Genomic DNA, 121,896 nt, shown 5'->3' on the forward strand with positions numbered 1-121,896 from the left:
TTAGCTAGAAAGCTACCCAGTGGTGGGAACCCAGTGTGGCGATGACAAGGATCCACGGGTCCCTGAGATGTTAACAAAGCTGCAGAAGATTATCCCAAGGAAAGAAATACCCCTCAAAGACCAACTAACAGCTCCTGTAACTCTGCATCTCCCAGCCCCTGGCCAGAGCAGCCCGTGAAAACCTAACCTGTAATCAGAATGGGGGAAAAAATAACAAAGCAGAGAACAGGAAACTGTGGATATCTTCTCTACCAGATGTCCCTCTGCTCACTGAAGTTTCAAAAACATGGGAGCTTTAAATCTGACTTCTTTTCTTACAAAACTCAGCCCACCCTCCCTGCTGAGCTCACTCGGGGGCAGACAGCCCCTCCCTGAAGGTTACTAGCACAATGTTATCCTTGTTTTTCTGCCATTGTTAATTATGCACATGGCACACTCAAGCTCTATCATATGTTGCCAGAATAACTGTTGGATAAAGGAAAAGTAGAGTCAGCCCACTAGTTCATTGATCTTCATGATACCCAAACACTGATTTTTTTCAAAAAACCACAGTGATTTAAATAAGGACATTTTGACATCCTAGATAGATAGAATCTGAATTCTTCAATGTTCTTCAATATAAACATATTGCTTATCATATGAGTTCTTCATGACATGTAAAGGCTCCTTTGATACTGTATAACCATCATAATCATGGGGAAACAGATATTGAAAGAGGAGGCAATAGGCCAAAGGTCACTACCAAGGTCAAGGATGAAATCAGATTTAAGAGTGAAAGTTTCCACTTTGTTAGTCATTATTCCCTGGGGAGACTCCAGAACATCCTGTTAGATCTTGTTATGTCTACATTCAGAGTGAATTTTTACCCTTAGCGAGTAAGGAAATCATCTGAGTAACATCACAGAATTCAATTATCCAATTTGATTATTTGGAGTATAGAAATGTGGATAACTTTCTCAATGTCAAGTAACACCCTCAGTGTTTCTCTTTAGTTAAATCTGGCTAACTCCTTAAACCTAAAATGAGTTTCTAGTTCACTATTGATTTCATTCCCTCAGGAAAGCCTGAGGTAAGAAACTCCCAGACCATCTGTCCTGCACACCTAGGCCTTTGATTTTCTGAGGTTATCAGCATTTATATTAATTTGTGTACCACTTTAGCTGATGTCTGGAAAACCCCGTACAAGAGAGCCTTAGGTGGGCAATAAAGATTTTATTTAAACAGAGAACCAAACTGGCACCACTTAACGTAATGATATAGCAATAAGGTTAAAGCAGTCACTTGGCTACTCAAACCTGTTAGAAAAAAAAAACCACGAGAAGCTGAGCCTGTGGCTTCCATGGAGTGGACCGATCCACAGCCCACAGACAGTGCTCAAGGAGGTGGGAGGAGCTCCCTGGTGACGAATCTGTCTTCAGGACAGGGCTGGTCCAAGAGCTCACAAGAGCGAAAGATCAGGCCATCCATCATCAACCCTGGCTGACAAAACAAATAAACCATTTTTTGTTTCCTCAAGATGCTTGCAAAAGAGCTCCTGGGCCTCAGTGTGCACAGAGCAAGCTGCTCGGAGTCAGTCATGTCCAGGCCTCTCAGATCAAAGATCGGTTTGGGGCAAAAGGAAGTTTTGAATTTGACAGGATTTTCCTGGACACGTTCGAAACAGGAATAACGTGACAGGCCAGGAGTAACAAACTCAACTGCATGAGACTCTTAAGGGCAACAAGGTTGGGTGCATGGGGGTAAATTCTTCAGGGTCTGAGGTGGTCCTGGCTTAGAGAAAAGCCGCCAGGCTGAAAACTGGTGCTCAGCGCCATAATCCACAAAGCTGGTGGCTAGACTTAGAAGTAAAAGGAGGGAGGAGGGAAGACAGATGAAAGTAAGCAAACAAATTCTTTGACATATGCCTTATGAGTTTTGACACTTGATAGGAAGAATCTGTTACAGTGCTTAAAAGTTCCAAGCTCACCCCGCAGGGTATAGGGGAAAGGAGCAAAAAGTTCAAAGCGAATAATTACCTGTTATTGATGTATTATATTTAAAGACCCTGGCTAAGGATTAAAGACGTTCTCAAGGCCGTTAACAGCCTGCAGTAAACAAGTCATGTTTCAGAGAGGAGGAGGAGAAAAGAATTTCAGAAGGATTTCCTCCATCAGTCAGTCTGGAACCCTCCGTAGGTAAGGCAGAGTGTGCTTATGTGCCTTACACAGAAGGACATATTTAAGACCAGAAAAAAAAAAAGTCATCAAATACTACTGGAGCTTTGTCTTGGTCCCTGGGCTTTCCTCTTTTTCAAGGACTCTTACTAACCATTATATTCCTGGCACCTCAGAGGGATGCTCAACTAGTAAGTACTCGATGGATTTTGGTTGGGTAGGTGGGTAGGTGGGTGGTTTCCTTGTTGAACCCAATTTCTTTTTTGCTTTATACTTTAAATTTTTAAAAAACAAAGATTTTATCACTGAAGTAACTGGGGGCTCACCAGACCCAGCGCCTCTTCCCTGGGGGCAGGCCTAGAGAAGGGATGGTCTCTCCCAAGTAGTCCCTCAAAAGTAATCGCCGAGTACTCCCTCAAGGAGGCACGTGATGATCCCCTGTTCCTGTTTCCCCTTCTGCGGTATCTGATCTCTCAGCTGAGGACTATTATTCTAATGAAAAACACTTCCAGGAAATCAGTCCAAGACAGATTTAATTTGATGTGGAAAAGAATTTCAAATGCACATTATGTCCATCGGAAATTATGACCAGCTTTAGCTTTCAAGTACCCAGATCTGAAGATGCCACAGTGCTTTGAAGGACATGGGAAAGAGTACTTCCTTGCTTTTGTTTTTGTTTTTTTCAGAAAAAAAAAAAAATGAAGGAGAAAAAAGAAGAGACATCTCCCCCCCCACCATCCCCCAGGGAAAAGACAGTTCTGATCAACATAATCCCAACCTTTGGAAGGGCAGCGCCTAGCCACGCACTGAAACCACAAGGCCATGTGGGCCTGCTGGAGGCTGCCTGGAAGAGTGTGTCTGGTCCCTAGAGGCCACCTCTCTCAACCCACGCTCTCCTATAGCACTCCCCTGCCTCTCTACCTCAAAGCTCTGAGCTGAGAATCCAGGCACCCCCAACCCCCCTTCCCTTGGCTTTCCAAGTCCAGCCCCCACGGGTGCCTTCAATAAACCACGCCCTGTATCCTCCAGGTTGGCCCAAAGCTTGTCACCAGAGGACACTTCACCCAGCCATGGCCAACTCTTCTCTCTGCCCCTTCTCCCTCAGAAAGGAAAAATTTTTAGAGCAACAAGGGACCTAATCAACACTGTATGTAAGTTCCAGAATAATAAAAGAGAAAGATTAGATGTACTTAGATGCCACTGCCTCTCCTCTCTTTTCAAAACCCAGCCTCAAGCTCCTCCTCATTTGTCCTTCCTGTGTGCTGGACTTGGAGGGTACCCAGTTCAATAGGGCAAGGCTCCCACCCTAGAAATTCACATAGGCCTACAAATACTCTAAGAACCATCATGGCAAATGCTATTTCTCCATTTACATATTTTCTTATCTTAGCAAAATACATATAGCAAAATTTGCCATTTTAATCATTTTTGAGTGGTCTATTCAGTGGCATTAATTATATTCACAGTGTTGTGCAATCATCAACACTGTTTTCAAAAATTTTCATCATCCCAAACCGAAACTCTGTACCGATTATGCAATAGCCCCCTCCCCACTGCCCCCCCCCACTCTCCCTGCTCCAGCCCCTGCAACCTCTATGTGCTTTCTGTCTCTCTGAATTTGACAATTCTATATATTCCATGTAAGTGAAATCGTACGAGATTTTTCCTTTCATATCTGGCTTATTTCACTCAGCATAATGTTTTCAAGGTTCATCCGTGTTGGTATGTATCAGATTTTCATTCTTTTTTAAAGCTGAATAATTTCCCATTGTGTGTATATCCCCCATTTTGTTTATCCATTCATCCATCGGTGGGCACTTGGGTCGTTTCCATCTTTTGGCCGTTGTGAAGAACGCTGCTATGAACACAGGTGTGTAAGTATCTGTTTGAGTCCCTCTTTCAGTTCTTTCAGCTGAGTCATCTTTCCATTTATATTTGATGGATGAACAAATGAATGAGCATTTTCAGCAGAGACACCAATTGGTGCAAAGGCACCAAGGAATTGCACAAACCCAGGTAACTGTTGTCAGAAGTCATTCGAAATGGCTTCATTGGGGGACCCACAGATGAGGCCATAGGGGCAGGAACTCTCCTGAAAACCCGCCATTTCCATCTTCTGCTTGTGCTTAATCTGAGTAAACTCCTGGGAACAGCCAAAATGGGACTGGTTCCCAAACTTTCCTCTTCCTTGACATCCAGGGCAGAGATCACTCAAAGAAGCAAAACACCCCATGCACTGATGACAAAGTGACCTTAGCTCCACCCCTTTTCCTGTCAATCCAGAAAGATCTCAAGCTAAGGAGACAAGTTTTTTAGGAGTAACCATTCTTACATATAAGACCAAGGTTGAGCATTTTAGTCTGAATACCTCTGTTATTCACCCCCCCACCCCCCCAGTCAATAGAGTTACCAGAAGTGGGAGAGTCTTCTGTAGCATCTGTCTCATGGATATACCCTATGGTGGATCAGCTGACTTTGGTGGTGAGCTCCATTAGCCAGGGCAAAAATATGGGAAGAGAGAAGGTTTGGGGAAGACAATGGCTTCATTTTTCAGCTAAAGACTGAGAGGTGACCCCCCCCCCACCGGCAAGCTGGGGTAGAGTGGGGGCAAAAGACAGATCTCCAGGGAAAGGCCAGCCTTGAGAGACAGATGTGGGAGTCATGGACACACGGGATGAGACAACCCAGCTAGGGTTATAGCTTCAGAAAGAAAGAGTACCAAGGCCAGAAGTCCAAAGAATTCCATTTAAGAAGTAAGTCATTAGAGAGTTAGAAAAGCAAAATTTCACAGTGGTCAAGGGAAGCAGTTCAGGGAGTGGTGATCAACCCAATAGCACCTAGGCATGGTGCAAGGTAAGGCTCCCATGGGGTCTGACAGCTGGGAGCAATCTCAGGGGAGCATCGGGCACGATATCCACATTGAACAGTGAAGGGAAGGAATGAAGTGGATTCAGAGTGGCTGCCACATTTGCTAACAGATGCAACATGTGGCCGATGCTCAAATGTTCATCATATACCTAAATGAAGGAATGAATACACACTTGGAAAGAAGCAATTAAAACTAATGTCACTGCTGGGACACCTGGGTGGCTCAGGCAGTTGAGTGTCTGACTTCAGCTCAGGTCATGATCCCAGGGTCCTGGGATCGAGCCCCGCATCGGGCTCCCTGCTCAGCGGGGAGACTGCTTCTCCCTCTCCCTCTGTCTGCTACTCCCCCTGCTTGTGCTCTCTCATGCTCTCGCTCTCTCTCTCTCTCTGTCAAATAAATAAATTTAAAAATTAAAAAAAGAGTGGGAGATGGGCATATGGACAATTGCTAATCAGTTACAGAAAAGTCTTGAGGTTTTTTTTAACTGGATGAACACTATTTAATCATATGACTATAAAGTTGCCCATGTTTGTAATGAATGCAGTAAATCAGATCATGAAGTACACTAGAAGGTGATTATCAGATACTCAGGCTTTGAAAATCTGATGATCTGGAAGAGTAGACCTTGCTCTGACTTGGGCAGAGGTTTATTTTTCTCACCTAGCTAAAGGCTGATCTTAAGTGTTTAAGAATATGGATAAACACAGAAAAGACAATGGCAATAAAGAAACCAACCACCTGAATTATGGGCTGGTTTAGTACAGAATAATAAACTAAGAAAGAACCCTCCTTCAATCCTCCCAGTTGCCATGAGCTGAGCAGTGTAATGAACTGAACTCCATGCACATGAGATAAAGAGAAATGAAACAAAATTAAAATAAATCTTCTACATTACAAAATAAAAAAAAAAAACCTCACATCCTTATATCCTACTTTAGTTCAAGAGTAGGTCTTACTGATAATAACCTGAGACTATCACCGGAAACACGAATGTCACTACGGGGTCCTGGACACCTTTCTCACTTCAAAAGGAATCGGTGCGGGAGGGCAGGGTAATAGACCCTCCAAACTGGCCCTTCTCTCTCCAACTTCTGTTTCTCAGTTCCACAAGTCTGTCAATTTACTCTTCCTAAAATATCAAGTTCATCCTGTTACTCTATACCTCAAAAGTTTTCAATTAGTTTTTATTTCCTTTTTAAAAACAATTCAAACTCCTCAGGCTAATTCCTTGCTAGTTCAAGATTTCCTAGATTCTGGTCTTATCTGTCTTACATGAATTCTCCAACCAAACTAACCTGCCATTGTCCCCCCAGAAAACCAACCCGTGGTCCTGCCTCAGTGCCTTGTCTCATGTGAGCCCCTCCTAAAAGGGTCCTCCTCCACTAGTGGCTTCATCCATGACCTTCCTGCTCACAGGAAGATCATATTGAATTTAAGTTTCTTGGGGATCTAGACTGAACGTTAAATCCTTGTGTTTCCCACTATGTGGTGTGGCACTATTCACACAAAGGCTCAGGAAACATAATTGAATGAACAAGTAGAAGAGTGACTGGATAGAATCAAATCCGAAGTTGGAATGATTTTTGGAAAATAGATGTATTCATTGGGATGTTTTTAACCTGCACTCAAACTTCCTTACACAATAAAGAAATGTGCTATTTCTTATTATCACACATAACAGGAAGTCCAGTGGGAGGAAGAGTATCAGGGCTGGCTGCTAAGTGACTCAGCACTGCCATCAGAAATGCAAGCCTCTCTTATCTCCCTGTCCCACTTCCACCCTACTGGCTTTATCCTAAGCAGGTGACCCGTGGCTATGAGATGAAGGCAGCAGCGACAGGGGCCACATGTGTTTTTGTTCGCACCTGGCGGGAGATAGCACGCCTCCCTACACATGGCCCAAGGGTGCACTCTGGGCCAACCAGCTTGGACTACACTTGGGGGTGAAGTCAGTGCCACTGAAGACATGTGGACTGCCCTGGCTAGTTTTCTAAGACTAGATAAGACACGCTTGCTAACAAGTTGTGTTAGCAAGAGGAAGGGTGGTGGTAATTGATGTTCAGTCGATAATATATAAGTCCCTAGCAGGGCTAGAAAGGAAATCACAATGCTCTGACATGCATTACCTCATCAAATCACAATGGCTATGAGCTAGGCATGATTGCTCCCACTTCACTGAAGAGGAAACTGAGGCACAGGTTTTAAGCAATAGAGCCAAGATTTAAAATTTGGGTTCCTAATAACTTCACGGCTGACAAAATAACCTAACTAGGAGACTGCAGAAAAATGTTACCCTAATACAATTCTCCTATTTACCAGTGGCAGGAGCCAAGAATTCCTGCTATCAACCATTCCTTAAAGGAGAAATCAGCACCACCACCCCACGCACCCCACCCCCCAATAAGCAAAAATATAAAAGTTTTGCTTAGGAACACTTACTTATTATTACTTGACATGCCTGAAATTAGGTAATCAGATTAAAAATTACTTACAAAAAAATGAATAAATGGGGACTCCAATAAAACTAACTAGGTCCCAGGTACTATCCTAAGCACATCTCATGTATTTTAGCATTAAATATTCATAAAAACCCAGTGAGGTCATACTATCCCCAATGTACAGACTGAGAAAGTAAAGCCCAGGGAGGTTAAGTAACTTGCCTAAGGTTAGCCAGCCAACAATAAGTAGAAGTAAAATTGAACCCTTCCTCTTAAAACCTATTCCGTATCCCCTCCATGCATTAATAATTCTTGTATCTGTTATCTCTATCAGAAACCGAGAAATTCATTACTAATTTGCTTGGAATCCACGGCAACAATGGGCCACATCCCCTGTTCTTCCTACCCCTCCAACCTCCCTACTCCCACCTGTCCCAGCAAAAGAAAACGAAGATGCCAGGTATAACCCCTCTAAACCAGGTAAATATGTTGGAACATTTGCTTGGACCGCCAAAGCATGCATTCTCAAGGTAGGAGACATTACCTCTAATGGGGCACAAATTAATTCTTTGAAGCCAAAGAACACAGATACTATAACAGTTTGTGGCCCTCTGAATCTCAGTGCTACCATCAAAAGCTTACTTCTCAGTATTTCATTTCCCTCAATAGGGAGAATTTTAATTTAATCTAATTTTTCTCCTAAGGGAGATGATAATGAAAAAAGTGGTTGATAATCCACTGGGAAATGAACCAAGATTGAGAATGGCCCTGGGTGCCCCACCTGCAACCCACATTCCTTCCCTGAATCTGGGCAGTGTTGGCTGCTAACCGGGTAGAGGGTCTTTTCTAACCTTCCCGATTACTTGCAAGAGTACAAATGCGTTCTTCACACACGCGTAAGTTTATATGTATGTTTCCAAAAAGGAAGAGTTTTGGAGAGTCCATTTGGAGAATTCTTAGTTAAATGCAGTCCAGCTGCTCTCTCTGCCGCAGGACCCACCAACGGGCATGGTGACTTGCTGAGAAGTGACCTAGGCACAGCCCAGAGCTTGGCCGTCTTGCGGCGCATTCTGGGATGGGGCACACTTTGGGAAATGCTGCTTCAGACAACAGTCACCAGCACCAGGGCCCGCCCAGCACTCAGGATGAGGTGGGAGCAAAAGAAATCTGTGCTGATTGCATTTACTTCCTTGCCTTCTGAGTTCAGAATGTCCTGATGCTCAGCTCGGCTCCAACCAGACCAAACCTCAGAAAAAGCTATGCAATAGAAAAGTAGAAAGAGAGTAACATCTGTCTACATGTTTTTTGTCCCCGTCGCAATCTATCCGCAGCAGTGTAATCCATGCATCCCTCCTCAAACACACACTCTGCCTGCTGCTAGTACGTTTCAAAGGGTTTCAGAGAGTGTCAGTGAGGATACACAGGTTGATTTATTCAGCAGGAACGTGGTTACAGACAAGAAAGACGGAAGAGGGGAAAGATGCAGAACCCTCCTGCGAAGGGAATCTGCTGAAGAAGATGAAGAGAAACGGGAGACCGCGAAGATGGGGTGTGTCCCCAAAGTTGCAGGGAGTCAGCAGCAAGTCTGAGCACACAGCCCCAAGAGCCAAGCGAGGGCACTCTCTGCCCACCCGCACTACCTCTCACAGCCGGGGGCTCTTTTAATGGCATGCACTAAAAGAAAATACTCCACAAGAGTGAAATTGCCTGAGTGCCAGCAGCCTTTATAAGGATTTCTGTGCAGCACATTTTCGTTTCCTCCACGTGGCGGGACCACCTTCTTGGTTCCAATTTCACCCGCACGACCCTAAACCACGGATACTTGCTGTAACAAAGTGTTTCCAAGCTGGGATTTTGGAGGAGGCCTACAGGCTATCTTTGACCACCTCCTCCCTCTCCCCTTCTGAGCCCAGTGGGTATTTTCCGAGTGCAGGCATTTAGTTTGGCCCTAGCCTGGTGTCCACACGCACCGTTGAATGATGAAGCAGACATGTGTCCAGCATGATTTTTTTTTTCTTTTGCTGTTACCTAAGGATACCTGTACTGGATTCTTCCTGGCCAAAGATCTTAACCTCCCTTGTTTCAGAAATTGCACCCAAGGCTGCAAGAACTCCTAACTACACAGCATCTTGCTTTAAGTGGTGTTTTCCACTGACCTCTGTAAAACTCAAACTGAAATTTTAGTTTCCATCTTTGGGACCATTAAGTATTTTCATCAGAGATCTTTATTTTACTTAGTGCTTCTTTTTTTCTTAGTGCTTTCTTTTAAAATTTAAAAATTATTTTGGATGTGTGCTTATGGGCCAGGGCAGTGGTTTTGAATGATGTTTCTTTGATTATCCCACTTAATCAACAACCCCAAATGTCACCCCAGAGCATCTTATGCATTGCTAAGCCATGTGTTTGCAATCGGCAGTTGCTCTGTGAGCTGGGCCAGCATGTGTTTTTGGCTTTTGAATTCAATTTCAACAACCTTGAGAAGGCACAGCATAGCTGGGCAGGAATTTGAATGGTATTAGCTGCATTTGGGGTCTATAGAAGCCAGATAACCGTCCACCCATCTGTCTGCTCCAGGACGCCTATTTGCACTTGCACACCAATCGCTCACTTCGTTCTGGGCCTCTCAGGCGTGTACATATAAAGTGCAGGGAGCAAAAAAGTCCACCGTCTGTTTGATGGAAGGCCGGTCCTGCAGGTCCTGCGCATTTATGCACGATGAGGATAAGGAATCCAGCGAGGATTCTGCCAAGCTCTGGCTTTTAATTAGTCAGTAAAGCTTGATAAATGGTTCACCTCTTGGGCTGTAGTTTCACATCCTCAGACATCTGGAGGGAAACTGGAAGGGAAATGTTCTCCTCATTCCAAAGAGCCAGATGTGTGCCATCACGCGGAAGGAATGTCCAGATGCCGGACGTCTCCACCGCATTCCTCCAAGTGAGCCTTGCCCTCAGTCTTTTTGAAAGTCAGACGAAGAAATTTTCATTGAGGCTTACTCGGTGTGGTATAGAGCACTTTCTGCTGCTTCAAATCCTTTAAAAGAGATAGGGGTATAAATAAATAAACTCAATTTATTATGAGACTAAGGAATTTTTTCTTTTTCAAATTGCAATTCTACGTTTAAATTGACATCATTACCTAGATGGAGTGTGTGAGAGTGTTAACCTGAGTGTGTGTGTGTGTGTTGGCTAGAGCAGGGATTTTAAAACAAGGCTACCAGTCATTGTTACTGAAAATATTTCTAGAAATACGGATCCCTGTTCCCAAACTGGACCTATGGAACTAAAGTCTCCAGTTTTGAAATTCAGAAATCAGTAGTTTTTAAATGCACCCAGTTGGTTCTGTCATCAGAGCACAGAGAGGCATTTGGGACCCAGAGAGTCAGGAACATAAAAACTACTATTAACACTAATGGTCAACTTTCACTGACCATCTGCCGTGTCCCAGGGCACTGTTCTATGTATTTGACAGGCCCCTGATTTAGCCTTGCCCAGCACCGTATCATGGAGGTAGTATGGTACCTCCGTTTTAAAATTGAGGACATGGAAGCTGAATCACAAAGTGGGTAAGTGGTGAGGCTGAACATCAAGATCCTGGTCTAAAGGGTTGGTTCTTGTTAAATTACAAGCTCCTTGTTAAATTAGGGCCAAAGCAGACGTCATCCCCAGAACACTTCCCCTCAGCCCTGAAGTCTCCAGTTGATTAGAGCTGAATCGGGAGATTAATCTATCCTCTGATCTAGCCCAACCTGTTTGTCTTACAGATGAATAAACTTTGACCTAAAGAGAATAAGTGACTCTTCTGGGAACACCCAGATGAGAACTTAGATTTCCTGATTTTGTCAGAGTTCTTACAAAAGCGCCACACTCTGGTTTAGTAACTAAGCTCTCTCTGATTTAAACATTAAAAAGCCCCCTTGCCCTGGAAACATAGCCACATTCAGTGGTGTTCAATTAATTTCCTAGTAGTTCCAGCTTTAAGGATCTCTGCAACTAAGACCTTCCAGAATCCCAGAGTGCACCCTTACAGGGTCCTGGGTTTTGTTTGCTTGTTTGGGGGTCTAGATAAGAAATCTTTCCAAATTTATCTTAGAAGTCTGCTTTTCTGATCCCAGTTCCATGGGCATATATTTAGGGGCTTAGGGGGTAAAAAGCTTTAAAATGGTTACCTAATGGCATTTGAAGACTCCAGACGCATGTTTCAACAGTTTTCCCTGAGGCTCCCAACTCACATGTTGCTTATTGCTAAACTTCGAGTTAATATGACTGCTTGAGATTTAGACCTCAACAATCCGCCCACTGACATACTCTGGAAGCTTCCTTTCTCCATCCCACACACAAGATTTTACTGTTGGCATTATTACATAACTTTCCTCAAACTCAGATTGCCAAGATTGGTGTGTGGGGCTTTTACTGTCTGCTAAGGTGGAGCTGTGAATCTGTATCTGTGAATCTGTTTTCACAATTTTCTCTCAGCCTAAAAGTATACATTCAGGTTCAGATCACTGAGCTGGAAACTTCACACATAAGTCTTCTACTGAGATGTGTGCCAGCGTGTGCCCTCAGGGTAGCAAAGGCGGAAAAGGCAGACAGACAGTTCAGTGACCTGGTTCCTGCCGTGTTCCCATGACAATGGCCAGATTTGCCATCATTTCTTCAAAGATTTGGTGACTTTTTCCCTCTCTCCCAAGCTCAGGATACCAAATTCTTATGTATTAGAGAAATAAAACCTCACACAATGTGGGAAAGCTAGAGAAATAAGGCTCCAAAAGAGGGAGTCTTAACCAGAACTGCGGAGGCACGGCACCGATGTACAAGTCAGCATTTGCCAGAGTTGCTGGACCAGGCACATCCATCTATGGATGTGGGATGATGGAGAAAAGCCAGTGGAGAAGCCTGTGGAAGGCAGGCCTGGCTCGCTGGTGACCAGCAGGACCAGCCATCAGGAAGATGAGCTAGACATGGAGTGAGGCAAAGGAAGGGCAAGGTAGGCCCCACCGGCAACTGTCTGACAGGCTCTCATTGAGGAGCAGAAAGAATAGTCTGGAACCCACTCATGTCTCTACATTTGTCTCTCACCACATCTAACACAACCATCTTCAGAGAGTAATGGCTGCTTTCTTTCCACCTTTCAAACATCATGCAATCTTTCCTTGAGTGGCTCTAACTCACACCCACACACTGATTCTTGGGAACATATTTCCAGCTTAGCCAAGTTGACACAGTACAAAACCACCACAGTCCACCCCCTTTCAATGACACGTCCATATATACCTTTTTAAATCATTTTTATTCCCAAGTAAGGATGATAGTAAAAGTATGTTTTCACCCAACATGGTGCAACTTCCATCACACAACAAAGACCTACTAAGTCTCTCCCTAAAGTAGCATACAAAAGCCCATGTGTTACTTCATCCATCTTTGGATGGCCATGTCATGCAAAACCATTTCTAAACTAAGACTGAAGTTTTTTCTTCTCAGTAAACTGGTCGTAAGGACTCCCAGTGATGCCATAAGTGGACACTGAGAGAAAGGATGCAATATAGCAGAACTAGGAGCCATGAGAATCTGAGCCACTGCTTTGTAAAGCTTACATGTGTCTTTAGGACCTGCCTGAGCCTGATAGTGTACATCTTACTTCCACGTGATGATAGAAGGCTGTCAGAAAACCCTCAGTTCACAATGGGCAGTACGGATTCCAAGGTCAAGTGTTCAGTCTCTTCTCTATACAGACATAGGGACTCAGTCTCTATGGCCTTGTAACGAGCCAAAAGCTATTTTTCAAATGAATAGTTATCTACAGAATGGCATGGTTATGCTCCAAAATCCTAAAGACTTTCCCTCTGATTCATTTACAAGGGGCTGCCCAAGTCTCAGTGTAGCATCTATGTGTCAGAGACACATCAAGTGTCAGAAAATATCCTTTGTCCCAAGGCCAAATTGTCAGTACAGTTTGCAAAGCCATCTACAGCAGAGCCTTCCTTTGTTATGGGACCCACTCACAACTGGCAGGTTTTTGGGTCATTCAACAAATGATTCAGTTGACATGACCAAATGAAGTGCATGCTGCCTTCAAGATCCATAAAGGCCCGCTAGATTTTGTGTCTTCTTCTTAGCGGAGGAAGTGCTAGATGCAGAAACTTCTCTTTTGGCATGTTTTAGAGCATTGAACCCCTAGAAATTTTTACTGAGATAAAGGTTCCTAAATTTTTGTGTGATCTATTTCCACCCTCTGTTATACATATGTCTTATCAAAGTGTCTAGGTCAGTTTTCTCCAACTTACTTCTTGCTCAGTAGGTCCAATCAGCATGATGTCATCAATGGTCATCAGTGTAGTAGATCAGTATGATGTCTCATGGAATAGAGGGACAAGCAAGAGCCCTGTAGATTAGATTATGACAGAGAACTAGAGATGAGTTAGTTCAGTGAAGGTACATTGCCAGCCCTGCCAGCTAAAGGCACACTGCTTCTGCTAACCTTTACTAACACGTACAGAGGGGAAGAGGCATCTGCCAGCTTAATAACTGCATGCCGGATGCTAGAGGATGTGAAAAATGTACATATCTGGATAAGCAACTGCAATCGAAGTCACCAACTGATTGAGTGTACGATGATCCACTGTTGGTTCCTAAAATCCATCTGTCTTCTGCACAGGCCAAACAGGCAAGTGAAATGGAAATACAGTAGGATTCTCTAACCCTGACTTTCAAGTCCTTGTAGGACTGCAGCCCCTCCAGGAATGCCATAATGCTTCTGAGGCCATTCTAGAATCTTCGACTTGGGCTTTCCCACCAAAGTAGCCTTTAGGTCATTCCATGGGTCAAGAAAACAATGTGGGGGCTCTGCCAGTTGCTGAGTATGTATGTTCCAGTTATGCACCCCAGAACTGGGGACATAGCATAGGATAGGTTCAGGGACACACTTGGCCCACTGTGAAATGGACCTGAAGCAAAACCCTGGTTAACCACTTGACCACAACAATCTGCTACTCTGGCTGATGGGCCATCGTAGCATTTTGAGTCCCTAGGAGGTAGTGTCATCTCACAGCCAGTATTCAACAGTTCCCCCAAAGTCTCACTAGTTCCCCTTTCTTAATGACAGTCACCTGCAAAGTGGCGGCACAACCTCTGGAGAAGGCCAAGGAGATTTACAGTATATACCTATGGTTGTGCTTTAGGGTCAGCCTCACTGAGGATGAACAATCACAGCTGTGCCTGCCCCTGCTCTGACAGACCAGATGGTAAGCACACTCCCCATGCTGATTGACTCTTGCACAAACACGTCCTCTTACCCACGGAGGGCATGTTCCACTAGGTGCTGTACAGCCTCCCCCCCCCCCAGAGGGCCCCTTCTTTGAGGAATCTAAGTCTCTGCAGCTACCCAGAGGGAAAAAGGCTCTGCTCTGCTCCCCCCTTATAAGAACACAAGCCCCTAATGAGATTCTTTGCATATAAATCTGTTTGCACCTTAGTAAAAAAGGCCCTATAAGTCAGGAATTATAAATCCCCCCTGTATTCATTTCCTAGGCCTGTTGGAATTACCAGCAAACTAGGTGGCTTAAAATGACAGAAATTTATTTTCTCATAGTCCTAGAGGCCAGAAGCTAGAAATCAAAGGATCAAGGATCCTTCCTTGCCTCTCCAGCCTCTCGTGACCCCAGGCATTCTCTGGCTCATGGTGGCATCATGCCAGTGCTCTCTCCATCTTCACATGACCCTCTCCTCTATGTGCACCTCTACATATCCTCCCCTCTTCTTCTAAGGACCCCAGTCATTGGACTCAGGGCCCACGCTACACTAGCAGGAACTCAGCTAATTACCTCTGCAAGGACCAAATAAGGTCACATACTCTGGTTCAAGGTAAACATGAATTTGGGAAGGGGACGGAACATGCTTCAATCCCCCAATCCCTCTAATAGTATTTCTCAACCCTAACTGCCTTGCAAGCACTTGGTGGCTCCCTTTAGAGCCAAGCAGCCCAGGTTCCCGTCCCACTTCCTGAGATTCTGCTTTAGTCTTGCTGGGATGGAATCCAGGTATCAGTACTTGTGGAAGCTCCCCAGGTGAGGTAGCCCATTGGTCCACATGGTGCATGACACTTTCCAGCCATCCCACATCCAAGGAGAACCAAGATTTCTGCCCAGCTCCCAGTCACTGCTGACAACCACCTGTGTAGCCCAAAGGGACCCTGCAAGATCTGCAATCACCATCCAAACTTTTGCTTTAAAAAGACCACAGCACATTGTATCCACACGGTCAGACTTAGGCCCACTCAGGTGTACTGCATTTTGGCACCATTTTTACTTTGAGCATCTCTTCTATGTTGTCCCCTACAACACTCCAGGCAGCGTATTTCCAGGAGGAGGTGGCACTTCTCAGTTAGCTGACATCTTCCCATGCCATACACCCAAGGTGCACAGTAACCCCAGAAAATGCAGCCCCTCTTACTCCTGATGCCCGCCCAGCAGGGCATCTGTTGTAGGTTAGGATATCCCTGGAGGGTGGGACAGGACCATCTGGATTCTTTCCTATCCCCAGTCCCAGCCCTCAGGCCCACCATCCTCTCTCCCAATATGCACACATGTACCTAAGTTCCCTCTGGCCTACGCCTATGTGGCGACCCCACATTCCTGCCTCCGCTGGTGTTTACACATCACCCTTAGCCCAATGCTGTAGGCTTACACGAAGACACACAAAAATATGTTTGCAGGCTATGGCTATGGTCTGACAGGTTTCATTTAGGAGGAAATCAAAGACTGGCTTCCCAAAACTCAAACCCTGGTAGTTTTCCTTGCTAGCTTTGAAAAAAAGAAATTCTCCTTTGTTCTATGTGAGCTAAATTTTCCAATTGCAGAAGAAAGGTTATGTTTTTCTCTTGGTAACTAAGCTCCCTAGATGAAATAAATCTACATTTATTTCAACCCTGAATGCTCATAGAACCAGGGATTTTCCATTTTAGAGTTGCCCCCAAATTGTCTTCCTAAAACCGTGCCTTGTTCACCAAAGGACTGCTCTGACTCTGGAATGCCTTCTTGTTAGGGCTGGTTATTGTGACTTCTCTCAATGCCACTACGGTGACCGAGCGGCAGGGAGGTACGGCCAACTTGTCCAGTGATTAGCAGATGATGCCTAATTATTCCTGACACTCTTCTTAGAATGATCAGCTAATCCTAACATGTTTAGTATCAGATAATAAAATGTATCATCATAATGTTATATACTATATGTAACATAATAATAATAATAAGCTATGTTTCGCATCACCTACTAGGCGATAGAAAATTCCCATGAGGATATGATCCTAATAAAATGGATCATTTGACTGCACAGTCAAGCGCCCCTGGCTTATCTCTGTACTTTCCTCCACAGCAGTGAAATTCTCTCTCTCTGGCTCTCTCCACCCTGCTCCTATGCCACTTGATGTTTCCATACCTGGTTGTTTTCCTTCAAATGCCCTGCTTGGGGTATTAATATCTTTGTGGTGAGAAGCACATCTGCCTATTCCTGGAAAACTATATATAAAGCAAAGGAAGCTAATCAAATGCCCAGAAAAGGACACAAAGAAACACTTGCCCAAGTGTTTTTCCCCAAGGCTATTGAAAGCTTTCCTGCCGCTTCCTCTGGTACCACCTGGAAGGATCTGGCAGGATGAGAAGACAGCTCTCTGACCCCTAATGGAAACGGAGCATGCAAACCCCTTCACTTCTTCTAGCTTTGCCTCCAGGCACTGGCTAAAGATCAGCCAAAAGCACAATCCCTCAGGCTCACCGATGCCCTGGGGCGTCATTGACGTTGGCAGGAAATCTTGCACCTGAAGAACCCAAGTTCTAGGGGAAGCCTGGAGTGGGGATGGGAGGAGTCAGGTGACCTGGTCAGCCGGCCAGCTCTTGCTGGCTAGCTGTATTTTGAGGATGGTGCTCCCCTCCCCGTGCCTCAGTTACCCCATATTTAACAGTAAAGGATTTAGATTTAGTAACCTCTCACATCCTTTCAAGACCTAATGATCTGAAAGGCTGAGGTGATGCAAACTGCCAACAAAGATGAGAAATGCCTGGCCATGGGACTAAATTGGTGACACATAGTTAGTAATAAAGGTCTCAATGACTTGCATACACATCTAGAAGATTTGCACAAATAGGAAGTTTGTGCCTATCCATAAATGTTTCCCTGGGCACCCTCAGCCCAGGGGCTTACCCATATAAGCAACTGTCCAGTGCCCTCTCTGTACTCCCTAACCGGGCTCTGCTTGTCTTTATCTCTCGAGTCAGTTCCTGGTTGCTACTTGCCTTAGAAATAAGGCCACCCTGTAAGAGCTAATCTATGACATAAACATGTAATGGACCCACAGCAGAGACGTGTTACCTTACGTACAAGAGTACATTCCCACACCAGCTCCTTTGTCCAGGAACGCGGGAAGACACCATTCTCAGCCTCCCTTAAAGTTGTTTGAACCGCATGTCCGAGTCTTCTTCCCAAGCACGTGAGCAGGAGTAGTGCACACCTGGACCAAGGCAGTGAGGAGCAGTTGCCTTCTCCATGCCCACTGGCATTCACGCAGCTGGAGGCAGAGAACTTCCAGGTGGCAGAGTTGCAGTTGGAATCATTGTGGGTCCCTGAGTCCCAATGGGAGAAGGGTCTCGAAGAGAGACATCTGATTACTTCAGAATGCGGTATGAGCAAGAAATCAACGTGTTTGTGTTAAGCCACTGACATGTCAAAGTTTGCGACTCCAGCAAAGCCTACCCTTTCCCGGTACTTCACCGGGCCCATCCCAAAAGCAGAGGAGGAGTTCCAAAGACTGTCAGCCATTGCCCTATGCAGCGCTGTCCTAGAAGCTGTGGGGGGCCTTGGTCCTGGGAAAGACTGGCAAAGTCTTCCATGAGGTAGAAACTGATAAGCTTCTTCAGTCACATGTTTCATTATCTGAAACTATTAAGTTACCAGTTCAACCTGAGCCCCTTGTTCTGATTCACTGCTCACTGAAGAACCTTCTAATTATGATTTGGCATCCAATGTGGCTTGGTTGGCAAGGAGAGGATATCACATCAGAAGAATTTTGAGTTGAAACATCCTGTGGCAGAGGCTAATTAGACATAGTTACAGCTGCTGGCACACGTATAGCCCCTTGCAGGGGGAATGTCCCTGCCCTGAGTCCAACCTAGGGAGCCATGTTTGAACCTGGGGTTCCCAAACCACAGTCCAGTTTATGATTCATTCATTCACTTACTCATTCACTCAACAAATACTTATTAAGCACCTACTATATACCTGTTATAGGCACTGGGGATAGAGCAGTGAGCAAGCAAACTCCCGGTTCTCATGAATATTATATTCTAGAGGGTAGAAGGCAGCTGCTAAATGTGAAAATAAATAGATAACATATCAGATGGATGTAAATACTCTGCAGAAAAATAAAGTAGGGTAAGGAGGACAGGAGTGTGATATGGGGCAAAGGGGGGATTGCCATTTCTATGTCTCAAGGGAGAGGGTTCCTCAAGTGAGCTGATATTTGAGCAAGACACTGAAGGAATTCAGGAGATGGCTGTGTAGGCATTCCCCAGAACAAGGGAAAAGTGTGGATGTGAAAGGAACTATGGTTGCAAAAATCTTCAGATGGAGCAAGCTTGTTTGGTCAAGAAACCACAGGAAGCTGGAGGGGCCAGGGGATGACAAAGGAATGGTAATAGGAGTGAAGATCAGTGGGGAACCGGGGGCCAGAACACATAGGTTAGTGTAGGTATGACAAGAACTCTGACTCTGAGTAGAATGGGAAGTCATTTCAAGGTTTGGATCAGAGGAGTGGTGCTATCTGACTTAGGTTTTAAAAAGGAGAGATTTGGTTGTTCTGTTGAGATTAGATGGTAGGAGAATGTATAGAAGCAAGGAAAGATCCATTGGGAAGTTATTACAGTAACTGAGGTGAGGGATAATGGTGGCTCCTGTGGTCTTTGGCATAGTTCATCAAATTTTCTTAAGGATCTGATCAGATCATACCAGGAGAATGAAGCAGAGAGCTCCAGGGATAGCCACTGAGAATGCATGAGGCAAAGAGCTTCCGGGCTCCAGTGCACAAACAGCCTCCCCTGTCCCCTAACCAGACTGCTGACCTGACTTCCTGGTACCAACAGCCTCACCTCTGGGGTGCTAAACCTTGTCTATGTAGATATACAAAACCGGGCTCAATCAGCTGTATCAGTCAGCTATTGCTACATAACAAACCATTCCAGAACTTAGTGGCAAACAATACTATCCATTCATTCTCAGGGTCAAAGATCTACAGTTCAGGGAGGGAAATTCTGCTCTGGGCTGCAGTCTGCAGGTCAGCTGGGGAAGCTCTGCTCCATGTGGTCATTCTGCAGCCTAGCCTGAAGACACAGCCGCTACCTGATGACATTTTTTTTTCCATGCAGAAGTTGGAAGCTCCCAGAGGAGCAAGCAGAAACATGTGATTCCTTCTAAGGCCTAGGCTCAAAACTAGCACACTGTCACTCCCTTTCACATTCTAGTGCCAAAGATTGTCACTGGCCAACCCAGCACCATCAGGGCAGAAGAATACACTTCTACTCCAGTGGCAAGAACTGCAGAGTCACACGGCAAAGTGTGTGGATACCGAGAGGGTGAAAAATCGGGACTAAAAATGCAGTGTGTCACATCAGTCCTTCAGGAACTGAGTCAGTGGCCTTGGGTAGGGCTTCTCAGACACTGGCACTCATAAGAATGGCCTCCATAGCTCATCAAATACAAACTCCTGGCCCCACCGCCAGAGATTCCGATTCAGTGGGTCTGGGGTGGAGCCTGAGAATTTACATTTCTAACAAGCTCCCAGGTGATGCTGCCACCACAGATCCCCAAGCCGCACGGCCAGTCACAGTGACCTACAGCACACTCCCAGGGATTGAGTATCACTAGGTAGAACATTTTAATTCTCCAGATAATATCTAATATCTCACAATGCAATGCTAGGACATCTCCTTAGCTGTGGAGGGAGAAACCTATTTAGACCCATCTGAAGACAGAGCTTGGGGGGACCCACACTTTGTTGCTCCCTGACCTGGGGTAACAGAGAGCACACAGCTTGTGCTAAAACCCTCAGCTTCTTTCTCTGTCAAATAAGGATTATAACTTCTAAAAACCATGCTATCACCCTACCCCCAACACATGCATGCTGAGTTAGCCCTTCCCTCCACTGAGCTCATACATAATCTCTATTAAAATAGTTATGGCAAGATGTTCCAATTATCTCTTTCCAACTCTGCTTTCCCCAGAGCTGGTAAGCTCTGTGACAGCTACCTCTGTGTCTTCTCCATGGGTCTCCCTAATGCCTGCCACTTATTAGGGTCCCAACTCATGTTTGCTGAGTGAAACAAAAAACGATAGGAAGAGCAAGATGGTCCTCTCCTAGGGAGACAGGACTCCTGTGAAACCATTCAAGAACACTGCAAAGGATCTGATCGCCCACCCCATGCCGGACCCCTGCAAAACTGTGGCCTCCAGCTTCTCCTGAATTCACATAAAGCAGTGGTTTTCTTCATGGCTGCATATGAGAAGCACCAGGAGGTATTTTAAAAATCTCAATGCCCAGGCCACAGTCCAAACCACTTAAATCAGAAGCCTTGGGGTGGGACCAGGCATTAGTAATTGTTTAAGCTTCTGGTGATTTCCGCATGCATCCAGGACTGAGGACAGCTGAGTGTCAGAGGACAACCAGCTCCCCAGCTCCACAGCAGTGACACCTGTGAGGCAGACACAGGGGGACCGATGAGTCATGGATGGAGTTTAACCGTCCCTGCCACTGGCACTGCGGCTATTTAGAATCAACAAACAATCTGGAGAAACAAGAAACAGATTCTCCCAACCTTGTTATGAAAACAAGGGATTAGCTGTTATTGCATAAAAGCCGGGGCCTCACTAATCCTTACAGAACCTGTTTTGTTTTGAGTTCCAAAGAAGCAATGGGTCCTTGGAAGGCCCTCTCAGCTAGTGAATGGCCTATCCAAAGGCTAGGAGAGGGCAACTGGCAGTGGGGCTGGTCTAGGGGCCCCTTGAGAACAGGAGCCGGGTGGGACAGGCCCTGAGGTCACAGAGGGGGGCTGAGCACAGGGACAGGAGCACGCGGAAATCACGTGCCAAGATAGGTGGAGAAAGCCCAGAAAAGAGGAGGAGAAGGGAGACCCAGATGAGCAGGGGAGAGAGGGGGTAGGGAAGGCAGGGTGGAGAAGGGCTGAGTGGTGGGGCTGGCCCCGCAGACCTGCCCCACATCTCCCAGCCCCCAAGCCCCCTCTCCAGCAGCCATGGGGCAGAGAACACAGTGCCCTCTCCTTTCCCATGGTCCCACTGAATGTTCTATGCACCTCCTCCTCGGAGGGCCTCATCCCCAGGGATGGGAGATTCTGTTCTCCAAGCAGGGGACACGTGGAACCCAACTGTGATCCAAAGTTCCATGTCACCGGTGATTCAGGTAGAACAGAACAGGGCTGGTGGCTCTGGGCCACTCCTACCTAGATAATCTTGTTGCTTTCTTATCGCCCAGAGGGATAAGCACTGACTTGTAAAGCGATAAAAACCCTCCACAGATGAGCATCAGCTAGGCAGCAAAGCAGCTTGGCTTTATCAGAGGCCCCCGTGGCTGAACACCAGAGAGATTCTTCACATCCAGTCATCAGGAGCAGGCGGCCCATGTACCAGTGGGAGTTCAGCCCCAGAACCAGGGCCTTTAAAGACCCGAGGTCTGGCTCCTTGGTGTCTCGGAGCCGGATGGATGGCGGACTGGTGGACGAAGGCAGTCTTCTGGCCTGTGTCGTACCGTCGAGAAAACAACACAAGACCGTTCCCAGCCACTTCTTTTACAGCAGGTACCCCAGCCCATCACATCAGAGGGAGACTAGGCAAAGCACCCACCTTCTCCCCCTGCATGTGAGAAAGGACTGAGGATGTTGCAGAGTTGGGGCTTTCTGCTTTGGCCAGAGCAGAGGGGACATGCCAGTTGATCTTCTGATAATATTTTGCCCTCTCAGGAATCTGATGGCAAATCCAGTTCAAAGGGAGCCACCAACTGAGCAAAGACCACTCCCTCCTGCATTAGGATGGTGGTAGGATTCTTCTTGACAGCCTGCAGCCATGTTGCACTGGTTCTCCTGCTCAGGACACCACCTTGCTGGTTCACCCTTGTATGTCAAGCACTACAAGCCTCAGACAGCCCCAAAACCTGCCTTCCGGATCAGCGGCTCTGCAGTCATGGTGTCCTTTTAGCAACCAGGAGGGTCCAAATCAGACAAACACCAGGCTCAGTTGCATTTGCACTCAACATGGGGCAGCTGCTGCCACCAAAGGGTCCCAGGGGTGAGGACGGGGGGGGGGGGGGGGAGGCGGTCCAAAGAGATAAAACACATGGAGCACTTGCGACCCCACCAGGCACGTGGCAAGGGCTCGATGACCAAGTGAATCCACATCTGCTCGTGGGATTCCTCAAGAGCTAGTCTATATTCTGGTCACCCATCCCTCACAACCACGAGTTCCAGAACCCAATTCTATTTAAGAAGCAGCCTGAGAAGAAAGCTGGTTCTTGGCAGAGTATCCAGCTGTGATGCACGGAGGCTGGATCAGAACTTTTCTCCCCTCTCCCACCACGCTGTGGGCTCTGGGAGAGCCTTAAGTTCCAAGGCAAGGGGCTAGCAGCCTCCACAGCCCTACATCCCTCTGCTACCCCATCTTCCCCAGCCACAGACAACTCCACTCTATATTTGGAGTGGCCATAGGGAGTGTGGCTAAGGGGGAGTCATGCTCTGGTGTGCTTGTTTGTTGATTTGATTGCTTTTGGAGAAAGTAAGAAGAATTTCATGGTGTGCCAAATCTCTTTACAGAACTGAAAACATTCAAGAACCCTATCTGTAGCTTCTGCCACACTCGCCCATATTTGCCCCCTTCCCACCTGTTCTCCCCCACCCCTCTGGGTTGTTATCTATTTCTTCTTCCCTTCTTCCTTGTTGCCTCTTTCCTTTCTTCTTCCCTGTTATCTTCCTCCCCCTCATCCCTCCCTACACCCACACCCCGTGGGACCACTCTGGGCAGGGGGCAGAGGGTTGATGGTTAGCCGGGGGGGGGGGGGTTGGGTGGGGAAAGGGGAGACATTCCAGCTCCTTTTCACCATCTCAGACTGTGTTCACATACATCCGCATTAGGTTGAGCAATTTTGTTTCATTGCATTGTGTATTTTAGGATGAAAGTCCCCCTAAACTGAACTTGAGAACTTAGTTTTAAAATTGTAAAGTGAAATATGCCTTGAGTGACTGAAAATAACCAGCGACCTTGGTGACCATGTGCATTTCTGTTACAAGAAGTACACTAAAATCCACGAGAATGGCATGGGGGTGAAACAGACTGCCCTCATAGCAGAGTAAACAAATCCGAGGGTAAATACTTACTACAACCCTACTACCAGCAAAATAAAGGAGGTCTTCAGAGTTTCTGACTCAGGCTTGCCTAGGTTTAGATGTCCTTGAGGAGCTTCTCAGCAGGGCAGCTCTGGATAGAAAGGGAGAATGGTGTGTCTTCTAGGGCCCCATCCCCCACCGCACCCCACCCCTGGGCAATCAAGGGCATCCGCCTGCCTGACCCTCCACTGTCCCAGCCCCCATCTGTCAGCACTCCTCGCCCACCATGGCTGGAGTGGCCACAACTACATCAGAGCCCCTGTGTGGGCCCATGGACTCTGATTCTGAGAGGGTGGGTGCCAGCTCATCCCCATGGGATGGGTCCAAGCCAGCAACCCCCCTCACCTCCTGACCCACCTCCAGGAGGATCTCACCAGGGCCCCATCCTCTCCTCCACCCCCATGAAGCCTTTGGAGCCATTGCCCTTTCCCTGTGTGCACACGCACGTGCTCTTTCCCCAATCTCAGCATTTTGTAAACCAACTCATCCCATGACTGTCATGCCACCTGGGGCATCATTGTGCCTGCCCAGACAGACAGGCCTTTAAGAAGATGAGTGATTTTTAGACCTTGTCTGCAAAAGTCACCAAAACAATTCCATGCTCCAAGGTGCTGACCCAAAGACTTCCGATCACAGCTAGCCCCCATTAAATGTCAAACTTTTCCCAGAACACCTCCAAAATGAGATGAGCTCAAGACGGCACAGTAGATGCTGATGAATTCAGCTATTTTGAAATGGTAATGCAATGAGAATGAGTCTTTGAGAAATAGATGCTGGTAGAAATTTCCATGCAGGAACCCAGCTGTGTTTGGTCTTTAAATTTTTTAAGAGATTTAAAAATACCCAATCCCATTCTTTCTGCCATGGAAGTGGGGACAGACAATGAGGGAATAGTGTCTGGGACTTTAAGGTGGTGGAGAGCTCTCCTGCTTACACAAGGATCTATTTACCTTCATCCGGCGTGCTGGTTTCTGCAGATTCCTGTTGGTACATGGTCTAGCGGCCGCCTGGCCTGGCCTGGCTGGGAGGCGGACAGGGGCATGCCTACCAGAACTGTCACAGTGTCACCGGCTGACAAAGGCATTGCTTTCATGAGTTGTTTTGAGGACAGTTTGACTTTCAATTCATTGATTTCTTTCCTTCCACAGCATTGTTAGTGATAGAGAAATACAAATCCAATTTACTATTTTAATGGACACACCAATAAAAATAACACTTGCATAACACTGTGGAAGGCAGGGCATTTAAACAAAAAATTGGGTTGCTTAATCATTCAAACAGCCAACAACATCGGAACTGCCATTTCCCCAATATTTTGATCCCTCCCTGGTTGGTAGAGAGATTAAACAAGCTGCCAGAGGTCAAACCACCTGCAGTGGTAGATGGGGCTGGGGCTGGAACTGGGGCTTCTGCCCTGTTGGTCCCTGCTCTTCAACCACAACTATCTCCTCTCAGGAGCCGCAGAAAGAGCAGAGCCTGCCTAGTTCCAAAGGTCTCCAAAGCAGATGCCCCCAAAGTCTCCCGGGGACTGCAGCCAAGGTTTAACGTCATTACTTCATGGTGTCCGGAGCGACACTCCCCTTCGGTCATCTTTGGTATGGAAGAGAGCGGCCGCCTTCTTCCTCCAAGTCCTTCTCTTCTCAGAAACAGGGATCTAACATGTGTTTCAGCCTGAGGGCAACCGGAGCAGCAGACCACTTTGACTGGTGTGGAATACAGGCTTTATTACAGGGGCTAGCCCTTCCACCATCGTAGGAGCCCCGCCACCATCATGAGGCATCCGTGCGTGCTGGCTACCTCTGGGCCTGGTGTGCAATGGGCCGGAAGTCAGCAGGCCAACCCGCAGGAGGGGAAGAAGGACAGAAGTGGGGGAGACCAGCAACAGATGAGAATGGCATCTGTCTCTCACTGCCTGCTCCAGCCATGATGACATGGGCGACCTGTAGAGTAAATTGGAGACAGACAAGGAGATGCAGGGGAAGCCAGAGCTGTTCAGATCTGACTGCTGCCCCACCCAGCAAGGTCAGCCAGCAGGTCAGGGACTTGGGGCTCCATCCACACTATGGTGCCTGCCCAGCTGTGACCCGCTGAGCATAAAAATGGCCACTACTTCACTCCTCCCAAGTCCCATACAAATTTCTCCTGTGGTGAACTGTGTATTTTTTCCCATCTACCCCTATAGGTGGTTTGACTTGACTTCAGACACTTGCTAGTCTCTCTGCAGTTCACATCACATAGAGCCCAAAAGGAAAACCTGATTCCAGGAAGGCTGACCCCAGACTTAGGTTAAAGTCCAATCTGTATGTCAAAGCCTATTTTGAAAAGACTTCTTTAATATTTTCTCCTGTGTCCTATTTCACATAAACTTGCCTGAAACTTTTTAGAGACATGTAACCATGAATAAAATACCCATATTTCTTGTTCAGGCAGCAAATCTTACCCCAAAATACACTGATACTATTGACACACTGAGATTCACATCTTGTCACTCATCTACAAACTGTGGACAGGCTTTCAAAGAAAATCACCTTCTACTATTCCAAAGTGTGGCTTTAAATTATTAAACCTGGGCACATGGGTGGCTCAATCAGTTAAGTGTCTGTCTCTTGATTTGGGCTCAGGTCAAAGCCTCAGGGTTGTGAGATCGAGACCTGTGTTGGACTCCACACTGGGCATGGAGCCTACTTAGGATTCTTGCTCTTCCTCTGCCCCTTCCCCTTTCTCTCTCTCTCTTTAAAAATAAAAAATAAATAAATAAATAAATAAATAAATAAATAAATATATATATATATATATATATATATATTAAACCATAGTAACCACTGACCCCTCCATAGTTAATCCATGCAATTTGAATGGTGATCCATCCCACTCTGCACTAATGCAGGACTATCTCAGTCTCAGATCAAAGGCAGCACACGCCAGGGCCTCCCCTAAAAAGAAGACAGGACATCTCATGTGGTCCTTGAAGGGTCTGGTTGATGAAACCTGGCAAGTCTTTCTTCTGTGCATACACATGACACACACACAATGATGAATAAAATCTGTCCAGATGGGTAAAAATTTTCTGATCTCTGTTATGAATAACAAAAGGACCCAGAAATCCATAGAATGCCTGAGAGTGTGGTGGTTTTTATTTCCATTAGTTGATTGAAGTGTCCAAGGTGCCATGATGAATGGAGCTGGAGCTTCACTGTACTGAGGGAATATGTCCCATTATCCCAGGAAACCCTTGCAAAATCCCCTGTTTGGTTAACTGAGCTTTCTTGTTAGTTCAACATTCACCAGATTAATTTTACTGTCATCATTGAAAATTTCAATAAAATATATTTATATTTCAATAAAATATTTTCCTGCTTTATAACACAGGCCTAGCACATGCTCAACAATAAATAGTGATGAATAAAATAATTAATCACATTTTCCATTATTGATTTAAGATTTTGAAGGGCTTCAAATTTATGTTCTGTATGCATAATTCTTTTCCAATACCATAAAAACAAAAGCTAGGTATCAGTTACTGGCTAGATCTCTAATAAATTTAGAATGTGCTTTACAAGATTATTTTAAATAAACCCCTACTATGAATTTGTCTTCTTACCACTTACTTTTTGGACAAAGGATTTCCTGCCCAGGGATATTCTGGTAAATTGAGGAAATCCATTGATTTATCAATTCAGTAAATTTTTCATACTTCCTTTGTTGTAGATTCTATGCTGGCCTTGAAAAACAGTAAATATAGAATTCAGCCTCTATCCTGAAAAAATATGGTCTAGATTTCAAGATATACTACAAAGCTATAGTAATCAAAACAGTGTGATACTGGCACAAAAATGGGCACATAGATCAATGGAGCAGAACAGAGAGCCCAGAAATAAACCCACATTTATATGGTCAGTTAATCTCCAAGAAAGAAAGCAAGAATATACAGTGGGGAAAAAGACAGTTTCTTCAATAAATGGTGTTGGGAAAACTGGACAGCGGCAAGCAGAAGAATGAAACTAGATCACTTTCTTACATCATACACAAAAATAAACTCAAAATGGATTAAAGACCTAAATACAAGACCTGAAACCATAAGATTCCTGGAAGAAAACATAAGCAGTAATCTCTTTGACGTCAGCCACAGTAAACATTTTCTAGATATGTGTCCCTTGGCAAGGGAAACAAAAGCAAAATTAAACTATTGGGACTACACCAAAATAAAAAGCTTTTACACAGTGAAGGAAACCATCAACAAAACAAAAAGACAACCCACCAAGTGGGAGAAGATATTTGTAAATCATATATTTGATAATGGGTTAATATCTAAAATATATAAGGAACTTATACAACTCAACATCAAAAACAAACAAACAATCCATTTTAAAATGGGCAGAAAACATGAACATTTTTCCAAAGAAGACATACAGATGGTCAACAGACACATGAAGAAATGCTCAACATCACTAATCATCAGGGAAATGCAAATCAAGACCACAAGGAGATATCACCTCATGGCTGTCAGAATAACAAAATAAAATATACAAGAGTCAACAAGTGTTGGCAAGGATATAAAGAAAAAACCCTCATGCACGTTTGGTGGGAATGCAAACAGGTCTAGCCACTGTGGAAAACAGTATGGAGGTTCCTGAAAAACTTAAAAATAGAAATACCATATGATCCAGTAATTTCACTACTGGGTATTTAACCAAAGAAAATGAAAACACTAATTTGAGAAGATATATGCACTCCTATGTTTATTGCAATATTATTTATAGTAGCCAAGAGCACTGTCCATCCTTAGATACATAGATAAAGAAGATAGGGCATATATTCACTATGGAATATTACTCAACCATAAAAAGGAAGGAAATCTTGCCTTTTGCAACAACATGGATGGATCTAACGCTAAGTGAAATAAGTTAATCAGAGATAAACAAATATCATACAATTTCACTCATATGTGGAATTTAAGAAACAAAACAAAGAAAAAAAGAGACAAATAAAAAACAGACTCTTAAATATAGAGAACAACTTGTGGTTGCCGGAGGGGAAGTGGGTAGGGGGATGGGTGAAACAGGTGAAGGGGATCAAGAGTACATTTATCTTGATGAGCAACGTGTTCTAACGTATAGAGTTGTTGAATCATTATACTGCACACCTGAAGCTAATATAACACTCTATGTTAATTATATTTGAATTTAAAAAAATTTTAAGCAACAACAAAAAAAGAACGCTGACCAAAAAATATATATATACACATATATATGTATATATATATAAAATCTATTTGATGATGTAGAGAAGTGAAGCAAACCAGGAATTACAAGACAGTGGGATAAGTTGAAATGACAAATGCTTTAAATAGGGGAGGGGCTACGGTGGGAGAGGGCCACCTAGGTGAGAAGGAATAGTCTATTTCTGCCACTAGTTTAGAGTTGTTAGTATGAGATGATAAGTTGACTTCTGGTCAATTTTATCATTCTTCTAAAATTCTCTGCAGACCATGCACCTCTTATTGCCTGCACTGCTTCCAGGCTACCCCCCTTCCTTGATGGCCCCTGATTGTCAGGCGGCCAGGAGAGTTACCTCATAGAGCTGTAGAGGAGAAGAACATGGGCAAACATGAGTCTCAGCTCATCAGAGACCATGCCTCAGAAAGCTAACAAGGACTTCAGGGGCAATTGAGTTTCTGGATCAGATCCATTGTCATCTGGCCATAATTGGGACATTAATCTTCATATGAGGTCATTTTTGGCCAAGTTGGTAAGTCATGGTAATAATCAGGTAGCAGGACAGAAATCCCCAGTGGTTCGAAGGGGCCCAAAGGAAGAATGCTCTATTCCCTGGTGGGGCACACATTAGCAAAGCCACCTGAGAAGAGCCGCATCTGTCCTACCAGGTAGAGAGGTGGGTTTGGGGGTCTCTGGGCAGAGGAAACGCGTTGGGCAAAGCATGGAGCAGCCTGGCACCTGTTGGCATAGAGGGACCTAGGAGCAGGTGCAGGAGGGTCTGGCAGATATGGAGGGAGAGGTAGACTAAGGGGTTTTATACTGCCCTGAGGAATTAGGACAAAAATTTGGAGTGTACCTTGTGCCTCTCTATTCTCCTATGTCCCTCTTCAGATTTTGTGCTAGGTGCTAACACATCGGAAAGCATTTTGGGTGAAGGTAGCCAAAAGGTACAAATGTCCATTTTTAAAATAAGTAAGCCTTGGAGATGTAAAGCTGTGGGATTCAGTATCTGATAGACATGACCCTGAGAAAAAGGGAGGGCTCTGGCCTGGCCCTGGTTTCTGGCACAAATGGTAAGGGCACAATTCACAGCAGGGACATCCAGGAAGAAGGTCACGATTCAGAGGCAAGAAGGTGGGATGAACTGGGGCACGTAGAGTTTGAGATATTGAAAGACATCCTGCTGGAGTCATCCCGCAGAGAGGCTCCTGCAAATGTTATAGGTTGTACACATTCAAGCAGAGGGTGAGGTGGGGCGGGGGGTCACTGAGCAAGAATGGACTGTGTAACAAGAGAAAAGGCTAAGGGACAGACTGCTGGGAAGCGCCGACATTGAGAAGTGATTGTGGAGACCATCCCTCAGTAAAGAGGTCAGAGGGAAGAGGGGCTCAGAAGCCAAAGGAGGAGAGGGTTTCCAGGAGCAAATGACCCACAGCAGGGCTGTCCCACTGAGATAAAGTGCAAGACAAAATGTTCCTGCAGCCCCACTGTAAAGAAAATCAAAGCAAGTGAAACCAACTTCAGTAACAGATTTTGTTTAACCACCTCTGGCCAAAATAGTATGATTTCAAAATGTAATTAATATAAAAAGTACTGGGAGATTTTACGTTCTTTGTTTCAAGCCAGATTTCAGAAGCTTACAGCACATCTCAATTCAGATGCTAAATTTTCATCAGCAATGCTTGAACTGTATTTAGATCGCATAAAATTTACAGTGGAGAAAACTACGTTCACAGACCCAAGTTGTTCCAATCATACTTAAAAGGTTTTCAAGGGGCGCCTGGGTGGCTCAATCAGTTGGGCGTCTGACTCTTGGTTTTGGCTTAGGTCAGAGATTAAGGCCTGGGTCAGGCTCCCCACTCAATAGGGAGTCTGCTTGGGACTCTCCCTCTCCCTCTACCTCTCCCCCAGCTCGCACACGCTCTCTCTCACTCTCTCTCTCTCAAATAAATAAAAAAGTCTTTTAAAAATTTCTCAATAACTGAATCAAGTATCTGTTTTAAATTTAAATTTTAAGTAATTAAATTTAAATGAACAGTTCAGTTGCTTAATGTACTGCCACAGTTCCTGTATTCTTGAAATAACCCTCTGGTCAGTTGGCCACTCTTCCGGATACCACCATGGACAGGGCAGAGCCACGGAATCCAATGACACAGAGCAGCCAATGGGCACAATGGGCCAGAGACCACTGCATAAGGCAGTGGGAAGAAGCAATGGTTTCGGTGGCTCTTGGTGCCAATAGCCTGGGAGTAAAGGGTCAAAGGATGAAGGAAAACTGAGGAAAAGTCAAGAGTCAAAGTAAATTTCTTGGATAGGGTCTTCACTCTGTAAGGAAGGAGAGAGAAAGTATAGTAGCCACAGTGAATATGCAGAGCCACGGGACCTTGGATTTTTGTTTCGTGAGACAGAAGAGTGTTAAGAAGCAGTACTGAGAGAGAAGTTGTGGTATTGGCAGATAACAGAGGCGATCTTTGAGACTATTTCTCTGAAATCCCTGGGTAAAGCAACATGCGATAACAATAGTCATACAATCAAGTTTATTGAGCGCTTCCCATGCGTTGGTCATGCTCACTTCGTGTATTATCACATTTAATCAACATGTAATTATAGAATCATAGATTTTGCTTTGCAAAGAGAAGCAGAGACTGGAGCAATCATTGTTAAATCAGTTGGAACTGACACATATAATTGTAATCAGAACATAATCCCCGAGGAATATGCCAGCATTTGGATCTCGGAACTACCAAGAAACGGGGCCCAGTTATATTGACATACTCTTTCACACGGTGGGCTCTGCTTGCTCATATGTATAACTGCCACGAAGCAGCTTCTGACTTGGAAGCGGGGTGGGAAAGGCAGGAAGGACAGACAGATCCCGAGTGTGCTGTCCCGGTGCGGTGCCCACTTCCCTCCCGCCCTGGCCCCCCGCCCCGGGGTTACAAATCTTGGCAAAAATGTTGCCTGCAAGGAGCATGTGAAGATCGCTGCTCTCAGTGGAGCCAAGGATCCACCTATGAAATCCCCTTATCTGTTCACCGTAACCAAGTCGTGTGCAAAGTCCCGGGCAAGATCCCTCTGTCAATGACTGGAAATCGTAAGGAAAAATAGTGCATCTGAACCAGCCCTGCAGAGAGGCAAACAGCTGCTCACACATGCAGAAAACATGTCTAGCCCACTTCAAAGACATCGTGCATGTCTCAACCACCAAAGGAAGGAATTCTGAAAAGAAAGCCATAAATAAGCCTTGTGGGGGGAAGACACGTTCAGCATTTTTGATTGTTCTGTTGAAAGGCAGAACTTTTTCCCCCCTTTTTTCTCTTGCTGATCTTGAGCCAATTAAAGCTATTGACACAATTTTTTTAACTGAGTACCAGAAATGTATTTTTTTTTTAAGTTTGCCCATCTGGAATAGCAATCCCAGGACATGAGAAAGAAGTAAGTAGCCTCACCTGCTTTGCAGAATTCTGCTGCTAGCCAGTTCCAAAAGTTCTGCATGAGAGAGACTCTTTGGGCCACAGTGGGTGGCACCAGAAGGAAAACCTCAGGTGAGAAGGTTAATCTCAGGGTTCGTCCCCTCCATAGGGTCGTGCCGGTTTGTTTGCATGAAGAGGAGTGGCTCAGGGGATCAGCAATGTCTGGTCAGTGCAAAGCCCATGTCAGTACTCTACGGGAACAGCTAATACTTTCATGGGCCATGCAGAGTTCTAAATGCTTTATTATATACATATTTAAATTCCTTTTCCCTTCATAACAGCCCCTTATAGGCACAGAAAGGTTAAGTAACTTTCCCAAAGTCACACAGCTGTCGGTGCCAGCATTTGACCCGAGTGCTTGGCTCTGAGTCTGCAAAGTGCCTGCTAATTCCATGTATCTCACTTCAACTCAACTCTTCTCTGGACTGTTCTTGCACTTTAAACCCCACGGGGCCCAGTGAGAAGGGACTGATCCAATTAAGGAAAAGTCCCTCAGCTATTCCAAAGCCAAAATTCCAACCTATGTACCTAACGGGTATATAGATGCCATTTTAAAGGTCAAGACTTTATTGAGGAAGGGCTAGATATTCCCCAACTCACATGTAACTAAGGGGCTTCCTGCTACCATTTCCAAAGGTGGGCCTGTCCAGATGGACAACTGGTGGCATTTGTTCATCATTAGGCTCATCGATCCCAGAGTGTAGGAGATAATGTGGGTTTCTTCATTTAGTTGGGTTCTGGTTCTGGCTGCTTCCAGAAGGAGCCAGGGAAGCGGGACATCACAAACATTAGTGAGCTTTGCAGAGAGGGCCAGGAGCGGTGGAAACAGGAGATCTGTGAGGACCTATTGTGTTTTTCATCCCTGTACTCGGGCTCCTGTCACCCTGAAGAAACGACTGACCTATTACCAGAGGGGATGTCAACAAGACAGGTCAAATACGGTAAACTCCACTTGCAGAAAATCAGAGTCCCCTGAAAAATGTCTCTCCCTGGAGCAATAAGCTCTCTGAATTCAAGATGGCAAATCCCAGGAAATACACATACCAGAGAGCCTGGGAAGTTCTAGAACTATCCCAAATGTCAGAAATAATGTCTCCAACCTCCTGACCAAAGCCAACAGTGGCCACGGGACTGGGTCAGCTGAACTTCTAGTACCTGGAAAGGAAAGAGATGGGCTCCTGGCCCAGGCTGAAGGGCACTGCCCCATTGTGTGGGCTGCCCTCACTGGCGGGCAAGCTGGCCCAAGCTCCTGGCCAGCTGCCGGACCGAAAAGGGAAGAGTAAATGTGGCCGCTTCCGGCAGCTCTGCGGGCTGGTCAGGCTCCTCAGAACCAGGTGTTGTCCACATGTTTTCCCACTTAATCCTCAAATCCATGTGCTATTCCTATTTACAGAAAAGGAACCCAACACAGAAGGGGGGTAAGTGCAGTTTGCAGCTGGAAAGCTCCTCTCTGAACCCCATCAGGTGGAATCCACACCTTACTTCACGAAATACTGGTATTTTTATCAACCCAATCAATTTTCGATTGTGGGTCCTAGAACTCAGGAGCTGAGAGAGGTGTCAGAGACCTAGCCCAACCCCTTCCACTCAGTGGAGGAAAATGGGGTCCCAAGAGCTGTAGGCAGTGTCCCCTTACTCACGTGCTGCTGTAGTAACGAATTAACACAAACCCGATGCCCTAAATCGACACCCACTTATTATTCCATTTCCCTATTCAGAAGCTGAGGCAAGGGGTGGCTCGGCTGGTTCTTTGCTGAGGGTCTCATGGGCCCAAATCAAGGTGTCAGCGGGGCCGCAGACCTTTCTAGAGGCTCTGGGAAGACTCTTTCAAGCTCACTGAGTTTGTTGGCAGAATTCAGGTCCTAGTGGTTTAGGGCCAGAGTCCCCATTTCCTCGAAGGTTGTCATCCAGGGCCTGCCTGCATTCCTGTCTCACTGCCCTTCCCTCCTGAAACCCGCAAGGACATATGGAATCCTTCTCTTGGTGTGAACTCTTCAACTCCTCCTTCTGCCACATCTCTCTGACTCCAGCCAGAGTTCTCTGCTTCCGAGGGCTTGTACAATTCAGTTGGGCCCAGCCAGACAATTCAGGAGAATCTCCCTATGGTAAGGTCTGTAACCTTAATGAAATCTGCGAAGTCCTTTTGCTAGGACCTGGTCACATGGTCTAGGAATTAGGGTGTGAACATCTCTGACCGTGCTGTCAGTTGAAACCCAGAATAGGTGTTTAACCCCCAAGTCAAACATGGTGTGTGGCGGGAGCCTCAAGGCTCTAGGCTGGACAGGTTTCATGCTGGAGGCTTGTAGCAGCCGAGGGGATGGCCTCATTCCCTTCCACCAGGTGAAGAACAGGGGGACCAGGGCCTCCTCTGGTTTCCCTGGTCTCTGGGGCCTATTTAAGTAGTGTGCCTCATCATTTTGCGAGGGCTGCTACAGATCCTCAGAACACTAAAACAGACAGATGTGCAAATACGAATACCAAAATCTTTTGCAAAATATTCATTTGTATGTTAATGTATGCAGTCATTCAATAAACATTTGTGGAGAGCTTACTGCAAGCAGGCAACGTGAAAAAGATTTGTGGATTTGTAGCAACTTTGAATTATTTATAAGGCAGCTATTAAACAGAATCGACCACATTCAGGCCTTTGCATGGGTCAGTGTTTGTGCAGATTATGTATCCTGAAGAGCCTCGAAGGGCCGTGGCTGGGTCTGCTGGTGAAGTAGCCAGCCCACCGCACAGGTGGGTGGAGGTCCAGACTGAAGCGGAGTCCCCTTCCACCGGTGACTGGTGTCATTCGTCCTTCAGGCCCCAGGGCCACATGTCTCTGCCGGGGCGCCCAGTGTGGAGGGACAGGCAGGAAGAAAGGTGTCCAATAGGATGTGTACATGGCTCCTTGATGAGGAAGACAAATGCTTTGTAGTTGGCTTGTGTAGTTCAAAGCTATGCAGCATTAGAATAACAGCTCCTCTCCGAAAGGACTGACATGTGAAAATCTGAAATTACCATCACAACAACTTATGGAGTAGCTACTCACTTTTCCAAAAGATCCAGTATTCATTATAAAACATCTTTAACCAACAAGCTTTTTTGAAATGTGGTTCAATTTAGCAACAAATTCAGATTGGTGTAGCTGGAAGGGGACTTGAAATAAGAACTTTTTATTCTAAAGCAAGAAAAATGGGACCCTGAGAGGCAGAATGACCTGCCTAGGAACCAGCTAGTGGGTGGAGGTGGGACCAGAACTCAGAACCTGTGAGTGTTTGCCCTCCCTCCATTGTGCCACCAGGCCTCTGACAGCAATGCTTGCAAACTGATGTTTATAAACCGATAAACATGTACATGTGGATATATTATATGCCAAGTGATACTCCACATGCATATCACTTCATGTGGAAACACAGAGAAGTGGGGGAGAGCTGGCCCAGAAGCAGGAGAGCTAGGTTCTGGTCCCCGATCAGCAAGTAACAAGCTGTGTGACCACAGGCACATTGTTTGACATCTCTGGACTTCATTTCCTTCATACGTAAACTGATTGAAGTTTAAAGCCTTTCCTAGGGGCGCCTGGGTGGCTCAGTTGGTTAAGCGACTGCCTTTGGCTCAGGTCATGATCCTGGAGTCTCTGGATCAAGCCCCACATTGGGCTCCCTGCTCGGCGGGGAGTCTGCTTCTCCCTCTGACCCTCCCCCCTCTCATGCTCTCTGTCTTTCTCTCTCTCTCTCTGATTCTCTCTCTCTAATAAATAAATAAAACCTATAAAGCCTTTCCTATCCCCAATATCCATGACTAAAGGCAAAAAGCCTAATGGAGTTACACGTTAACGTGTCATGTGTAAAATAGAAATATGGAAGGATTTGAGCTGAAGACTCTCATTTAATTTGTTCTGCACAAGGAGGGCACTGAGCAGAGGTCTGCAGAGCTGGATTGAAGAAACCCCAGGTCCATGATAAGATCTCCCCTTCCCGAAGCACCGAGGCACCATGTGAGAGGCGAGGGAGCCACTGGGCAGGAAAGAAGGGAGCAGACAGCAGTCCACCACCCACCCGCCAAGACCACATCCCCACGGTTGCTGCAAACCGGACCCCTTGAGGCTTCCTGAATCACCACGATTGATCTGCTGTCTGCTCAGCGCCCTCCCATTCTTTTCAAGGGTGGTGGGGGATGGCCGCTGAGTTCTGGGCTCTCGCACTTTCTACCTGAGCCTTAATTGGATTGGAGGCATGAGGCAAGGAGAACAGAGGAACATGGAGTCCCGTGAGCCCAGTCCTGCTTTCTGGAAGCACCACCCTCGCTGACTAGGACAGATCTGAATGTGTCCGGGAGCTCTCCACTTAGCCTTGGCTTCAGCCCCGGGAGATAGATACACAGATGTCATCATTATATAAATGAGAACATGGAGGCTCTGTCCTGCTTGTAACCCATGGCGTCCCCATGAACGGTACGGGTCCAAGGACACGTCCCCACCAGAATGGCATGCACCATGTGCAGAGGTCTTCCTCAAACACCAGGACACTCAAACAAGAAGGATGTGAAGACGTTTTGTGCCCACCATTTGTACACTGTGCATGATGAGAGAAGCCCAGAGTGCAAAGAAGCTGATACTCTAGTGAGGAAAACACACCCAAGATACGCAAAACCAACAGAGGAGGCTAACCAAGTCCTCACTGGCCTGACTCATGCAGACCGAGGTTCAACAGAAGTTCAAGAAGGGAGAAGGGTAGTAAAGACCTCGCTCACTACACTAACACCATTTGCCTTGCAAAAACAGGTATGTTGAATCCCAAGACAGTAATAAATGCTGTCTGAAGACAGAAAAAAAAGGAGTCAAACCCCAGATGTTTTTATTACTCGGGCAATATTATGGTTTCCACTGTAACATTTACCCTCTGTTTATATAAACAGGGCAGGGGAAAGGGGCAGATGGGACTTTTCACAGTAATTTTTTCCCCAGCTACTATTGTGGCTTTTATTAACAGTGGAAGACCTGAAATTCCACCAGCACGGGTCGTTATTCTGATCTTTCCCAGCAAAAGAGTCAAGCAAATAAAAAGAAAATCACCTTATTAAAAGCAGAAACACCCTCAAAAGTTAAGAACCAAAATATTGAGAAGGGCAACCTCTTAAAAAAAAGATTTAAGCATATCCAACAAATGGAAATCCCCCATTGAAAGAACAAAGGTGCACAGCCCAGGTGAGCCAGAATTTGAAGGTTAGTAGGGAATTCGAATGGAGCCCGTGTTTATGAACAGGCTATGAACATCGCATAGCACACTGCCGTGCCCTCCCATAGATAATACCAGTGTGGGTGCTGGGGGGAAGGGGATGTGGCCTCCCTGCACCTTGGTCACATACTAACTGTATCTGGAACCGAGGTTCCCCTGTATGGTTATAACCGTGCAGCTATCAGCATAAGACTGGGCTGGCCCTTGCAGATCACATTTTGGCAGAAACCAAGGAAGGCTTCTCCTTGGGAGCCCTGGGTAAGGATGGGATGCACAGAGTTCACAGAACCGGCAGAAACCTTGCAGGTTATCTGGGCTGCCCCATCATTTTACAGAGAAAGAGCCTGAAGGCAAGGGGAGGGATGTGATTAGCCTAAGATCACTCTGGAACACGTTGGGAGAGCTGGGCTCTGACCGGGACTCAGATCTTTGCACTCTTGGTCTTCAGAGGCTTGTAGTATCTTCAACCATCAGCCAAGTGCAGACCAATGCTTTGCTCAGTCCTGTTCCAGCCCTTGTGGGTTTTCCTCCATATCCTTATCATTTCTTCTGACGATGCACCCTGGCTTCCTCTCTCTTGTCTCCTCCCCACCCTCTCTTTACACATACACATGGTGGGGGGCGGAGGGGACTGGACCTCTGCTTCACTGACTGGGCCCTGCAGTATCCCAAGCAGTATCTCCATCTCACTAGAAAGACCTGCGTGAGTAAGGGGTGTGTGATGGGTATAGGAGGAGGGGTTCAGGAAGCGGAATGCAGGAAGAGAAGTGCAGCAGGAAGGGTGTGGGAGGAAGGGTAACAGGTGTAAAGGGTGCAGGACGAGGGGCGGAGGAAGGCCAGTCCCAGCCTGGAGTACACAGAGCGTATATAGAGAGCTTTAAAGGAAAAGGATTGTGGATTGGTTAATTTCACAGTACATGAGGAATGAATGGTAAGTTAGGGACAGGGCTTGAAGGTCTTGTTCCCCACATCAAGCTCTCCCAGCACCCTGCTGTGGAGACATCAGGCTGAAAGGGGCCACAGTGGCTGTGCTGCAGGTGTCCCATATCCCTTACATTGGACGCCAGCCGAGAAGATTGTATTTCCTGCGGGACCTCTGGCTGCGCAAGGCTGGAAGATTTACAGGCTGCTGCCTGGATGCCTGGAGCTGAGGCACCTCTCCCTCCCTGGGTGAGACAGATTTTCTGACTTGATAGCTCAAGAAGGCAGGAATTTTTTTTTTTTAATACCCACTAGATTCTAAGAAAAATAGGGAGGAATGGCAGTTTTATCAGCATGCAGCTGGAATGTCTGACTGTCCGTTTTAAAAGCCTACATTTATTTATGAGGCAGAGTTTCACTTCTGTGGAATTTGTAGAGTGCATGGATTTGTAGGTCTTGATCCACAGAAAATACAAATGTCTGTGTGATTTAGACTCAACAGGCAGACGCTGGTCAGTCTTCTTGATCACCTAGAAGTCCATTTGGACCGACCAACCTGAGTGAATGAGTGAGTCAAGTATCTCCTGTTGTTTTTTTGTAAGGGACGTTATATAAAAATCACCTCAAGTCATTTGAAAATGAAATTAACTACCAATCTAATTTTTAGAATAACTACCAGTTATAGAACATTTATAAGTGTAGCAACAAGTAAACATCAAACATTGTTACATCATATGTATATTCATATCTAACTGCATATACTCGTCTTGGATGCTACCTGATTGAAATCTGCGATCACAGCACTATGTATTACATACAAACTATTCACAAGTATGGAAAGTAAGAATGAGCCACTACCACACCGAGTGAACTTTTCCAAGCATCTGCTGTGTAGGATATGGTTTCCCAATAGCTATACAATAAAGCCTCCATCTGCAAGGTACTTCCTGGTACCCTGGGGGCAATAGGAATCTTTCCTTAGAAGCCTGGCTCTGGACACTGGGTTCCATGGGCTGTTGATATGTTTTATGTCAAAAAGAAAAGGGATAAAAAGTTTTATGGACAAATAAAATAAATAAATCCCCTCTAGAATACTGGGTCAGACAAAGAGAACTTGGCTTGTCATGCGGTGCCTGGCCAGCTTCACTCTTCCATCCTATCAATGACAAGAACCCTAGGGAAAATTGAGTTAGATCCCTGTTAACTACAGGACCAGCTGAGAGCAGAGCCCCACATTATCCAAACCAACCAGGCCCATGCCAAGAGAGAGACTGGCACTGGATGCCCCTGAGATACACAAACATACTGAAACCTCTGTGACAGTCATTCTATCTTTTCTATCTTTTCACCCCAAACACTCATGTCACCAACCCACCATCTTGGCCTCTCTCATCAACAGAACTTCCAATTAGACAGTGTTTAGTGGCATCTGCAGATCAACCAAAAAACAGATGCTTTGCATGCTGAGAAGTAAGTCATCTTTTGGGGCGCCTGGGTGGCTCAGTCGGTTAAGTGTCTGCCTTCAGCTCAAGTCATGATCCCGGGGTCCTAGGATTGAGCCCCGCATTGGGCTCCCTGCTCAAGAGAGTCTGCTCCCTCTCCCTCTGCAGCTCCTCCCTGCTTGTGTTCTCTCTCTCTCAAATAAATAAATAAAATCTTAAAAAAAAAGAAAGTAATCTTTCTTCCTTTCCAAAATGGAACAATGAATCGTAGATGTTAAATTGGCTGTAGAGGTTAAGAAATCCAAAGAAAGCTACTTTGTTCACATCTACTTTTAGTGAAGAAACATCACTCCATTTTGTGTGTATGCACACACACACACACACAAAAAAAAAATGTGTGTGCATGTGTGTTTTACACACACAAACTGCACCAAGATGACCCCCAAGCGTCCTAATAAAAACTGACAAGGTCAACCAGCTAGCTTGGTGTTTCCTTTCTCCTAGCTTCCCACTCTGTGGCTTTCTGTCAAGCCCCTCCATCCACTGGAGGCTAAATTATCCAGCCATCACAATTAACTGCACAAGGATCTTGGCAGGACCACATGCCCAGCACGGAGCCAGACCCTGGGGCAGTACCCACAAGTGGAGAAGACAGAGTCCCTGCCCCAAATTTGCCCTCTAGCTCATGTTACATGCTCTCTCCACAGACAGTCACGTAGGAGAGGAATCTGAGGTAGAAGGGCAGGGTGGTCATGCCTTGATCTTTGCTCTGACAACAGTGCATCACCAGGCTTCTCTTTGACGCACAGGATTGAAAGTCTGAAGTATGGGATACTCCTTTGTACGTAATGGACACAATTTTTCCATTTGCACTGTTGATTTTGTCCCCTTTGTGGTGTGCACAATGCTATGCTATCATTTCAGAAGCTGACAATGCAAAGTAGGATAGGTTTTCCTAACAGTTTTATCTCTTTCTATAGTTGGTCTCTCCGGTGCCTCTCCCCCACTCCCCCCCCTTAGCAGCAGGCGCCATGCTAAGACCAACCAGGGCTCCCTGGAGAACTGGTTAGCACCCATATGCCAGGATTCTAAGAAGGACTTCATGCTTCAGAAGACAGCCTTTGAATGTAAAAACAAAAAAATGATGGAAGGCAGCTTGGGGTCTGGCTTTGCTGAAGCCCACTCAGCTCTAGGGCAAGCCTACTTGCTTCAGCTGCTTGCCTTATATTCTGAGGACAGAGACCTGAGCAAGAGCCTCCACGAGAAAGGCCTTGTGTTTTCCTCAGCTCACTCTTCACTCCCTCACTCGTTTATTCACTTAGGCAACCCAGAATATACTGTAGATCTCTCCACAGAGCAGAGCATACGGTGAAGGAGGTGGGCGCATGAGAAGAAAGGCAGGGCACAAGGGTGAGGCTGGAGAAAGACTGAACTCTGGAACAGGAAACAGTTAATGCAGGTCTGCTCCCCCAGAGAAAGGATGAAGCTCTTCAGGAAACACATTACATAAAGATAGACCAACAAGCATATTGCCGCCAAAAAAAGCTGAGAAAAATATCTAAATCTCCACTAGTGGGTTAGTGGAATGAAACCTAGTAAATGCACACAATGCAGCCATTTGAAAGAACAGTCTCCTCAGCACTGATTTGCAGAGATCCCTAAAACAACACTCGGAAAAAAAACAAGAAAAGAAAAAAAGACACGACGGGGGATAAAATTAGCTCATTTTTTAATTTCTTTATTGAAGAATAATTGACACACAATATTGTGTTAGTTTAAGATGTACGATAGTTATTCCGTATTTATATACTTTATGGAATGGTCAGCACAGTAAGTGCATTACCATCTGTCACCATACAAAATTGTTACATATTATTTTCTATTTTCCCTATGCTATATAGTACCTCCCATGTCTTAATTATTAGTTATAACTAGAGGATTGTACCTCTTAGTACCTTTCCCTTATTTTGTCCACCCCCTGCGCTCCTTCCCCTCTGGTAACCATGTTTGTTCTTTGTATCTATGAGTCTGTTTCTGTTTTGTTTGCCTGTTTTGTTTTTTTAGATACCAGCTAAGGAAAGTCATACGGTATTTGTCTTTCTCTGACTTATCTCACTTAACATAACACCCTCTAGGTTTGTCCACATCATCGCACATGGCAAACCTCATTCTTTTTCATGACTGAGTAATATTCCATTGTACATACACACCACATCTTCTTCATCTCCTTGTCTAGCGATGAATATTTAGATGGCTTCCATATCTTAGCTATTGTAAATAATGCAGTGGTGAACATAGGGGTACATATGTCTTTTCAAATTAATATTTTCATTTTTGGGAGGGGATAAATACTTAGAAGTAGAATTGCTGGGTTGTATGATAGCTCTATTGTTAGTTTTTTGAGGAATCTCCATACTGTTTTTGACACTGGCTGCCCCAATCTATATTCCCACCAACAGTGCACGAGGGTTCCCTGTTCTCCACATCTTCACCAACACTTGTTATTTTCTGTATTTTTGCTAATAACCATTCTGACAGGTATGAAATGATATCTCATTGTGGTTTTGATCTGCATTTCCCTGCTGGTTAGTGATGTTGGATATCTTTTTGTGTGCTTGTTGGCCATTTGTATACCTTCTTTGGGGGGAAAAAAACCTATTCAAGGTCTCTGCCCATTTTTTACTTGGATTGTTTTTTTTTATACTGAGTTTTATGAGTTCTTTATATGTTTTGGATATTAACCCCTTTTATGGTTTCATGTCTTCTATTTAGGTCCTTAACCCATTTTGAGTCTATTTTTGTCTACGGTGTAAGATAGTGGTCCAGTTTCATTCTTTTGTGTGTATCTATCCAGTTTGTCTGGCACCATTGGAGACTGTCTTTTCCCCATTGTATAGTCCTGCCTCCTTCGTCTTAGATTAATTGACCATATATGTGTGGGTTTCTTTCTGGGCTCTCTATTCCATGCTATAGATCTGTCTATTTTATGCCAGTACCATACTGTTTTGATTATTATAGCTTTATTGTATCATTTGAAATCAGCTTTCTTCTTCTTACTTCAGATTGCTTTCTCTCAGGGTCTTTTGAGATTCCATATAAATTTTAGGATTATTTGTTCTATTTCTGCACTGAAATGCAAAGATCCCTAAAAAATACATTGCAAAGAAAAATACATAGTGGAGGGCAAAAGTCAGCTCATATTTGTTTAACAAAAAAGTTATACAGATTCAAGTCTGTGTTTTCAAATGCAATGAAGTTTCTGGAAAAATAAAAAAACTGTTCACAATGGTTATCTTTGCAGAATGGAACTTCCATTCAGTTTGCATCTTTTTACCATGAAAATATATTAGTTTTATTTTTTTAATAAATAAAAAAGAATCTTACCACAAAGAAAATTAGCTCAAATACCACTCTCATACTGTCTGGGTGCCTCCTAGGTACAGCAGGTATAGTAGATCCTCTGAAATTTAGGGGATCTGATTTATAATTCTAACATGGTCATACTGCTTGGTCTTTGGCCTTATATCACATACCTTTCTATGAACCAGCTACACCTTCAACAAAGTAAGGATTATCAAGAGTCTCCGTCAGAATAAAGGATGGAGAAACACAGTAATAAATAATAGTAAAAATCACAAAATATTAATTAATTAACAGACTGGGAGGTTATAAATTAAGTTTACTGAGTTATTCTTAAAAGCGTTCTAGAGGGGAGGAGGTGGGAGGATGGGTTAGCCCAGTGATGGGTATTAAGGAGGGCACGTTCTGCGTGGAGCACTGGGTGTTATGCACAAACAATGAATCATGGAACACTACATCAAAAACTAATGATGTTATGTATGGTGATTAACATAACAATAAAAATTTTTTTAAAAACTGGCTCACTAAAGGGGCTCCTGGGTGGCTCAGTTGGTTAAGCGTCTGCCTTTGGTGCAGGTCATGATCTAAGGGTCCTGGGATCGAGCCCCGAGGCGGGCTCCCTGCTTCTCTCTCTCCCTCTGCCCCTCCACCCCGCTGTGCTCTCTCTCTCACTCACTCTCTCTCAAATAAATAAATAAAACCTTTTTTTTTTTTAAAGTAGCTCACTAAAGAAAGCTGGCAAACAACAAAGCCAGGACCCCACTACATGGTTGGTCCCCTTTCACAATGCTCCCATGTTTTGTCGTAACTACACAGCCTGCAATATCTAGCCCCTGATCTTTTTGACTTCAAACCCCACCCATTTGCTCACTTAGGTCCAGCCACACTTACCTCCTCTCTGTTTCTAAAATAAGCTAAGCACATTCCTGAGGATCTTTACACTTGCTCTTCTCTAGGCCTGAAAGCTTCTTCCTCTGGCAAGCAATCTCACCTAATTCATGTCTCCAGTCAATTTCCACCTCCACCAAGATGCTATCCTTTATTGCCCTACTTAAAATATCAATATCCACCTACCCCATCATCATAGCATCCCCCCTTATCTTTCCTTAAAGCACATTATATTTAACATCTGTTTGCCGCCTTCTCCCTTTGAATATAAAAACCTAGAATAGCACATAATAAGGAACCAAGCAAGTTTGTTGAGTGAATGAATGAATGAATGAATGAATACGTAAAAATTCCTTTGTACTTCTACCTTATAAGCTCCGTATGAGCAGAGGCTAATTCAATCTTGTGTTTCCTATATTCCAGTGCCTAAAACAATGCTTAACCTGCCACAATGGAATAAGAACCAGATTTATCTTCTCATCTTAAAAACCTGAAACCCTGGACAACATCGAGAAAACAATGGTTTCTAGACATTGGACAATAGACAATGCAGGATAATGATCCCTGAGAAGAGGGAAACAAACAAATGAACCCTATGATTCTCCCAGCTTATTGCCTAGAGAGACCTTCCAGGCTGCAAGGCAGGAGGGTAAACCCAAACAGAGCTTTATGGTTTCACTGAGCTGAGAAGAGAGAGCTGAGGAATCAGGGAAGCCAGGACAGCTGGAGTTCACAGGGCAGAGTAGCAGAGAGACTCCTGGAACTACTTCATGTACCCACCAGCCAGGGTGGGCAATGTCACATCATAGAGACCATCAGGTACAGCATGTCAGCAGTAGGGAAAAATAAGTCCTAGACCAGGGACTACTCTGATCCCACCTAACAAAGTTTAAAAGCAGTTCTTATTAGGGTCAAATGACTTCCAAGCAAGTAACATAACTTATCCCAGAACAAAGCCCTAAACTACTGAAACAAATACCAAAACCCCACCACCTTACAAGATAAAATGTCTGGCATCCAAGCAAAAATTACCACCCATGCAAATAAGCAGGAAAATAGAATCCACAATGAAAAGAAAAATCAATCAGTATACATGGATTTAGAAATGACCCAAAGGATTGGGGAGCCTGGGTGGCTCAGTCAATTAAGCATCTGACTCTTGATTTCAGCTCAGGTCACAATCTCAGGGTCCTGAGATCAAGCCCTGCATCAGGCTCCATGCTGGCCATGGAACCTGCTTAAGATTCTCTCTCTCCCTCTCCCTCTGCACCCACCCCCAATAACACTCACTCACTTGCTCTCTCTCTCTCTCTTTCTAAAAAAAAAGAAAGAATAAAGAAATGACCCAAAGGATAGAATTAGTAGGCAAGGACAATAAAACAATTATCGTAATTTCCTATTATAATTCTGTACATTCCAAGAGGTGGTGGAGAGCATAGACGTGTTAAGGAAAGACACGGAAGATATAATAAAGACTTAAACTCCTAGAAGTTAAAAATATATTATCTGATATGAAAAATACATTGGATGAAATTAATAGCAGGACTGCAGGAAAGTTGAACTCTAGCAATATAATCTAACATGGAACACTGACTAAAAAAAAGGCTAAAAAATAAAGACTAGAACATGGCTGTGTTGTGAAACTCAGAGGCTTAATATATATATAATTAGAATCCTCAATGGTAGAGATAGAAAAAACATTTTTTTTCCAAATTTGATGAAAACTCTAAATCCACAGATCCAAGAAATTCAACAAACCCCAAATGCAAGAAATATGAAGAAAACTACACCAAGACACATCATCATCAAATTGCCTTAAACCAGCAGTAAAAAGAAAAATCTTAAAAACAGAAAATGGACACATTAATACAGAGGAAAAATATATAAATTACGGCAATGTTTTCTTCAGAAACAATGCAAGTTAGTGGTTCAGCGTCGTGAAAGTACTGGGAAAAAACTGTCAACCTGGAACTCTATATCCAGGGGAAAAAAAAAAAAGTTTCAGAAATAAAGACAAAATAGATTTTTTCAGACATATAAAAGCTGAATGAATTCATTCCCAGCAGAACTGCCCTGCAAGAAATGTTAAAGGAAATCCTCTGGGCAGGAGAAAAATGATACCAGATGGAAATCTAGATCTACACAACGGAATGAAGAGCACCCAAAATGGAAAGATAATCATGATAACATTTTGTAAACAATTTCCCAGCAGAAGCTGACATTTTGCTCTTTTCTCTCTTCCCATGTCTCAAAGTAAGATGGTTGTGCACAGAACTTTAAGAAATTTCATGAAAATTTTAACCAGCTAATATTATTGAGTATTAAAAATACATATTTAGTGAGCCATCACTGATCCCTCATAAAAGATACTTACTGAATGTTGAAGGAAGGAAAATGGATAGGGACGTGCGGGAGGTCGAAGGAAGAAACCCCAACATAGCATTGGAGGCCAGCTGCATTCATCATACGAGCTGACAGTTGCTGGAACATCTCCCCTTCGCTTATAAGAACTACAGTGTCCTTCAAGGCTCAGCAGAAGGCCTGGCTTTCCTTCTGCAAAGTGCTCCCTCACCAGCCCCTCATCTTCTGGGTGTGGTAGAAAGAAATAAGAATAAACCTTAGTGGGACGCTTGGGTGGCTCAGTCGGTTAAGCATCTGTCTTCCGCCCAGGGTCCTGGGATCAAGCCCTGCATCGGGCTCCTTGCTCAACAGGGAGTCTGCTTCTCCTTCTCTCTCTGCCCCTTTCTTGCGTGATCTCTTTCTCTCTCAAATAAATAAATAAAATCTTAAAAAAAAAAAAAGAATAAACCCCAGCACTCCAGCTTTCAAAGGTTGTGGCCTCCATTCTAAGGACTTACAGGCTACTGCACCAACTCCCCCAAAGGAAGTCCTTGACTCCATAACAGCAAGACTAACAGAATGTTTCTAAATGTCCACAGATCTGTTTGTATACCTTGTGCAAGGCTTAGAGCGGAGGACAGGCTCAGTGCATTCCCTGATTCACTTAAATTTGAATTAAATTATGCATAGCATATTTATATTTTGTGCCCCAAATTTTGCTCCTGGCAAAAAAAAAAAAAAAAAAAAAAAAACCCACAACCCTCCAGCAGGGCCTCTCTTTGGGCTGATGCCTCATGATGTCAAGGCTACTGAGCAACTTTATGAGAAATGAGTCCAAAAGTTACCTTAGTCATCTCAAAACAACAGAAACTTTTCTGGAATTTTCCTTTACTTGTTACTTGAGGACATGCTCTCTGGATCTTGGGTTGTATCTTCATAATGCAAAGAGCACCCCATCAAAACTACATTCAGCTCAAGTCAATCAGCTAGACAATTGCCAATTTGTGTGCTACTTGCCTGAATCTGTCATATTTGAAATCTCCATAGTGAATAGATACTGACAAGGAAGGTGTTCTTCAGTCCCAGGTGGAGTTAGCCCTATCCCCACTGGTGAACGTGGTCCCACCCTCACTCTTCCAGGAGCGGACTTGGGGCCCCCAGCCGCGTGGGCCTTGTGTGAGCTTCCGACAGGGAAAGAGACCCTCAGCAGCACAGAGAAGGGGCTGGCTGAGCTGACCCTCCTCAGGCCAAAATAAACAGGCTTTTTGCGGTCATTATTTTAATTAGATAATTTAATCGGTCTTGACATGCTTTCTATACACAGACGAGAGCACGCCCGAACTGCCACGGGGTCCATGATCTTGAAAAGGTCTGATTTTTCCACTCACTCCTGGGTACAAAAATAAGGACAAGCTAGGAAGAGTTTTATTAACTCATTTTTCCTTCACACAGTACCACTGAGTTTTTTCCAGAGGTCTAGAAAAGAAAACAAACTTCAGTGCCAATTTTTTTTAAAGGAAGTTATTCATTTTTCCTAATCTTCACATAACAGGGTGATTGCAGAAGCCCCTTTAGACAACCTGCGTTCTCACGCAGCTACCCCGGGTGAGAGCAGTCCCCGGGGGAAGCAGCTGAGCCCTCCTGGGTACACTTTCTGGAAGAGAGGGAAGGGGGTAGGTGGAGGAAGAGGGGCAAGGGAGAGGAAATAGAAGCGAAGTAAGGATGCTTTCGTTTTTTAGAAAAGCAGAATTGATAGAAAAACCATACATATTTCAACAGGTTTCTTCTTTCCTTTCAGAAGCAACATAATGCTCTTGCAGGCAAAGGAATCACAGCAATACAGAGTCCTGGGTCTGAATTATTTTCCAGGAAGACTTACTATTTCTGCTCATTCAGAACTTTCTTTCTACCTAAAGGGTGGTCTCCGTACTTGGCTTCCCTCTGAGGCTGTGTCCGGGCATCTTTGCAGCCCAACTCCCTTCCTCCCACACAGCCGCTCCCTGTTTCAGATCCTCCTCTTACCGCTTGGCCACTTCCCATGAGTCCGGAAGCATGAACCAATCTTCATGTTTCTTAAGCAAGCAAGGCCCTGAACTTGCATTTGCTTTCCTGCTAGTCTAAACTCTCAGGTACCCCTTGCTCAGTAAAGTCACCATGCAGCTCTGTGTCAATAATCCCTCCTGATCCATTTCCCTTAGAGCAGCTCCCACAGATGAAGGGCTGTTCCTGGAACAAACTGCCTCTTCAAAAAGCTCAGACCCAGTGATTTTTATATACTCTAGACGCAAATCATTTGTGACTTCATTGTATTACAGTCATTTTCTTCCAGTTTTTGTGACTTGATCTTCACTTTTTTTTAGTGTCTTTTGATAAACCAAATTTCTCATTTTAATGGGAGTCAAATATATCATTATTTCTTATTTATTGCTTGAGCTTTTTTGTGTCTTCATTAAAAAAAAAAAATCTTCTCCCCCCCCACAATGTCATAATGATATGTTGCTATAATGTTTTCCGGTGTCTTAATATTTTTTTAATTTCGTATTTAAGTTTTTAATGCAATTACAGTGAGCCTTTGTTATGACATGAGGTGGGCCATCCTTTTTATTTGTTTTCATACGGATAACTATTTGTCTCAGCTGCTTTTATGACGTAGTCCATCCTTTTCTCAATTGTGTGCAATGAAATCTGTCATTTATCAAGTTTCTATACATGTGCATCTGTCTACATATATGCCTATTAAAGACATGAGTTCCTTCCGAGACCTTCAATTCCAGTCCAGCACCCTAGGGTTTATTCCAGCCTGCTCCCTTAGCTTATTTATAACTCCTTTCTCCAACAGTGAAAAACGTGGCTCTCATTATCTACAATATATTCACTTCTTTGCTCTATCCTAGAATAAACACAAAGTACTCCCAATTGTTTAAAAAGGGTGGGGTGAGGGGGTGGGCAGACCCTTCCACAAGCAAACAGGAGATTATGTACCACCCCAAAGAAATAGGTGTGGAAGAGAAAGAACCAAGTCTGCCTGTCTCCCTCCGGTTGGTAAAGAGAGAGATCTGGACTCCCGGCCCACCCCAACTGCGAACATCATAGCCATACAACCTTACCCGGTGACAATACCCACCCCAGGAGCAGGGTTTGAGGCAGGGATTAGAATAAAGAATGTAAAGCTTAGTGCTGAGTTGGATGCACACAGTCATAGGATGGTGGTCCTCACTCTGTGGTTGGTTCCACACTCATTCACCCTCCTCAATGAAGAAAAATTCCCAAAACTTTCCTCCTGTCTCATTTTCCTGCCAGAAGAAAACCCATGGAGAATTGTAACAAAGAGGATTTTGTTTCTCTGTCTAATGCTCTCTAGGAGTTGCAGTGTATTAACCCCTCCGCCATGTTTTAATCTATTCGTAAAAGTCGCCTTGGGTGACTTGGAGGTGCCATCCTCCCACGTGTAAGTGAGGAAGACCAGGACGTGGCCTCTGTCCTTGCAGGCGGCTCTGGCAGAGACGGCGAGGCTCCTAGATGAACATTCTAGAGCTTTGCTTTCCACTGAACCATGATGCTTTCCCAAGACGTTGAAATATCTAGAGGGAAACATCTGGGGGCGAGTCTGGGGGAGGTGAAGACAGCGTGGAAGAGCGGAGCTCCCTCCCTTCAAAGCCGACTTTCCAAGCCCGTGCTGAAGGAAGTTCCATTCTTTCCCACATGTCTCTGCCTGGCTAAATATAAATCCATCTTGGTTTATATTATGCTGCCTCTAATTGAGTCACATTCTTCATTTGTTTAATTCAGAAACAATAAGCCATCCTGAGCCCTCCCCGGGAAGTCTGCCACGACCTCGGCGGGCCCAGTTCCCAGGCACATCGGGTGGGGCTTGGCACCGCCACCTCACCCAGGAGCATTTCGGGGTTCAAACGTAGAGATAGTGAATGGGCCAATTTTAGGAAGCCCTTAACATGATTGCCACACCAAGGGGTCCAAGAGAAAACCTAATGCCCACCAGATGCCGAAGAAGCCCTGCAAGAGCATTAACCCTTCATGCTTGACTTTAACCAAAGTCCTTAGTGAAACCGAACAGATGGTACTTCTTTAATGTGACGAAATATCTACAGCAGAGCAGAAGCCAGCTAGCTTCGGCTCTCCTCAGTGGTAGAGCCCTCGGGGATTGTGCTGGAAAAGAGAGAGAGAGAAGGGAGAGAGAAAGCAAAATGGTCATTGTTTGTGGAGAAAATGACTATCTACAGGTAAACCTAGAAAAATCCATTAGAAACTGATAGAATTAGAATTGCATAAACACCGGGTCATGCATCAGTACCTAAAGTCAGTAACTCTATGAGGTCTTGATTTATGGTTCAGTATAAGCAGGTTTCTTTCAACCTGTATGCCAGTGGGGGTCCAGGTGCCCGAGAGTCAGCAAAGAACAGAGCCGAGTCCCCCTCCATCCTGCAGTGTACCTCCTGGGGGGTGGACAGGAAAGGGGACATCAGCAGATATGAAACGACCTGGTGGTAAGACAGTCGGTGGTGGGGCGCCTGGGTGGCTCAGTTGGTTAAGCGACTGCCTTCGGCTCAGGTCATGATCCTGGAGTCCCAGGATCGAGTCCCACATCGGGCTCCCTGCTAAGCAGGGAGTCTGCTTCTCCCTCTGACCCTCCCCCCTCTCATGTGCTCTCTCTCTCTCATTCTCGCTCTCTCAAATAAATAAATAAAATCTTAAAAAAAAAAAAAAGACAGTCGGTGGTGAAAGTAAGGCCATGTGAGGGATGCAGACAGGGCAAGAGACTGCTGTTTTTGTAGGAAAAAGAGAGACAGCCTCTCTGCAGAGCTGATCTTGGTGACGTTCTAGAAGAAGTAGGGGCACCAGTAATTGAAACTGAAATCTGGGCTACTTCCATTTCCCTCGACCCAGCAAAGCAGAAGAATTATCTCCAGCAGATACCAGGGGAGAAGACGTTTCCCAGAGAAGGCAATCGGGGCCCCATTGGTGGGTGGAAGAAGTGGTATCGGGGGTAAGGGAGGCATCAGTAGGACATGAGGCAGAGGCCACTGGGGGGACATCTTGCAGGGCCCAGGCCATGAGGAGGATTGTGGCTTTTACTGGTTAGAGGTTTTCAGCAGAGAAGCAGCATGATCTGACTTTCTGTCCAAAGAGAGTAAGACACCATGAGATAACCATCTCACACCCTTTAAAATGGCTGCCATCAGGAAAAAAAACAGAAACAAAATAACAAGCGTTGGCCAGGATGTGGAGAAATTGGAACCCTCGTTCACTGTTGGTGGGAATGTAAATTGGTGCAGCCACTATGGAAAACAGTATGGCAGTTCCTCAAAAAGAATTAAAAATAAAATTACCATATGATCCAGCAATCCCACTTCTGGGAATATACTCAAAAGAACTGAGAGCAGGGACTTAAAGAGATATTTGTATATCCGTGTTCATAGCAGCGTTATTCACAATTAGCCAAAGGGTAGAAGCAACCCAGGTCTCCATCAAAAGATGAATGGAGGGGCGCCTGGGTGGCTCAGTGGATTAAGCATTCAACTCTTGATTTCGGCTCAGGTCATGATCTCAGGGTCGTGGGATCGAGCCCCGTGTCCGGCTCCATGCTCAGTGGGGAATCTGCTTGAAATTCTCTCCCTCCCTCTCCCCCTCCCCCTAAAATTAATAAATAAGTCTTTTTTTAAAAAAGATGAATGGATAAACAAAATGTGGTCTATACATACATGGACTATTATTCAGCCTTAAAATGGAAGGAAATTCTGACCAACATGGATGAACCTCGAGGTTATTATGGTAAGTGAGATAAGCCAGTCACAGAAAAAGAAATACTGTTTTCCTCCATTTCCATGAGGTCCCTACAGTAGCCAGATTCATAAAGACAGAAAGTAGAATGATGGTTGCCAGGGGCGGGGGGAGGGGGGAATGAGCAGTCGTTACTTAATGGGGACAGAGTTTCACTTTTGCAAGAGGAAAAGAGTTCTGGAGATGGATGGTGGTGATGGTATACAACAGTGTGAATGTAATTTAACACCACTGAGCTGCCCACTTAAAGACGGCTAAGAGGATGTCTTTTATGTTCCGTGTATTTTACCACAATTAAAAGAGAGAGAGAAGAAACAGGCCTCAGTTAAAGAGCCTTTATTAAAATATTGTTTTACATATTATATGGCCCAAGTGGCCTCAGTTAACAATCATGTGTTAATGCTCAAACGTCTACAGTGGGCAAACCAGGTAAGCAGCCCTTTGCGGAATGCAGTGGTGAGGGGCGATTTCCTTCTGGAAAAGTCTCTTGCTGCACAGGCCAACGCTGAGGAGCAAACTGCACAGCGGCACGTGCTTGCCCTCTCCTGCTCACTGTCCTATTCGGAGGAAACACCAGGCTGACAACAAAAAGTGCTCCAACAGCGATCTCAAACTTTATGGCAATCTCTGGGAAAATGGCAAAGGGAGGTCTCATTCATGACTTAGAGCAAAACTTCTAGGATTCTCTGGCCCATCTCTCAGTGTCCCTGACTGTGTCTGGGGTGGCTGCCACCTTCATCTCCCCTCTCCCTTCAGCTGCCAAAGAAAACTCCCTCCCACCAGCCTGCTCTGGCTGAGCCTCCTTCCTTCCTCTCTTGCTGATCTGGACCTTACACTCCCCTCTTCTCTGAACCATGCCAATCTGGGCTATTGCAATTTCCCTCGGCCCGGCAAAGCCGAACAGAGCAGGCGGAGACAGATTTCTCCTTCCCACACAGGGAAGGCTGTACTCAGATGTCCAACCATAGTATGTAAAGCTCTATTAGCGTGCTGTTTTATTTTCCTCAAGGTGATCAGAGTTTGGGAGGATGCAAGCAAAATGCTTCAGAGATGACACAGGCTGAACTGCGAGCAAGTTTATTGATCACCATCCCCGAGGATGGTCGAGAAACAGCCCCTGGGGCCACTTTGTTTATATTAGGACATCATGAACGTGAAGACCCATCCCACGGGTCCATGCCACTGAACATGGCACTGGACAGAGCCCCCTTGGGGTTCACCTGTCTCCAGGGCCTTCATCCTCACCTTTCAGACTCCAGGGAGCCCCCTGCCTTCCCAAAGCCTCCTTGTGGTGAGGCAAGCAACCTGGATTTTACCACCAGACTACCGAAATGGCCTGTCCCTCCAGACCCAAGCGTCCTTCTGATAAATTATAAAACAAAGTCAAATAACAGAAAGCTATCTCTTAAAATCCCATCAGTACTAGTGAAGGGTTCTAAGGTACCCTTAGGAGCTATGAATCATGCCAGTTTGTAAGTTTCTGGTCCCATGTTCGTGCTAGTCCACCTTCCAAAGAGGTATGTGTGAGAACCTTCTAAGTTCAGGGGATTCATGGACCCGGGAGCCAGGCTGAGCCCTTGGCTTTTCTGGTATCTACTCTCTGGCCTCCCCCTGGGAGCTCAGGTGAGGCCCCGGCCACCTCCTGCTGGGTCACTGCTGGTTCACATCATTGCAACATCTTCCAACTCAAGGCCAAGCCCAGAGTTTCTGTGGTTGTGGGTTTTCCATTTGATGTGGTTTCTGAAAATACAACTAATCCTTAAAGAGCATCTCTTATTTCAAATCACAGCTCAAGGCTATTTTCCAGGAAGGAAGTTAAACTGCTCTGAACTTCCTGCTTCCCACTTTCCTCATGGTGATCAGTGAGCTTAGTTTACCACCCAGCTGAGCGTTGGTCACACGAGAGCCAGAAGGTGCTAGGGAAAGAGCTGCACTTAGAGAGCTATCCCTGCCGGGGCCAGGGCTGTGAGCGGCGGCTGTGAGCTGTCCACGCGGCCTGCCTCTCAGGCCGGGCTCAGCCCTCACTGCACCAGCCACAAGAATGTTCTTTCCCGTTCTCTCCCTGGGCCTCCACATTCTCCTTTATGCAGGGGGAGTAGCAATCTCCAGTCGAAGGAGGAAATAGAAAGTAATATTGGCTGATGGCCGAGCAACAGCTGAAAGTTATAACTTTGCTTCTTCACATTTCTCTGTGGATATTTGCTCTAAAAAAGACACATTTTCCCTGTAAAGTGGTTCCATGCTGTTTCTCACAGCAAATGTGATGAGTGAACAGACACCAATTCTCCATTGAAAGTTTGCATTTCACACAGTCCCGGGGAGTGACTTTCAAATGTCGTATTTGTGTGCAGCGTGGCTTACAAACACAGAGCACCACCCGAAGTGCTCACTAGAACTTTGGTTAAAGCGACATCCAATCCTACTGGCCCCGTGAACTGGGGGCTCTGCATCCTCTTCATCAAGTTGCAGCGATACCGGGGTGGGCCTGCAAAGTGGCAGGAGGTGTGGCATTTGGATGCCACCAGGAATGCGGAAAACTCCACCCCCCTCCCCTGCAACAGGGTGATCCAAAGTGAGGGCCGTGTGAGCGCGGACCTGCATTCAGCAACAGCGGGAACGTCAATCGCATTGTTCTAGGCCCTTGACATGAGCTCATGTTATCCTCAGGACAGTTCTACGGTGGAGATCCTTCTGTTTTTCAGAGAACCTGAGCTCTGCCTGGAGAATGCTGTTGATGACATCCCGGTGGGATGCCTGAACTGTGTCATTCCTGAGACCCATAGTAAGGAAGGGCTGATGGGGTGGGCCCAGTGGGGCCTCCGTCGCAGGGGAAACTGAGGGAAACACTCATCCGAAGGGATGAATGAGCTGAGGTAAACACCTACGGCTAACGGGGACCAGGTCAGAGTGACATGGAAGGATACACTGTCACATGCCTGCCACACACACGGCCCAGCTCAGGCCCCGTGCGCCACATACCTGGTCGGGGTAGGGGGACCAAACGCCGAAGAGCTCTTCTGAGATGTCCGCGGGCTGCAGGGGCCCGGGGCAGGAGCAGCACCAGCAGGACTGGCTGGGGTGGAGGCTGGAGCAGTCCCATGGGGGCTGCATCGGGCCATTTGCTGACAGACACTGACCGGCCGTGGAGAAGCATCAGCGCGGCCTCAGCCCTGAGCCTCGGGTGCCGTCACACGCGCTTGGTCCCAGGCATTAGCTCCAGCCCAGGAACCACTCCAGAGTCAAGCCAAAGCCCAGGGGCGGAGGATCGGTGCAAAAGCTTTGGAGCAAAGCGGCTGGGCCTTCTATTTTGGTAGCACAAGCCCTTCTCCGTCGCTTTCGCTGCGCTCCCCAGTCCCACGCAGGGGAGGCGGCTGGGCGCGCACCAGCCACAAAGGCCGCAGGCCCAGCTCTCCAGGGCTCGGTGTCCCCCTCTCGTGAGGGCTTCCCGCCGCTCACTCGAGCCAGGCTCCCCACCACCCCGAGACCCTTTTGGACAAGTGCCTCAAGAAATTTCTACATACAGGTATTTCCTTTTTCGATTTTACATTTTACTTTCACTCCCATCAGAACTCGGCCCAGCTGAGAATTCGAGGCTGTCGGCAAGTGGGGCAGCTCCTGGGCCCAGGCTTCTCTGGGCTCAGCGCTGGCATCTCCAGCCCCTCTGCCATCTGGGCTCAGTCTCCCAGGTCTGCTTCCAATACGACCAGAGTCCCCCACTCATCTCTTTGGGGGATGCCTTCCCAATTTCGCCTCCAAATGTAGCCTTGCTCTTTCATCCGATTAGAAAGGTAACACGCATTCAAACAAGACAGAAAAGAAGGAAAAGGTCACCTGAAATCCGGTTTGCTCCTGGTTAGATGAACAGGTTTTGCATTGCCAAACCAGTATTTCTAGTCTCTGCCATTTCCTTGAGGCAAAAGGAGGAAAGCAGATGGCGTTTGGCCCCTACTCTGTTGGCTCGCCTCAGCGGGGGGCACACAGGGGCAGCCCCCTGGTACGCGGATGGGCAGCTGTGGGCAGCTATGTTGTCTGCCACCAGCATCCTCTCAGACTTAGGGAAATTGAGGGCCTGCAAAACTTCTTTGGGCACATCGGATCAACAAGCTCTAACTGCCCGGTGTTCTGGTGTGATCTTCACCCACCTGGGGTATGAGGCCTGCTTCCTCTACGATGTCATGTGCCATTCTCCCTCTCGACCTCTCCCCTGACATACGTTATTGCTCAACACAGATAATTCAGCTCTTGGACAAACTTTCACTCAGGCAGAGTCTTCTTATCCTCTCCTACACCAAAGGGGTTTTGCAAAAACAACAGGGCGTAAACTCTAAGCGGTGCTAATCCCAGAGGGGGATGTTCAGTGACCCGGAGCTGTCCAGCAAGCCGACCAGTAGAAAATCACCTCCCACACCGAGGAACAGACCTCAGGCCTAGAACCGGTGTCACACAGCAACGTTGTCAGAACCGGGTGTCCCATAAACAATCGGATTTGACCAGGCATTTTCATGACCTGTGAATCATGGGTCCTTTCCTTGTGTGACTTTGGCCAACATCCCCATATGGCTGGTGTCTGGAGGAACGGAAGGCAGAGAACAGTTGAGCTAGCAGGGTGGGGGGCATCTTGAAGTTTGGGAAGAGGTGGAGTCCCACCCACTGGTGAAATGGGAGCACTCCAGACCCGTCCCTCCTCCCCAAGCTGGGACCCTCTCCCAGTGAATGGGAAGATCATGGAACTCTCTGATGAAGATGCATGTATGATTGGAGACCAGGACAGATGCTCTCAGCCATAGTAGTCTAGGATGGATCACTCCCAGGAACGAGCCATGCTGCTCCTGGCGCTGATGGGCTGGGAGCAGGGGGGATTGGTGCCAGGAGAGCGCAGCTGGCTGGAGGAAGGACAAGTCTGGTGCCATGGGGCTTGGGAGGAGGGGAATGTGAACCAGGTAGCCTGAGAATGGCAGGGAAGCTTCTGGGGAATCCTTGACTCCTTCTCTTACCTTCTGCGTGCAATCATCAAACTCTGCCAACTCCACCTTCCAACAGAATTTGAATCCCCCTCCATGGCCATTCCCTCTGCTCAGGTCCCCACCTCCCTCACCTGGGTTAGAGCCTCAGCCTCAACCTGGCCTCACACCTGTGTCCCTCTCCCATCCATTCATTCTCCACACTAGAGCCATATACTCCTTTGATTATTTGAGATATTATCTATCTGCTGTCATCTACTTTGTTCCGAGCTGGTTCCCTGGCCAGCTCTTTGAACGAGGGTCCAATTCACAGCCCGTCTCCACCTGCACTTTCAGCCTCAAGTCACTTCTTCCTGCCGAACAGATCACAAGCATCTGTGTCCTTCTAGGCCCCGTGCCCCCTGTTCTGGTCCTTTCCCTAGACCATCTTCCTCCCTTTCCCCCTTGCTCACTCTTCATGTCACTTATAAGTCACTGACCTGTGTATTCCCTCCTGATCCCACTAGATTGTATGATTTTCATCAAAGGCATGAAAAGCTCCTGGAGAGTTTGAACAGAAACTGCACCAATGCCCAGGCCTGCCTTCCCCAAGGAGCAAGTGCCTTCGAGGCCACAGTGCTTGTCATAAACCAGAAGCTGCTGGCTTTGCCACCCCATGACCATCAGCAGCATCAACATTTCAGTTGTGATAATCCCGGACAGGCTATCCAAATATCCATGCATGCTTCTCTCTTCATTTTCACAGTTCAAAGTTGAAGGCAATGCCCATCTTCATCACCAGGCTCCCTTCCAGATTGTGCTTTTGACACACAAAGGGAGGACACCTGTTTGCTACTTGGTTGGCCACCTAAGACACCAGGTGCTGCATCTCTATTCACTTTTGTTGTTTTGACTCAGGAAACAAAGCCAACAAGTGAGGCCATGTATTGGAATGGAGTTTTCTGCAGTCTCTGGCTGCAGGTGCCAAAGCATATCTGTAGAGAAAGGCTCTCTTCGCCGTGGTTTGGACAAAGAACTGTTCTCGTCATTGTTTATTATGAAGAGCCTGCCGAGATCCCCACAGATTACTCCACAGCGCCTGTGACTCTGGCCTCTGTTGATGGCTCAGTGACTGTCATTGTTTTTAGAGCACGGCTCATCACATGAGCTAGAATCACTCAGGGCCAGCTAATCAGAAGGAAGAGGTGATAACAGCATCTTTATGATATACAGTTATGTGATAAGATGCAGACGTAATGAGAACTCTTTTCTTCTGGCAAAGATTAAAGACATAAAGTCCTGGCTTAGGAAGAAAAGGCTCTTTGTCCTGCTGAAGCAAGTGACCGGATGTCTTGATTTAGGCAGAATGGGGCCTGACGTTTTAGGACTTGTCCCCCATCTGTGGTCTGGGGTTATTTCCCTCCATTTCTAGGGTCCCGAGGCACCACTTAAAAGGATCTGAAGTCTTCTGGGGCTGGCTTCCTCCCCCAGGAAGTAGTGGCCCCACTCACAGACAGGGGCTGGGTCATCCCAAGCACAGAGAGGGCGCCAGGCAAGTGTGCCTAGCACCCATTTTTGGGGGGTGCAGCACCAGCAACTTGACCAGACCTACACCTGCGATCCAGAACTAGCTCCCTGCTGGTCCCCTTCTATGGAAGCTGCTCTGGGTTTCCTCCCACAAGGATCCATCAGCTGGCCCATCAACCACGTCAGAGGAATAGGAAGAAAAGTCCAGAGATTTGGAACTTTTCTCTTCTGAGTCAGTGGCCATTGTGGGAGTGGGGTGAAGTTGGGGGTGGGAAAACGGGGAAGCTGCCAATAACTAACCAGCCATCGGACCTAGGGCAAAGTGATTTTCCTTCTCTCTGCCTGTTTCTTCCCCTGTGAATTTAAAAAATTGAATGAAAGACCAATGCTATGTTCCCAAAGGCAAGGTCTATATCCATTATGGTTGACACTGGATCTCCAGCACCTTACACCGTGCCTGGGGCATGGCAGGGCCTCGGTGAAAACTGCTGAATGAAGCAAGGAACGCCTGCGGGAATGGAACAACGTCTAAAAGGCCCCTTTGGCTCTCAATTCAGTGATTCTTGCCAGATTTTTTAAATCGCTCCGCCTGCACAGTTTTGCACTGAGCCCAACCCCTCATAACTTGATCACTGTGCAATGAGTCCCCAAGATCTGCCTAAATGTTTGACCCTCTGTGGGGATTCCCGGAGAAAACCAAGCAAAAAAAAAAAGGAGAGACGGATCTTTTTTTTTTTTTTTTTTGTCTCGGGCTACCTCCCCCAGCTTCCCCACCGCCCCCCCACCCCACCCCTGCCAGACTGCCTCTGCCAGATACTCCCTACCTGGGGGCCCCCATCCCATGACCTCCCCAGTGCCCTGCCCTGCCAGGGTCTCCACAGGCACTGCCCGCCCCCATCTTCCCCGTCATGGGCCCTTTCCATCCTGCAGCAAAAACGGATCACATTTAACAACCTCTCATTTTTAGGGACTGTGGCATGCTCTAGATTTGGAGACAAAAAACACGATCTGAAAGTCACTTTCGCCAAATGTCATTTTTTTCGCCTTTACTTGATCCCTCTGAGACTCAGTTTACCCCTCTGTGAAGCTGGATAACCGATTTAATAATAGTCACACAGACTTACACACAGATATGCACTCATGCGGGGTTGTCCTCATGAGTACATAATAAAATCCTTGTGATCATATTTTATAGCAAAAAAATACAATCATGTGTCAGTCTTCACTATAATACAGGCCGGTGGTTATCTTCAAAAACTGCTCTAAGTGGACAGAATATAAAAAGCAATTAACGGTGGGGCTTTGAAATCTGACTGGACAGCCGTCTGAGGAGCACGCCAGATGCTCTCCCAGTGCTGCCCCTATAGAACTTTTGAACATCAAACAAATCTTCTGGAATAACATTTTGATGTTTTCAGTATACACAAATGAAGAACATGTGGATTCAGTTTCACTGCATACATACACTAGGCTTCCAGAGGAACATCCTGGGGAAGAAATGTGAGGTCGGGGAGAACCCTAAGTTATAAAAAAAAAAAAAATACAAAAATTCAAAAGAAAGGAAAACTAGTATTTCGTGAGTGCACGCTATTGGCCATATGCTTTATGTACATCATCTCCCTTAATCCTCACAACACCCCATGGAATGTGGACTTCTGTCCCCTATTTATAGATAAGTCAACAGGAATTCAGAGAGGGTAAGTTGTTTACAGGAAGTCACCAAGTGTGCCAAAGCTGAGACTCGACCCCGAGTCTGACTGAGGCTAACGCCACTGGCCAAGTTCTCCTCTGCCTGCACCCTGCTTTACATGACAGCAAAGTCACTACTGCCGCTTTGCACATAAAATGTCACCTTCCCTTAGAAAAATGTGGATTCCCCCATGGGCTCTGGGGACCTTAAAAGCTCTGGATGTTGATATGTTTTCTTAGTCCCTGCTGGGAATAATCCATAAAATGGTCTCACTCTGAGAATTAACGTCAATGACCACTGCTCTAATGCTGAGGCAGAAACACATTTCCAAGTGCATTTGCTTATTTAGTAAATATTTGTATGTCTCAGGCACTTGGCCACATCCCAGCCGGACTCGTGAAAATAACCATATTTGGGAGCTTTACATTGGAGCAGAGACTCTCTGATAAACAGTGTGGAAATGACCATGAAATTAACTAGGACTTCTTGGCTTTACTGGAGGAATCTGGCTAACGCTCCAGCTCCATTTCTGGCGGTGGTGTTGGGGGGGGTGAGTTGGGGGTGGGGGATGGGGGTATGGGGGGATGGGAGGGCTTGGAGGCACTAACTTGCCACCTGCCCATGAGAACAACAGTCTGCTGCTTTCTCCAGCCTTCTCAAGAGTCTTTCCAGCCAAATACGGTGACACACCTATCAAGGCAGTGACCCACACAAGCAGTCCATCAGGCCCGAGCAAGTGTTGGCCAGTGCCCAAGGGAATGGCCACCTGACTCCTGAGGTCGGTAGCCAGAGCTGGACACACAGTCTGCACAGGTGTCGGGGAGGCAGAGGGAATGGACACGCCATGTGTCATGTGCATCCCATCCCCGCAGTCTTCATACATCATCCTGTATGGAAAAGAGAGGACAGGGGGCTTGTTGAATGTCAAGGTCCGTGGACAGGTTTTGGTTGAAGGGTGTGCCGAAGCTGAGGTACGCCCTGTGCTTGACCATCCTGAGACTATTCTATGCTCTGTGAGGAAATGCTGTCTCACACACACAAGCCTCAGAGATGCTCCGTTACAAGAACTCGCTATTAAGCAGACCAAAGAGGAGCTTCCAAACTCATAAGTTAAAAAAAAAAAAAGCTCCAAGGGGGAAGGTTTCTCAAGTGTTGATATCTTCCCCTGCCACTTTGCATAACAGCTTAAGAAAATAATTTCTATTTACATAACATTTAACAGTCTATAAAGTACTTTCATTTTCACTACCTTAATACAACCATTATCACAACTCCTGAGGTAAAAATGGTTATTGTCGCTATTGTTATTCTCATATTAAACATGTGAAAACTGGAGCAAAGGGAGGTGAAGATATTTGCCAACGCCCAACTTTGATACTAACACTAGAACTCAAACACAAGCCTTCTGGCCAAAAATCCTGTGATCTTTCTTTGGATTTCCCTTGGTATTTCTGCCATCACTTGGCCAACAGCATCTTGCAATAGGAATGACATCTTCTGTATGTTTGTTACAGAGCCCAGTATCTATACGAAATGAAAATATATGATTTTAATATGGACCTCACGGCGAACACTTTTACAGAATAACTGAGTAGATGAAGTTAAAAGATATTAAGGACAATCATGTCTATTTCTGCTATTATCTTCCCATTACCTGTGAACATCATTGTAATCATCATGGATCCACATTTCACTCGTGTTCACAGTATGAATGCATGTGTGCCATTTTTATTGGCTACACAATATTCCATTATATTCCTGCACCACAATTTACCAACCCATTTATCCATTGTGGGCTTTCAAGTTATTTTTCCACTTTTCCTTTAGGACAGAGTTATGAGGTCCTTCCCTGCATGCACCTGGCCTCTTCTGACAGGCTCAGTTAGCTAGACAGGTAAAATGCTTCTTTGTAGGGATGCCTAGGGGGTTCAGTCAGTTAAGTGTCTGCCTTTGGCTCAGGTCATGATCCCAGGGTCCTGGGATTGAGTCCCACATCAGGCTCCTTGCTCAGTGGGGAGTTTGCTTCCCCCTCTGCCTGCAGCTTCCCCTGCTTGTGCTCTCTCTCTCTCTCTCTCTCTGACAAATAAACAAAATCTTAAAAAAAATTCTTCTTCATACCCGAGCTACTTACCAAAAATTAAAACTTTGTGGAGCTTAGGCCAACTGAATCAGAACCCCTCTGGAAGTAGGAGTGACCAATCTCCATTTTAACAGCTCCCTAGTGACCTCACACACCCTAAGGTTTGAAAACCGTGAGTTATTTATGGGAATCTATGTAAAGCTAGATGCTGTAGACAATTTAGTGCCTTTCATTTGTTTACCTGATTCTAGTTTAGTCTTCAAGTTCCTGCCATTACAAAGCATCTCTTGTCTTCTTATCCTGAGTGGACAAGATAGTTCTGGCAGACTCTGGGTGAAGAGTCGAGGCTTCATCTCAGCCCAAAGAGATGGCCACCTTTGATTCCTTAACACATGATTGAGTAGGAGTCCAGGGAGGGGAAGTCTTCTGTTTGAGAATGTATCTGGCACACTCTCCAATAAGCAATTACCCAACTGCTGCATCAACTCCATTATAAACACTCAAACCACCCAACGGAAAGGCAACATCAAGCCTCTTTTTGCAATCACCTTGCCATGGCGTGTGTGTGTGTGTGTGTGTTTCTAAATATAAAGCAGCCACAGAAAGGGTACATGAATTTCCCAAGATGGCTCCCAGAAGAACTCTAAAGAATATCTGGGTTTTTTCTGTTTTTGTTTTTGTTTTCTTTACCAAAACATCCATTCAGTTAGAACTTGGGAAATACTTTTTCACAAAAGTCACTCACCAAAATGTTCTTTTGGCTTTTGCAGCCCAGTATTTGCAAAGGTGCTGCTCTGCTATGAATTATGGTAGGAAGCTCTGAGCTCTTTCAGTAGGGATATAAGAGTTAGTCATTCAAAGGCCTGTCCTCATCACTTTGCGGCATGAGTCTGGGAAACCACTGCAGTTTGAGTTCCCAAAGTCAGAGCTACCCCTGTGTGTTGCATGGACAGGTGAAGCAAGACAGCCAGGCTCTTTCCCAGTGATGACTCTCATGGGCTGGCTTGATATTAGAATGTTATAAAGAAAAGCCTTTGGATTTTGGAGTCGAACAGACCTGGATCTGAATCCAGCTCAGCATGATCTTGCATGGGTCAGCTAGCCGCTGGATCTGCTTCTTTTTACTCCTATTTTATCAAAACATATTAGTTCTGTGGCTCATTTGCTCAGCACTGTACTTCAGCAAAAGCCATCCTGATAAGTTGTTTATGAAACGTACTCGTTGGTTAATGCTTTGCCCTTTGCAGTACAGCATCTGAGTTCTAGAAATAGCCTTAATGCCTTACTTGTAACTTCCAAAATTATGATCCCAGGTTTGGGGCACACCTTGAACAGAGGTTCTGATGGGGGAGCTCCAAGCTTCCCCACCCCTCTTCACCCACAACAGCTCAAATGTTACCTATTCTATTTAGCAGAGCTCCGCCCAAGCCTATATTTGAAAAAAAGGAAAAAGAAAAGTCTCACTTCTATGGTAGTCAGAATTCTATAACATGGGACCCCATCCCAGGACTCCTTGTCTAATCACAAGAACCTGTGAGGAGGAAGAGCTACCATCCCCACGAATAGATTATGTTATATGGCCCACTTGACCTTAGGGAGATTATCCAGGTGGCCCTTAAAAGCAGATTGCTTTCTCTGGCTGATGGCAGAAAAAGAAGGTGGAGAGATTCCAAGCAGAAGGAGAATTGGACATGCATGCTTGTTGCTTTGAAGATGGAGGAAAACTAATCCTTACTGAGCAAGGCATTTCCCTCCCACACCCGCATGAGGCATAACAATCCAGTCCGATTTCACACACAAAGGAAGAGAATTCAATACAGATTAAGAATTTTCCAGGGTGCCTGGGTGGCTCAGTCAGTTAAGCATCTGCCTTCAGCTCAGGTCATGATCCCAGAGTCTTGGGATGGAGCCCTGTGTCTGGCTTCCTGCTCTGTGGGGAGCCTGCTTCTCCCTCTCTCTCTCTCTCTGCCTGCCCCCCGACTCTCTCTCTCTCTCAAATAAATAAATAAGTAAAATCTTTTTTAAAAAATCTCCTTTAAAAAGAAGAAAAAAGTTTTTCCCCAAACTCAACAAATGTAACTGAGATTCAAAAACCTGGCTTCTCTTACAACTAAATAAGAAAAAGATAACTCATAAAACACTCTGTAAAAGGTCAAATAGGCAGTTCACAGAAACAAAAATAGAAACGGACCATGAAAAAGATGTTCAATCTCATTCAAAATTAAATACATACAAATTATGTGAAATACTATTTATTCACATAAATTTAAAAGCTTAATAATACCAAGTATTAGTGAGGGTAAAAAATAAACACTCTCCTATATTATTGATAGAAATGTAATTTGGAATATGCTTTTAGGAGACCAGTATAGCAAAACTTATCAAAATTTGAAATAGACATAGCCTTTGACTCAGGAATTTCTCAGCTAGGAATTTGCCCTACAGCTGCACTCACAAAAGTATGCCAATTTGTATAAGGACAGTCACCACAGCATTATTTGTAATAACAAAAACAGTGACAGTGTTATATACCTTAAATGTACAATAAGACACATAATAAATTATGATTCACACCTACAATAAATAGAATATGTACATAACAGAAAGAATGAGAATGATGTCAACCTATGCTGGCAAAGATCAAAAATAACCAAGAGGGGCACCTGGGTGGCACAGTTGGTAAAGCACTGGACTCGTGGTTTCTGCTTAGGTCGTGATCTCACTGTCATGACATCAAGCCCTGCATCAGGCTCCATGCTCAGTTCAGAGTCTGCTTGAGATTCTCTCTTTTCCTCTGCCCCTCCCCACCATGCTCTCTCCCTCTCCATATATATATAATATATGTTATATATTATATTGGTGTTATAATAATACATTAATATAATAAAATATTATAATAAATATAAATAAATACTATTAAATAATATAAAATAAATAAATAAATAAATCTTTGGCAAAAATAATAACCAAGAAATCTTCAATAAGAGAAGCAAGATGCATACTAGCATATCATATGATAGCCTTTGTGCACATAGTTTTTAAACAGTGTACATTAAATGAAAATACGTGAATTAAAATTCTCTAGGAGGATCTGCAAGAAATTGTTGAGAGTTATTGCACTTTGGAGAGAAACTATAGAAAATGAGAATGAGAGTAGAGAGGAACTTTGAACTTCTTTAAAATAAAATATTTAAATATGCCTATATATGTATTTATTTAAAATGTGTACATACTTTATTTTTAAGCATATTTACATAAGTGAATGTATGGATGTGTTTGTCTAATTATTTGTTTAGATAATTAATGAATATGGCTTGGAAAAGAATAAACTATACAACTCAAAGTCCATTCTGCAGCAGCTTTTTGTTCCAAAGGATAAGGAAGACACGAAATCAGGGTGGGTGTCTGGGAAAATACTGTGGAGCTGCTTTGTGCTGAGTAATAGGCACAAGGGATGGTGCCATTTTAAGTCCCATCATTTCTGTCATTATTTTTTTTTTTTACTTATTTTCTTAGTGTTTGCCCCAGAGATTACAACTAACATTTGAATGTGTAACAACCTAGCTCAGATTAATACAAACCTAATTTCAACAGTATACCACAACTTTACACCTGTGTAGCCCTGGCTCCTCCTCCCTCGTTTGTGCTATCATTGTCATGCAAATTAGATCTTTATACTTTGTATGTCCATCAACACAGATATATAGTTATGGTTTTATGCAGTTGTCTCTGAAATCAGATAGGAGGGGAAAAAAAGGAGTTACATACAAAAGTGTATTTCCACCACCTTTTATATTTACCTCGGTAGTTGCCCTTCTGGTACTTTTTGTCTTCATGTGGACTGAGTTACTGCCTAGTGTTCTTTCATTTCAGCATGAGGGACTCCCTCTCATATTTTGTAGAGCACATCTGCTGGAACAAATTCTCCCTGTTTTTGTTTATCTGAGAATGTCTTGGTTTCTCCTTCATTTTTTGAAGGATAGTTTTACTAGATATAGAATTCTTGGCTGACAGTGTTTTTCTCTCAGCACTTCAAATATGTCATCCACTTGTTTCCACCGCAAAAAAAAAAAAAAAAAGATAACATGTGAAAGCTCTTCATCTTAAGTATCTCTTGTAGTTATGTGTTGGTTCTGTCTTGGTCCTTTGAAGATTCTCTCTTGTATTTGGCTGTCAACAGTTTTAATATTCTGTGTCCAGGTGTGGCTCTCTTTGAGTATATCTTCATTGGGATTCATTAAGTTTCTTGGATGTTAATGTTTTTCATCCAAATTGGGGAGTTTTCAGTCATTATTCCCTCAAATATTCCTCTCTCTCTCTCTCTATCCACCCCACTCTTCTGGGACTTCTAGTATGTTTTTGTTAGTCCATCTGATGGTTTTCATCAAGTCTCTTAGGCTCTGTTCATTTTTCTTCATTCTTTTTTCTTTCTGCTCCTCAGACTAGATAATATCAATTGACCTATCTTCAAGTTCAGTAATTCTTCCTTCTATTTACTCCAATCTCCTATACAAAACTTCCAGTGAATGTTTCATTTCAGTTGTACTTTTCAACTCCATAATTTCTATTTGGTTCTTCCTTATAATTTCTAGCTCTTTGTTAATAATATCTATTTGGTGAGACATTATTCTCATGGTTTCCTTCAGCTCTTTGTGCATATTTAAAATAATTGACCTAAAGTGTTTGTTTAGTAAGTCCAATGCATGGGCTTCCCTGGGGACAGTTTCTATTGATTGCTTTTTTTTTCCTTCCTATAGATTGTATTTCATTTTTTTACATGTCTCATAATTTTTGTTGAAATTATATGTCATATAATGCTTATATTTTAAATAATATGTAATACAGAAACTCAATACATCAGATTCTCCCCTCTTCCCAGAATTTTTTTGTTGCTGTTCATTGCTGTTGTTGTTTTTTAGTGACTTTCCTGAACTACTTCTCTATGTTTTGTTGTGTGTGGCCACTGAAGTCCTTGCCAGTTAGCTTTGTAGTCAGCTACTGATCAGAAAGAGATTTCTTTAAGTGCCTGGAACCCATAAGTCTTCCAAGTCTTTGCCAGGAACTCTGTGTGCAGTCAAGCAGTTTACACCTTTGCCTTGTCCTTCACTTCCCCCTTGTACAGAGCCCCAAAGTTAGTCAAAGATAAGAGCTTATGGTCTTATTAAGTCTTTCCTGAGATGTGTAGATCCCTGGGCAGTCATACAAACCTACATATGCATGAATATGACTTTCTGTAGTCCCAGAAACTTTTCAAATTTCCATATGGACATCCCATTCTTCAGATTTACATTTTAAACCCTTTGGTTAACGTTTTGTTAGCCCCAACTGTTATCCAGTGCCTCAGGCAACTGAGATGTTCAACAATTGCTTCTCATTGTTTTTGACAAAAGCCCCTGGGTGCTGTTTGCACCTGGCAAGCTCCATGTCAGGTCAAATAAAGATAGCCTTAAGAATGGGGTCTTCCAGGGGCACTGGGTGGCTCAGTCAGTTAAGCATCTGCCTTTAGCTCAGGTCATGATCCCAGAGTCCCAGGATCAAGCTCTGTGTCCAGATCAAGCCCCGTGTGTCTGGCTCCCTGCTCAGCTAGAAGTCTGCTTCTCTGTCTGTCACTCTCCCTGCTCCTTCTCTCTCAAATAAATAAATAAAATCTTTAAAAAATGGGGTCTTCCAGGGAACAAGCAGATGGGTCAAATAATGACAGTTCTCTGGAAATGGGGCTTTGAAGGAGCTCCAGTCCCATTCTGCCCCCTTTAGTGACTGCCAGGCTGCCGGTCTTCACCATAATCACAGACTATCTGTTTTCTTTCTTTTCTTTTTTTAAAGATTTATCTATTTATTTCACAGAGAGAGAGAGAGCACAAACATGGGGAGCAGCAGGCAGGGGGAGAGGGAGAAGCAGGCCCCCCGCTGAGCAGAGAGCCCACTGTGGGGCTAGATCCCAGGACTCCGGGATCAGGACCTAAGCCAAAGGCAGATGCTTAACAACTGAGCCACCCAGGCACCCCAGGCTATCTATTTTCAAGACTTCAGTGGAGTGGGGGCAGGGGGTGGGATGGTAGGAATAGTGCAAATTAAAAGATCATAAAGCTCACTATTCTTATGGAGATTCAGCTATTTTTCTTGAACATTCCTTGGGTCACTACAAGCCTTTGGTTCATTTCCAGAGTTCTGAAAAATTTGATTCATACTATTTTTGCCAGTGTTCCCATTGCTTGTATGGAGGGAAGAATTTTCAGAAGTCCCTACTGCACCATTTTCACTGATGTCATTCTATTTTATTTAATTTTAATTAACTTAGATTTAAACAGCCACACAAGATTAGTGACTACTGTGTTGGATAGCACAAGTCTATAAAATACAATGTGAAGTCAGTTAGTCAATTGTAAATCAACTCTACTCTTATATAAGAATATTGGGGAGGGTATGTGCTATGGTGAGCACTGTGAATTGTGTAAGACTGATGAATCACAGACCTGTACCCCTGAAACAAATAGTACATTATATGTTAATAAAAAAAGAATATACAAATATAGTGAATTTAAAAGCACAAAAACAAAATGAATAACTTGTTTCAAATGTAACAAAATTTTACAACTTATTAAAACCTTTTAAAACTTCTCAGAAATATAACAAGAAATATAGATATCTTTCCGTATATATTTATGATGTAAAATGGGACCACCGAAGAAAGACAGTCCTAAGGGCTCCCATGTCCTCAATAGCACTGCTGCCCATTGATCTACACAGACTACAGATTACAACAGTGTGTACAGAGTTGGGGCCAACACCCCAGTCATGCCCAGGCCCATCCTCTTAACTTATAAAGAGATGTGCCATATTTTGTATCATTTCTGCTTTTCCAGGCGTGTTCATTTGGGTTCATTTTTAAAGTCACTTTGCTTATTTTGAGCATATCTCTGCCTTGCCCTCTGAGACCACACCCAGGGGATAGCGAGCTGGTAGGCCAGAGAGCAGCATATCCGTGTCTCTAACTATATGGACCTTTGTTTCATGAAAATATTGGCGGGGATATTTAGGGAACAGAACTACCCACACACCTTGTGTTTTCCTAGCCTGGAAAACACGATACCCCTGCCCTGATAACTCTGTAAGTAGGTTTGGTGGGACTACCCCAGTTTGGGCACTGGAAGTCCCATGGCCCCAGAAACCTTATTCCCAGGCTGACATGATAGCCAGTCATCCTATTTGCAAGTGACATAAGGCAAGAGCAGACAACACCCCGAATTCAGCTGGGGATAAAGGAGCATGCATCTTCACTAGGTTTTTGGCTACAGATTCGCCACATTTTGACAATCCCCACCCCCCTTTGTGCTGAAGAAAAATCGTCTTTTGTCAATCCTCTTTCATCTTGTAGGGCTTGGGACAAGAACTTCAGAGTCTTATCCCAAGAGCCAGAACAATGGCCATGACCAGGCCCTGAAAAGGAAAGTCTTTCCATTTCTCCACAAGTGAACAGCACACACACTGTCCTCAGTGTGGACAGCATCAGCATTCCTTCTATGTGACTTGGGGTCCCACCCCATGTGTAGACAGACAGACATCCACGTCACTCTGGGAGTGTCACCACTTAGAGTGGTGATCTGGCCAGCTAAACCCTGCCCTGAGCTTGGATGTCTGTATGGTTGATCGTTGGGGTGGCTCCCTTGATTGTGCATACACAGAGCTAAGTGTCAGCATTTGTTTTTTAAATCAGATAAAAAGTCAGAGCCACCAACCATCTCAATGTTTGGCATTGTGCTGACAAAATCTGAAGATGTTTTCACCGAGACCCCCAATGCCATTCTCTCCTTTTTCCTTTGTCTGGTTAATTAGCTCTTAATGTCTACTTTAGATCCCGGCTGAAGCTCCGCTTCTGGGAAGACTTCCCAGGCCTGCCATCACTCGCCCCCCACACTCACATGGCACCGGGCATTCTCCTTTGACCGCACTGCACATCGTCTTGCAATTACTTGCTCAGCAGTCCTGAACTTGTGGGGGACAAAGACGTGTCCGACTTGTTCATGGTTCTACCCAGCATGCAGTGCACAGTCCTGGCACCTCATGGGTGCACATTAAATAGCTCTGGAATGAGTGGTTGGTGGCCTGTAGTCAATTACCAGGTGCTCTTGACCTGAAACTTTCAAGTACCTGTCGTGTTAAGCTTTCCAAGATACCAAATACCATCTTTATTTTTACTGGAATGTTTGTCTCTGTACTTCTGGGGGAAAAAAATTGGGAAAGTGAATAATTAACATGATCCAAATTGACTATCACAAGAGCACTGTGAAGTATGCAGGCCACATATTATCATCTCCATTTTATAGATGAGGAAACAACTGAGCACCAAAATGGAAGGAAAGAGGGGGCAAGGACAGCTTCCACCTGCCTTCGGGAGTCAGGTGCTCTCGATTGCAGGCACCACCAAACACCCCATCTCTTGGGGCAGATGACATGTGCCCTCTAGCAGGTTGAGTGGGTTAAGTCGGGCTGGGTCTCATCACTAGCATTTGTAGGGAGGTTCTTCTATTTTACCTCTCATCCTCTTATTGCTTGTCCTCTGGGCTGCCAGAAAGTCAAGCAAGATGGATCGCTGCTGAATTAAATAGATGCTGGTGCCTCCGTTTTCTCTAGTTCAGTAAATTGAAGATAAATCATTTTGGTTTCAAACTGATACACTGGGGTTTAGGGTTAGAGATTTTTGTTCTCCTAGTTGATTGGATTTTTTTTTTTTTAAATAACATTGGTTCCACTCCTGGTTGAGTAAATGATGAATATTTGATTTCAGCTAATTGTTCAGTAAATTAGCACAGCTCACTCCAGGCATCAGTTCACAGCTCACTTCACCTCTAGCCCCTGAGAAACAAGGCAATTCCCTGCCCAGCACACCATGTCACACCCGCCCAGGCTGGAGCACCTCCAAGCATCAGCGCGCACACAGCACATGCCCACCAGGCAGAAGGGCAATGTGGAGATCTTTGCATCAACCCAGCTCAGGCTGCCATGGGCTCCCAGACTTCCCTGAAGCCAGCACTTTCAGGAAGGCAAACTAAAGCTGGGTGAGTCCAGGGTATCCACTGTTAGACGATCCAGAAAAAAACTGGTTTACTATTCCAGATCTCAGCCTGCCAAACCAGCTTTGGCACAAGACCACCAAAGCTCCCTTTCCATCATCTTTTAAGAGGCTTAACAAGGAAATAAGTGATGATATGCTGACATAGAGAAACACCATTCTTGTAAATCCCTAGGACACCTTCTCCCCCAGGGACCCTTCCTTGCCACCAAGGCTAAGTTCAGGGTCCCTTCTCCAGGATTCCATGTTACTGAGCATAAAGAGGAGGCACTTAGCTCTCTTTTTGTAAATTGCCTGTTACCATGCTGGCCTCCCCAACCAGACTGTGAGCTTCTTGGGAGAAGCAGATTTGCCTTAGCTACCTTTCTACCCAAGCACCCGTTCTTAGCATAGGACCTTACGCATCCCCTGCCTTCAGTGGCCTGTGTTTACATACTTCCTACATATACACGTGCTGCTCTCAATAAACGTTTATTGAACTCAACCTAAGTGGGCTATGCCCAGGACAGAGAATGTGGGTTTTTTTAGGGACCCTAACAGCCAAACAATTTAAATCAAATCTTTACCCATGACTTAGTCATGGAGGCTCTATTTACACATTTTGAGGTTTTTTTTTGAGTCTTTCTTCTTCCCTTTACTACTGATCACATCACTGCCCTGCACCATCCAGAGGTCAGGCCACATATGATATGTGGTGATGGACACAGGTTGACTAATACAAGTACACTCAAAACCATCGTACCCTGTCTGACGTCACCAGTACGGAGAAGCCAAATGACAGGGCCTCAAGTACCAACAGCTTACATGGGACCTCCCTAATTTATTTCCTCCTCCCAGGGAAAGAGTTTCAGTTGTAACGCAAGTGCATGAATTCAAAAGGCCATTGCCATGCACACTTATTCAGACCTGCATCTGGTTGTCCCAGGGAGCGGGGCCATTGGCTGGATGCAGGTGAGATGGGGACACGAGCCACCCTCTCCGTGGGCATATCGTCCCCTGTTCACTGCACGTGTAGGCAAAACCACCTGCCAAGATAAAGCCCCGCTATTGGTCAGCTTCATTTTCATGTCATCTTAACCCAGGCATGGACTGGCACTACACTCCGGGCCATAGGGCTACGCATGTGAAAGAAAATGTAGGTCCTCCCCAGGTGCCTCCAGGACAAGCCGGGATAAGGGAAATTGTTGAAATCACAGGAATGACATGAGAATACATTTTTTAAAAGGAAGAGAGCGAGAAAGCCGGACAACGACGGGTCTTGGAGAAAGACATGTGACAGAGGGTAGGAGAAGTGGGAAGCCTCTGAGAAGGAGCAACAGGAGAGATGAGAGGAGAACACTGGGGCCTGGCTTCGTTCATTCATCCCATGATACAGCACACCCGGTACGAGGCTCAAGAACACAAGGGACACTGGACTCCACGAGTCAGTGCCCCGCGAGGAGCCTGACAGTTGGTGTGAGACAGAGGGGCAGGCCGGGGGGGGGAAGCAAGCGCCCAGAACCAGCTCTGCACATGGATTCACCAGGGGCTGATGTCTTCCAGAGAAGAACAAAATCCAAGGCCCAGCTTTGGGTGGCTCATGCTGGCTGACTTGGAGATTGCTCATAAAAATTTTGACTAGGTTAGTTACTCAGTAAAATAGTTCACCCTGCCCTGGCTGAGGCCCAGGTTATATTTGACAAGTGTCCAATTTAGATATTTGTTACCCATGATTCTACAGTATGAATCAAAATGGACAAAATTCTCGGCACCCCCCCCAAATATACTTCCCACACTGTCCCTCTTTTACTAACACCATCTCCAGAAAACAGGTCAGCCCTTCCATCCAAATAAAAAGTATATGTCTAAAAAAAAAAAAAAAAAAGGTATAGGTCTAAACTGACCAGCCCACCTTCCTCCCACAGGGCGATTTGTCTCATTATATAGACCAGGGCAGGCAGTACTGCCTGTGAAGGCCCCTCCCCAGCCTAAGGGCTCGCGGCATGCTGTCCTGCCCCTGATGGCTACTCACGCCCCACACCTGAAACGCAGCTCGGATCCTTTCTACCGCTGAGCTTTCTGCCTGGCTGTTGTGGTTCAGTTATCTACAACAGCCAAGATATGGAAGCAACCCAAGCGTCGGTCAAGAGATGAATGGATAAAGAAGACATGACACATCATAGAATATTACTCAGCCATAAAAAAGGATGAGATCTTGCAGTTTGAGACAACACGGTTGGACCTGGAGAGTATTATGTTAAGTGAAATAAGGCCAAGAAAGACAAATACCATATGATTTCACTTATATGCAGAATCCAAAAAACAAAACAAATAAACAAAAGCAGAAATAGACCCATAAATACAAAGAACAAACTGGTGACTTTCAGACGAGGGGGGTTCTGGGCAGCTGTGGGGAAGGGGAGTGGGAGATATGGGCTTCCAGTTATGGAATGAAGAAGTCACGGGAATACAGTCAATGATACTGTAATAGCGTGGTGTGGTGACAGGTGGACGTAAGCTGCACTTGTGGTGAGCCCCGCATCACATACAGACTGTGGAATCACTATGTTGTACACTTGAAACTAATGTAACGTTATGTGTCAAATCTATATCAATAAAAAAAAGAATATATCCAATATATAATAAAATCTGGGGAAAAAAGTGGAAGAGTGAACGAGACCAATGAAATCTAACAGAAGAGAAACCAGGACAAGGAAAAGCATTTGAGGGACAGAAGGGAGAATATGCAATCTTCATAAAACTTCACTGGATGGATTTGAACCTTTCATTAGCAACCACGGATGCTTCGCACCAAGCTTTTGCTCGTCTCTCAACGATGGCCAGGAGTTCTGCCATAAGACCACCTGTCCTGTCTCCCCCATCCCCCCTTGTGGAAACAATCGGAAGTCCTACCTTGGCGTCTTCCTTCTGGGTGTCAAGTGTTTCAAACATATCACCTGTGTTTATTCTCACACAGGAATCCTTAGTAGCCTTTTCTTCGCTTTACATCATTTAAAATGTAAACATTAAAAGAGAAGCAAAGCCCATTTAAGACTAAATAACGCTAGCAATGGAGAGCCCAGGAGGACCGTGGTGGGGCTTAGAGCCAGGTTCGCCGGGGTGATCTAAGGGGAAAGCCTCGGCCTACATGCCCCAAATCGACCCTCAGCCAGTCACCTGGCCCTGGGAGGCTCCAGCCCAGAAAACGGCGAATCATCATAAAGCCCTTCAGTTTCTGGGGTACTCACGGAGCTGGATTCCTGAAGGCGAGCGAACAAAGCGCTGTTCTTTTGGCATGTTTGTGTTGGACGCCCAAGTGTCTGTAAAAGGACGAGTATCTACTAGTAGATTAACATTAAGAAAAAGTCAAGATTAGGGAGAGGAAAAAAAAAATCTGAGAGTCTGTAGCAGTTCAAACGCCGGGCCTAACTGACTCCTGGCCACCGAGCGACTCGTGCCTCCTCCTGACCTCGCTGCTGGTCACTGGGGAGGGGGCGGCCAGGGGTCCCCCGGGCGGAGGGCGACAGCCAGCCGGGCTGCAGGGGCAGTGCGGAGGAGGCCCGCTACCCCGTTCCCCTGCTTGCCCCACCCTCCACCCCTGCCCCTGCCGGCATTGTTCCACCCAGTCAAGCCTGTTCAACAATTTCTCTTCTGAAACAGCCCCTTTGATGCAGCCTCATTCTGTGTTCAGTGACATGAAAGAGATACTAATGCCGATTATCAAAGGCATGTGCTCCAAACCGCCGAGCGCCTAATGCCTGAGGGATGTAACTTTATCTCTTCTCCGACTTCCCCATCCTCCCGCTGTGCAGGGCTCGGCGGGCAAGGAGCATATCTTTTTTTCCCCTCCTAATTTCACATCAGATGTTCATCAGAGTGAGGGGGACATGAATTCATACCGTCAGCTTGTAGATCACACTCAGGAAAACACGCTTCATGGAGCCAAACACCAGGGGAGAAAGCTGACACCCGGGGCTCACCGGGGAGCTGGCTTGGCCGAGGACGGGCCTGCAGGCCTCTTCCTCCACGGGCCCCCTCGTGTGGGCCCCCTCATGGGGAGAGTGCCACCGCACAGTCCCATGGAAACTCGGGTCAGTCCCTTCCTCAGAATGAAAGATCTGGCACTTTCCAGGACTGGGCTAATGCTTTTCCGTTCTGGACATTCAAGATAGGAGATGTCCAACAACAGAGGTGTTGGACACAGCAGGCCTGCAGTGGGATAGTACATAACCATGACAATGATGTGTAGAAGAAAATTTCATGACGGGCAAAAATGCTCATCCTGCATCACTAAAGGGGAAAAGGGAGTACAAAACACTATGTGCAGAATGATTTCAGAATGATGATTTCCGTTTTCTAAAATGAAACGGGGTGGAGTGTGTGTTTGTGTGTGTGTAGAGGAAAGTCGAAAAGGAATTCTACCAAACTGGCCCCAGTGGTTATGACAGAGCAATGGGACTGTACGTGGCTTTGCTTTGATTTTTTTTCTTTGCTTACATATATTTCCTAACTTGGCCACAAAGTGCATTATTTCTCTATGCTATAAAAATGTAGGATTCAACTGACTGATGCATAGTAAGGAAAAGGAAATTGTTCTTTTAAAGAAACTGTCTGTGGTGTAGACAGAACGTAGCCATACCCAAAGGGACAATTTTTAATTACTTATTTGTATTTTTTTTTCCAAAAGAGCCAGTAACATAGCAAACTTCTCTGCACCTGCTAATTGGATCTGCTGATTCCCCCACCATGTGGCACCAGCAGCAGGGATAGAAATCTCAATTCAGTTGTGAAAATGAGGTGGCCAAAATGATTCTCACTACCTACCTCAGAGTCATTTTCTCTCAGGCTCTCCAGGGAGGAATGTGTTAGGACCGCACACCTTTATTGCTCTAGTTCTGGGATTAAATGAGGTAATGGAGGAAAATTGTAAATCGCAACTCACAATACAAATGTGGGTCCTTGGGTCTGTTGTCAGCTGTATGGCACCTGGGAGCAGTCCTCGCCCCCACCTCGATTAGCCTTTGAGCTAAGTGTCTGTCTCCCATTAGCCTTTCAGGTTTGAGTTTCAGGCCCCAGCAGAAGGAAGGAAGGTAAGCTGTCCCCTCCCCCAAGATCTCACTGAAGATAGCTGGGCCCTGGGAGAGCCTGACGTGTCTGAGAATGGTCTGAGAATGCAGTCTAATAGCAGGACACAGGGAGAGAAACCCAGGGAAGACATAAAGCAAAGATGGTCAGTGACCAGATGAGGCTCTTCAGTATCGGGCCCACGGAAGTCATGATTAGAGGACAGGAGGAAAAAGAAAATACTTGTGGGCTAGTATGAGAGTCAAAACTCAACTGGAGTTTCTTGCCATCTAGAAACTACACACACCATAAATATGTGTGTATTCCTCACACACACACCTGGGCCTGACACTGTCTTCTTCATTCAGTTACTGGTTGGAAAGGCTGTATCAGTGTTAGTCGTGAGCCTCCCTGGGCTTCGCAGCATTAAAGGTATCTGCAGGCCCACGAACAAGCCCAAACACCGAAGGCCGGTCTAGGCAGCAGGCTCAGGGGGTCTGATTTCCCACAACTGTACATGAATGGGTTTGCTGCTGAGAATCAATACTGCAAAGGGCGCTTTCTCACCCTAGCTAAACTAATATTTGGTCTCAGGCCCTTTGAACAAAACACAGCCTTGGTTTCTGATGAGCAATCCTATACATGAAAGAACAGAATGAGAGCCAAACAGAACAGCAAGAAATCTAAGTTGATTTCTCCTTCAATGGAGCTGTAGAAAGCAACTCTTTGCCTTGCTAACCCCTACCAAATATGACCCATTCCAGACTGAGCATTCACTGAACATTCCGTGTTCCCGAAACACCGGGACAGCATTGCCCCTGGCTCTTCTGCTCTGAGGTCCATTTGGCCAGAGCAGAGATACCACCCCCGCCCCCCCCCCCGCCCCACCCCACCTTGTGGTCCAGGACCCTGCATCCTTTCACTGAACTCCTGACCTAGAATGGTGACTCACTAGGCCACTCTGAGGCTGAACCCCACAGCCCGACCCGTGGGCCTGCCCTGATCCATGGAACTGTGCTGGTCCTGCAGGCACCCACCTCCCCTTTGCCCAGAGCCCCCCACGGGCATCTGCTGCCCTCTGCTGCCCCCAAGCGGCCAACAGCACAGGCCTTTGAAGGGCCTGGAAGGGCCCAGAAGGCTTCCAAGGGCTGCCCCTCCAAACCAGTGCCCTCCGCAACATGGTAAATCCGATTCCAACTGTATGCATTCTCTTCATGAGGTCCGTGCTTCCCCAAATGGAGGTAAAGCTAAGACACACAACTAACTGCATGCCCTTCAGCCAAGGGCTCAGCTCCTGGGATTGTTTTTCCTGATGAAGTTTAGCGTAATGAAGAGGAAAAAACACAAAACTACGAATCAAGGGAACCAAGTTCTAGACCTGGTCCTTCCATCTTGCTAACAGGTAACTTAGCTCCCCAGAAAGTTTCTTCATGAGTAATACCTTTTCTATCTACTCAGGGAGGGGTGATTTAGGAAATGCACCCTGGAGCATGGGGACACCTTGATGAAAATAAAGCCCTCCCCAGGTAGGATTCCCAGATGAAACACACTTTGCCCACAGAAACTGGAATGCACAGAAACAATGAGTACTTTTTTAGCGTAAGTACATCTCCAGTGTTTCATGGGACAGACTGATAGTGAAAACGTTTTCACCGTTTATCTGGAATTCAAATGTGACTAGGCATTGGTCTGGGGGAGTTTTGTTTGTTTCTTTTTTGTTTTATTTAGGGAGTTTGTTTTCTCCTAAATCTGGCAACTCTATCCCCAAATGTCAGGCATCCCTATGTGAGTAGGACTAACACTCCTTAAACACCTTCCCCACAGTCGGCTTCCCAGCAACATGATCCCGTGCCCTAAAACACAGCTATAGCATTTTCTTATGGGAAGGAATAGAACGAACTCAGAACTCCCAGCTGGAGGACGCCTGCGTATGGGAGGTCTGCAGGCCCCAGTACCTCTTTCTGCTTATGCCGGGCACCTTAGGACAAGGGCACCAGCTGGCCTTGGGAGTTGCCTCTTATCTGGTTCCAGCTAATATTTTTCTCAAAGTCAGAGATGAAAAACACTTTTAAAGCCCCAACATGTTTCAGACATCTGTTACTCATTTTCTTTGGTGGTGATTTTGTCTTAATCTTGTCTAAGGGCTCAAGCATGCATCTGACTATCTGCTTTGGGTTCTAAGCTGGCGGAGTTCTGGAATTGGTGTTTCTCCCTAGATGGGAGACATAATGCCTGCATGTGTTCCCAAAGCCACTGGACACACATTGCTTCATTTCATCTTCAAATGGGAGATAACATGGCACAGAGCAATAGGCCTCAACACTGGCTGCATGCTGGAACTATCTGGGGAGTTTTTTTAAACCCCGATACCCACACCACACCCCAGACCAGTTATCTTGGAATCTCTGAGGGTGGGGACCCTGGCATCGGCATTTCCCAAGGTCTCCAAGTGACTCCGATGTGCATACAGGACTAAGAAAACTGGTCCAGAACAGTGGTTCTCAAACTGTGGTCCCTGGGCCAGTGGCACGAGCATCCCCTGGGAACTTGTTAGAAATGCACGCCCTTGGGCCCACCCACCCGCTGAATCAGGAACCTGGGGTGGGCTGTCCAGTGATTCTGATGCATCCCGACCATCAAGGACCACTGGCGCAGAGGAAAGTGCAGGCTTTCAAACATAAAACAATCTGGCCCCGGTTGTAACCCCAGAGCTACCACCAAGGACCTCTCAAAAATTCAGCTTCTGCATCTGCAAAATGGAGGTGATGCTATCTACCTTGTGCATCTAGTGGGGGAAGATTAAATGAAATCAGGTGCATGAGTTGCCTAGGAAAAAACCTGAAAAGAGCTCGGCAAATGCAGTGAGCAGCCCCCTAGTTCACACACATAAAGGGAGTTCCTAGGATATTGGTGCTGAAGCCAGGTGGCCATGATTTGGCACTCGGTCAGCACATGGCACTTCCCTCAGAACAACTCTGTGAGGGACGAGGGGCAAGCATCACAGTCTCCATCTCACAAGGGGAGGCGCTAAAGGCTCGAAGACACTTGCCAGAGATGCCACGAGTCTGGTCCAGGCTGGCTAAGCCCACGGCGGACGGACCCTACTACAGGGCTCTTTCTCTGAACCCGTGTGTCACGCCCATGAGTGATGCTAATATCCACCCGGAACTCTGAGCAATAGCATGCCGGATTCACACGACAACCTCAGAGGGAGCTGTTATCAGTATCCTCACCGACACAGGGAAATGAGTACCCAGGCCAGCTCCCTGGGGGACAACCTGTGTGGTCACGTGGGCCTCATACATGGTGGAATGTTCTGGGCCCTGCAAATTGTGCAGCTGATCCTGCTTCGGGCAGAGACTTAGCAACTTGCACCAGGCCACCCATCTGGGAGGTGGCAGAGCCTGGATTAAAACTCTGGGTGTTGCTCCAGGCCTGGGCTCCTGGTGAGAACACTCTGGTTCCAAGAGTGAGCACCTCTTACACAGGCAAACACTGAGCAGAAAAGGAATTTCACATGTTACTGGCAGAGCAGGGGAACTTAAAGCACTCTGAGTGCTTGTGAAGGGGCTGACCCGTTCATATTTATGACATTGTTTGCAGAAATGGAATATTAATTTTAAAGTGCCAAAGATGCAGATCTATTTTTGTTTCTATTTATCTGTAATAGAAAATCAAACTCGGTCATTTTTCTCCTCCCACTTCAAGAAAATCTACTCAGAACATTCCCCAAACTTGAGGGCACCTGGTAAATCACAGCGCCTGTCTTGGTCAGCATGGGCGGCTATCACAAAGGCCCATAGACCTGGTGGCTTAAACAGCAGAAATTTCTCACAGTTCTGGAGGCTGGAAGTCCAAAAGCCGGTGCCAGCATGGTCCAGTTCTCGTGAGGGCCCTCTTCCAGGTCGCCTACTTCTTGACAAGTGAGAGGACATGAGAGCTCTCTGATGTCTCCTCATAAAAACATCAATCCCATTCATGAAGGCTCCACACTCACAGCCTAATCATCCCCCAAAAGCCCCACTTCCTGATACCATCACACTGGGGGGTTAGAATTTCAACATAGAAATTTTGAGAGGACACACACATTCAGACCATTGCAAGGCCTATGCTGGGACTGTCATGACCTCATTTCCTTCCTAATGTAAGCAAACTGCCCCAAATTTCACGGTATAGTGGTTTCCCTAGTTGTATAAGACTGTGACACAGATGCAGAACTGGCAACATCCTGGACCCCCTCCTCTTTTCTTCTCCATGACACGACCCTAGGATTCTCTCTTCTGTCCTTCCAGCCCTCCCTGTCAGACCCTATAGGATTTGCACAGGTGTATTCACACTTTAACACTGCTATAATCCACATATACTTCTCCCCAGTGTTTGCCATCAGTGGGATGAAAAGCTTTATTCCCATTAAAACACTTTCAGGTATGTGTCAGAAACCCTCTGGGGGCCTGAGGAGAAGGGGGCAGCAGAATAGCCCACACAGGTGCCATCGGCCTTGTGTGAGAGAAAATCAGCCAAAAATCTGTGAAGGAAATCCAAGGGCATTAATGAGCCACTTTCCCTCTCTAATTCTCCTCGCCCTGCCCCTCACCCAATTCACCTTTCAGTCTGTTCTGCCTGGGGTACTAACAGATTTCTTGCTGGCAACTCTCCTCTTTTTGTTGACATATTCAGTATCTCCTTAGGACATAAGCTGGTTCTGGAACATGGAGTTGGGTGGCCTCAGGCATGTGCCACCATTAGGATCTAGAACCCCAACTCTGTTCTTCCCTGACAACCCATCTTCCTTGTGGGTTGGAAGGGTTTTCTCTTTCTTGTTGTCATCAGGGGTCCTGAGCCCTCCCAGAAGAGCAGTATTCTGCCCTTTCCCTGCTAGAGCAGGACACGCCCCCTCGCCCTGTCTAGGACTCAGCAGACACCCCTACACTTAACACCGGAAGATATGGGCTCATAGTCATGAAGGCTAAGTTAGATCTCCATGGCAAACACACCAAACAGGAAGGAGAAAGGAGTGGGCAGAGAAACAAATAGGTATGAGGCAGAAATGTCCCACTTGTGTGTCCCCGGGGGGATCTGGGACTCAAAGTTCAAGTCAACTGTAAGCCAATGGGAGGTGTTGGGTATTCTAACATTGCACATTCCAGAGTCCCAGCTCATTCCGGCTGAGTTCAATCTAAACCACTTGAAGTTTAGAGAACTATGTTTGAAGAAACCATGAAAGAGAAATTGCAGTTGGAAGCAGGATGCGATTAGAAAATGGGTAAGAACTTCAAAAAAGGAAGGAAAAAGATTAAGATAAATTTCAGCCAAGTGTCTGCATTGATAATGAACAGACTCAAGACAACCGTCTTGGGAGAAGAAAAGGGCCCTGGTGGATGGAGACAAGCCCAAGGCTCTCCGGGGAGGAAGGTACTATCTGAGTCAACTGAATGGTTGACGACACTCGAGTGAGGACCAAATGGACTATTTGTGAAGGAAGCACATCTGTTCAAATTTCAGTTTCCAGAGGTGAATGGATAGCTAATAACTAAGTCCCAGGGAAAAAGAGAAGGGAGAAGATGATACTGAATGTCAACAACTCAAAACCTGGAACATAACTAAGGAATATTGTAGCACATCACACAATGCCCTATGTAGATTGTCATTTAACACTTTTCTTCTAATAATCATATGTTTTAGAGAAAAGAGTGGAGTGGACAACAGACGCCAGAGAATGCACACACAAAAAGAAGAACAGATCTGAAAAAGACAGACCTCAATGCAAACAATGCCCTTATAGACTGGTCAAGAAGGTGTAATCCAAAGACTATGTGGTTGTTTAGGTTAGCCTAAAAATAGAGGATAATGAGAAAAGGAAAGTGTAAAAAAGTAATTCTGGAGGTTTGGAATGAAGCAGAAATATTTTAGCAAGGATTTGCTTCGATCAAGTATTCAAGCTGCGTTGCCGAATTCATGATCTGGTCATTTACCGTTTTCATCCGGTGTTAAGTGTAGGGGTGTCTGCTGAGTCCTAGACAGGGCGAGGGGGCGTGTCCTGCTCTAGCAGGGAAAGGGCAGAATACTGCTCTTCTGGGAGGGCTCAGGACCCCTGATGACAACAAGAAAGAGAAAACCCTTCCAACCCACAAGGAAGATGGGTTGTCAGGGAAGAACAGAGTTGGGGTTCTAGATCCTAATGGTGGCACATGCCTGAGGCCACCCAACTCCATGTTCCAGAACCAGCTTATGTCCTAAGGAGATACTGAATATGTCAACAAAAAGAGGAGAGTTGCCAGCAAGAAGTCTATCAGTACCCCAGGCAGAACAGACCGAAAAACCAAACCAGGATTTTTTTTGACTACATCTGGATCATCTCTCTGAGCCTAAGGCTCTCTGCATTCCTACTCTCTCAGCCTCGCAGGAGACCCCACTCACTGTTGCCCACACATCTCTGAGTGCAACACAGGGGTTCTCTAATCTAAGAAGCAACCACACAAAGCCCTTGTTGTGTGAGACTGGAAGAAATAGGGAGCCAACTTCCCAGTGACATAAGAAAACTCAGCACATAGAATAGACGGGCTAATTTGCAATGACGTGGATGGAACTGGAGGGTGTTATGCTCAGTGAAATAAGTCAATCAGAGAAAGACACGTATCATATGACCTCACTGCTATGAGGAATTCTCAATCTCAGGGAACAAACTGAGTGTTGCTGGAGTGGGAGTGGGGTGGGGGGGATGGGGTGGCTGGGTGATAGACATTGGGGAGGGTATGTGCTATGGTGAGTGCTGTGACTTGTGCAAGACTGTTGAATCACAGACCTGTACCTCTGAAACAAATAATGCAATATATGTTAAGAAAAAAAAAAGAAGAAGATAGCAGGAGGGGAAGAATGAAGGGAGGGGGAAATCGGAGGGGGAGACGAACCATGAGAGACGATGGACTCTGAATAACAAACTGAGGGTTCTAGAGGGGAGGGGGGTGGGGGGATGGGTTAGCCTGGTGATGGGCATTAAAGAGGGCACATTCTGCGTGGAGCACTGAGTGTTACGCACAAACAATGAATCATGGAACACTACATCAAAAACTAATGATGTAATGTATGGTGATTAACATAACAATAAAAAATTTAAAGAAAAAAAAAAAAGAATAGATGGGCTACTGCATCTCTCTCCCTAGGATCAGTCCCAGGTCTACCTCTTTCTCAGTGTATGATTTGGAGCACATTACTTCTTTAAGTTTCTACTTCCTCATCTGTAAGACAGGGATGATGACGATCACAGAATCTTCCTCTTTGGATTGTGCCAATGTGCTCTTGCCGCTAGAGGAAGGGAAGACTTGCATCCTTGTAGGGCTTCCAAACATCCAAGAGATGGTGATGCCATGACGACAGGATGGAAGTCAACAATCAAGGGATCAAAACAACTCAATGTAGAGACAGACAGAGCTCCTAATATTCCCCAAATTTTCCATTTAGTTAACTATTCATTCAGAATTAACAAAGAAGTTGAGATCTTAACACCAAGGAGGGGCAAGGCTGCAGTGCCTTGACATGGTACTTTGTTTCTATAATGCCATGCTCTGCTTGGCTCTGGATTAAGAAATCCACCGTTCATTTCTTTTTTACTTGGATTAAATTCATCCTTTCCAGGGCGCCTGGGTTGCTCAGTCGTTAAGCATCTGCCTTCAGCTCAGGTCATGATCCCAGGGTCCTGGGATCAAGCTCCATGTCGGGCTTCCTGCTCGGTGGGGAGCCTGCTTCTCCCTCTGCCACTCCCCCTGCTTGTGTTCCCTCTCTCACTGTGTCTCTCTCTGTCAAATAAATAAAATCTTTAAAAAGATAAAAAATAAAAAAATAAATAAAATAAAAATAAATCTTACAAAATTCATCCTTTCCTTCCTTTAACTCAACTAAATACCTATGGGTAAATGTTGACCAGGGAAACACAGGTTTGCTGGTTTGTTGGTTTTTTTTTTTTTTTAATATGGACTAAATGATGTCTCCAACCATCATGGCTTTGCCAGTAGACTTAACTGCCCAAACTGCTCTTTTCTGGGCAGGAATGTTGCATACAAAGCAATACAGGATTCTGTGGTTGTGGGAGAAAGTAAGTGTTCTCATTGAACAGCTTACCCATCACATAGCTATCTGTCAACAGGGGCTAGTGGAATGGGTGACGTTCACTTGGATGGGAGCAGGCCAACGTCCAATTGTCCTGTTTATCCTGGCGAGGCTCAGAGGGCAGTACTAAACGGACATCTTACGTCAATATGGGGATGGTCTCACTTAAGAATCACCGATTTTTACAAATGGAACATTTGAACATCTCACTCAGAGATGATTATTTATGGCTGAATCAAAGGCTTTCTTTAATGAGAAAAACATCTTTGATATTAGAAAATCTTCCTCACACATGTGCACATTGGAAAAGTGCAAATGCTTCAGAATGTGGGAGGAACACCAAATGGGGCAGGTCGCAGGTCCTATTTATTTCAACCACTTCCCGGCTTGTCAGACAAGAGGATTGTGGTGTCAGAAAGAAGAGAGTGAGACAAAATTTACGTATTTTGATCACGTTAGACCCTGTCAGTTTGGCCTGTGAAGTGTTGGGAAGAGCGTCCTATGAGCTTGGACGGGTGGCTGGCAGAAATGAATGGTAACATTGAGGAGGTTCTTCCTTAACTTGTGATTTTTTTATCATTTATCAATATTTTTTTAATTGAGGTAAAATACACAGGACACAAAATTCACAACCACCATTTTTGAGTGTGCAGCTCAGTGACATTTAGTGCATTCACATGGTTGGGTAGCCATCAACACCGTCCCTCTCCAGAACTCTTTCCATCTTGCAAAACTGAAACTCTACATCCATTAAACAATGACTCCCCATTACCCCCACCCATCACCCCCATAAGTACCTGGCAACCACCATTTTACTTCTGTCTCTCTGAATTTGACCCCAAGGAGTCATACAGTATTTGTCTTTTTGTGACTGGCTTATTTCACTTAGCAGAATGTCTTCAGAGTTCATCTATGTTTTAGCCTGTCTCAGAATTTCCTTCCTTTTTAAGGCTGAATAATATTCCAAGGATGTATAGACCACATTTTGCTTATCCATTCCTCTGTCAATGGACACTTGAGTTGTTTATACCTTTTGGCAGTTGTGAATAATGCTGCTATGAACCTGGGTTTAGAACTATCTCTTCATTCCTTTCGAATGAAAGCCCAGAAGTGTCTTCTTTAATTAGTGATCTTTTATAATGGCTGAAAAATGAATAAGCATTGATATGATTTTTCTTTCACACAAGAAAATATGCAATGATCTCTAGTGAAATGTGAGTGTATTCAAATTTCATACGTGTGTGTGCTCGTGTGGTATATATATACATATATATTGAGCAGACATTCAACTAACTGCTACTTAGTAGCCTGAGGAGTTCTCTAAAATTTAGCAAAAAAGATGTTTTCCCTTCTCTGAACTTTGCCTCTTCCCACAGCATGAACATATGAATTTAAATCAACCAGGGAAGTTAAAACTATAAAATCAATACTGTGTTCACTCTACATTGATGTCCTCCACAATTTTTTGATTATGATAAAAAACACATAACATAAACTAGAGCTAAGTATATTCACATGGTTGGACAACAGAGCTTCAGAATTTTTTCATCTTGCAAAACTGCAACTCTACCTATTTAAAAACTCACCACTCCCCCCTCCTTGACACCCCCGGTAACCACCACTCTACTTTCTATTTCTAGGAGTTTGACTACATTACACACCTCATATAAGTGGTACAATTTTTAAAAATTAAACATTAGACAGAACCTCTAGGCAATAAAGAAAAGTGTCTATTTATTGACCATTAACCATTGTGTATACACACAAAGAGTGCTTTGGTAAATTTTTTACAAACCTCTCGTTTGCTAGTGATTTAAGAATGCTAACTTCCCCTAAAAGAAAATGACTCAATTTTAGCCAAATATTTGATGAGCAATTAAAGTTTTATGACAGAGGCCTATCTACTTTAGTCAATAAAGGGAAAGTTATTTTGAAAAACACCTGCTATCATTTCAGACTTCTTTAGCAGTTGATATGTCTTGGGGAGAGTTGGCCTCACTTTCTGTGGACCATGTGTGTGAGGAGGCTCATCAGGCTTAAAGGGCCTGGAACACTCGCTCCTGGTTGGAGTTCTCCTCACTGGCTAAGATTTCTTTAGGATTCTTACAAGGAACTAGTCAGCAAGGTAAAAATGGACTTCAGTGTTTTCCGGGTGAGATCGTGATGCTACCCTGGCCTCGCTTCCCCTCTTCTACCCCAAATCACACAGTGGGACCTCTCCCCAAGTGAGCTGTTCTTCCAGCAGCCCTCCTCCCTCACACGGTGCCTCCCATAGGCCACTAGCCTTTCCCTCCCTCCCCCATTCCCGAGATCCTCAAGGATGCTCCTGCCTCAGTGGAGCAGCTTCGCTACCCTTACTCCTCTTGTCATGGTATGACTGGTACAGAAAATGGGAAAGGGACAGTAAATGTCTTTGCCAAATGATCCTCCTCCTCCCTTATCCATTCTCCCTCTTCCTCCCAGCTCCCTCCCTATCACTTCCATGGGCTGGCCTCTGCTGGCCTCTAGGGATCCCTATTTACCAATGAGCCAGTCAACTACCCACAATCGATACCTACCGAAGGCCTGCTAACGGAGGCCCAGGCCCAGAAAATCAAAAGGAAGGAACTTGGAGCAGATCCAGTCATATCACCAGATGAGCTTTGTGACCATCATACCTTCCCTTGGGGTTGAGGTATTTATAGAAGGCGTTCCTGTGGAAGGAGCTCCACCCAGGATTCAGGAAGCTAGATGTCAGGTTTAAGATGTGACTTTACCCCACTTACACACTAACAGGTTAGCCTGATTCTATTTTATGGATGCTGGCAGGAGACATGAGCTCCTGGGTCAGAAACAAAGACCCGTATTACTCACAACACAGCAGGCGGCATGAGCATCAACATATTGGCACTAGCTCCTCTTGCCCTCAAGGTCCACAGGAGTGATCCCCGGCCCAGGTCAGTATTACAGGTAAAGTGGGTTTGTGTCATGGCCCAGGAACACTGAGCTTGGGGAATCCACTGTCTTCACAGCCAACAGTAAACAAGTCTGCCTTTTAGGGGCAGAGGGTGGGGAGACGTTACCCTCATTTCTCAAGGGCATCAGCAGCAAGAACAACTCTAAAGGTGGCCTGGGGCAAAGAGCAGTCTTGGCACACTCCACAGGCATACATGAGGCCTGAGGAGGACTCCCTCTCCCAACACTGGCTCCCAGGTTCAGCCCTGCCAGTAACTAGTCGTGTGATTTCAACAAGTAATCTTTCTGGCTCAATAACATTTCTGGCTCCTCGTTCTCTTTATCGATAAAATGGTAATCCATACCCATTTGTCCCACAGAACCAAAGAACCCATGTGGAAAGTGGGAGGTTGGTAGAATTTTGTGGAAGCAATGAACTGTCTGGCTTCCTGCTTGGGAAGCCACATGGAATCCCTAAGTCACTCCTGAGTCTCCCCCAAGCCATGCAAAAAAAGCAATATTTTGCAAATAGGTTTGAGGCCCAAGTTCCAGAAGGTCAGTTTCAGCCTATTCTTATGCTAGAAAGCCCAATTCTCCCCAGCTTCCCTCACTCTTTATGGAGAAAGCTCACCTCCGGCCTGATACTGAATACTAAGTGCTCCAGAAACTTCCACCATCCCACCCTACTCTCTATTACCACTTATTCATCCTACACCTCTCACCTGAGAGCTCTATTTCTCTCCTAAAAGGCCACATGCCCTTGAAGCCTCAAAAGGTGACCAGATCTGTGCTGATGTAGATCAGTTAACGGAACCACACGGTACAGACACAGAAGACGTGCTCATCTGAAAACTTCTACCCATGATATCATGTTCCAAAAAAGCATTCTAATTTACAAACCGCATCCAAGCTAGTAGAAGTCTAAACTTAACAAGAAATAATTCATTTTCTTCAAAAGTTTTAGCAAAAATGGAACAGAGCTAAATTGAAATAGAAATCTGACTTCCTTCAGTCAATAACCCATGAAATATACAAATTTCCTATGGGATCCTGAAAAAAGAATCTAAAGGCGGAAACGTTAGGGTTAATGGAGGGAAGCACTTAGATGACCTTCAAGTCCCTCTAATTATACCCTGAGGATGACAGCTGAGCTGCCCAGGCCACTGGCCAAAGGCTTCATCCTCACAAACCACCTTCCCTCTGACCTTATATCTGTCAACACACCAAAATATGTATGTCCTCTGTTCAATAGGCAAAGTGGATATAATTATCCCATTTTAAAGATGACCCAATTGAAATCCCTAGAGGATATGTGACTTACCAAGGATGAGACATTTGGCAAGAGGCAAAGCTGGAATCAGCCCAAGGTCTCCTGCCCCATAGTCAAGCTGCATTGCACATCTGTCTCTGCTTCCTCCAAATTATTTTTAGGAAATGCCTGAATAATCAGGCCAAAGAAGGAAAAGAAAAACAACTCAGTTACTTTAAGGAAGCCCAGGCTGATGGAGACATGTACCACATGCGTAGCTAGGAAGACAGGTAATGCACAGGTAGGTAGGTAAGTAAATAGGTAGGTAGGTAGGTAGGTAGGCAAATAGGTAGGTAGGTAGGTAAGTAAATAGGTAGGTAGGTAGGTAGGTAGGTAAGTAAATAGGTAGGTAGGTAGGTAAGTAAATAGGTAGGTAGGTAGGTAGGTAGGTAGGTAAATAGGTAGGTAGGTAGGTAAGTAAATAGGTAGGTAGGTAGGTAGGTAGGTGAGTATGTAAGTAGGAAAAAACATAGGCATACATATCCATAAACATTTGAGACAACTTAGAAAATGAACCACAGTATACAACAGAAAAATAAATAATAAAAACAATCAAAATTGGCTGAAAGGAACAAATAAATGGATGCCACCAGTCACCAGGATGTGAAAGAGGCTGCCATCGGGGGCCAGACTCAGTCCTGAGTCCCCTGTCATTGTATGGGATATACTTGTCACTGTCAATATAATGTTCACTCAGAGAAACAAAAGCCTTACCCAATTCTTATAAAAAGGACTTTGGGTAACATAATAAAGTCCTCCACTGTGCTTTTGCAAAATACCCAGGTTTGTTCTTCGCAAGTACATTTCTGTGTCGGCTGCCCTCTATAAAAGCTGAAGACATGATATTCAATCTTAATTCGTTGGATGCTGTTCTGTGGGAAGCTAAGATAACGAGGTCCAGGGACACAGCTTTCAGATGACCTAACTCGGAGCTAAGGTGTACATGGTCTCATGCCCTGTTTTCTTTCTCTTCACGTCTAATTCCCAGATACAGGAAGAGTTCTCGATGTGTAGGCATCTGACACCCCATAAACATCCCAGTTGAGAAGCTGCAGATGTTACCGGAGTCAGATACCCAGGAATTAGGAAGCCAAGCAGAAGAGAAGAGGTGAAAATAAAGGGAGAAAATAACAAGGGCTATAAATGGAAGATTCTAGATAAGATTACTTTTATGGTCCGTGTGAATTAATAAGAGACCTATTCCAAGTGCCAATCACATCAGCTTCTTGAAGGCTTTGATTCTTGCATCCATTTGGAAGTTTCTGCACTAATGGCATCATGTAACTTCCTTATATTTGGTTGGCTGGTTGATCTTCTAAAGTCATTTTGCCCCAAAGTTATTCTCGCGAGCCTGTTCTGTGCCTGCTCACTCTGACACTTCTCCATTCATGGAAATAAATTTCCTCTCCAATTCCAGCTGCAAGCCAGACCAACAGGTGTAGTCTCTGAAAGAATAAGTCAGGAAAGAAGATGTGAATTGAGTAGTGCTTAAATAAATGCATATCCAGTCCCACAAATATTTACTGAGCTCTTTGTATGGCAGGAACTGAGCTGGGTGTCGAGCTTTCAAAGATAAGATGAATAAAGCATGTCCAACGCCCTCAGGGAGCTCACAATTAACAGAGAAAAGTGTGTTGTTGGTACCCAGTCCTTCACGGGAAATCAAGCCCTTGAGCAAACACTTTATCACACACTACACTTTGAGTACTGTGACAAAGGAATAAATGCAGCACGGGTACTGGAGAAGCCCCTTCTGATTCAGAGGATGGGAACTTTTCAGAAGGACAGTGATTGCTTATTCAATCTCCATTCGACTACCCCAGGTCCTTGCCAACAGAACCCTGATTTTTGTTCAGGGACCCATCTATAAGAGAAGGAACCCATGGGAATAAATCTAGTCTAAACCAGTCATGGTAATCCATTCCTCTCGCTAGGGTGGACACGTGCTGAAATTAGGGCCCAGAAAATATGACAGGAAGGAGGCTGGGCAGACTTCCAGGAAAGGTTTCTTTGTTCTCAAAAAGAAATGTCCATTTTCCTCTGGATCCTGCTGTCTGAATCTGATGAATGGAACCGTCAGCCACCTGGGATTGTGAGGCATACTTGCCACAGGGCACTCGGCAGTCGGTTCCCTGGTATTTTTATGTGTGGATGTGTAAATGCTCATGTGTGGGTAGAGGCACTTATCTACAAAGCTGTGAGCCTCTTCAGAACATGGAGGAGGCCTTCCACGTTCCACATCATTTTTCCCTCCCACAGGATATAGCATAGCCCAATACGTAGATGGCACCACCTAAATGTCTTTGAATAAATCAGTACATAGCAAATCTACTCATAGCATTTATTATAATCATTATTAAGGCATAACGTACAATTTTACTAAAATTTTTACAAATGTATGTTTCCAGTATATGTAATGTTTTCCGTTTTTATAATTTTTCAAAATACAACCCAAGACTAATCTAGATATGTACCATCCAATATGGTAGCCTCTGGACACATGTGGCTATTTAAACTTAAATTAATTAAAATGCATTAAAAATTCAGTTCCTCAGTCACATGAGCCATATGAGGCTAGTAACTACCATATTAGACAATGCAGATAAGAACACTTCTACCATCATAGAAAGTTCTATTGGACAGCACTGTTCTAGAGCATGCACCGCCCACCTCCAAATGTAGCCCAGTGTTTGGCACATGGTAGGCATCCAGTAAATAGTTGTTTAATTAATTAATGCATTCTGCTGATCATTCCAGATATTATTACAATAGCCAAGATACAAAATGGCAAGTCCTGTCCCATCAATGAAAGCAACAGAACTAAATATTTAGCATATGACAAAACCAAAGCCCACTGGTCTGTAGGGATACTGAGTTATCTAGAAAGCCCTACTGGTTCCCTAACTGGCAGATTGCCCTAACCACACATGTCCCGCAACCACAAAGTCAAGCCCAAGCTGAGCTGATGAGCCTGGGCGGATCATCCATTACTCCACGGCCTAGGATGGACAGGTCTGTGGTTTATAATATACCCTTCTATTTGTTTCCGTGGACTGACTGTCCCAAAGGCCGCTGAGCCAATGTACTTTTCAGGGCTTATGCCCAATTTCCCTTCTCTTAAACTTCATCAAGAAATTTCACTATGAATTAGAGATTTGAGATTATTCCTCAAGTCCCAGTGGATGAAAAGGCCTCTTCTGGTCTTGGGGCAGCAGATAACATGCAGAAATGAAAACTAGACAGGTCTGGGTCGAAAGCCAGCTCAGCCCCTTAGCTGTGTGACCAAGGGCACGTTGTTCAACTTCCCCTAGACTCTTGTTTTTTCATCTATACAACAGGGACGTCAACAGTTCTCCCTGGCAAATCCTTTCAGAACATGATGTGTCCGTGTGTGGAGCGTGCTCGATTCCTTCCCAGCCCTCACTGTGCCCTGGACAAACGGCCCGGTCAGCCAGAGGTGCTCCCCCAATGGGGTTGTCTTTCCCTTTCCTTTCCTGGCACAGTCTGCCTGAAGTCCCTCTGTATACAGCCCCTGGCCTGAGGGGCTGTTATTTTTGTTAATGTTAAGTAATAAGCTTGTAGCTACCAATCAGAAGTGCTTGGAAGGCACTGAAAGACACAGGTAGGGTCTGGGAGGGCCCTGGATCCAGGCTCCAGTAAACAGGCAAGTTCTGACCTTGTCCCTTGAGATTGTCCCCATCTGGAAGGCAACAGCCCTTTCTCATCCTCTGGACACCCCCCTCTGCTGGCTGCTTTGTCTTCCATCTCCTGAAGGCTGCATCTACCCCCACCACTGACCTGTTGCCCCTCTGTCCTTTTCTACGAGCCTCTCCCTGACAGAATTCCTGGAAATTCTCACTAAAATGGTAACATGGGCTCATAAGGGTATGTGCATCAAATAGGGATGCATTTAATAGGGCCGATGATATTGGAACCTGAGTCCCTACTTAATTCTCACACTTCTCACCTTCAAGAGAGCTTCAGATTTAAAATGAGAGTCTGCGCTTATAAAAATGACCAATAATGCATTTTTTTACCTCCTAAAAATACATTTCAGTTCATGTGTCCCCCTCTGGGGTAATACAGGCAAGTGAGTGATTGTATCCACTCTTGCCAAAGCCACAGAGCCACAGAATTGGCAGTCCACCCAACACGGTATTCTGCCATTTGTCACGAGATTTAGTGAGGTCACCCAGACGCAACATAGCATCCCTCATTTAGCCTTCTTCTACGTATTTATCATAATACAGCCTAAAAAATGCTGTTCTACTCAGTACATTTGAACATTTTACTATCCTTGAAATTACCTTCTGGCTACCAGTTTGAGCATTAGCTCAGTTTAAGCTTTTCATGATTTTATCACCTGGATAATATCCCCCCTTTCCACTTTTGTCCACACTGAAGAAGTCTTAATGGCTTTATTTGCTTCTCTTTGGGACTTTGCCCATCAAAAAGTCTAAAATACATCGTAAATATTTTAAGTCATCTTTAGTATTTTAAAGATGAGTTGGCCTTCCATCAGTTGTTTGTTTTTTTAGTTATTGTTTTAGGGACTTGTTCCACCATTGACCACGATCTTGACCACGATCTCTCCCAACATTAGCGCGGCAGACATTTCCATAGTGCATTTGCATAATGTGGGGCAAGCTTTTGAGAAACAGAAATATTTCATTTTTCATATAAAGTTCTCAGTTTTTCCTTTACATGTGTAACCTATCTATCAATGCTTCACTTAATCGAGCCCTAGTGTTCCCCAGGCTTAAAGAGATCTTGCTTTGAGTAATCTCCCAGAACACAACCAGCTCCAGGAGCTTCTGGGATGTTTCAGAGGTGAAGACAGCTAGGCATTAAATCAGCCTCAGGCAAACTTTTACCACAGTAGGACTGAATGATTTTGACTGCTAAGTTTTGGAGCGCAGTATCCGTTCTCTGTATCTCTTCCCTGAGATCAGAAACCAAAACTTGTACCATGCTTTGTCCTCTGCTACTGTCGTCTCTGTAGGACGTCCTTGTTTCTTTGTCCTGCAGACATTCTTGTCCCACCGGCGTGAGAAGTCACAGCGCTGTTCTGCATCCCTGCTTGCATCTTCCCACCTCGGTAACAGTGACCAAAGTTTTCCTGCCAATCGGGAAAGAGTTTGACCTTGACCACTCCTGCATTCATCAACAAGCAGTTATGGAGGACATCCTAGGTCCTAAACTCTGCGCTGGACCCTGGTATGTGTATGTATTTAGTGAAAGCAAGCTCTAGAATAAGACATAAACAAATAAAGGATCACAGCGGCCCATGGCGCAATGTCCACAGGAGGGGCCAGGGGACACGGGGACACAGAGGAGAGAGCAAGCACTCCATCCTGACGCCGTGCTGAGGGCCAGAGAGATGGTGACCTTTAAGAAGGACTTGAAAGATCAATAGCAACTCCCCAGACCGGAAAAGAAGGGGTGTGGGGCATTCCAGACAGAAGCTGTCATTCACCAGCTTAGAGAAGAGATAGAGCTGCAGAAACACAGCCCAGTCCCATTTGGGACACAACACGTTACGTGTGAGATGTTTGCAGGGGCCTAGAACTGGAAGCATCTGGCAGAGGGTTTGGAATTGGAGTCTAGAGCTCCGCAAAGACAGCAAAGCAAGAGTCTTAGATGCACGACCCCTTGGTTGAAACCATGGCACGGTGAGTCTCAACGGGCAATAGGCATGATCAAAGAAAAATAGACCAGGGACAGCAGGGCACACAGAAGAAAGGGAGGCAGCTCCAGGCAGTGAGTATAGAGACGGGAGCATTTCTCTCTTTTCTGAAAAACCTCTGTAGGCAAATGTAGAGAGGTGTTCAACAGCCTCACCGACAGAGCCGAGAAGGAGACCCCCGGCTCCCGAGTGCTGTGCCCCCTACGGGCGGCGGCTTGGGTGCTCTCCCCTTGGAAGGGGGGCACCCACCCACTCCCGGCTTCTGTCTCGATTTCACCCTCTGTTCTCCAGAACTCTGACTCTTGCAACTGCTGTTTCTTTTGCATTATAAGTTCTTTATAAGGGGACTGAAAATTATTTGTGGAATAAGAGTTTACAAACAAAGAAAAAATAAAAATCCAAAATATCACTCAACACAGCATCTACATTATTCTACATCTTACAGAAGAAACCATCTATCTTTTAATGATTTTGTTTGTCGAAGTCATGGCTTTGGGGGCATCCTCTGCAACATAAGCTGCACAATCCCAGCACAAAGCTCTTCTCTCTGGTTCTGTGGTCGTCCTAGCCCAGGTTCCTGAAATGCTGTTGACAGATTGTCGGGGAGGTGGGTGACATGGCCTGGAATTTTGCCCGAGGGGTGGAAGAGCGGTGCGTGGTCACCTTTCCCTCCACAAACAGCTAGTGTCACCATGACCTGTCACCACAGAGAAAGAGTGAGGCCTGGGGCCCCGGGGACGCAGTAGAGGATCAGAGGTGATGCCACCGCTCTGCGGGACCCTCAGAGAGGCGAGCAGTTCAGGGGACTGTGCAGAGCCCAGGGGTCACAGAACTAAGGGGAGCAGAGGGCAGCAGTCTGCAGGACCCGTGTCCCTTTTGCTCTGTGCTACTCAGACATCCCTTTATTAAAGCCAAAGAGCAATAGTGCGGGCTCCATCCCACCTACCAGCTTCCGGGAATCCCAGAGAACGTGTATACAGCTCACGAGTCCAGATTTGCTATTGTCAGCCAGCTGTCCCATCACCAACCACCTCCTGCCATAACACAATGCCCTCCCTGAGCCATGAGGCTCTTCCCACACCCCTGCCCCCAGCATGGGCCATGCCTCAGTTTCCCCAACACTGAGGTCAGGCTGTAACTTCTATAAAAATGAATTGATAAGAGGTGAAATTTACAAAACAAAAAAGACAAATCTTAGAAGTGCATGCCAGATATAACGGCACACAGTGTCCATGGGCCCAAGCCCTCCACACACCTCAGCTTGCCTGGGATGGACAATGCAGTTATCACTGGATGGGTCCTCAACTAATCACTGCTAGCTTCCCACCTGCTCTGTGAGTGTCCCAAAGAGAAAGATGCACTACATGGTTTACCGGCCTACCATGCCATTCGGAAGTACTTTTATCAACATATCATGGGTGCCTCTCTCCAGAGTCCTGGGCCTCTACCTCTCCAAAGATCAGCAAGAGGGAACAGGTATACCCTGTCCCAAACTGGCTTTGTAGTCAGAGTAATAATATGCAGAGTATACTTCTGTTAGTCTATACTATCAGATTAAGCTCAAAAACTTCTTTATGTAAGAACTGAGTCATAAATTCATATTTTTCCTCCCCTAATAAGGCTCCAATAATATCTGATTATCAACAAATCAGAATAACCCCTCAGCACCCTATTGGCAGGGTCCCAAGCAATTTCCCCAAAGTCCCAAGCCGGGAGCTAAGAGAGATGCTCCCACTAGATGTGCTCCCCCAACACTGGGAAAGAAAGAAAGGAGTCAGTCAGGACTTCTCCCTAGAGTCCAGGCCATTGAGATGCCAGCTAGCAGAGTACTGTCTGATTCCATGATTGCTGTCCCCATACTTGGCTAACCCATGGAGACAGGCACCCTTTACCCAGGGCGCATGGGAACCAAAGATGTCTGGGGTAGGGCAGTAATTGTCACCTGATTCTTGACCAGATCTGGCATGGCTCAGCTTTGTCACAGGCAAGAACCAAACAGAACACCAGGATAGTGTTCTTTTCCTCCATATGGCTGTGAGGTGCTCCCTGATGAACTCAAGCACACAACCAAGGGGCACTTTGAAGTCTTCCCCCGCCAAACAGAGAGGTAATTGCAAAGAATATCCCAATTTCCATCTAGAAAAAACAGAAACAACGCTGACAGCTTAAACACAGGCCTCCCCAGCGTCCCCCAGATTCCAGCCATCAGGGGTCCCATAGCACTGAACCCCCCCCCCCCCACACTCCCTTGCCCCTCAGACCTCCAGCTGTTAGTCTCAGGTCACTGTTGTCGTCCCATTCACCATCCAGGAGAGGGACATGCTCACTGAGGGGCCCACACTCGCTGTGTGGTCATCTAGAAAGCAGCACCAAGCACCTGGAATGAATTGGTTCTGACCCAATCCAGTGCTTCCACAATGGGGAAAAGTGGACTTGGTTCTCTGGGCTCTTGACAGATTTATCATGTGACTTCAGGCCCGTGTCTTCATTAGCCACCTGCTCTGCCTGCTCCAGGCCCTTATAATTAAAGAGTCGTCTGGAAGGCACTTGGTATTGAGCTGTGTTGTTTTCACATCAGCTGCTCCATCCAAAGAAAAGCCCGCTAACAGAGCCATGCTGTAATGCACCCGGTGCTCAGAAGCCCTTCCACTCACCTCAGCAAAACACGGTATTGACTTCAAAATGTACTTTCAGAGGTTAAGTGCTCATCCCAATGGTTTCCGTTGCACAGCGTCAAAACGAATTCTAGATCTTGAGTGAAAGGTCGCCTTTGTCTTTCTAAATCTCCATTGGTATAACTTATAAGGGAGCCCCTGATGCACACACCCCGGTGGTTTGCTATATGTACCAGAAATACCAAAGTCAACAGAATTCACCAGCCGAAGGAGCCTCGCCGGTAAGTGCAGGGACAGTGCAGGGACCCTGGGTTCGAAGCTGTGTGACAAAGAAAACGCACTGAGGATGAATCGGGGAGGAAGCGGGCAACAGTAGTACTGACGGAATGATGGGTGATTCTTCTCAAAGCAGTCTTTCCTGTTTTCATATTGTCTCCATAATAAAATCAGAAGTGGGGGTGGGGGAAGCTCATGGAACTTCAGTTGGACAGCTTGAATGACATCCCTGGCTTCATTTCTGTGGCTCCCTGGATACATCGCTGAAATTCTTGGCACTTCTATTTCTTCATCTGTGAAATGGGGACAGTGGTATACACTGTTGGTTTTGACCCACCAGCCTCCATAACCCTTCTCTGGTAAGAGCACCTCAAATTCACTTTGGGGAATCACCCTCCTCAGCTTCCGGTCCCAGTACACCCTGCCCTGTTGAGTCTTGACAAGACTCCGTCAGTAAAGGCTCTGCCTACACGGAGCGGGGTGCTCACCGCAGCAGGGCCCGGGATGCTCTGTCCCCAGATCCTTGACTCTTAACCAAAGAGTCCCAAGGAAGGACATGAGCCGATTCGTCTCAGGCTGGTTCTTTAGCTGTTCCTTCAATTATGTGAGTCCTCTATATCCTCTCAATAAACACACTTTTTGCTGAAGTTAGCCACAACCAGTTTCTGTAGCTCACCACCAAAAAAACTATAATTATCCTGTCTTTGATAATTGCCCTGGCCACCTCACAGATTGTTCTGAGAATCAAATGAACCATGGGTGTGAAAGCATTTTACTCACCATAAAGGTCTGTATGGATATTGGCATTTTGACTCTGTGGGGTCAAACTCTCCATGCGTACACACTGGGTGGCACAGGTCCTGGAAGCTGGTAAGTTTCCATCACATTGACCGAGTGGAATGTGGGATCAGTCATGCCAAGGAATCTCCCCTCGGGACAAGATCAGCAGACACGATGCACTGCTCCCACCCAGTATGGTATTGGTGAAAATCCCCCAGGTGCACCTGGCCACCTGAGCATTGGTACACTCAGAGGCAAGTCGTTGCTGCCGGAGTTGAGTGTTGAGCAGCACGAAGTGGACCCTCTGTGGCCCACAGACCTGCCGTACTCACTGGGCTTAGTGGATCCATTCTCATTATGTAGCTGAACCTTGTTTCGGTCTCCCCAGCATTACAATTTCCAGCTAATGAGTCAGGTGCAATAGTATATCTTAGAATAGCATACAGGCAAGTTTCAGAGCCTCTTCCTTCCGGACAAGGAAGTGTTATTCCCTGATGAATGGTCACTTACGTATGAACTCAAGTCAATTTAACATGGACCCAGGCCCTCCACAGGCCGAGAAGTCACAAATGCTGCATTCATGGAAAGCTACATACAGCACAAAATAGCTACAATACCAGGTGAGTGTCATAAGAAAAATACAAAACAAAACCGGGAAAGACTTTATGCAGGAGGGGACATTTCATGTTGACCCAGAGGACCAGAGCAATCCCAGCTGTACCAGGATTTGATTTTTCATTCATCAGATCAGTCACCATTTCTGTGTACTAACACGTTGGAGCCGTGGATATTCTTGCAGACGGGATCAGAGAGAGAACCTGGGTCTGCACTGGTCAAGTGCACACCCCATTTCTGGAAAGGATCACCTGAATAAAGAGCTTCTATGGATGCTCCAATCCTGGGCTCATCCTCAGATCCAAAATCCCCTTTAATTTCCTCCTTAACCCAGAGTTCAAGGCCATGTGGCCAGGACAAAACATTTTTTTTAACTCTGCTCTTTCAGATTCCATCCTGGAAATACTGGAAGTGAGCGCCGAAGCGCTCTCAGCTCGCTGCCATGCCGGGCCTCAGTCCCAGGAGCCCCTTGTGCTGACAAAATCACCAGTTGTGGTTTCCAACCACATTTGTGCAAACCGTCATTTTCCCTTCTCAGATTGCTAGGTTCTGTTCTCACACACATGCCAAGCTTATGAAGTTGTGCAAAGCTCAGGAAGTGAATTCCTCTGTAGGAAAGTGATTTATAATGTTACGGCTGTAGGCCCACACACTGTCAGAATAAATCTAGTTCAATGTTTCCCAGGTTCTTCTTCACCATTTCTCTCTCCCATGTTTCCTCTCCCCGCCATGTCCAATCCACCCCAACACATGCACATGCACGCACGAGGCCCACCGCCCCTTAGCTTCGTTGTCCTGTAGCAGGACCGTGAGAAGAGCTGCCTCTGGGACCCCAGCCCCATTTCCACGGTCCCCCTCACTGGCTGGCCAAACCCAGGGCCAGCCTGGAAAGCCCCAGTTCAAAATGTCAGCCCCGAAAGTGACTCCACAGTGAGAGTTTTCAGATGGATGTGGTCCATGAGCTGGTAGCTAGGCCAAGCCAGCTGAAGTCGGCAGAACCTTTCTGGAAGTCTCTGTTCTGTCCAAATGGGATCACTAGTGAGCAAGAAAGGCAGCTAAGAAGGAAGCACGACGTGTTGCTTTCAGATGGCAGAAGCAGACCCAGGTCTCTCGTGGGCATTCCAAGAGCTGCCAAGAGCCACGGTGCCATACATAGTAAAGCGAGACCCGGCTGTCCATCATGGAGGGGGAGCTGTGCCTTTGACATTAGGGTAAGTGCTGGGTCAGCGTGAAGAATGGTTATCTGATTCAATCCTCCATTTCCCCCCACTAGGCAATTCTGCCTCCCTGTTTTAAACAGGATGGGGAAAGGTAAACAGCTATTCCCCTATCCCTTCTTTTTCTTGTAGCCTTAAGAAAACACCACCTTCGGAGATGTCCTTAAATTGTCTGCCCTGGTCCCTGCCAGGGCACCAGCACTGACCCTCCATTTCTCTTGCAAGAAGCAAAGGCAGGAGCATTTGCCTACAGGGTTTAAATGGCCTGCATTCTGGCCCCAGATCAGAAACTTGGAATGACTGGGTTTTTAATTCTATCCTGGTCGTTAGATTTCTTGGAGACTACTTGGATTTCTCTCCACGGTGTCAGCCAAGAAGGAAGTATGGCCACCCTGTTCTCCCCAAGTCAGTTCAGATGCTCTCCCCGTCTCTGGCTTTGGATGGTAAAGTCAAAGTAGGGAAATGTACTGAATCCTGTTAGTACCGATTGTTTGATGTCCAACAAAGCCTATGAGTAAGTAATCATCTGCTCCCAGCAAGTCAGCCCCTCCTCAGGAGTAAAGTGGACAGAGTGAAGGAGGCAGGAGGAGATGCCACACTCCTCGGCAGGCAGGTTGGCCGCAGGCTCATCAAGACTGCAGGGGTATATCAGGAGTCAAATCAGGGCATAGGCTCTGAGGCAGAGGGAGAGCTGAAATCCCACTACGGCTGGTCCAAGCAGCTCCTTAGAATGATGCAGGACCTTGATTCCCCTCGGCCCACCTATCAAATTTCACTTAAACTTAAAAAAATACAGATTTGTCCATTTGAAAATCATAGAATCTCGTGGTTAGACAGACTTCTTTCTCATGCTTACCAATGGGGGGGGATTATGCAGTACTCCCATAACAGGGTCCTCACCATTACCCAAAACTCGGTCCCCCTGAAGAGTTCTGCTGGTGGAGTCCCTCACATGGAGGTAGTGCCCCTTGGTGTCCTGGCCTGGCCACATGGGGACAGTCCCCAAACAGTCCACTGGCCCTTCAGCTCTCTCCACCGAGATACGTGCCCCCCACACTTCCCCCATTTCCCACATGGCATGGTTTGGGGTGCCCATGTGGATCTGGTTCTCCTCCTTTCAGCATGCCCCCATCCAATATGCCCCCTTCAAGGAGAGGTGCCCCTCGCGGAACCCAGACGTCTGCCACGGGTGGTCCGACAAGGCCAGAACCAGACAATCGCACCTCTCCTTCTAAATCTATACTTTTATTAACACAGTGAGGCTCATATTCTTGGCAGGCACAACACACCCATACTGAATATTAACTTTATTCTCAACCAACCTTTAGCCTGCTTTATCCCCATTCCTGCTAAATCCCGTCACCCACCCTAGACTTCTGCAAATCATTTTCTGGACCTAGGAGCTGGACCTTTTGTTTGCTGGGTATTTTCATTTAAAAGTAGACGGCTAAACCACAAATCACTCAGGGCACACCCATCCACAGCCTTTTAATGTTGTCTCAGAACCAACAACAAAAAATCCAGCAGGGGGACAAGAACCATCAAGCTGAAATGAAGACCAGACCGCATTTCACTTAGACAATTACCGGCCTATTAATTTTAGTCAATTATTAATTCAAGCCCCTTAGTATCCAGGCAGCTTGAAAGAATGAAGGCATCTACCAAAGCAACTTGCTCGGGTGACAATGGCAGTGGAGCCACCACCCTCCAGGGCTTGGTGAGGCTGGTGGGGAGCCCCCAAATCAGCAAGCGATCTCCCGCACAGACCGGCGCGTCCACAGACTCACCCGCCATGAGCGGGCGCGCCCACTGGCTTCTGCCATCAAAAGGGACCAGCACCATCACTGAGTTCTCCCACTGCAGGGGTTAAGGGCAGGCTTCCCCTTCATTTCTGATTTCAGGCCTCTAAATTGCACTGGTAGGAAGAGAGGAAGAAGAATGAAGCGGGAGACAAAGAAGGAAGAGAAAAGAAGAGGGAGAGGCTAGTCACCAATAGGAGTCCGGCACTTCTTCAAAAAATGGACAGAAATACACAAGCTCTGACATTTTGTAGGAAAGCAAGCTTGTAAGGGGGTAAAAGGATATCCACTGACCCCTGCCCGGCTTGGGAGAAGGAAAAAGTCTCCCCTTCCCCAACGCACTGGCAGAGGACATCCTAGGACATCCAAGCCACCAGGCAGCGGCCAGACGGCCCTGAACACAGAAGGTCAGACAGGAGGGTCATGGGCAGATGCTCTGCGTGCAGTGAGCGTGAGCAGCGGCCCTCGCTGGAACACGTGCTGGCTGGCTCTCGTTCACCATCAGGGTGAACCAGAGTTCTCGTCTGCTAACCAGGCTTAGACATTGATCACCAAAGATCGTTCTTCCTGATGAGCCTCTTTCCTCCTCCTGGGTTCATAAATCACTTTTAATGACCAGCCCACAAGTCCTCCTTTGGACTCACTTCTTTTACGTGGCTTTTGGTTAAAAGGAAAGCCGAGCGCACTTCAGAGCGCAGTTTGAGTTTTTCCCTTAACATTTCCATGACTTTGTCGTTGTTATTCCTCTAATGTGGGGGCCGGGTTGGCCAGAGGCACCAACTCCACTCACACACAGCTGACAATATCAGCACATCTCCGTGACACAGCAGGCTTTTAGACGGTGATGTTTCATATTTTACTGCAGTTGCCTTTGGAAATGCTCAAAGCAACGACATCTGTTTCCTTTCATTGGGATCGTTATGTTCTTCCAACCAAAAAAGGAGAGGATAGAGTTCATTAATTCAGCATAGTCATAATTACAATGTCCACATAAATTTTGTTGGGTTTGGGGATTTTAAATACTGAAGCATCCACCACCCTTGTCCCCTCCCGCTCTCTTAGTTAAGAAGTGAAGGTGACAATAAAACCGGTAAGCCTCAGGGCAAGACTCCAGAGGTCTTGCAACCACAAAGACTCACCACAGGCTTCGGAGGGGAAGGTGACATTCCCAGTCTGCCCCTGGAGCCCGGCAAAGACCCTGGGAATGCACAGGGAGGCGATCACTCTGCGTGCGGTTGGTCAAATCGCCATGGACAGAGGAGGATTTAGACGGCCCCACATTTTATTCCTTGAAGAAGGTAAAAGTCTGCCACAGATAAGCAGGGGCAGGAGATGGGAGTGGAAGGAGTCGGGGCCAAGACATGAAAATCCACATGCATTAAGACGTTTGGACTTCTTCCTAAATGCGTGGAATCCACTGGAAGTTTTCATCAGAGGAGTGACTTGATAACGTGCATTTTTAAAAGATCGCTCTAGCTACAGTTTGGAGAACAGATGGAAAAATAGCAATACTTAACATAGAGCCACCCAGAAGGCAGACACCATGACCTGTGTGAGAGCTGAAGGTGGCCCGGATGTGGGGGCCACCGTGGGTGAGGGGAGACAGGCACAAACTCAAGAAGTATTTGGGACATAGAATTCATACAGTGTGGTGATTGATTGGATGGTGGGGAGTCAAGAAAGATGTAGAAGTCAAGGGTGAGTCCCGGGGCTCTGGCTCGAGCCACTGGGTGGACAGCAGTCCCCCTCACTTGAGACAGGAAGCAGTCAAGGAGGCGTGGGTTATGGATGAAGGATAAAGGGCTCCATTTTGGACATGCTGAGTTTGAGGTATCCATACACACCCTCGTGGAAATGAGCACTGGGGTGGATTGTGCACACCAGGAGCTCAGCACCAACAACTACACTAGACATTTAGATCTGAGTTGTCGGAGGACACTGGTAACTCTTCAAACCATGGGAGGAGACAATCAATCTGCACAGCATGTTGGACGGGAAGAGAGGAGAAACCAGGACATAACCCAAAAAAAGCTCAACATAAAGGGGAGAGCTAAGGAAGGCAGCTGCCAAGGAGACTGATGGGAGGAAAAACCAGAAGAAGGTCCCCCGTGTCATAAAAGCTGAGGAAGTGTTTCAGGAAAGGCGGAGATGACCAGCCGTGTCATCGGTTCCATAGCCACAAGATGGTCATCGGTGGCCTTGCTGAGAGCTATGCTGGTGACAACAGAATCTGGAATGAATGAGAGGCCAGGAGAGCCGACGAGCTCTCAAGAAGTTTGGCCATAAAGAGAAGGAGCCAGCAGCTGCAGGAGGCGGTGTAAGAATGTAGGTCAGGAGGTAGTTTTGTTGAACTTATAAAGGAGACCTGAGCATGTGTGAATGCCAGCAGGAAGGAGCCCGTAGTAGGAGCTGGAAGACATAGGTGGGGAGGAATAATCCATCACAGAGAGAAGTCCTTGTGGGGATGAGAGGGGAGAGGAGCTGCCCCACCTCCACAGCAGCAGGCCCTGAGGAGAACAGGAGAAGAAGGAAGATTATAGATTTGGTAGCAGAAAGTTCTCTCCTGCAGTTTCTGTTTCTTCTGGGAATGAGAAGGGAGGAAGGGGGATCAGAAATTCGGGAACAGTTAGAGATGTTAACATAACTGAAAGGGGGCAATTCCTATAGCCCCCGGCCAGGGTGGAAGAAGGTGGGCCTCATGGCCTCCGGCCTGCAGTGTTCTGAGAGCCAGACCCTGGTTACGCTCCCTTACAGACTTGGTACACTTCATTCATCCCATCATCTACTCTCTAGTGACATATACGTATGAGGGTCCTACTGAGAACCAGACCAATTCAGAGCCACCAGGCAAGCAGTAATGACTGCATAAAGCAGTGCAGTGCCATGGCATGGCCTCCCACCAAACCTCCCCAGATTCCCTTCAGCTGTATGCTCGGCTTTCCCCTGAGCATCTCCAGGGTTGTCCTTCAGTAAGAAACTCAAAACCTTTTTTTTTAATATGCTTAGTTGGGCTTTGATTATGTATTTCTCCAAACAGATCAGATTGGTGGATATTCCAGATTTTGAAGAAGCTGAAGAACAATGGGCTGATTGACTTTTTATTGCATAAGCTTTCAGAATCTTTGTGGAATTCGAGGTCTGTGAATTTAGCAGACCTGAAATGAGGCTGACCTTATGGTGACCTCCCAGCTCACCTTCCCTGGAGCTGAGTGAACGCTTTAGAATGAATGACCTTCTGTTTGCATGGGTCAAGTCACCTTGCAGGGCAGCCTCCTCTGCACAGTACCCTGGAATGGATTCCATTCTGAAGGAAAAGACATGACCTTGAAGTGAAATGAAGCAGCTGACTGAAATGAGTCCTGAAATGTAAGTAACCCAGCAAGCTCAGGTGGGCTGGGACAGCTGTGTCAGCTCAGGGAGGACGGACATGGTGGATTTGTTGGGAACTGGCTCAGAACATCACCACGGAGAGATATGTAACCACCAACGATCTCATGCTTGTATCATTAAGCCAAGCTACAAACCACCCTGTGCCTCAGTTTCCTCATTTGTCAAATCAGGATTAAAAAAACAGAATACCTACCCCATGGTGTTGTTGTACAGATTAAATGAGTTACTATTTCCATGAAATGTTTAGAATAGTGCATGGTACTTTGTATGCTAAATAAGTTGTATTCTTTTTTTTTTCTGTCACAAAAAGAAAGTTGGCCAAAGAGACAGGGGATGGTGACATGGAGGAACTACCCTCGCTTCTCCACTTGGAGGGTGACTTATGGGGATTGGAAGAAGTGACCAACCACCTCGTTCACTCGCGTCAGGAACTCCATGTCAGGGCCCATGTTGCTGCCTTTCCAAATCCCAACACTGTCCTCCACCCCAAGCAGACAGCTCAGGGGGCCTCCAGCACTTCAGTGCGAGTTTTTCTGACAGAAAAGCTGAGGTAACAGGTGTGCCCTAGACACTTGGGAAGAGATTACTGAAATCAAGGGGAAGTGGTATAAAGGTGACTTTCCAAACCAAAATGGGGGAAAGCAGTTGAAAAGACAACACAGGAAGCCTGAAATCAAGGCTACTCCCCAAGTCGAAGGTCTGTAAGTCCCCTCCTCCCCCCGCCCAGGGGAAGAGTCCCCGGTCAGCTCTGCCTCACTCTCCCCAGAGGAGAGGCCAATGCTCCCCCTCACCCCACAACTGCTCTGGCTTCAAAAGGCCTGTAAATTAATTCAGGGTGTTACAAAATCACAAACTCCCATTTAAAAGCCATGTTTAAGGAATACAGAGAAACCTCACAATGAGTGCGCAGACGTGGGAAGGCCCCGGACTGACTGCCAGGGACAATTTCCCCTTTTCACCCTCCTGTGCCTCCAACCCTGACTGCAATCTGTTTCCTAACTGCCTGGGGACAGTTGGTGGGTCGGGTTGCATTTCCTTGACCAGCCTACCAAGGGTCATTGGCTACAGTATTTTGATTGATATTTTGAACCTTCAAAGAGAACAAGACGCTCTGTGGTGTTTGCGCATTCTCTGATCGCAGGGTTTAGAAATCTGTTCTGCGTTTCTGGCACGTCAGACCCTGACTATTGTGCTGAGATGCAATAGCAAGAGACCCATAAAGGAAGCCATTTTATATTACTACACATATCTGGGGCGAGGGCAAAAGGGCAAATCAGGCTCTCATCGAGTTAAATCAGCAGCCAGAATCTGGGGCAGGCAGGAAGAGAGCGTTGTTGACAAGACAAGCGCTCTGCAGGCTGGGAGCGCCGGCGTCCGGGGAGGGCTGGGTCTCTACTGCTACTGCGGGTTCCAGACTCGCTTTCCTGCCAATTAGGAGGACAAGAAAGTTTCTAAGAAGTAATTTCTTCAGAATTGTGATGAGCTTTCACCTTGACTATTCTCAACAACTTACATGCAGAAAAAACCACATTGATGGGTAGGTGTTGTGGGGACGCTGTTACTTATCGTGGGCGAGTGGGCTTCAAGACCACACACTTCAAAGCAGCCCTGTCCCTGGGGAATAGAGCCCAGGGTCGTCTCCCCCCGGGAGGTTAAGGCCCCTCTGTGGCCAAGGCCAGGGAATGAGGCGAGGAAAGCAGACTGGCCACGGGAGGAGGCCAAGTCACGCCTGGCAAAAGGTGGCGAAGGAAGGAGCCGGCGTGCTTTTCATGCCCGGGAACGGTGTCCACGAGAACAAAAGTCCTGTGTTTGCACTCCAGGGTTTTGTTTGCTCGGAGACAGAACCCAAGTGGCCCCTGGCAATGTGTCTGTCTGCGCTCCTGCAGCTCTAAATGCCCTGCACACTCAGAGACAAACAGTGGGCACCCGGGTTGTAAAGATCGGGAATGGGGGTGAAAGGCGGGGGGTTTCCTCCCTGTGTTTAATAAGCTGTATGGTATATAAAAAGTGGCAGAAATAACACAACAGTAGCTTGATGTCATTAACTAAGTCAACAAAATGACAGTGGCAGTAGTCTGGACAATTCTAGACAGAACATTCCCATGCTGGCATCCTTCTGATACAAAACACGCTTGGCCAAAACGCGAGCCAGTCCCGTGTGGTGGAGGGAGCTCGCGTCGGGCTCCTAGGGGCGCTGGCTTGTCCCTGAAGTCACTCCTCGGGCAGGGCTCCAGCCTGGTGGTGACACGACACACACCTGGCCATCAGCACAGCGCCCACATCTCACTGGCCCACCTCATCCCAGTTCCGGGGGCAGGGGGGCTGAGTTCCTAAAGAGCAAACTCAGGAGATAAATCTTGTCCAAGAAATGGAGCCACAAGTCTGTAGTTAGAGCCCGAGGTGATGAAGAAGGTCCACTGAAATCCTGCTGGGCTCACAAGTGGCAGGGTGCCCTGGCGCAGGCACAGGACTGGAGGGGAGAAGACCTGGCCAGGCCTCGGGCTGCTCTTAACAAAGTGGGGGTGGCAGCGATGGGAGGCAGCTTGGCTCCCGTGGCCTTGGCCACAGGTGATGACACAAGGGGAAGGCACAGACACTGGAAACGAGCACAGCACACGGAAAGAGCTCCGTTTTCTTACCCACCTGCACACAAGTCCTCATCTGCTTGTTCTGCCCAAGTACAGGTTTTGTAAGAAAAAGGAACCTGAGACAAGGCATGAGTTTTGGGATCATTATAAGTGTATTTTATAATTTCTGTAAATAATTATAGATATAAATATAGTTATTATTTATATGTGATGTATCAATATACATCTAATTTTATAAATAAAATCAATAAATAAAAATGCATTATAAATTATAAAATATTTTATAAAATATAAACTTTACAATGCATATAGTTGTATGTGAATATAAATAATATAATCATAAATTATATATTATAATAAATATATTTTATACATTTGTAAGTATATAGTCACATGTTACAATACAGAACATTATATAAAGTCATGGTTATATTATATAATTTAATTATTTATTAATTTATTATGATTTAATTATATGATTATAATTTAATTATGTATTTATATAATTATATATTATATAATATATATTTGATTACACATTATATTGATTATATAATTTAATGACATTATAATATGAATATATGGAGTATATTATAAATATAAATGGACATATCTAACATAATTCATACACACACACCCTGCACAAATATTTGTGTCAGGCAATGTGCTGAGCACTCACACTCCCCATGATGTATCATTATCCCCAATGTATAGATGAGAAAACTGAGGCAGGAGATTCAGAAACTTGCTCCAAATCACCCGACTCTTTGCTGAGCCGCTTGCAGTGGAATGGCAGAGACAGGCCTTGGTGGCAGCCCTCGCTGCCCCAGCTCCTGAGCTGCCCACAACAGGTTTGACTGTGAGTGGGGAGTGATCCTCCCCTAGTCCCATCCCGAGGTCCCGCAACACTCTCACAGCCTCTTCCCTGGTCCTCCCACTCCACAGTGGGTGGGATTGTTGCCCTCTGTTGACAGGAGTTGGTTTTGCACACTCACCACAGTATGCCCTCCGAGGGACCCCGAATCCCCATTGTGAACAACTTGTACCAAACTGTCTCCCACCTCCTTGCGCTTCCCCAGGCTAACCGCCCTGCCGCCAATGCCCTCGCTCCTTCCTTCCCCTACCCACTGCTCCCTTCAGGCCAGGCTCAATCTCCCCCTTCCGTGAAGCCTTACGAAGTAGCAACAGCCCCCACAGACCTTCCTTCCAGAACCCCTGCTGTCCTCAGCCCAGCCTTGCACAGCTTGGTTCCCCCTGACAACTATGCTCTCCCTGAAGATTCACTTTGCTGCTCTCAGACAGTCCATTCCTTGAAGGCCATGACTGCATCATATACAATTGCTGTTGTCTCAGGCTCTCAACCTGGTTTAGACAAAGCTCAGCAGATTACATTGACTTGATTTAATTGATTGACGGGCTTTAATTAAGCCGCAGTACCACCATAAAAAATGAAAAACTGTGGCATTTTGATAAATGACACCAAGAAGGCTGCTTATTTGGGACCTCAGAAGTTTCATAAACTTCAACATATGCTTCTTTTGTAGGGAAAAAACCTAATTAGTTTTCTTGTAAAAGCATCTGGGTGTACATTCAGGGGGCTTCTCGGGGGAGCACTGGCAGGCCTAAGAAGAGGTGGGCTCGTGTACCAGCATCATTTAGCCAGTGACAGCAGTGAACCGAGCCTCCGGGACAGGAGCAGGTGCACTGCCTTGACGTCCCACCGCGCATGTCCCTTCCACAGCTCCAGGAGCGCAGGACCAGCATGCTTCCGTATTTGTGCTCCGGTCGTTTATAACCGTTGAGCTCCTAAGACTATGCAGCCGGTCATGGCCTAGAAAACCATGCCATAGAGGGCAGCTTGAACTCTCAATTTCCTTGCTCTCTCAATATTAATTAAACAGAGTCCTTTATGCTTATTTGAAATACTAGAGCAACAAAAGCAAAAATAAACACAGCAAAGTAAACCGTCAAGAAAATGAAAGGGCAAGCTACAGAAGAAAGTATTTGCAAATCATGTATGTGATAAGGGGCTAATATCTAAAATCTAAAATCTGTAATCTAAAATATATAAGGAGGGGCACCTGGGTGGCTCAGTAGGTTGAGAGTCCAAGTCTTGGTTTCAGCTCAGGCCGTGATCTCACGGTGGAGGGATCGAGCCCCGCGTGGGGTTCTGAGCTTAGTGCCGAGTCTGCTTCAGATTCTGTCTCCCTCTCCCTCCCCCTCTGTCCCTCCTCCCACTAGTGCTCTCTCTCTCTCTCTAAAATTGATAAATAGATAAAATCTTAAAAAATAAAATAAAATCTATAAGGAACTCATACAACTCAAGAGAAAAAAAATCAATTAAAAGTAGACAGTTTCCCAAAGAAGACATACAAATGGCCAACAGGTACATGAAAAAGTACTCATCATCACCCATCATCAGGGAAATGCAAATCAACATCACAATGACATATCACCTCACACCGGGAAGAATGGCGGGCATCTCCCGTCATGGCTCTGCCCTGATCAGCTGTGTGAAATTGGGAAAGTCATTCAACCCCTTCCAATCATCTGACCACTAGGAAACCAGAGTGCCTAACTCACAGATTGCTGCAAGGATTAAATGTGAAAATTCATGTAAAGACCTTAGATAAATTCCAGATAAAGACCCAGATGTGAACAAAATCTTTAGAAAAAAACAGAATAATATTTTTACACCTTAGAATAATGAGACGATTTCTTAAATAAAACTCACAAGGAAAAACATGATAAATTTGACATCATCAAACTTTAAAATGTTTGTCAAAAGACAAAGTCCAGTCTGAGGGGGAAAAAAATGACAACACTTATTAAGAGATGAAGTATTTGTATGTATTGAAAACATAGAGAAACTCTGTTCAAGGAAAACATCAACTCAGTAGAAAAATTCCATATGTGTATGAAAAAGTTCTCAATCTCATAATAATCAGAATTATTCAAATGAAAACAATGAGCTACTGTTCTACACCCTCCGATGGACAAAAACCCTAAGTCTGCCCTGCATCACAGCTCTGAGGACCCACCATGGCCTCCTCAAGCTCATCGGAGAAAAGTCCATGGGGCCAGCAGATGTGCTCACCAGACCCTAGGCCCCCACCTTGGGGTGACCAGAGCCCTACCCTACCCAAAGAAGTCTGCCTCTAGGGCCTGCACAGGGCTCTTCCCTGGGACTGTCCTCCTGCAAAGGGACCACACATCCCTAGGCCTCACGTACCCTAGGGGTGTGGGCAGGCATGCAAGGCCTTTGGCAGTACAGGATGGAGCTGGGGGTTGGAGAAGGGGATAGGAAGAGGCAAAGGACACCCTCAATCCTCCATGCTGTCACGTCATAACAAAGAACGCCAAGGAGTCTGAAAATTCTAAGTTCAAACCTCGTTCTCCAAGTCAATATGAAGCCATATCCACCAGAGGAAGAATAGATGTTCAAGTTTTACTTAGATGCTTAATATCTTAACTCCTACCTTTTAAATAGGTAGATCTTTAGTATATGGGGATGTGTACTCTTGCCCTGGGCAGGCCTGATCTGACAGTAGTAGCAAGCACTGGCAAGAATGTAGACAAATGGGAACATAGTTAGACTGCTGTCAGGCATGGATGTTCTTGGAAAATAATCCAGCAATACCTAGTTCCTACCCTAACAACACCAAAAAACAGCTTATATTTCCTAGAAAATCTCTTGCAAAGATGATGCATTGCAAGTCACCTAGAATTACTGAGTGTCGGGCTCTGGGTTAAGTGTTTTATAAACTGCCACATTTAATCTTTCTAGCAACCCAGTGAAGTAATTATTAATGGAGACTTATTTTAAAGATGAGAAAACAGAGGTTTACAGAGGCTGGGCATGTTGTTCATGTTCACACAGAAAGTGCTAGATTTGACCCCAAGCCCACTGACCCCAAGACTTTGCCCTCACCCACTGTGCTGTCAGAATGGAAGAATCACTATGGAAAGATACAGAAATGAGCATAAGCATAAACATCTAAGAATGGAAGAAAATCAAGACTGCCTCACACAGAAAATTTCCATTGAAGAATAAAATTGTACAGATGGTGGTTGCGTGACTATGGAGAGCTTTTGAAAGCAGAGAGTGAAACTGGGATTTAATATCATAGAAAGAATGAGTGGCAATTTTCATGAAGGGAGTGACACATGGAAGCATTAAGTTAAATATTATGATATTAATTTTTAAATTAATTAAAATATTAATTTTTCAACAAATGCTTACTGAATTGAATTATATGCTGAGAGCTGAATTCAACATGCTTTATCCATGAAAAAAAAATTGCACAACTTTAAATCTCTAACGTTTTAACGTTTTGAATTTTAAAAATTTGAACTTGCCATGAAAAAGTAGTGAGAGAAGTGTGAGAATTTCTGTCTTCTAGTTTAGGAGAACTGGCTGCAACTACATCACCACCCACTGTCATCGACCACACTACCTCCACCGATCCTCACTCACACCCCTCTCTGCCAGGTACCCCTGCCACCGGCAAGACTTCCCGAGAGGTGAGAGGTGAACAGTTTTCCCTCTGGAAGACTTACCAGGGCTGGGTCTTGAACTGCCCACTTGCACGAAGATTTAGCAATTCTATGGCCCTGGGGAAATCAAATACCAGCATCTCTTGCACTATCTACCTTCTCAGGCACCCTAGCCTAGAGCATATTCTTACAGCTGCTCCATACAATTCCTTACCTTGTTTCACTACTAACGTCACCCAATCCAGAGGGGAACACAGCACTATAACTGACTGATGAGTAGTACTTGCACTATGAGGGCTTTGTAGTAAAGCATGATTTCTGCCATCCGTGTGTAAAAATATATATGGCATCTTTATGGTTTCATTTCTTTTGTTGTTTTGGTGAGGTCTTTTTGTTTATAATTTTAAAACCTTTTATTTTTTCTTATTAGTGAACAACACATCATCAATACATTAGTAACACCTAAAACTACAAGGAAAAAAGAAAAATTCACTTAGAAGTCCACTATCCTGGGGCACCTGGGTGGCTCAGTCGTTAAGCGTCTGCCCTCAGCTCAGGTCATGATCCCAGGGTCCTAGGATCGAGCCCCGCATCGGGCTCCCTGCTCGGCAGGAAGCCTGCTTCTCCCTCTCCCACTCCCGCTGCTTATGTTCCCTGTCTCTCTCCCTGTCAAATAAATAAAATCTTAAAAAAAAAAAAGGTCCACTATCCTGAGAGAAACATCATTAACAATTTGGCAATCATTTCTTCATACAAACCTTTATGCATACATGTATGCACACCTATAACCACACACATGTAACTTTACCTAATTGGATTATATCCTACATAATGGTGTATGAAGGAAATCCTTTTTATATATCTCTGGATTTTGTTCGTTTATTGGTTTTTTGTGTGTTTTGTTTTGTTTGTCTTGTTTTTGTTCTTTTTCCCTCCTCCCTCCTTCCCATACCTGACACCATAATTTTTATTTTGTTGATTTATAATGCATTCTAATATATGGTCATTTGAAAAAACTGACATTCTTACGATACTAAATCTTCCCATTATGGGATATCTTTCCATTTGTTCATATTCTGTTCTTGTTCATACAAATACTGTATCTTTCTTGTTAAATTTACTCTTAATCATTTTATTGTGTAATTTTTACCGTTATTATGAATACCTCCCATTTCATCGTGATGTAAGGATTTTGCTATTGGGGATACATATATATATATATATATACACACACACACAAACACACACACACACACACACACATACATGTATACATATACATATATGACATATGATATATATGATATATATGATAAAGTAATTGACTTTTCTATGTTATCTTATTCATTCATCTTACCAAATTGTCTTATAAATCCCAATCATTTTTACTAGGGTTCCTTAGATTTGCTGGGTTTATTATTACGTTAACAGCAAAAAAAAAGAAAAATTCTTATTTTCCAGTATGTACACCAATTATTTTAATTTCACATTATATTGTATTAACTACACCCTCTAAAGTAGTATTCTTGAGTGGCAATGGTGGACAATCCTGCTTGTTCCTATTTGTAATTGAAATGGTTTAGGATTTTATTGTTTAGAATTTTATTTATAAGATATAAGTAGGCAAAAGTATTAGTCAAGATATCAGCAAACTATGATCCATGGGCCAAATTTGCCAACCATTTTTAAAAAGTTTTACTGAAACACAGCCATGCTTTTTCATTTGTGTATTACCTATGGTTGCTTTTTTGTTCAACAGAAGTGTGGAATAGTTGTGACAGAAACCATATGACCTGTATTATCTAAAATATTTACTCTCTGGTTTATTGCAGGAAAAGTTTTCCAACAACCTCAGTCAAGAGAGGTTATGCTTTGGTAGCAACAACTCCAAAGTCCCAGTAGGTTAACACATTTATTTCTCATTCCCATAAAGCCAGTTGTGGGTTTGGACAACCTCCAGGCATTCTGTTCTCTATGAACTGGCAAAAAGTAGGCTGTTTCAATCCTATTGTTCTCCCATTATAATGCAAAGCCTCTTGCATCACCACAGTGGAAGAAGAGAGCACAGTGTTGTCACACCCACCCTCCCAAGACAGAGCACAGTCTATAAACCAAAAGTAATCGTATGACTCCACTGAGTGAGCTGCAAGGAGACTGGGAACTAGAGCCTTCTATATGCCTGGAAGGAGACAGAAACCAGATATTGGTATGCATTATGAGTATCTACCAAATAGACGTTATTACATTTCAGTAATTTCTTTCCATTTCTATTAAAAAGTTTTTATTTGGTTGTTAAAATTTCAACATCTATTGATATGTTCTCTGAGTTTTCTCCATAGGAAACATAATGTAATAAATTCTGCTCATAAACTTTCTCTGAGGGAATCATTCATGTGTTGTTGCAATGAAATCTATTTAGTCAGAGTTCATTATTTTTTGACAAAGCTGAATTTTATATGTTAATATTTTTGCAGCTATATTCACAAGTGAGATTAAGTGGTTAATCTTTTATTTTCCCCTTTTGTACTATCTTTATCATATTTTATGTTAGGGCAGATCTCAATCCTGGTACTCATTAGAATCATTCAGGGAGCAGTTGCAAAATATTGATGTCCAAACCCAACTCCAGACCAACTGAGTCATAATCTGTGAGCGTGGAGTCCAAACAGCAGTAGTTTTTAAAACTCTCTGGTGATTCTAACTATGCAGAATGCACTAGGATTATATTGATTTGTATCCTCTTTGTAAGATGATAAAATCATTCTAGGGTTCAAATATTTAACCTTTTTTTATATACAATGTCTAGCATTAAACTTAGAACAACCAAACGTCCTAGAAAACAAGAAAACCAAAAAAAAAAAAAAAAAAAAAAGGGAATTTACCCTTTGGACTCCAGGTAATTGAGGCATAAGTCACAGAATTTAAAATAGTTATCCTTAATATGTGCCAGGAGATAAAAGAAAAAATTTTGAATTTTGTCAAAGAACTAGAAATTGCTTTAAAAAGGAAATACTAGAACTGAAAAATGCAGCCATCAAAATTAAGAACTCAGTATGTAGGTTCAACCACAGACTGACATAGCTGAAGAGAGAAATGGTAATGTAGAAGGCAGATCAGAGGAAAATATCCAAGAATAAAGCACAGGAAAACAAAAGACGTAAAACACTAAAGAGAGGATAAAATATATAGGATGTACAATAAGAAGTTTAACATACAAATAAATGAAACTCATTAGGGGAGAAGGAAGAATTTGGGTAGAGGCATATTTGAAGAGATAATTTCCAAACCTTCCAAAACAGATTAAAAAATATTAAGTCACAAAGTCAAGAAGTCTTTCAAACCCCAAACAGAATAAACAAACAACAGCAACAACCAAAAACACCCATCCCTCACCACATCACCATAAAACTGCTAAAAACCAAAGACAATGAGAAGGCCTTAGAGAAGTCTGAGGTATGGATAAATAGATAAATTCCCTTAAAGAGGCAATAAATAAACTGATGGCTGATTTCTTCTTACAGAAACAGTAGAAACTAAAGACAATGAAATGATATTTTTAAAGAACTGAAAGAAAATCACTATACACTTAGTAGCATATACTGAGCAAAAATATCCTTCAAGAACATAGGTGAAATAATGACATTTTCAGATAAATTTTTTAAAAGAAAAGGCTGTAGCAAAGGCAGGTAAGAAGCATCAGACTGATGAGGAACACTTTTCAACAACAACATCATGCAATGAGCAACAGACTCTGCTGGTGGGCAATTGCGTTTTCCAGTTTCTGTCACCTGCTTTCTGTCTGGAAGCAGAATGGATATCCTTGGCCAGTTGAGAGGGGTGGGGAGGATAACAGGAGAGAAGACCCACAGAGGAAGAGCCTGGGCTTCCTAAAAATATGGGGGCATGGCAGCAGAAGTGTTTTAATAGGAAAAATAAAGGAAGTATATTTGTATTCGTGGATTGTCATATATAAATTAGAAATACAGAAAATTTGGCCACAAGTCAGTTAAATAAATTAGCATTATTCTCCTCATGTACATGAAATCCAGGAGTAGGCCAATTGGCATTACTTCAGCAGCTCAAATGTCAGGGCTGACAGTCCTGTGATCCTCTCAGTCTTTGCATCATGGTCTCAAGATGACTCCTAGAGGTAAAGCCAACTAAAGTCACGTTTTATTCTGGAGGAAAAGGGAAAATAATAAAAGGAAAAAGTAGTGGAAGCCAAAATAAGGAAGTTAAACAACCCAGAAATTCCCAGCAGTCTTCCACTTACTTCTGATTATTCAGAACAGTATCACATAGCTCTCCACCCAACTATGAAAGAGGCCAAGAAATGTCATTTTTTAGCAGGGTTCTGTCAGTGAAACAGACAGAAAGAATGGATATTGGGTAGGCAAGTGGTAATGTGGCCACTCCAGCAAGACTAATTACACATGAAATCCATTATCCTAACTTTGTAAAACTTAATTGTAATGCCTTTTTGGATTTCCAAAATACCTTTATTCTGACAAGTAAACATCTTCTTAAAAGTTACATTTTATTCTCTAAAAGTCTGTACAGTGAGGTTTTTTTTTTTTTGGTTTGTTTGTTTGATCTGCACAGATGCTTCCAGGCTGAATTTGTGACACATTGTTTGGACACTGCAAAGATTGCTTTATTCTTTATGGTCCATAAAAAATGTTCTCTTAGAAGTCAAAGAACTTTATTAGAAATGGTATGTTAAGGAATAAACATAAAACTATTCTCCAAAAGTTAAAATCAGATTTTTTGAATTGAAAATGACCTGAGGCTTCATTCCTTCCCATTGAGGTAGGTCAAGGAAATGCATTTCTTCATTCTTAGGATAAACTATCTAATGATGCTAATGAACTCTACCTAGCCCCTCTCTCCCCTACACAACCTAATGAGAAGCAGACATTCCCAATGGCACCTCAGCCCTTGCCCTTGCTCTCTAATGCACACAGCCTTCAGCAGAACAACCACTTCTAGAGAATGCTGGTAATCCCCTTCTTCCTAGTAAACCATGCCAGGAGAAGGGAAAGAGGCCACTTTAATTACAGGAGGGAAACACTATCCTTCTCCTCCAGATGCTGGCCATAGGACCAGCTTTCCTTACCCAGAGACTTTCCAGCCTCTGTCCACCTTCCCAGGCATTATAGGGTGTGAGAACCCTTCTCTTTGGGAACAGATAACCAGTCTCCAATCCCAGTTCAGCCTCTGTGTAGGTTAAGCATCTGACAATTAATTTTTGATTATTAAGGCACCCACTTCAAAGACATCCATCTCAAATAAACACATCACCAGCTACACAACTAGATGAAGGCCTAGGCTGTCCCACCCATGAAGTTCCCCTTTCCAGAAGCCCTGGGAAACCTAGAAAACTGACCTAGAAAACTGACTGGTCACTTGAGTGATCCCACTTTCTCCTTCCAGTGCTTAAATTCCTGTTCTTCTTACATTTTAAATTTGCCAATAAGTAGTAAACCCAAGTAACCTTAGGCATCCCTTCCTTGACCCCAGTAAAGCCAGAACTTCAGCTCTACACTCTCTCCTTCTCTCTCTGAACCACGACCTTATTGTATGGCCCCAGGTGTACCATGTACCTTCCAGGACTTGTGATAATAAAATTTGTTTTATCCAAGTTCCCTGATGGTTGTTGCTTAGGTGCATCTTGAACACAGAGCCGGTCCGGCCATAATATTGGCTCTGGTTGAGGAAATGTCTATAGGATCTCACCACAAGTAGTATTGGCCCAAGCGAGGGCCCTAGGCATTCCTAGCCAATAGCATTACTATGGATAGGCTGAGACCAACACAAAACATTGTGCCATAGAGATATTTATAGCAATTCTCAAAGTCTCCATTTAAATAGCCTCCTTTAAAGCATGTTCCTCTGTAGATTCCATATTTATTGCCCTGGAACAAGAAAAGGCAAGTACTTGGCCCGTTATCAGGACAAAAGGCCTGGAAAACAGGCTTACCGAGTTCCAGCAGAGAGCGAGGTGAGAAGTGCAGCGCGGCAGTCTGTCCCGGGGCCCTCCAGGCCCCCCAGCCTCAGGCCGGCGGGTGCCTTGGGAGGCCCGGGGACAGGTCACGGGCTCTGACCCGCAGAGAGCCAGCGCCCTCGCCACAGCCGTCCACCGGCCAGGCGCAGACTGTGAAGCAGCCGCGAGGCTCTCCCCACCCCGACTCCCACCCCCACCTTGGCGCCGATGGCGGCGGCCTCTCGGAGCCCAGACCTCGCTGGCTGCCCACTCCCCTAGCCCAACTGTGTGGGCCCTGCACGCAACCCTCGCCCAGCCAGCGGGCACGCGGCGCCTTTGGACGTTGGGTGTGGCGGGGCAAGAAGAATGGCGGCCACTCGAATGCCACGGACGGCCGTTGGGGCCTCCGAGGGCCTGAGAAGGCGGATCTGCGTGGACGCAAGCTCAATCATCCTTGGGCCTTGGAGCCCCACAGATCGGCTCTGGAATGACCTATCCGTCCCCATTGGATGAAACTCACCTTCTACGGAGAACAGTGGACAGAGGCCCAAACGGGCCCGGAAGATGGAGTTGGTGTAGTTAGTGTATTCTTGGTTATCAAAATACTCAAAGTTTGGGGACTTTGAAATGATAAATATTCATGGTGATAAAAAAGCATGATACATAACTGTACGATCTTAATTACATTAAAATGCTTACTTATGTAGATACACACATGGGACCTAGAAGTCAGACTGTAAACTGCTTGTGATTATGGATGACTTTGTTCTTTGCTTCTTGTGTTGTCCAGTTTCCTTTTATGCACATGTTAACTTTTAAAAAATAATTTTTTAAAAACCTAAAAAAAAAAAAAAAAAGAAAGAAAACAGGCTTACCTACTGGAAGTGTATTACAATTTTCTTTAGTTTATAAAGGACTAAGGTTGGAGAACTCAAATCAAGTCTCCTCATCATTACGACTAGACTAGGAGTTGGGGGTGGAAAAGAGGACACAAGTTCAGACTACACCTCAGAGCACAGGGCTCGGCAGTGAGGGAACAGAAGGCCAATGGGCTCTGAGACCCTCTGAAAGGCTACTTGAGAGACCCAGGACAACTTGGGATAGCCCAACAGTCAGAGAGCAGGGCCTTCTCAGATCATGGGAGCTGTGGTTCTGGCTGGAGCAGCATCTGTAGATGGTGGGCAGATTCTCTAGAGGAAAAAATGTGCAGAGCTGGGGAGAAGCCTAGTGTACAGGTTCTCCATGAAGGCGCAGACTGGGCCTGCCTACAGGTAACCAATACAGAGCAGCAGCTCCACCAAGGCCCCACCTATCAAGGCCCCAAAGTTCCCCAGGAACCAGGAACCCCTTACCCCACTGCCACCAAATCACCACACTCTCTCTCTCTATATATATATCAGAATAGAGCAGGTGACCAAAGAAGAAATAAAAAGTGAACAATTACTAAAAACAAAAACACAGCATTATAGAGACTTCCACAAGATGGTGATTTAGAAAGATCTTGAACTCAACTCCTCCCACGGACACACCAAATCTATAGTTACATGTGGATTATTTCCCTCTGAAAACCAGATGAACTGCTTCCTCACAACACAGGATAAAAAGACCACATCAAGATGGGTCTTGGCACACACTCAACAATGGGGACATATCAAGAATAAATCAGGCAATTTAGACAATTTCACAAAGGCTCAAGAGATAACCAAGAGCTAGGGCTAGGTTGAACAAGAAGTTTCATGACCTACACAAGACCACTCCTTCAAGACTGAGACAGGCAGCTGTTTTGCCTAATAAATACAAACACAGAGAATCAAGCAAAATGAGGAAACAAAGAAATATGTTCCAAATGAAAAGAAAAAATAAGATAAAACCTCAAAGAAAGACTTTAATGATATGAAAATAAGTAACCTACCTGATAAAGAATTCAAAGTAATGATAAAGATCCTTACCAAACTCAGGAGAAACAGCCAGAAAACAGTTAACAAGATGGCAATACATACATACTTATCAATAATTAGTTTAAATGTAAATGTAAACTCTCCAACCAAAAGACATAATGTGGCTGAATAGATTAAAAAAAAAAAAAAGACACCTATATAATGCCCACAGGACATTCACTTCAGAGATAAGGATACACACACTGAAAGTGAAGGGACAGAGTAAGACATTCCATGCAAATGGAAACCCAAAGAAAACTTGCGTAGCTATACTGATATCACACAAAATAGACTTGAAAACAAAAGCTATCATAAAATCCAGCAAGAAGATAGAGGACATTTATAAATATATACATACCCGACATAGGTGCACCAAAATATATAAAGCAAATATTAACAGACCTAAAGGGAGAAATTGATAGCAATACAATAATAGTAGAGACTTTACCACCCAACTTACATCAACAAATAGGTCATTCAGATTGACTGACTTTCCTTATGGATTAATAAGAAACATCCTTAAACAATACATTAGACCAGATGGATTAAAAGATATATACAGAATATTTCATCCAAAAGCAGCAGAATTTACATTCTTTCCAAGTGCACAAGGAATATTCCCCAAGACAGATCACATGTGAGGCCACAAAACAAATCTCAAATTTAAGGAGATTGAAATTATGTCAAGCGTCTTTTCTGACCACAGAGGTAATGACACTATAAGTCAATTACAAGGAAAACACTGGAAAAAACTACAAATATTTGGATAGCGAACAACATATTGCTGGACAAACACTAGGTCATAGAAGAAATCACAGGATAAATAAAAATTATGCCTAGAGATAAAAAAAACAAAATAGAAATATAACATACCAGAATCTATGGGATGCAGCAAAAGTGGCTCTGGGAGTTCATAGCAGTACAGGCCTACTGCAAGAAACAAGAGAAATCTCAAATAAACAATTTACCTTTACACCTAAAGGAACTAGAAGAAGAGGACTAAATGAAGCTCAAAGTGAGAAGAAGGAAGGATATAATAAAGATCAGAGCAGAAATAAATGAAATAAGGGTGCCTGGGTGGCTCAGTCAGTTAAGCATCCAACTTTTGATTTCAGCTCAGGTCATGATCTCAGGGTCATGAAATCGAGCCCCGTGTTGGGCTCCATCCTGAGCATGGAGCCTACTTAAGATTCTCCCTCTCTCTCTGCCCCTCCCCCCACCACTCTCACACACTCTCTCTCTCTCAAAGATAGATGATAGATAGATAGAT

The 121,896-nt window shown here is 45.2% G+C and overlaps 1 long non-coding RNA gene across 3 annotated transcripts; it reads right to left on the bottom strand.

Annotated features, from left to right (window-relative positions):
* Nucleotides 1-50,553: 50,553 nt before the first annotated feature.
* On the bottom strand, nt 50,554-119,380 carry LOC113913278. 3 transcript variants are annotated; one of them, XR_004819618.1, is made up of 5 exons: nt 118,687-119,380; nt 108,265-108,325; nt 89,958-90,688; nt 89,256-89,372; nt 50,554-50,915 (listed from the first exon to the last, which is right to left on the bottom strand). It is a non-coding gene; the product is annotated as an uncharacterized LOC113913278 (long non-coding RNA). The 3 variants fall into 3 exon arrangements; XR_003517140.2 differs by lacking the exon at nt 50,554-50,915 and having other exon boundaries at nt 85,572-89,372; XR_003517141.2 differs by lacking the exons at nt 50,554-50,915; nt 108,265-108,325; nt 118,687-119,380 and adding an exon at nt 102,876-103,137 and having other exon boundaries at nt 85,572-89,372.
* Between the last annotated feature and the right edge of the window lie 2,516 nt (nt 119,381-121,896).

This window comes from Zalophus californianus, chromosome 14 (assembly GCF_009762305.2).
Source record: "Zalophus californianus isolate mZalCal1 chromosome 14, mZalCal1.pri.v2, whole genome shotgun sequence".
Lineage (NCBI taxonomy): Eukaryota > Metazoa > Chordata > Mammalia > Carnivora > Otariidae > Zalophus > Zalophus californianus.